General features: G+C 38.4%; 2 protein-coding genes across 4 annotated transcripts in view; both read right to left on the bottom strand.

Moving 5' to 3' along the window:
• Positions 1-13,671: 13,671 nt before the first annotated feature.
• On the bottom strand, positions 13,672-112,432 carry RNF128 (ring finger protein 128). 2 transcript variants are annotated; one of them, XM_040265021.1, is made up of 7 exons: positions 111,739-112,432; positions 47,649-47,896; positions 33,053-33,124; positions 29,401-29,483; positions 26,388-26,484; positions 25,426-25,594; positions 13,672-15,103 (listed from the first exon to the last, which is right to left on the bottom strand). In XM_040265021.1, the coding sequence occupies exons 1-7, from the start codon at positions 112,139-112,141 to the stop codon at positions 14,970-14,972; spliced, it is 1,206 nt and encodes a 401-aa protein (XP_040120955.1). In that variant the 5' UTR covers positions 112,142-112,432; the 3' UTR covers positions 13,672-14,969. The 2 variants fall into 2 exon arrangements, with proteins under 2 accessions (XP_040120955.1, XP_040120954.1); XM_040265020.1 differs by lacking the exon at positions 111,739-112,432 and adding an exon at positions 76,824-77,522.
• A 6,406-nt stretch (positions 112,433-118,838) lies between these two features.
• RADX (RPA1 related single stranded DNA binding protein, X-linked) overlaps positions 118,839-123,686 on the bottom strand; it is a 115,190-nt gene continuing 110,342 nt past the window's right edge. For both annotated transcript variants that reach the window (XM_040265018.1, XM_040265019.1), the window contains one exon: positions 118,839-119,023. In XM_040265018.1, coding sequence (XP_040120952.1) covers positions 118,893-119,023 — 131 coding nt within the window. In that variant the 3' untranslated portion in view covers positions 118,839-118,892. The remainder of the gene's footprint in view (positions 119,024-123,686) is intronic.

Raw genomic sequence — 123,686 nt, 5'->3', positions numbered from 1 at the left:
TCTAAAATGCAGTTATTAGTCCCAAGGCAGCTTTTTGGAGGCGGGGGGCGGGGTTGGTCGGCGTGAGGGGGGAGTGGTGGCAGTGGACAGCAATCTTCCCAGAGCTGGAACTGCAATGTATCCTTGGGGAAAGCCATCCTAATTTGGATATGTATTAAGGAAGATAATTTCTTAAATCTTCCTGGTGAAAGATCAGTAAATGTGGCAAATAAAAAGAGATGTGAAGTATCCTTTATTTTTTACCTTTCCCTTCCCCTTTTTACTTCCTCATCAAGCCACATTCTTTTCCAATACGCTTAAACTGTAAGAGTTGTAGCAAGGGCTGTGCAGAGCTGGATGATTCTTCTGTCTCTTTACTGGGCAACTCTATTCAGATAAACCCACATGCTCCCTGTTACAGAAGTGGACTCACTTTTGGCTTGGAGCAGGGCATTTAGAGAGCTCCTGCTGTAGTAAACATTTTGTTGATTATGTGAATAAAATAAAACACGTTTAAATTACTCCTGGAATATAACGTTTTGTCTTGATCATCTACTGTATTTCAAGCCTTTGTAAATAGAAGTATTTTTCTTAAAATGACTTAAAAAATAGACCATGTTACTCTTCAATTGTGTATATTAGTGTACATTGTTTTTAGAGAAGAAGGACAAGAATTACAAACTGCCATGGATATCACTGCTGGTACTGTGCTGGTAATATCTATATCTATCTATGACTGGATGCACAGATAGTCATTTGACCCTCATTAATAAACTTGTACATTTTAACATCCTTAATTTGCAGATGAACAGGAGGCTCAAAGAAATAAACTTGCCTAAAATCAGATAACTAAATAAATGGTGGAGCTAGGGTTTGAACCTGGGTTTGTCTGAGTACGATATGTCTGATAATATGGTTTATAGATACCTCAAAGACAATATGTCCAAAGCATAGTTTTTTTCTCTAGTATCCTCCCTCCCCAAAGTTGTCTCTTCTACTACATTCTCATAGTTCCGAGCACCACTGTTTACCAAGATGTTCAAGCTAAGAACCTTGGAATAGTCTTCCCTCCCCTCCTTTTTTACATTAAAAAAAATGAGGTGTTAGTTTCAGGTGTATAGCATGGTGATTCAGTTTTATATATATATATCAGATTACTTTCCATTATAGGTTACTATAAGATATTGAACCTTGTTCCCTGTGTTATACAGTAAATACTTATTGCTTGTCTATTTTATATATAATAGTGTGGATCTGTTAGTCCCATACTCCTAATTTATCTATCCCCCTTTCTTTTTGGGGAAAAGTGTTTTCTGTATCTGTGAGTCTATTTGTTTTATAAATAGATTAATTTTTATTGTTATCCTATATTTGTCTTTCTATGTCTGGTTTACTTCACTTAGTATGATATTTTATAGGTCCATCCATGTTACTACAGATGGTATTACTCCATTCCTTTTTTATGACTGAGTAATATTCCGTCGTGTGTGTTTATTTATATATATGTATACCACATCTTCTCTATCCATTCATTTGTTGATGGGCACTTAGGTTGTTTCTACATCTTGGTTATTATGAATAGTGTTGCTATGAACACTGGGGTGCATGTAAGGAACCTGAGAATAGTCTTAAACTTCCTACTCTCACCACCTGCACTGTTACACACACACACTACTCTACTCTTTTTTTTTTCAAAAGTCCATTCTACCCTCCTATTATCCCTTCAGATAAGCCTCACATCACTTTTCTGCTGCACTGTAATAGTCTCCCAACTCATTTGTCTACTACCATGCTCGTTTTCTGATTTATCCAAGCCGCATATTTATGGACACAATGTTATACTATGCAGGGCTGAATACCCCATTTATCCAAAATTCAGTCTCCCAGCTGACTCAGCCTTCTAAATCAGAGTCTCAAACACCTATGTGAAAGGTACTGGGAAACACCAAATAGCATTTCCAAACCCTGTGCCATGGAAAGGCTTAGGCTGTCACTCAAGATTCCATGGACTCTTATTTGAAGTGAATTTCACAAGCTTAGTTGATATTTTACAGTCTGAAGCAGGTTTAGAAGCAGTAAGATTCAAAACAGGTGGAGCATTGCTAGAGGAGAGCCATCGAAAACTTTAGTACTCAAAGTACAGACCCTGGACCACCAAAATCTGCATTATCAGGGATCTTGCTATTAGGTTGGTGCAAAAGTGAAAGAAATTCAGAATCTCAGAACCCATTCCAGGCCTTAGAATGAGAGCGTGCATTTTAACAAGATCCTGGTAGTTTGTAGGAATATTAAAGTTTTAGATTCTCTAATTGAGTGGTGGCTGCGCAGGCACAGGAGGGCCTAGAGGAGCTATCCCATGTTGAAGGTCAGGAACAGTGGCGGTAAGGAGATACCCCTCGTTCAAGGTAAGGAGCAACAGCTGTGCTTTGCTGGAGCAGCCATGAAGACATACCCCACGCCCAAGGTAAGAGAAACCCAAGTAAGATGGTAGGTGTTGCAAGAGGGCATCAGAAGGCAGACACACTGAAACCATACTCACAGAAAACTAGTCAATCTAATCACACTAGGGCCACAGCCTTGTCTAACTCAATGAAACCAAGCCATGCCCGTGGGGCAACCCAAGACGGGTGGGTCATGATGGAGAGGTCTGACAGAATGTGGTCCACTGGAGAAGGGAATGGCAAACCACTTCAGTATTCTTGCCTTGAGAACCCCATGAACAGTGTGAAAAGGCAAAATGATAGGATACTGAGAGAGGTACTCCCCAGGTCATTAGGTGCCCAATATGCTACTGGAGATCAGTGGAGAAATAACTCCAGAAAGAATGAAGGGATGGAGCCAAAGCAAAAACAATACCCAGCTGTGGATGTGACTGGTGATAGAAGCAAGATCCGATGCTGTAAAGAGCAATATTGCATAGGAACCTGGAATGTCAGGTCCATGAATCAAGGCAAATTGGAAGTGGTCAAACAAGAGATGGCAAGGGTGAACGTCGACATTCTAGGAATCAGCGAACTAAAATGGACTGGAATGGGTGAATTTAACTCAGATGACCATTATATCCACTACTGTGGGCAGGAATCCCTCAGAAGAAATGGAATAGCCATCATGGTCAACAAAAGAGTCCGAAATGCAGTACTTGCATGCACTCCCAAAAACGACAGAATGATCTCTGTTCGTCTCCAAGGCAAACCATTCAATATCACAGTTATCCAAGTCTATGCCCCAAGCAGTAACGCTGAAGAAACTGAAGTTGAACGGTTCTATGAAGACCTACAAGACCTTTTAGAACTAACACCCAGAAAAGATGTCCTTTTCATTATAGGGGACTGGAATGCAAAAGTAGGAAGTCAAGAAACACCTGGAGTAACAGGCAAATTTGGCCTTGGAATGCAGAATGAAGACTAATAGAGTTTTGCCAAGAAAATGCACTGGTCATAGCAAACACCCTCTTCCAACAACACAAGGCTCTACACATGGACATCACCAGATGGTCAACACCGAAATCAGATTGATTATATTCTTTGCAGCCAAAGATGGAGAAGCTCTATACAGTCAACAAAAAAACAAGACCAGGAGCTGACTGTGGCTCAGATCATGAACTCCTTATTACCAAATTCAAACTCAAATTGAAGAAAGTAGGGAAAACCGCTAGACCATTCAGGTATGACCTAAATCAAATCCCTTATGATTATACAGTGGAAGTGAGAAATAGATTTAAGGGCCTAGATCTGATAGATAGAGTGCCTAATGAACTATGGAAAGAGGTTCATGACATTGTACAGGAGACAGGGATCAAGACCATCCCCATGGAAAAGAAATACAAAAAAGCAAAATGGATGTCTGGGGAGGCCTTACAAATAGCTGTGAAAAGAAGAGAGGCAAAAAGCAAAGGAGAAAAGGAAAGATATAAGTATCTGAATGCAGAGTTCCAAAGAATAGCAAGAAGAGATAAGAAAGCCTTCTTCAGCGATCAGTGCAAAGAAATAGAGGAAAACAACAGAATGGGAAAGACTAGAGATCTCTTCAAGAAAATTGGAGATACCAAGGGAATATTTCATGCAAAGATGGGCTCGATAAAGGACAGAAATGGTATGGACCTAACAGAAGCAGAAGATATTAAGAAGAGGTGGCAAGAACACACGGAAGAACTGTACAAAAAAGATCTTCACGACCCAGATAATCATGATGATGTGATCACTAATCTAGAGCCAGACATCTTGGAATGTGAAGTCAAGTGGGCCTTAGAAAGCATCACTACGAACAAAGCTAGTGGAGGTGATGGAATTCCAGTTGAGCTGTTTCAAATCCTGAAAGATGATGCTGTGAAAGTGCTGCACTCAATATGCCAGCAAGTTTGGAAAACTCAGCAGTGGCCACAGGACTGGAAAAGGTCAGTTTTCATTCCAATCCCAAAGAAAGGCAATGCCAAAGAATGCTCAAACTACCGCACAATTGCACTCATCTTACACGCTAGTAAAGTAATGCTCAAAATTCTCCAAACCAGGCTTCAGCAATATGTGAACCATGAACTTCCTGATGTTCAAGCTGATTTTAGAAAAGGCAGAGGAACTAGAGATCAAATTGACAACATCCACTGGATCATGGAAAAAGCAAGAGAGTTCCAGAAACACATCTATTTCTGCTTTATTGACCATGCCAAAGCCTTTGACTGTGTGGATCACAATAAACTGTGGAAAATTCTTCAAGAGATGGGAATACCAGACCACCTGACCTGCCTCTTGACAAATCTGTATGCAAGTCAGGAAGCAACAGTTAGAATTGGACATGGAACAACAGACTGGTTCCAAGTAGGAAAAGGAGTACGTCAAGGCTGTATATTGTCACCCTGCTAATTTAACTTATATGCAGAGTACATCATGAGAAACGCTGGACTGGAAGAAACACAAGCTGGAATTCAAGATTGCTGGGAGAAATATCAATAACCTCAGATATGCAGATGACACCAGCCTTATGGCAGAAAGTGAAGAGGAGCTAAAAAGCCTCTTGATGAAAGTGAAAGAGGAGAGCAAAAAAGTTGGCTTAAAGCTCAACATTCAGAAAACGAAGATCATAGCATCTGGTCCCATCATTTCATGGGAAATAGATGGGGAAACAGTAGAAACAGTGTCAGACTTTATTTTTTTGGGCTCCAAAATCACTGCAGATGGTGACTGCAGCCATGAAATTAAAAGACGCTTACTCCTTGGAAGAAAAGCCATGACCAACCTAGATAGTATATTCAAAAGCAGAGACATTATTTTGCCGACTAAGGTCCGTCTAGTCAAGGCTATGGTTTTTCCTGTGGTCATGTATGGATATGAGAGTTGGACTGTGAAGAAGGCTGAGCGCCGAAGAATTGATGCGTTTGAACTGTGGTGTTGGAGAAGACTCTTGAGAGTCCCTTGGACTGCAGTCCATTCTGAAGGAGATCAACCCTGGGATTTCTTTGGAAGGAATGTTCCTAAAGCTGAAGCTCCAGTACTTTGGCCAACTCATGCGAAGAGTTGACTCACTGGAAAAGACTCTGATGCTGGGAGGGATTGGGGGCAGGAGGAGAAGGGGACGATAGAGGATGAGATGGCTGGATGGCATCACGGACTCGATGGACATGAGTCTGAGTCATCTCTGGGAGATGGTAATGGACAGGGAGGCCTGGCGTGCTGCGATTCATGGGGTTTCAAAGAGTCGGACATGACTGAGCGACTGAACTGAACTGCTGTTTCCATACAAATTGTAAAATTATTTGTTCTATGTTGTGGTCCTTTAATGGAACAGAACTTGGTGGTCTGGAGTCGACGATAAGAAAATGAAAGAGAGAGAGAGAGAGAAAGATATGGGGACCCAAGCTCTGATGGAGCAAGGGTGCTTTATCAGCAGAAATGTAGGCTTATATATCTTTAGTAAGATGATTACTCAGCTATTACACAGGATGAAATTTTATCAATAGCCACAATATGGATAGTCTAATACATACAAGGTCGCTGACGCTGAAAAGAGTCACTGAAGGGAGTTACTGAAAGGAATCCAAGCAGATACCGTTTCCCACGACCTCAGTCCTGAGAATTGCACACAGCTCTACTCATTCTCAGAATAGGAACTGATAAGGAACGGAGAATCCTTGAGAAATAGAAAACAGCATACAGGAATCCTCCTGTTAAATGTTTCCTGACAATTTGCCCTTATTTATTATATTTGTTAAAGGGTCTTGACTAATTGAGTTTGTTTAGTTTTAACAATTTTTGCATAAAGGCAATGGTAAATAAGACATATAATTGTAACAAAAGGAAGGGGAATACAAGCTTGTATGAAATATGATTGATTATAATGAAAGAAATAGTTACTATGACTATAATTATTCTCTGTGAAATGTCCAGTCTAAGTTCTAAGTTCTTTGGTGTTCACGGCAAGTTTCCAGATGTCTCATTGTTCAGTCCCAATCTGTTTATTGAGGACAATTCGAGGATGAGGGGGTGTCATTTTATCGTCAAGCCAGCCAAGAAGTCCTTTGTCATGGTGATGTTTTATCATAGTATTAGTAACTTTTTATGTTACTTGAGTATCATAGTCATACATAGTACTGTGCAGTTAGATAACCACATACCATGGGGTCTCCAATCGACAATTGTATGACTAGCCATAAACATTAATTTTCTTGATTTTGGATTTTGGTCTCTTTTGATATCCTGTTCATGTCTAACTGTCTACCTATTTTCCTTTTTAGGCATTTGGGAATCCAGTCTCAGGGGAAAGGGGGCAATGACCACTCTGGCTTTTTCAGGCTGTACAGGGGCATCATGGGGTTTTGAGTTTCCTTTGCCTGTTTTCTGTCAGGGTGTATTAACAGAGGGAGATGAGAGTCCAGGGAATGATAAGGTGACTTGTTTCAGCATTGTCTAGGTGTTGGTCAGGGAATATTTTTGTCATACTACCATTTGGAGATTTGTTGTATTCTGGAAGAAACACTTAACAAGAAAGTTAAAGGTATATGGCCCAAAGATTAAGAGAAGTAGAAAAGCTGTTTAGGGGCTACCAGGAGAACTAGGACCAGACATTGGTTTCATGACACTAATGTTTCTCTAGGTATGAGAAGATGCAAGAATTTGGGCTCATAAAATCTTTACCTGAAAACATCTGACTTTCTGAAGGCTGGTTTTTCTGGGGTTTTTTCCAGAGCATAGAGTGTCTTATTTTTGATTTCTACCCTGAACTCCTTTCAAGGGGTGTTGAAGGTCAGCAGCTTGCAGTGGTCATGATGTAATCTTTGTAGAGGCAGCTGGTGAGTATCAACTTTCAGTCAGTAGGGTCCCTTCATAGCCACATATTTGACCATGTTTGGGGGGCATTTTATGGCCATTGTGTCTCACAGTGTTGGGAAAGCTCATTCCCAGGTTTAGGGAAGATTCCATTGATAGGCCACTCAGTGTGCTGTTATTGGACCAGGCCTTGCAAGTAGCAAAAGTCTCTGGAACACTGTCTTACTAGCCTCTCTGTCCAGGAAAATATTTTCTCTTGTTGTTTTTTCCCATATCTAGAGTTACATTGTTACAATCATTAATCTCATATGGAACTGCATATCAGCATTATATCACAGGCTCAGTCATACATTTGTTAATGTAAGAAATTCTTCTGAAACAAGTGACATAGAAAATAAGATAGCTATAGTTAGCACTTATTAGTAAAGTCATGTCTTAAGAAATTTGTATCATGCATAAAACACTTTTCTACTTGTTATAAACCTTTTGTATACTTTTTGTATTTATCTGTACATATTTTTTTTCTCATATAGAACTTTCTTTCTGGGTTACACTTCCCACAAACGTTTTTTACACTTTCTGTATTCATCACTTTATTTGTCCATTCATAGAATAGCCATCTATAAGCCATACTTCTTTGTTTTCTTAATAAACTGTAATTTCATTTCTTACACCTTTTTTACTGAAAATATGTATAATACTTTTTTTTTAGAAACCATGAACTGTTGTTTAGCTCATTTATAAATTAACCTCAGCAATATTATCCAGAGAAGACATACATACATATCTAGACAGACAGAGATCTCATAGTTTTCTGCTTTAAAAGGTCTGTTTGTCTCCCACTTTTTTTTCTGGCTTGAAGTTGTACTAATCTGTCTAAGGCTGACATCTCAGGCAAAGTGGGTTGTCTATTTCAATAATGTGATAAGATATAAGCTTTTACCTAGGCATGTTTTTACCTAGGCATATTTTTGTTGTATCAAGGTTGGAGCTGTTGGGTCAGGAAGTCCCATGGGAGAATGAAGAGAGGGAGTACAAATAATTTTAGAGGTAAATCTAGTCTGTTGCGAGTAAGAAACTGTTTTTGTAGTTTATTTTGCACTAAATAGAGTTCCTCTTGTGTCTCTTGAGAAAGTGAATGAGGGCTCTTTAAATTAGGATCTCCTTTCATTAACTTTTCTAAGGTCTGTCAAGAGACGTCATTTGTTAGATTTCTTTTTTATTACAGAAATAGGAGAATTTCAAGGAGAGCGAGTAAGTCTAGCAAAGGAGAGACTTTTGGATTTGTGTCTGCTGGCAGAGGAGGAACATTTGGAGCAGCCGGGGAAGGGTTTGTAGGAAAGTTCTGAAATATTTTATGTTGTTCTAATTGGGCCTTTTGTAAAGTTTCATCATCTAATTCATATTTATGTAACAAGTTTTCTGTCTGTTGTCGAATATCATGAAGGCTAGAATTACCTTGAAATGGCAGAATTGCAGCTTTAATGAGAGCTCATAAGGGCCAGAAATCAATTGGAATATTTTTTCTCCATCTGGCGGCTCATTCAACATTTTCTTTGACCCAGTGCCAAATTTCTAAATCAAAACTGATTTTATCAGGGAACCAAGGATTACACTCAACCACTGTTTGAAGGCAAGCCTCTATTCGTTTGCATGAAACCAAAAGTCCCTGAGCTTTAAACAAATGGTGAAGTAAAGTAGAGAAATGATGGGGCTTTTCAGCCGTTTAATCCATGTCTGAGTACTTACCGACCTCAACAGGCCCTGAGTCACTCTGTCTGAAATGCCACATATACCAGGTCCCTATTCTGGGGGCCACTTGTTGCGGTCCTTTAATGGACTGGAACCTGGCAGTCCAGAGTCGATAATAAGAAAGTGAAAGAGAGAGAGAGAGAAAGAAAGAAAAAGAGAAAGAAAGACATGGGGACCCAAGCTCTGATGGAGCAAGGGTGCTTTATCAGCAGAAATGTAGGCTTATATATCTTTAGTAAGATGATTACTCAGCTATTACACAGGATGAAATTTTATCAATAGCCACAATATGGATAGTCTAATACATACAAGGTCACTGACGCTGAAAAGAGTCACTGAAGGGAGTTGCTGAAAGGAATCCAAGCAGATACCCTTTCCCATGATTTCAGTCCTGAGAACTGCGTGCAGCTCTACTCGTTCTCAGAATAGGAACTGATAAGGAACAGAGAATTCTTGAGAAATAGAAAACAGCATGCAGGAATCCTTCTGTTAAATGTTCCCTGACAGTTCTAATTCTGTGAAAAATACTCTTGGTAGCTTCAATCTATTGAATCTATAGATTGGTTTGGGTATATATTCATTTTCACTATATTGATCCTTCTGATCCATGAACATGGTATGTTTCTCCATCTATTTGGGTCACCTTTGATTTCTTTCATCACTATTTTATTGTTTTCTATATATAGGCCTTTTGTTTCTTTAGGTAAATTTATTCCTAAGTATTTTATTCTTTTTGTTGCAATGGTGAATGGGATTGTTTCCTTAATTTCTCTTTCTGTTTTTTCATTTTTAATGTATAGGAATGCAAGGGATTTCTGTGTATTAATTTTATATCCTGCAACTTTACTATATTCATTTATTAGCTCTAGCAATTTTCTGGTGGTATATTTAGGGTTTTCTATGTAGAGGATCATGTCATCTGCAAACAGTGAGAGTTTTACTTTTTCTTTTCCAACCTGGATTCCTTTTATTTCTTTTTCTTCTCTGAATGCTGTGGCTAGGACTTCCAAAACTATGTTGAATAGTAGTGGTGAGAGTGGGCACACTTGTCTTGTTCCTGATCTTAGAGGAAGTGCTTTCAATTTTTCACCATTGAGGATAATGTTTGCTGTGGGTTTGTTGTATAAGGCTTTTATTTTGTTTAGGTCTGATCCTTCCATGCTTGCTTTCTGGAGAGTTTTTTTTTTTTTTTTTTAATCATAAATGGGTGTTGAATTTTTTCAAGGGCTTTCTCTGCATATATTAAGATAATCATATGGTTTTTATCTTTCAATTTGTAATAATGGTGTATCACATTGTTTGATTTATGATATTGAAGAATGTATCCTTGGAATAAAGCCCGCTTGGTCATGATGTATGATCTTTTTAATATGTTGTTGGATTCTGTTTACTAGCATTTTGTTGAGGGTTTTGCATATATGTTCATCATTGATATTGGCCTGTAGTTTTTGTGTCTGTGTGTGTGGCATCTTTGTCTGATTGTGGTATTAGGGTGATGGTGGCCTCATAGAATGAGTTTGAGAGTTTCCCTTCCTCTGCAATTTTCTGGAAGAGTTTGAGTAGGATAGGTGTTAGCTCTTCTCTAAATTTTTGGTAGGATTCACCTGTGAAGCCATCTGGTCCTGGGCTTTTCTTTGTTGGAAGATTTTTGATTACAGTTTGATTTCCATGCTTGTGACGGGTCTGTTAAGATTCTCTGTTTCATCCTGGTTCAGTTTTGGAACGTTATACTTTTCTAAGAATTTGTCAATTTCGTGCAAGTTGTCCATTTTATTGGTATATAATTGGTCATAGTAGTCTCTTATAATCTTTTATATTTCTGTGTTGTCTTGATTTCTCCATTTTCATTTCTAATTTTATTGATTTGATTCTTCTCCCTTTTTTTCTTGATGAGTCTGGCTAACAGTTTGTCTATTTATCTTCTCAAAGATCCAGCTTTTAGTTTTGTTGATTTTTGCTATAGTCTCCATTTTACTTTCAGTTATTTCTGCCCTAATTTTTATGATTTCTTTCCTTCTACTAACTTTGGGTTTCTTCTATTCTTTTTCTAGTTGCTTTAGGTGTACAGTTATGTTATTTATTTGATGTTTCTCTTGTTTCTTGAGGTAGGCTTGTATTGCTATGAACCTCCCTCTTAGCATTGCTTTTATAGGTTTTGGGTTGTCATGTTTTCATTTTTATTTGTTTTTATGCATGTGTTTCTTTCCTTTTTGATTTCTTCCATGATCTTAACACAACGTGACTTTTACAAATGAATTCTCATAAAACCCCACCATCTTAAGTTGGAGACTACCTATACATACAAATATATCTACTGTCACTGTTTAAAAATATCAGCCTATATTTTGAATGTCATGTTGTTGTTTAGTTTCTAAGTTGTATCCAACACTTTTGCAACCTCATGGACTGTAGCCTGCGAAGCTCCTCTGTCCATGGGATTTCTCAGCAGGAAGAATGGAGTGGGTTGCCATTTTCTCTCCAGGAGATCTCCCCGACCCAAGGATTGAACCCCCATCTCCTGCATTGGCAAGCGGATTCTTTACCACTGAGCCACCAGGGAAGCCCTATATTTTGACTATGTGAAAATAATAAAGTCTATTGCTCAAACTCTTATTTATATCAAAATGTAATACCAGGAAGAAAATTAGCAAGTGACATGGATTCCTCTTCTTTGCATATACCCAAGAGAATTGAAAGCATAAATCTACACAAGGACTTGTACATGAATGTTCATAAGAACATTAGTCATAATGGCCATAAAGTGGTAATGACCCAAGTGTTCCTTAGCTGATGAATGGATAATCAAATATGGAATACCCATAGACTGGAATATTATTCAGCAATTAAAAAGGATGAAATACTGATGCATGCTTCAACATGGATAAACCTTGAAAATATGCTAAGTAGAAGAAGGCAGTCACAAAAGACCATATATTGTGTGATTCCATTTAAATGTAATATCCAGAATAGGCAAATCCATAGAGACAAAAGGTTAATTGATGGTTCCCAGGGGCTAGGAATGGGAGCAGAAACTGACTAAAAATGGATGTGAAGGGATTTTAGGGGATAATGTCAGTCAGTCAGTTCAGTCGCTCAGTTGTGTCTGACTCTTTGTGACCCCCATGAACCATAGCATGCCAGGCCTCCCTGTCTATCACCAACTCCCAGAGTCCACCCAAACCCATGTCCATTGAGTCGGTGATGCCATCCAACCATCTCATCCTCTGTTGACCCCTTCTCCTCCTGCCCTCGATCTTTCCCAGCATCAGGGTCTTTTCCAGAGTCAACTCTTCACATGAGATGGCCAAAGTATTGGAGTTTCAGCTTCAGCATCAGTCCTACCAATGAACACCCAGGACTGATCTCCTGGTTAATGCAATGTTCTCAAATTCACTTGTGGTGAGCACAATTCTATCCATCTTTAGAATCATACATTTACAATGGCTGAATTTTTGGTATATAAATTGTATGTTCATACAGCTAGTAAATATTCAAAAATTATAAATGCCTCCCCAGAAGAACCGCTGCAAAGCTTGAGATAATTAACTTCCTAAGAATATAGAGAAACTTCCTAAGAATATAGAGAAACTTTATAGTGTGGCATCACACACATTGGGCATATTGCCACATAAGACATATGTATATCCTGGATTTCATAATCATGGTTCTGAAGTGTTTCAAACAACTGTTTATTCTTAACATGTTTGCCAAAATAAAGAGCTGCTTTTAACCCATTAATAGCATCCAAAGAATGATACTTCCAAAGAGAAGACTAAAGGAAAAGATAATTATAAAGCAATAAAGTGGCCTTATGTTTTCTGTAATATAAAGATGGACATTTCCCTGGTGGCTTAGTGATAAAGAATCTGTGTGCAGTGCAGGAGACCTGGGTTTGATCCCTGGGTTGGGAAGATCCCCTGAAGGAGGGCATGGCAATCTACCCCAGCATTTTTGCCTGGAGAATCCCCATGGACAGAGGAGCCTGGTGGGCTATAATCCATAGGGTCACACAGAATCAGACATGACTGAAGCGACTAAGCAGCAGCAGCAGTGTAAAGATGGACTGGCATCATGGTCCTTTTCTAACCTTATATTTTCAGTGATCAATAGGAGGAGGGTTCTGGAGAGAGGGGACATATGTATACCTGTGACTGATCTGTGTTGACGTGTGGCAGAGGCCAACACAATATTGCAGAGCAATTGTCCTCCAATAAAAAGAAAAAAAAAACTTATCAGTGGTCAAACCTCATTATTTACCTTGTTGACGTTTAAAAATAATTCATGATAGATTCAGTTATTTTATAATGGCAGCAGTTCCTCACTATGTAGTGAAATATGTAAACACGCTGTGCTGTGCTTAGTCGCTCAGTCATGTACGACTCTGTGACCCCATGGATTGTAGCCTGCCGGGTTCCTCTGTCCATGGGGATTCTCCAGGCAAGAATACTGGAGTGGGTTGCCATGACCTCCTCCAGGGGATCTTCCCAACCCAGGAATAGAAGACAGTTCTCCTGCATTGCAGGTGAATTTTTTTACCATCTGAGCCACCAGGGAAGCCCAAATACTAAAGTTTTAGTTTTTATTAATCAAATATATCAACAAATATTTACATTAAACCTTTTTCCTCCTAAATCCAAGCATATGTTAAAAGTTAGTATATGATTACTAAATACCAGACACAAACTTTTATTGGAATATTTTATTTACATTTTATATTTAAAGAGAATCAATACAAATCGGGACCTATTTACAGCATTTTGAATCAGTGTACAAGAATGCAATGGTTTCATCCACTCTACATTTAGCCAACAAAAATACATGTCTATTCTGCTTTTGCTTAAATTCTGCTGGAATTTGTACTGGAAACAAAAGTCTAAAACCAAAGATAAGCCACAGAAAATATAAAGTGCATTTTTATAATAGCTCTATTTAACTTTGGTGGATGAAGCTTCAAACTTTATATTAAGGCACCTGGAATTCTCCCCCCCAACACCAATTTTTTTTCAAACACCAAGAAAATGGATTCACGAAATTTATAGCTACATAGATAGAATTTTATTTTACCTAATGTTATTTTATAAAGCCCATTTTGGTAAAATGTAAACTCAATTTTCAGTCAACTTTGTTTGGAAAACATTTTCTATAGACTAATTTCTGTAGACAAATTCATACACAGAGATCAATTACCAATTTTTGTGTGACTTATTCATAATCATTCTCAAATGGCATGATGATTTATATTTTCTATTTTTGAAAGTCCCATAAGTAAGGTTTGAGAAATAGTTAAACAGTGTTTTTGTAAGGAAAGTTTGTGTCTATGATCTTTTGTCAAATTGGTGTCATTAATATACCAATCAATCCAGTCCAGTCCATATTCTCTAAAAAACTATGCTTGACACTCAAATGAAGTAAATTTAGCCTGATTTTAAAAATAAGAAATTGTTAAAATGAGTATTTTGCTTTAATCTTGTTCTATCAACTTAATGCAGCTTAAATAGATATTTCATGAAGTACTAGCCTAAGTTTGCATTGTTTTTTAAATTACAATTCCAGATCAATATAAGCACCTGGAGAAAAACCCTGACACATATAGCCCAAGCTAAAGTAGTATTATTTTTAATTAAGATACTATCATAAAATAAAGTGATTATAGCTGTTCCACATTTTAAAAGCAACATGTTTTGATAAGAAAATTGTTATAAATGGAAAACATGATTACTTGACAAGAGTTTTGAATGTTTAAAAATGTTGCTACTGCTATCAAGAGGAAACTTGCCTATGAAAAATATTATAATGTGTTTGTGGAAAAAGTTAATAGGTTTAATATTTTAAGTCATTTAACTATAGCATAATATTAATTATCTCAGCACTTTCAGTATCATTCTCATTTTATTAAGTTTATCCAGTTCCTTAGTAGTAAACTAGGCCCTGATTGGCAGTTCTGTTATTACTAAAGGTTCAAGTTTTCTATTGATACAGATTTTATGATTTAATTTCTCGAACAGTGGTCTCCTGATCAGGACTTTCATCTTCTTCAAAGGTTGGGTTGTCAACGTGAGGAACAACATCCACTGCCATGGAATTTGCTTCATGGTTTACCAGCTGTAGATTTTCATCTTTAAAAAAAAATGGCATTTGAATCAGTTCTAATGAGGTGGATGAAACTGGAGCCTATTATACAGCGTGAAGTAAGTCAGAAAGAAAAACACCAATACGGTATACTAATGTATATAAATGGAATTTAGAAAGATGGTAACGATGACCCTATATGTGAGACAGCAAAAGAGACACAGATATAAGAGTGGACTTTTCGACTCTGTGGGAGAAGGCGAGGGTGGAATGATTTGAGAGAATAGCATTGAAACATGTATATTACCATATGTGAAATACATGACCAGTCCCAGTTCAATGCAGGAAACAGGGCACTCAGAGCCAGTGCACTGGGACAACCCAGAGGGATGAGATGGGGAGGGAGGTGGGAGGGGGCTTCAGGATGGGGAACGCATGTATACCTGTGGCTGATTCATGTCAATGTATGGCAAAACCCACCACAATACTGTAAAGTAATTAGTCTCCAATTAAAATTGTTAAATGGCAATTTTAGGATGCTTTTACCCCTCTGTTCTTTTTTTTTTCTTTTTTAAAAAATATTTATTTACTTTTTAACTTTACAATATTGTATTGGTTTTGCCATACATCAACATGAATCCACCACAGGTGTACACGTGTTCCCAATCCTGAACCCCCCCCTTCACCTCCCTCCCCGTACCATCCCTCTGGGTCATCCCAGTGCACCAGTCCCAAGCATCCTGTATCCTGCATCGAACCTAGACTGGCGATTCATTTCATATATGATATTATACATGTTTCAATGCCATTCTCCCATATCATCCTGCCCTCGCCCTCTCCCACAGAGTCCAAAACACCATTCTATACATCTGTGTCTCTTTTGCTGTCTCACATACAGGGTTATTGTTACCATCTTTCTAAATTCCATATATATGCATTAGTATACTGTATTGGTCATATACACAATAGAGTATTACTCAGCCATTAAAAAGAATACATTTGAATCAGTTCTAAAGAGGTGGATGAAACTGGAGCCTATTATTCAGAGTGAAGTAAGCCAGAAAGAAAATACCCCTCTGTTCTTTAAGACAAAATTGAACACACATGTCTAAGAAGTCTTTCTTATCTAATTCAATCACACTCTGATTATCACACTAATTCCCTGTTTCTTTAATATGATTTTACTGCCTTACATAAAGCACTTACATGTGTGTGCTCAGTCGCTTCAGTCATGCCTGACTCTTTGTGACCCTATGGATTATAGCCTGCCAGGCTCCTCTGTCTATGGGATTTCCCAGGCAAGAATACTGGAGTGGGTTGCTATTTCCTCCTCCAGGGGATCTTCCCAACCCAGGAATTGAACCCTTGCCTCTGGTATCTCCTGCATTGGCAGGCGGGTTCTTTACCACTGTGCCCAGGGAAGCCCTAAAGCATTTATGGCATTATATTAATTTACAATTACTATTTTGTTGATTCATACATGTGCTTATTTTTACCTATATTATAGCATCCTTAAGAGCAACAGTTATGTCTTCTGCTTCTTCTCTATTCTAAATATTATAGCTCTTAAAATTAACTTCACGTTTGAATCACCTGGGCACTTTAAAAAATTATCTATGCTTTTTCATATACATAGAGAGACTGATAAGATAGATCTGTGTACATGCTCAGTCAAGTCCAACTCTTTGTGACCCCATGGACTGTAGCCTGCCAGGTTCCTCGGTCTATGGGATTTCCCAGGCAAGAATACTGGTTGTCATTTCCTTCTCCAGGGGATCTTCCCAACCCAGGGATTGAACCCACATCTCCTGTGTCTCCTGCATTGCAGGCAGATTCTTTACCAACTGATAGATAGACAGACAGGAGGACTAAAGCTAATCAACCAGGAAGTTGTGAAGGGAGTTTCCAAAATGGAATACAAGTAGTAACAAGTGAATATAATTATTTTACAGATGAAATATAGAGAGTTCAGAAGAGAGTGGGAAAGAAAAGAACTAACCTAAGTAATTTTGGAAAATGATATTTTGACTATATCCTATAAGGTTAAAACCAAAGAACTACACTGGTTAGTGAAATTGTTCTTCACAGGCTACATTGGCAATGTTACAACTTACATGTACTTTAGGATTGAACAAATAAGTAAATATATTGAGGATAATAACAGCCGGGTTTCTCAATGTCCAAGAATGGAGTTAAAAGTAAGGAAAGAGGAAGGCTAGAATAAACTCTATGATGTTGGATTAGAATCATACATCAGTATGAACTAGCTGTTCTTCAGATAGGTGAATGTAGATGTGTGTATATTTGTGTGAGTACATACACATATTTCCTCGCTTTGTTCCTTTAAAGGGCTAATAGCAATGATACTCCAAAAGCAATGAGCGTACCTAATGCCCGATCTTGATTCTGAGGTGCTGTTCTCCAATAAAAGCCCCCACTCCCTGATTTTAGGGTTAGGGCAAGAGAGAAGATTAACCTAGATTCTAGCCTGCTTCTGCTGCTAAGTCACTTCAGTCGTGTCTGACTCTGTGCGACCCCATAGACAGTAGCCTACCAGGCTCCCCCGTTCCTGGGATTCTCCTAGGGGCCAGCAAACTACAGCTTGCAAGCCAAATCCATAGCCAAGAGTGATTTTGACATTTTTAAGAGGTTGGAAGATAAAACAACACTGTCCCAGCCCCCAAAGCAACAAAGACCTAAAGTCTTCAAAGCCTAAAATACTTATTATCTGGCCCTTTACAGAAAAAGTTTGCCAATCCTTGGCCTAGAACATCTTGTGATAATAGAAAGTAAGGAAGTGCTCAAAAAGGGGGGTGGGGCGTTATTTTGAAAGAAAATCAACCAACTTGAGGGAGTTCCCAATGACCAAATCTAGGACAATCTAAGCATGAATAAATCATGAGAATAATATTATGGAGAAAAAGAAGTGAGGCTGTGAGTCCATATTATTATAAACAGTTGAATAAATAAGTGGAGAAATGATAGCTCTTCTTTAAATTAGAAGCTTAATTAATGTAGAAAGAAGGATGGAAATAGAAAATCACCATTTGGCACACACTTCAGTAATAATTATTGTAAGCAAGAACTATCAATGATTGCTAAAATTAGTAGGTAAAAATTACGATGAGAAACAGGACATTTGCATAGTTTCCAAGTGTCTCTCTATAAAACAATAAAGGGAAAAATAATAACTTTAAAAGAAGAGGCTTGGCAGATACCACCTTAACCAAGCGAACAAAGTTAAAAACAGTGATAATAAGACATGGGCATAATGTGCCTCATTATATGATATCAGGCAGACAAGATAAGATATGTGGTTTTCTTGCCAGAAATAGACAATGGACAATGAATTTAATCATTGGGAAACAGCAGACAATTCCAAATTGAAGGATATTCTTCAAAGTAACTAACTGGTGGCTTTCAGAGGTGTCAGAGCCAAGAAAAATGAAGACTTAGAAACAGTCACATATTAAGACTAAAAGGACATGACGGTTAAATGTAATGTGGACCTCTCAGCAGATTGGGTATAGAAAGAACATATCCAAACATAAAGGACGTATATAGGGACTTCCCTGGTGGTACAGTGATTAAGATTCCAAGCTTTCAATGCAGGGGGTATGGGTTGGATCCTGGTCAGGGAGCTAAGATCTCATATGCCTCACATGTGTGAGATGAACTAATATTTGACAAGGGAACCAAAAACATCCAGTGGGGAAGACAGTCTTCAATAAATGGTGTTGGGTAACCTGGATAAATACGCAACAGAATGAAACCAGACTCCCATCTCACACCACTTCCCCAGAGGGATGGTATGGGGAGGGAGGTGGGGGGTGGTTCAGGATCGGGAACATGTGTACACCCATGGTGGATTCATGTTGATGTATGGCAAAACCAATACAATATTGTAAAGTAATTAGCCTCCAATTAAAATAAATAAATTTAAATGAAAATGAACTCTAAATAGATTAAGGACTTAAAATGCCAAAATCAACAAATGGGACTACATCAAACCAAAAAGCTTCTGCTCAGCAAAAGAAATAATCAAAAGAATGAAAAGGCAAGCTACAAAATGGGAGGTAAGGAGTTAATACCCAAAATATATAAGGAACTCATACAATTCAATAGCAGAAAAGTAAATAATCTGATTTAAAACTGGGAAGAATTGAAATTTTGGGGGGGAAAAGATATTCTCCCAAAGAAGACATGTGTGCATGCTCAGTTGCTCAGTCATCTCCAACTCTTTGCCCCCATGGACTGCAGCCCATCAGGCTCCTCTGTCCATAGGACTTTCCAGACAAGAACACTGGAGTGGGATGCCATTTCCTCCCCCAGGGGATCTTCCTGACCCAAGGATTGAACCTGCATCTCCTGTGGCTCCTGCATTGGCAGGCAGAATATTTACTGCTGACCCATCTGGGAAGCACCCCAAAGAAGATATGTGGGTACAAATGGCCAACAAGTACATGAAAAGATGTTCATCACTAATCATCAGGGAAATGCAAATCAAAACCACAATGAGATATTGCCTCACGCTTGTTAGAATAGCTATTATCAAAATGATAACAGATGAGTGTTGGCAAGGATGTGAAGAAAAGGGAACTCTGGTGCACAGCTGGTGGGAATGTATATTGGTACAGCACTATGGGAAACATGTTCCCAAAAAACTAAAAATAGTACTACCATATCATCCAGCAATCCAACTTCTGGGTATATGCCCAAAGGAAATGAAAGCATTATCTTGAAGAGACAGCTGCACCTCCATGTTCACTGCAGCATATTCCCAATAGCCAGACACAGAAGTAACCTGTTTCTATTGACTGATCAACAGATACAGAAAACGTGAGATACATAGATATGTACACACACACACAGGAATATTACTCAGCCATGAGAAAGAAGGAGATACTGCCATTTGCAACAACATGGATAGATCTTGAGGACACTGTGCTAAGTGAAATAAGCCACACAGAGAAAAACAAACACTGTATGATAACACTTATATGTGGAATCTTTTTTTAAAAAGTCAAATTCATAGAAACAGAGAATGGTGGTTACAAGAGGCTAGAAGCCGGGGGGGGGGGGAATGGAGAAACGTCCATCAAAGGATACAAGTTTCCAGTTATAAGATGAGTAAGTTCTTGGGAATTTAATATATAGCATTGTGACTACAGTTAACAATACTGTAGTAAATACTTGAAAGTTGCTAAGTGTAGATCTTAAATGTTCTCACCACACATATACATACACAATTTGTAATTATTTGAGATGATAGATTTGGTGACTAATCTTTCTCTGGTTATATGTCAAGTATATTTCAATAAAACTGGGGGGAAATGAGAGAAGAGGAAATGCAATGTGGGATCCTAGGACAGAAAAAGTACATTAATGGGTCAACTGGTGAAATTTGAGTAAGTTCAATTTAGTTGCCAACATTTTATCATACAATTTCCTGATTTTGATGACTGTATATGGTTATATACAATGTTAATACTTGGAGAAGTTCAGTGATTGGCATTCTTTTTACTATTTTTGAAACATTTTTAAAGTCAGGCTGAAACTATTAAAAAAAAAAAAACACAAAACCTGTGTTTGGGCTGCACATCTCATGGATTCTGATTGAACTATTCTGGGGTAGATTCCAGGTATCAGTAATGTTTAAAGTTCTTCTGGGTGATTCTAATGTGCAGCAAGGATTAAGAACTAGGGCCCCTATTCTGTGGTTCTCAAAGTGTGGTCCCTGGACAAGCAGTATCATTACCACCTGGAAACTTCTTAGAAATGAAAATTCTCAGGGCCCATCTCAAACCTACTGAGTCAGAAACTAGTGGTTGCCACTCTGCTTTTTTTTTAAAATAAACTTTTATTCATTTATTTTGGCTGTGCTGGGTCTTTGTTGCTGTGCACGAGCTTTCTCTAGTTGCAGCAAGTGGGGGCTACTCTCTAGTTGCAATGCATGGGTTTCGCGTTGCTGTGGCTTGTCCTTGTAGAGCATGGGCTCTAGAGCGCTGGCTTCAAGTTGCAGTGCAGGGGCTTAGTTGGCCCGCAGCATGTGGGATCTTCCTAGACCAGGGATTTGAACCTGTGTCCGCTGCGCTGCAAGGCGGATTCTTAACCACTGAACCAGGGAAGGCCCTCCCCTCTGTTTAAACAAGCCCTCTAGGTGACTCAAGGTAGCTTAAGTTTGAAAACAAGTGCTCTAATATAACTCAGCACAATGATGGAACACACAGGCACAAACTAACCAACTGTATGTTTTCGAAGCTATTTAAACCAACTATCACCATAATAATCAGTGGTTAATAGGAAAGATGCCAAAACAATTATTATATAATTGTGTGTGAGTGTGTGTGTGTGCTCAGTTGAGTCTGACTCTTTGCAACCCTGTGGACCATAGCCCACCAGGCTTCTCTGTCCACGGGATTTTCCAGGCATGAATACTGGAATGGGTTGCCATTTCCTCCTCCAGTTGACAAGTCTACTTTATTATTAATGTTAAATTTTGCTGTTCTAATGTTTTTGCAAAACCAATTTAAAAATTCACGGTTGTCATCTGATCTCAAAGCAAAGTGGTGGTGGTAGTTTAGTTACTCAATCATGTCTGATTCTTGTGATCCCATGGACTGCAGCCTGCCAGGCTCCTCCATCCATGGGACTCTCCAGGCAAGAATACTGGAGTGGGTTGCTATCTCCTTCTCCCTCAAAGCAAAGTATATTCTCTTAATTTAAGACATATGACTGAGACACCAATTTATCTATTAGCAGTATCTCTAAACTATAGGAGAAGTAGCCAAGAAGGAAAAGTAACCCTTAAATTATGAAACCCCAAATATCAATATATAAAAGGGATGGGCAAGTGTGCCACTTCTATCCATGATTACATTTTAAGTAGTCACAAGTCACACTAACACATTCACCTTCAAAGATGTTGGTTTAGGTCAATTTAATATTTGATTTGTTTGAAGAGCATAATACAGTATTAGGAAACTAAGCTTAAATTTCTTAACTTTTATTTTTGCTCTGACTCTCTGAATGGGAGGATTTTACCCCAAGGCCATACCAATTCTATATATCCATTTATTTGAGTGCTCACACTTGTGATGGTTGTATATTTGGCATGCCTCCAACATTTAGTGTCTGAGCAAAATCCAATCATATGAGGAAGTAACATAGGTTGTTGACTTTATAATGGGTATTCTTAGACTGGTTTGGTTTTTGGTATCTGTTACTGACTTTAGAAATAGCATATGGCTTCTAAAAGTGAAGAAAAGGCAGGGTAAAGATGAATATTTCTGTATGTGTAACTTTTCTACAAACTATTAGATGTAAATTAGAACATCTCACAATCTCAGCATAATAATGATGACTGGGGGCCACAGTTGAACTGTAAAATAAAAAATTACAACTAAAATACAAAGAAATACTTCCCTTAGATATCAGAAGCTTATCTTAAAATACATGATTTTAAATCAGGGCTAATTTTATATTTAATAAAACTTCTGGTTTCCTAATGTTGAAACAAATCTACTCCACACAGCTTAAACATCTCTGTCTAATTTATATTATAGTTACAGGAAACATATTACTTTATTCTTATTAAGGCAAACAAACACCATTTATGTGGGTTAAACTATTATTCTTTTTATTTTATGTATTTATTTTTGGCTGTGTTGGGTCTTATTTGCTGTGCAGGCTTTTCTCTAGTTGTGTGAATGGGAAAATCTATTCTGTGTGGTCACTCATTCAACACTTATTTGAGTATTTGCTGTGAGGAAGCTTGTACTAGGTGCTGGGTGTACAATAGTGAACAATAAAACACTGTCCCTACCCAAATGGACTTTTAAAAGGTTTTAATACAATTCAGTGCAATAAGTGCAATGATAGAAGTTCTGTGGAAGTGACAGTAGGGCCACACATGTAACTAAAGATAGGCTTCTCAGGGGAGCAAGTTTTCTTTTCAATATTTTATTTTGTATTGGGCTAAAGCCCAATACAAAATAAAACTAAGATACAAATACAAAATAAAACTAAGATACAGAAAACTAAGATCATGGCATCTGGTCCCATCACTTCATGGGAAATAGATGGGGAAACAGTGGAAACAGTGTCAGCCTTTATTTTTTGGGGCTCCAAAGTCACTGCAAATGGTGACTGCAGCCATGAAATTAAAAGACACTTACTCTTTGGAAGGAAAGTTATGACCAACGTAGATAGCATATTCAAAAGCAGAGACATTACTTTGCCAGTAAAGGTCCATCTAGTCAAGGCTATGGTTTTTCCAGTGGTCATGTATGGATGTGAGAGTTGGACTCTGAAGAAAGCTGAGTGCTGAAGAATCGATGCTTTGGAACTGTGGTGTTGGAGACGACTCTTGAGAGTCCTTTGGACTGCAAGGAGATCCAACCAGTCCATTCTAAAGGAGATCAGTCCTGGGTGTTCTTTGGAAGGAATGATGCTAAAGCTGAAAGTCCAGTATTTTGGCCACCTCATGAGAAGAGTTGACTCATTGGAAAAGACTGATGCTGGGAGGGATTGGGGGCAGGAGGAAAAGGGGATGACAGAGGATGAGATGGCTGGATGGCATCACCAACTCGATGGACGTGAGTTTGAGTGAACTCCGGGAGTTGGTGATGGACAGGGAGGCCTGGCGTGCTGCAGTTCCTGGGGTCGCAAAGATTCGGACATGACTGAGCGACTGAAATGAACTGAACTGAACTGAAAGCTGATTAACAATGTTGTGATAGTTTCAGGTGAACAGCAAAGGGACTCAGCCATCCATATATATGTATTTCATTCTCCTCCAAACTCAAAGGGGAGCAAGTTTTAAAGGAGGAACAGGAGTTGGACTTGACTTCCCCAATTTCTGGGTGGAGGAAGAGTGGAAGGAATGGGCAGAAAGAAGAGAGTGGTTCAAACTATGACTGTTGAATTAAGGTTAGAAATTCGGAGATGGATTAAAGGAAAAATTATATTGAATCAAAAGGAAAGGGAGAGGGAAGAATCTAGGATTCTCCCTAAGTTTCTGGATTGAGGCACCTGGGTTGGTGTTCCTACCATTTATGCAGATAAAGAATACAGGAGAAGGAATATGAATTGTTATTTTATTTGCTTTTCAAATTCTCTGCAAAAACTGTTCTGCCTTCTACCCTCCCCCATAAAAACAGAACACCAAAATAGTAGGTTGGGACTTTTCTTCTTCTTTTAAACTGACCTGGCAATAAACTGAATTATCCCATACACTCAGGCCTCCTGCATAGCAGGCAAGAATTCTACCACTGAACTACCAATGCTGCTAAACTGAATTATGCCATACCCTCTCCTTTCTCTTCACTGAATTCTATTAGCACACAGTTACAGGAACCAAAAATTCATCTGAGGCTAAGAGACAATGATTATCTATTATATGTAGAATAAAACACAGATTATTAAGATTCTTATGACTACTTTGTACTCTGTGAAATGTTCAAAGATGAGATTACAATATGAGGTTTGCGTTTGCATGGTAGTATTCCTCGTGACCTCTGTACAAATGGTATCTATGGCACTGATAAGCCTACCAAGGACAAAGGTTCATGTCATAGGAAGCTGCAACTTTTACAAGTCGTCTTGACATTTCATTTTCCTCCTATTTTTTAGGCCAGAATCAGGTCATCTCAAAATGGGGACTGAGGAAAAACTATCAAACCAACAAAAACCAAAAGACAAAGGTGGAAGTTAAAGAAAGAGAAAATAATTTGTATAGGGGTTTTCTCTAAGGAAAAAAGTAACAGAATTCCCTAAAATCTCTCTACTGGTATGGCATTACTATTTTGAAATTAATACATTCACTTTTAGTTTCCAAGGTTTGTTCATTTCATGGCAAATAACAGGTGGCAGCACACTGTTCTTAAAACAGTTTCCCATCTGGGAAAAAAAGGAGGGGGTGGTTCTGGAGAAGTTGTGTATAAATCAAGGTTATGGAAATTAAATTATATTTTATCATTACATAACTTCTTTATCATAATTTCTGGTTGATATGCAATAAAGAATGGCTTCTAAAGTTGAAAACTTGTCCTTCGCCTCTGTAAGTTAATAAATCAACACTTAAATGCATTGGAGAGCAACTTTCCAATAAAAAAATCTTTTCTTCTGTGAATAATCCCCATTCTTAATGCATTTCATCTGTTTCAGGTATATTTCAATATGTGTATATTAAGTCAAAAGAGGGGTGCATCCTGCATTGCATCACTATCACTACAAAAAACCTGCAATGTGTTAATTGTGTGAATGGATGAACAGAATAAATGCTAAAAAACAGGAGTACGCTGCCTGGGTGTCTAATCTCCAGCGGATCATTTGTGGGGCACTTGGGGCCCCTCAGCCTGGTGCTCACTTGCTGAGTGTGCATGTTCCTCCAAAGGTGGTTCATCTGCTCCTTGAACTGAAGCATATCCAGATGAAGCCGTCTCACTGCGGTTATCCTCTTCATGAGGAGAGGCATTACTGGAAGTTTCATTGGATACAGGAACTTGTAAAGACACTGACCCATCTTCAACATCCACCTGTGGAAAGCATTTGACCACATTAACAGGCTCTGAGAGTACATGCTTTTCCTTGACATATTATTACAAAGTTTCTTCATAGGTGACTTCTTAGAGCAAGGTTTCTTGACTTTTGAAACTTACAATCCATTTTTTGATGATCACAAACATCTCTTGCTGGTCCCAGCCAGAGCACTGGAGTAACAGGTTCCAATGGGGTGAAAGATGTTACAGGCAGACTGCCATCAACATTTGACATGTTTATCTGGGTGAACACTTCATAATATAATGCCTGAGACAAGGAATGGACTCAAAAAACAAATTCCTATGCTGTCCCCTAGGAGTATTGAGAATCACTGTCATCTATATATCTCCTCAAGTCAGGAAGATTCTGTTGACCTTGACTCTCTGTTGTGTGTATTGTGAAACAGGTAGTTTTTTCACTTACGAAATATAATTCAATATTTATTATATTTCTCAAACTTTACATGTTCATTTAACTACAAGTTTGGTTGCAATGCAATAGTAAGATAGTAAAAAACAACAAGGGGTATCAGAAGTCAGCTGGGGTTATCACTTCAAGTTCTGACCACATAATAAGTACATTTGACGAGGGGGTAGAAGTAGGAAAATAGAGGTGGTCCAACATGGCATCTCACTGTCACTATGATATAAGTAGTTCCCATTTTAGGTATAACCTATAAGTCTAGCACATTGTATAGTTTAAAAATAGGATGATAACTTCCTGAAGGTTAAGATATATAAATAACACACTGCTTAAGTTCCTTTGTATAAATAGTTTAGCAATGCCTACCTCAATTCCCAGAGCTTTGAGTATGTCACATTTGCACATGGGGCAAGTCCTGTGTTCTAACAGCCACGGGTCAACACATGTCTTATGGAAAATGTGGCTAAGGAAGGAAAAAACATATAAACTGGTTATCTGTTGTGAAATAGCAACAACGCTTTGCCTAATATACTAACAGGTTACTCTATAAGTTTACTTGGTCTTTTAACAAATGACTTTTTCCCCTTTAAAACACACAATTACAGAATAAAAACTTAGAAATTTCATAATACAGTACTTTTAAATATAAAAGCCTCATTACCCTAGCTTCATAAAAACTATTTTCAATACCACTTACTTAAAAAATAGTTAAGATATTGCCTGACCTAACAAGTATAGTAATTCGGATCTTGATTTTTTTGTTATACCCTAACTAGACCATTCAGGTATGACCTAAATCAAATTCCTTATGATTATACAGTGGAAGTGAGAAATAGATTTAAGGGCCTAGATCTGATAGAGTGCCGGATGAACTATGGATGGAGGTTCGTGACATTGTACAGGAGACAGGGATCAAGACCATCCCCATGGAAAAGAAATGCAAAAAAGCAAAATGGCTGTCTGGGGAGGCCTTACAAATGGCTGTGAAAAGAAGAGAAGCGAAAAACAAAGGAGAAAAGGAAAGATATAAGCATCTGAACGCAGAATTCCAAAGAATAATAAGGAGAGATAAGAAAGCCTTCCTCAGTGATCAGTGCAAAGAAATAGAGGAAAACAACAGAATGGGAAAGACTAGAGATCTCTTCAAGAAAATTAGAGATACCAAGGGAACATTTCATGCAAAGATGGGCTCGATAAAGGACAGAAATGGTCTGGACCTAACAGAAGCAGAAGATATTAAGAAGAGGTGGCAAGAATACACAGAACTGTACAAAAAAGATCTTCAAGATCAAGATGATCACGATAGTGTGATCACTCACCTAGAGCCAGACATCCTGGAATGTGAAGTCAAGTGGGCCTTAGAAAGCATCACTACGAACAAAGCTAGTGGAGGTGATGGAATTCCAGTTGAGCTATTTCAAATCCTGGGAAGATGATGCTGTGAAAGTGCTGCCCTCAATATGCCAGCAAACTTGGAAAACTCAGCAGTGGCCACAGGACTGGAAAAGGTCAGTTTTCATTCCAATCCCCAAAAAAGGCAATGCCAAAGAATGCTCAAACTACTGCACAGTTGCACTCATCTCACACGCTAGTAAAGTAATGCTCAAAATTCTCCAAGCCAGGCTTCAGCAATACATGAACTGTGAACTTCCAGATGTATTCAAGCTGGTGTTAGAAAAGGCAGAGGAACCAAGAGATCAAATTGCCAACATCTGCTGGATCATGGAAAAAGCAAGAGAGTTCCAGAAAAACATCTATTTCTGCTTTATTGACTATGCCAAAACCTTTGACTGTGTGGATCACAATAAACTGTGGAAAATTCTGAGAGATGGGAATACCAGACCACCTGACCGGCCTCTTGAGAAGCCTATATGCAGGTCAGGGAACAACAGTTATAACTGGACATGGACCAACAGACTGGTTCCAAATAGGAAAAGGAGTACGTCAAGGCTGTATATTGTCACCCTGCTTATTTAACTTCTATGCAGAGTACATCATGAGAAATGCTGGAGAGGAAGAAACACAAGCTGGAATCAAGATTGCCGGGAGAAATATCAATAACCTCAGATATGCAGATGATACCACTCTTATGGCAGAAAGTGAAGAGGAACTAAAAAGCCTCTTGATGAAAATGAAAGAGGAGAATGAAAAAGTTGGCTTAAAGCTCAACATTCAGAAAATGAAGATCATGGCATCTGGTCCCATCACTTCATGGGGAATAGATGGGGAAACAGTGTCAGCCTTTGTTTTTTTGGGCTCCAAAATCACTGCAGATGGTGACTGCAGCCATGAAATTAAAAGAGGTTTACTCCTTGGAAGGAAAGTTATGACCAACGTAGATAGATATTCAAAAGCAGAGACATTACCTTGCCAACAAAGGTCCATCTAGTCAAGGCTATGGTTTTTCCAGTGGTCATGTATGGATGTGAGTTGGACTGTGAAGAAAGCTGAACACCAAAGAATTAATGCTTTTGAACTGTGGTGTTGGAGAAGACGCTTGAGAGTCCCTTGGACTACAAGGAGATCCAACCAGTCCATTCTAAAGGAGATCAATCCTGGGTGTTCTTTGGAAGGAACGATGCTAAAGCTGAAACTCCAATACTTTGGCCACCTCATGCGAAGAGTTGACTCATTGGAAAAGACTCTGATGCTGAGAGGAATTGGGGGCAGGAGGAAAAGGGGATGACAGAGGATGAGATGGCTGGATGGCATCACCATCTCAATGGACGTGAATTTGAGTGAACTCTGGGAGTTGGTGATGGACAGGGAGGCCTGGCATGCTGCGATTCATGGGGTAGCAAAGAGTTGGACATATCTGAGTGACTGAACTGAACTATAAAATAGTACAGTTAGTCATTCTTGATAATATAGACAAAAGTATTGAGTTCAAAATAATTCTGATAATTTAGGAAATGTGACAAATTCCAAGAATACCATTATTTAATAGCAAAAGGGAAGAATGTTAAGAATAACTTCCAGGAGATGGATAATGAGAAGCTAATGAAGACTTCCAAATAGGTGCTCATAAATTGATTTTATTTTTTTCTCAACAGGATGGGCAGAAATCTTTTTAAGTAAATTATCCAGTACCGCACAAGCTGGCTACACACACACACACACAATAAACAGTGGTGCTAGCTAGGTTCTCAGTTTTTTACAGAAGTAGTTTCCAAATTGTACCAGATTATGGAAACTTCATATAATTAGCCTTATACTATTTCCAATGATATTAAAAATAAAGTAATCATCTGTATTTAAGTGAAAAGAAGTTAAAAACAAACACTTTCTTCATTTGGAGACATTCAAAATAGTTTCCTACACTCTAATCATTTTTTTAAATCAGCTATTTTTTGACAACATAAAAGAAAATCAAACTTACTTGCAGGTTAAGATGCGCACCAAATCATTTGGTTTATATAGTTCAATACACACGGCACAACTATCTCCATCAGGGCCGATTTCCTAAGAGCAAAGAGTTACTGTTATTCTGATGGATAAGAAAAATACACTAAACTACAGAGCAAGATCAGAATATACATGTATTTAATACATTACTTAAATTCCTACAGAAGGAGCATCATATTACTAAAATGACTTTCAATAAGAAATTTAAAATTATCTAGACTTAACTGGAATCTTAAAAAAAGCCAAACTTATCGAAACAGAGTAGAAAAGTAGTTTCCAAGGGCTAAGGAGTGGGGAAAATATGGAGAAGTTAGTAAAAGGGTACAAATGTTCAACTATGACGTCTGAAGATCTAATATAATACATGGCAATGAGAGTTGGTAACACTGTATTATGTAATTGAAATTAGAAAATAAAATACTTAGAATTTAAAAAGTAAAAGCAGAGGATTCCTGAGTAGCCTGGTGGTTAGGATTCTGGGCTTTCACTGCCATCAGTTCAGTTCAGTTCAGTTGCTCAGTTGTGTCCGACTGTTTGCGACATGAATCGCAGCACACCAGGCCTCCCTGTCCATCACCAACCCCTGGAGTTTACCCAAACTCATGTCCATCAAGTCAGTGATACCATCCAACCATCTCATCCTCTGTTATCCCCTTCTCTTCCTGCCCCAATCCTTCCCAGCATCAGGGTCTTTTCCAGTGAGTCAACTCTTCACTGCCATAGCCTGGGTTCAATTCCTAGTCGGGGAACTCAGATCTTGCAAGCCATGTAGCACGGCAGAAATAAATAAATAAATACACAGTGCCATAAGTTCTTTCAGAGAAGGCAATGGCACCGCACTCCAGCACTCTTGCCTGGAAAATCCCACTGACGACAGAGCCTGGTAGGCTGCAGTCAATGGGGTCGCTAAGAGTCGGACACGACTGAGCGACTTCCCTTTCACTTTTCACTTTCATTCATTGGAGAAGGAAATGGCAACCCAGTCCAGTGTTCTTGCCTGGAGAATCCCAGGGATGGGGGAGACTGGTTGGCTTCTGTCTATGGGGTTGCACAGAGTTGGACATGACTGAAGTGACTTAGCAGCAGCAGCATAAGTTCTTTGGCTATGCTTTTCCATTAAAAAAATTAAGGTATAATTCACATGAAGTTAAATTCATTCTAAATGTTGAGTAAACAGTTTTGCAAGTTTGGAGAAGCATGCAGTCACTTAATCCCCACCATAATCAAGACACAGGATAGTCCTGGTACTCCAATAAATTCCTCTATATCCCTTTGTAATTAACCCCCTCCTTTTACCTCTATCTTCTGTTACCCACTGATTTGTTTTTCAGTGCCTTCCATTTTGGCTTATCCAGGGTATCTTATAAGTGGAATTGTGTATTATATAGCCTTTGAGTCTGGCTTCTTTTACTTAACACATTTACAATTCATCCCTGTTGGTGAATACATCAGTAGGGTTCTGCTGTTTTTATGGCTAAGTAGTACTCTTTAATATAGATGTACCACAGTTTTTTATCCATTCACCATCTGAAGGACATTTGGCTTCTTTTCAGTTTTGGGTAATCATCAGTAAAGCTTCCCTGAACAGTTTTGAACAAGCTTTCACATGAATGGGTAAACACTTAGCCGTGAGATTGCTGGGTTCTTTGGAGAGTATATATTTGACTTCATAAAATTGCCACATCATTTTCCAAACTGGCTGTATATTGCATTCTCACCAGCAAATGCATGAAAGTTCCAGCTGTTCCACATCTGACCAGCTATTGGTATTGTAGGCTCAACTGGTTTTAGCCATTCTAATAAATGTCCTGTGGGTATCACACTGTGGTTTTAATTTGCACTTCCCTAATGATGAATGATGTTGAGCAACATTTTATGTGCTTCTTTGCCAACCATATACTTCTTTGGTAAAATGTCTGTTTTGCCCATTTTTACACTAGGTTGCTTTTTCTTTTGTTGAATTTTGAGAGTTCTTTATATATTCTGGATACAGTCCTTTATCAGATATGGATTTGCAAATATATTCTCCAAGTCCGTGGCTCATCTTTTCAGTATCTTAACAGTGTCTTTCAAAGAGCAAAAGTCAATTTTAACAGTCAAATTTCTCATTTTTTTTCTTTAATGGACTTGTTTCTGGTATCATATCTAAGTAATTTTTGCCTAACTCAAGCAACAGAGATATTTTTTCCCAAAGTTCTCTTATAAAACTTCATAGTTCTAGGTTTTATATTTAAGTCTGTGGTCCATTTTGAGTTAATTTTTACAGAGGGTATAAAGCATGGACTGAGGTTCATTTTTCATTATTTCTGTATATGGATATTCAGTCATTGTTTATGGTGAGCCAACAAATGGCTGTCCTTTTTTTTGTTAACTGCTTTTGCGTCTTTGTCTAAAATCAATTGATCCTATATATGTAGGTCTATTTCTGGACTGTCTCTTCTGTTCCAAAGATCTAAAGGTCTAGCCTTTTTCTAATACCATACCTTCTTGACTACTGTAACTTTAAAAAAACTATGCAAATCAGGAAACATTAGTCATCCAAACTTGTTCTTTATCAGAATTATTTTGGTTATTCTAGTTCTCTTGCTTTTCCAAATAAACTCAGAATCAACTTGTCAATTTCTACAAAAGATGCAACTAATATTTTGATTCAAACTGTATTGAATCTTTAGATTAGTTTGGGAAGAGTCTTCTAACTCATGAACATGGTATATCCCCATTCCTTTAGGTCTTCTTTGATTTCTTTCTTTCTTTGATATTTTGCAGTTTTCAGCATATAGATCTTATACATATTTTATAAGATGTATACCTAAGTATACAATGGTTTTGGTGCTATTATAGATTGTATTTTTTTTATTTCAGTTAAGTTCTATAGCTATATTTTCATTGTAGTACAAACCTCTATAGCAAGTTTTTAATATGGTTTTTAAACATCAATGGTACTTTTCAACTGTGCTGAATCTGAACATCTATGTTCAAGTAAAGTTGTACTTAAGTACTATATTCATCTTCTGTTGTTGCTATAACAAATTACAATAACTTAGTGGCTTAAAATGACACAGACTTCTATTCTTAAGTGTTATCGCTCATGGACCATTTCTTGCACCATCCAATCTCTTACTTCCATTGTCATATTTCCTACTTCACTGTCAAATCTCCTCTTTCCTCCCTCGTATAAGAACACTGTGATTATATTTAGGCCCCACTTGGATGATCCCCTGGAGAAGGCAATGGCAACCCACTCCAGTATCTTGCCTGGAAAATCCAACAGAGGAGCCTGGTAGGCTACAGTCCATGGGGTCGCAAAGAGTTGGACATGACTGAGGGACTTCACTTTCACTTGGATAATCTAGGATAATTTTCCCATCTCAAGATCCTTAACTTAATCACATCTGCAAAGTCTTTTTTGCCATATAAGATAACATTTACAGGCTCCAGGGATTAAAAAAAACCTAGATGTCCTTGGGGGGTCATTATTCAGCCAACCTCCAGCATTAAATAGATTTAAAAAATCAGTTATATTTATAAATTCCAATTAAAATCATACTTTGGAAGAACATGAACTTTAAAAAATGGATTGGTAGCACTGCTTTAAAACAAACAGCATTTAAAAGTCATAAATGCACCTTGTCTCCTTGCTTCAGTGTACGGAGTTGAAGCCTTCCAATAGCTTTTTTAGCATCTGCCTTTAACTGTCTCTGTAATAAAAAATAGCAGGTATTAGAAAAAAATTTTTAAACAAATATGATAAAAGAGGTAGAAAGGATTAATAAATATTTATAAGGTAAAAGTCAGTGTATAAGTAAATGCTGAAAGACACAATTTAATTAACCATAATAAATGTCCATTTATCTCATATCAAACAGGATTTTTTAAAATTACTGAAACCTTATATTTCCTACCATCTTAAACAGCAGCTTTGGGCCACAATGATAAAGTTCTATGTCCCTATTCCAAATGAATTCAGATGCTATGAATTTTCAAAGCAGTTTTCCTACTTTCAAAAGCCCAGAAGGTCTTAAAGTACATATTTTCCAATTTCTTTCTTTTCTTTTTTTTTTTTGAATAGTGTCTTGTTTGGTAGAAAGTGCATAGGATTTGGAGTCAAATGAACCTAGATTCAAACTCTGACTTTGTCACTTATGAAATGAAAAATCCTGGACAAGTCATTAAATTTTTGTGCTTGTTTACTCATCTATAAAATGAGGATAACATCAATCCTTCCAGTGTTATTCAGTACTAGGGGAAAAAAACTGCTGTTTATAACCACTACTGCCTTGTAAGGTGGGTGGATTCTGAGAGTTTTTTGTTTATTTCACTTAACATATACATAGATGAGTCTGGATATGCAAAGGCAAGTCCATAGTTCATTTAAGGAATAAGGACTAAACTATTACATTTATATCTAAATATTTGAATCAAAAGTGAGGTTTTAATATGGAATCTAGAAAAATGGTACCAATGAACCTATCTGTAGGGGAAGAATAGAGACTCAGACATAGAGAATAGACTTATAGACATAGCGGGGGCAGGAGAGGGTGGGAAAAATTGAGACAGTAGCATTGAAATGTATACATATTATCATGTGCAAAACAAATAGCTAGTGGGAAGTTGCTGTATAACACAGGGAGCTCAACCTGGTGCTCTGTGACAACCTAGAGGGATTGGATGGGGTGGGAGATGGGAGGGAGGTTCAAGAGGGAGGGAGCATATGTATACCTAAGGCTGATTCATGTTGATGTAGGGCAGAAATCAATGCAACACTGTAAAGCAATTATCCTTCAAATAAAAATACATTTAAAAATAAAATTTAAAAAAGTATGGGGGAAATCTAAAAGGCGAGGGAAAAGTGAGAAGGAAAGGAATCAATGAGAGACTATCTTTGTGTGGGATGCACTGGCGGGTGGGGATGGGGAGAAAGCCAGGTAGTATGAGACATTCAGTGTTAATTTGAAATTATTTGTGATGCCATAAATAAACCTTCCTTCTATTTCAGTAAAAATCTATCACATATATGAATGCTTCAAGAAAAGATAATATATGTGTAAATTGAAGAAGAGGCCAGGTTTCATGCCTGGGTGGATGCTGTGTGGAATAGAGAGATAGCATGTTTAGCAGGGCAAGATGATAAGCAATCTTCCTATTTTGTATTGTGAAATGAACAAACTTAGAGAAATTCAGCAAAAATAGATGGGTAGAATCAGAAGTCTGTGAGAATGTCAACAGCTTCCTCATCCCCCTGTATGTACCTCCATCCCTAGCAGGGAAACCCCCTAGCTGACATCAAGGCTATATGAAAATTAGAGATAATTTAAGTGTTTGTCACTCAGTCGTGTCCCACTCTCTGCGATCTCATGGACTGTAACCCACCAGGCTGCTCTGTCCATGGGATTTCCCAGGCAAGAATACTGGAGCAAGTTGCCATTTCCTTCTCCAAGGGGATATTCCCAACCCAGGGATCAAACCCGGGTCTCCTACATTGCAGGCAGATTCTATACCATCTGAACCACCAGGGAAGCTATGTAAGTAAAGTAGCCAGCATAATGTCTGGCTGATAGCAGACACTCAATAAAATGTTTATTAAATGAAAATATAAAATATTTTCATCAATAAGCATATTTATGCCTGTCTGTAGCAAATATATTTTGGACGGGAATAATCCATGAGTATAGGTATGTGAAGCTATTCCTTAATGCCCAAATCCGCCTCCTATGTAAGATATCATTTTGTGAAAGGATGCCAAGGTGATTCCTGCCAAAGTATTTTTCTGCTGTCACAGTAGCAGCAGAAACTTCTCAGATTGTTATCTGACTGGCAAACGTAGCTCATAGAAACAGTTAATAGGAAGGCCTTCAACCCACTCCAGTATTCTTGCCTGGAGAATCCCAGTGACAGGAGCCTAGTGGGCTGCCGTCTATGGGGTCGCACAGAGTCAGACATGACTGAAGCGACTTAGCAGCAGCAGCAGTCCTTAGAAGGAAAGAAGTGCTAATTGAAGCCCTTTCACTCCCTGTTTGGGAGACTTAATCATGGAGTTCACTCACAAGGGGAATTTTATGATGGTACTTAATTTTGAGCCTAAATATTTCCCTTCTATTTTGTTACTTGCATCACAAGTAAATAATAGAATGATAGTGAAATGAGGTACACTTAGGGTCTTTAGAGCTGGAAAAATTCATGGAGTTCACCTAGCTTGATATCTAATCTGACAGAAAAGAAAACTGATGCCTAAAGAGAAAGAATACCTTGCTCAAAATCTCAGAGTTGGTTAGTGTCAGTCACACCGAAGCCCAGAGTTTGGGAACACTTAACTCTGACATCAAGGTAGTCATCTTTTGTTTACTGTGGCTTGAAGTAGGAAGCTAGTACTACTACTTACTTGTATTTATATAATTATTTTTAAAAAATTTTAGTTTGTTTTGTTTTTCTTTCTTTTTTATTTTTTTTAATTGTGAAAGTTATGATAACACATTTACAGGAGACTTAGAAAATACCTGTTATACAAATTAAAATTATTTTTGATATCTATTACCTCACTTAATCCTCACAATATCCCATAAAGGAGACAATATCTCTATTTTAATGTCATTCAAATGGAGGCTTGCAAAAGTAAAACAATTTGTCCAAAAGGGAATGCAACTTCTAAACGACAGAGTTAGTACAGGAAGTCTGCTCTTTATACCCCAAGATTCCCTTATAATACAGCCATCCAAAATCGTTTGAAGTTTTTCCAACTCCTAGATTCTATGGTCTGGCAAACTGTGGCCAGTTCTTATAGTGAACAAGCAGTATGCCCACAGGGCTCTGGCCTCGGCCTACACTTCCAAACATTACTACTTTCGTTTCCTATAAAACATAAGCTATTTCGACATAAAGAAGAGAAAAATGCATATGATACAAAAACAGAGCCAACAAGAGAAAATAAGAGAAAGTGAAATAAGAGAAGGAAAAAGTAAAGTTGATGAGAAGTCTTTGACAACCATTTTGCACTTTGTCTTTAGAGCACTTCTGACTTAGGTTTAAGCAGCCAGCTCCACGACACGTAGGGAAATGTACTCACAAGGAAGTGATACATCTCTAGTGTATTTACATGATTAAGCCTGCACAGTTTGATTTCTCATTCAAAAATATTCAACAAAATATAAATGCATGAGCCTCCAGTGCTAGTGCTCATCAGTTCATCAGGGATGAATGCTGACTATACAACTTTGATTATATCCAAGACTAACTGCAAATTAATTTGAGAGGTGGGATCAAAAGCAAACTTTAAATGTAATGTTCAAGTCTATGTTGATGAGAAAAGTGGAACTTACATTAAGATAAATGCTTTTTAAAAAATTGAGGGGAGACAAAAATATAGGGAAAAATCCAAGATGCCAGAATATCCTAAGCAAGGGACTTGATTATGAAGGATGTCTAAAAGATTTGTAGCACAGCATATACCAGTGTTTAAGGAAGCAGCCCTAGAATTTTAAAAAGCCTTTGAAAGGAAATCTGAATGTTTCCAATAACTCCTACCAAGCTTTTATAAGGAAAATATATTTCTTTCAATACAGAGGTGTGACTTGTGGTTTTGTTAAGAAGCACAATTTTTAGAACCTGAATAAAGGTTTTAAAACTGCCATCAGCACTCAAAAATTAATATTTCACTGTCACATTGATAGGAGGAGTTTCCAAGATGCGCCCATTCCTCTAAATACTGACATACAAGAACAAGATTAAGACCAAGTAGTTTATATTAAGGGCTTCCCAGGAGGAGAAGGGGACAACAGAGGATGAGATGGTTGGATGGTATCACTGACTCAATGGACAAGAGTTTGAGCAAACTCCAGGAGATGGTGAAGGACAGGCAAGCCTGGTATGCTACTGTCCATGGGGTCACAAAGAGTAAGACACAAAGAGTAAACTGGGTGTGCTACAGTCTGTGGTGTCGCAGAGTCAGGCATGACTGAGCGACTGAACAACAACAGGTGGCGCTAGTTGTATAGAATCTGACTGCCAATGTTTGAGACACAAGAGATGCAGGTTTAATCCCTGCGCTGGGAAGATCTGGAGTAGGAGATGGCACCTCACTCCAGTATCCTTACCTGGAAAAATTCCATGGGCAGAGGAACCTGGTGGGCTACAATCCATGGGACTGCAAAGAGTCAGACATGAATGAGCACAGCACAGTACAGTTTATATTAAATACACGTTGAGTTTTCCCTGCTGGCTCAGATAGCAAAGCATCTGCCCACAATGCGGGAGACCCCAGTTCAATCCCTGGGTCAAGAAGATCCCCTGGAGAAGGGAATGGAAACCCACTCCAGGATTCTTGCCTGGAGAATTCCATGGACAGAGGAGCTTTTCAGGCTACAATTCATGGGGTCACAAGAAGTCGGACATGACTAAGAAATTAACATTTTGGGAAATATCTCTCCAATTCTGTCCCCTCACCAGTAAGTAGGAATACTAATAATCCTATATAGGATTGTTACAACAATATTTTGGGCTTCCCTGGTGGCTCAGCGGTAAAGAATTCACCTGTCAATGCAGGAAACATAAGAGACACAGGTTCAATCCCTGGGTTGGGAAGATCACCTAGAGAAAAAAATGGCAACCCACTCAAGGCCATAGATAGAGGAGCCTGGTGGGCTACAGTCGCAAAAGTGTCAGACACAACTTAGTAACTAAACAACATGTTTGAATAATATTAAGTCAAACCTTTGGATGCCCCTTTATGCTTTAATATTTAAAGACAATGTGCCCAATTCAAACTATAATTTATGTTTTACTTCTTAAAAAACAGAATTTCAAGAGTTTATCTACTTTGGTACACAAATTACTTCGGACACTTCAGTACCTCTCCCTCATATCAGAATTCCTATCCTATAAATTCCAACAGCACATGGTTTCCACCCCTTATATTCTGTAGTTGTATTATTCGTGTCTTTTTCTCCTAGTAGGTTGTGAGTAGATGGAAGACTGGGCCTTAATTATTTTTTTAAAAAATCCCCATAATGCTTAATCTTTGTTCAAATAATAGCTTTTGAATTTAGAAAAAGAGATTTTCTCATCTAAGTTTTATTCATTAAAAGCCCCTACTCAATTTTGAGGGGGAAAAAAGGTTTAGAGAACATGTATTGGACTCCTGCCATGCCTCAGGTTTAACCCTAAGTTTTACAAGTGTCATCTTGTTTAAACAGTAACAACCTTATGGAATAGGCATTTTAATATCCAAATTTTATAGATAAGAAAAGGTCCTGAAGCTTGACTAAAAGCCAGGCAGCTGGTTAGTTGCAGAGCTGTGATTCAATTCAAGCCCAGGTTCTATCTGGCTTTAAAGCCCATGATCTCTCCACGATAGTACACTGCCTCCATTGTGTAACAGCAAAGAAGCCTTTAAAGGGCTTCACATTCCTTGTGAAGAAGATAAATGAAAGAAAAAAAACCCTCAAAGTCAGCTATTATCCAATCTTCAAATCCTTCTTCATTTGACTACTTACTGTGATTTGGGGAACTCTCTTAAACAAGTATTTTATATCAACATATTCTACCCACCTCTTCCCCAGTTCTAAGAGATACCTGGTCTAAGAAAATTCAGCAGAGTAGAAAACTGATTCAAAGCAGCTTGGTTGTTGGCCAATTTTGTTAACAGAAGCTTAATGTCATTCTTCAAAAGCTGGGATGGTTCTAGTCACTGACGAATTTCAGCTGTACAGTTTCTTTTGTTGTTGTTCTGAGTGACACTTTAAGTGGGCCGAAAATGAAGATTTGCGGCAATTCTCATCCTATATTATAATGTTCAATTTTTAAATTACAGTGAACACAAAGATATTCCACCAATTTTACCTATGAATTTATATTGAACTAAGTGAAATAAATGTTTTAGTCTGGTTATTTGTCAGCCTGATTCTTGGCCCCAAGGTATTCAGCTTTCAGTTTAACTGAAACCCACATAAATAACTAGGCATGTAGTCGAAACTAATTACTTGATGGGGGGCTGGGCAGGGTGAGTATATAAAAGAAAGAAAAGAACATGGATATAAGCAAACTAGATTTTCCTGTTTTTAAGCCACCACTTTTTTTAAAATAAAAGCTTTCATAAAAATTTGGCTCAGAATTTATAAAACAGAAAACTTAAAATCAAGAATTATGGTAAGAGGATTCTTTTACTCAGATTCTTGTGAACAAAATCAAAATCTGAGTGTTGTGGCTATTTTGATATATGAGAACTGAGAGAAATCTATTTTTTCCCCAAGCAAAAACCTATGCATCGAATCACTGTGTCATACATCTGAAACTAACATAATATTGTATGTCAATTATACTTCAATTTAAAAAGCTTAAGTTTGCATGCTGCAACTGAAGATTCCACATGCTGCAACAAAGACCTGACACAGCCAAATAAACAAAAAATAATTTTTAAGAGGAGTAAGCAAAAACACCCTTATGTATAATATTTGAATGGGAGGATTCCTAAAGGAAAGAGGAGCTGCAGACTGTAACACAGCTTCCCATAAGTCTATGGAATTACAGAAATACGAGTACAGATCATTTGCATGAAGATGATCCCTGTGAACAGTGTGAAGAAATATACTGTAAGGAAGAACATTGAGAAAAGGGGGAATTTGACCCAGGGGATAGGTTATGACTCAGATTATAGCATTTTTTCAAAGACACAATCAAAACCTTTATTATAGTAAGTGAATATTTTTTTTAAAGTCCTGAGAGACTCATTGTAAGAGCTTCCTTTTGTTCAATGAGAAAATCACAGAAAGACTATAAAACTAGGTCCTACTCAGATAAGAATTTGTTTAATCTGCTCTTCTTATGTAAGAACCAAACCAGTAGTTTTGTAAAGGGTTCTAAACCTCAAATTTAAGCAGGAACAGATACATACAAATGCACCCACTATAAATAAATATATAGATAGATAGATAGATAGATAGATATCTATATAGATAGATAGATACTGGTACAGTATGCAGACACCTGGTAAGTCTTCCAGTTAATTTCATATACTAGGAGAGCAGAGAAAATTTAATGTGACCGACTAGAAATGTTTCAGATATTTTTAGTCATGCTTTAAGTTCAAGGACAAATTTTAAGATATTAATGTAGCTAAGTTCTTCCTCATCTGAGACCACACAGGAGTGCTATCTCTTTGGCAGCAAACTTCAAGGACACATGTGACAGATCTCTGCCTAGGAAGCCAATTTGAATCTCAGGATGTGAGGCTCAGATGGGGAACTGACTGGTCACTACATAATTCTGCTAGCAGTAGGCCATGCTGCCCCAAACTCAGGACCCAACAATGAAGCCAAGTGCATATTATTTATCTTGACTATTTATTGTGCCAAGTACCCATGACAAACTGGTACAACATAGTCCATTGCTTCAGATGTATATAACAAAATCATCAACCATTAACATAAAGAACACTTTGACTAATCTATTTTGTAAATGAAAGTCTGTACCACTTAATCTCCATCATCTATTTCTGCCCCCCAGCCCGATCCCCCTCACCTTTGGCAACCACCTATTTGTTTTCTGTATCTATGATTCTGTGTCTATTTGGTTATGTTTGTTCATTTGTTTTGTTCTGTAGAATCCACATGTAAGTGAAATCATACACTATTTGTCTTTCTCTGCCTGATTTACTTCACTTAGCATAATATCTTCTAGGTCCATTCATGTTGTTGCAAGTGGTTAAGATTCCATTCTTTTTATGGCTGAATAATATTTCACTGTATATAGGAGATAAAGGGGTACAAATTTCAGTTACAAAATAAATGAGTCACAGGTATAAAATGCACAGTGTGTGGAATATAGTCAGTAATTATGAGTGTGTGCATGCTAAGTCGACTCTCTAGGCAAAAATATTGGAGTAGATTGCCATTTTGTTCTACAGGGGATCTTCCCAACCCAGGGATCAAACTCAAGTCTCCTGCATTGGCAGGCAGGTTCTTTACCACTAGCGCCATCTGGAAGCCATCAATAATTATTCAATATTTTTTTATGGTGACAAGTAACAACTATACAATCATGGTGATCATTTTGAAATGCACAGAAATATCAAATCACTGTGTTACGTACCAGGAACTAACATAGTGTTATAGGTCAATTATACTTCAAAAACAAACAAACTTATAGAAAAAGAGGTCAGATTTGTGACTACCAGAGGCAGATATTGGGGGGAGGGGGGATTAGATAAAAGTAGTCAAAAGCTACAAACTACTAATTATAAAATAAGTATGTACTAGGGATATAATGTACTATATGACAAGTATAATTAACACAGTTATATATTGTAATTGAAAGTTATTAAGAGAGCAAATCCTAAGAGTTCTCATCACAAGTAAAAAAAATTGTTTTTTCTATCTCTTTAATGAGTATCTACATGAGATGACGGATGTTCACTAAACCTGCTGTGGTCATCATTTCAGGATGTATGTAAGTCAAATCACTATGTTGTACACCTTAAACTTACACAGAGCTCTATGTCAATTATATCTCAATAAAAGTGGAAAAAAACAGAAAATCAAACAAAACAAACAAAATAAAACCACCTTGAGTATCATTTTCCCAGGGTTGGCTAAGGGCCAAGCATGATTTCCTGGGAGACACCCAAGGAGTAAGCAACTAAATCTATTGTATTGTCTCTACAATCCACTCTCGCTCTTTTAATCAAGGTCTTTTTAACAATGAAATAGTCATATTTGGGCTTTTACAATTAGTATAGCGTTTATATATAAGGTAAGCAAGAGCAACATAACCATATCTAATACTTGCAGAAGGCAACGAAGGATGAAAATAGGCTCAAATAAATTATTCTTCTAGTAATAATAAGACCATTTAAGACATCTTTATATTGATGTAACAATTTAATTATCTGTTTACTCCCTTGATCTATGGCCACTTGAACTTGGTGATAACCTTGTACAGAGCTATTTAAAGTAATGAACTACATCTAATTCTTCCTCAGGCTAATCACTCTCCATTGACATCACATGCTGGGAGGTTTTAGTTCAGTTTCCCAATACATTTGATTATCATAAAATTTGTTTATATAAGGCAGCTGAATCTTAGCAACAATACAGTATTACACCATCACAATATAGTTATGATACAGTTTCATTTGGTTACAAAAGAAATTGGGAAGTATCACAGAAGAAGCAACAGTTAGAACTGGACATGGAACAACAGACTGGTTCCAAATAGGAAAAGGAGTACGTCAAAGCTGTATATTGTCACCCTGCTTATTTAACTTCTATGCAGAGTACATCATGAGAAACTCTGGGCTGGAAGAAACACAAGCTGGAATCAAGATTGCTGGGAGAAATATCAATAACCTCAGATATGCAGATGACACCACCCTTATGGCAGAAAGTGAAGAGGAGCTAAAAAGCCTCTTGATGAAAGTGAAAGAGGAGAGTGAAAAAGTTGGCTTAAAGCTCAACATTCAGAAAACGAAGATCATGGCATCCGGTCCCATCACTTCATGGGAAATAGATAGGGAAACAGTGGAAATAGTGTCAGACTTTATTTTTTTGGGCTCCAAAATCACTGCAGATGGTGACTGCAGCCATGAAATTAAAAGACGCTTACTCCTGGGAAGAAAAGTTATGACCAACCTAGATAGTATATTCAAAAGCAGAGACATTACTTTGCCGACTGAGGTCCGTCTAGTCAAGGCTATGGTTTTTCCTGTGGTCATGTATGGATGTGAGAGTTGGACTGTGAAGAAGGCTGAGCGCTGAAGAATTGATGTGTTTGAACTATGGTGTTGGAGAAGACTCTTGAGGGTCCCTTGGACTGCAAGGACATCCAACCAGTCCATTCTGAAGGCGATCAACCCTGGGATTTCTTTGGAAGGAATGATGCTAAAGCTGAAGCTCCAGTACTTTGGCCACCTGATGCGAAGAGTTGACTCATTAGAAATGACTCTGATGCTGGGAGGGATTGGGGGCAGGAGGAGAAGGGGACGACCGAGGATGAGACAGCTGGATGGCATCACGAACTCAATGGACGTGAGTCTGAGTGACTCCGGGAGTTGGTGATGGACAGGGAAGCCTGGCATGCTGCAATTCATGGGGTCGCAAAGAGTCAGACACGACTGAGCGACTGAACTGAACTGAAGTGTTTATTAAATCTTCCTAGAATAATTGTTCTTTGCCCACATATCAGATATCATGGACAAGTGTTATCACCCGTGGTGATGTCATTTCTAGGTTCCATGTTAGCTGAGGACAAAGCCCATCATTTGTTTCAAGTCACACTATTATACAGTTTTCCCACTGACTGTTGTGCATCAAGACCGTCTCCCTTCCATGGGGAAAACATGTGTATCATTCAGCATTATTCCTACACCTCATCTCACTGGTCCATCCTTTGGTAAAAGTCAGAGATCAGTAATATAAGTTACAATTTCACCCAGAAAATTTCCCTAAGTTTGAGGATCTGCATGTGTCTCAAAGATGCTCTTCAACTTCCATAAGTAAAAATGGAAAGCCATTACCCCATGACTATTTGGATCTCCATTCAAAGTAAAATAGTTAACAGACCCTGTTGTGTCAGAGTATATGCTCTTTCCCAGTGCTGAATGCTAGCACTCTCTAGCATTATTATTGGCTCTGTGTGACCATATTACCAAGTCTTTATCATCTTTCCAAGTAGATTCCCGTTCTTTTCTTTGCTCTTGGAAGATGATTCTGACCAATCTGTCTATGTCAGAGTAGTTTCTTTTCTTCTGAAAGACACTTTTCACTAAAAGTGAATTCAGCTTGTTCCATTAAACCAAGGCCAGCTTCTATTTCACCTAGAGCCCTCTTTGGTTTCACTGGCTGATGTTTAACCCAACATGTATCTTGTTTCCATTGAGTATTGATTCCTTGAATAAGGTTAAGGTACACGCACTGTATCCCCAAAATAGAGGGTATCCCATCCCAGAGTCATGTGTATAGTGGTCACTCCCAAATTCAGTTTAGTCTGAGCATGCCATAAGGTTTTCCATATTCTTTCTTGTCTTAGGTTAGGGTGGTACCCAGTGAAAACATGAACCCACCTGCTGCTGCTGCTAAGTCGCTTCAGTCGTGTCCGACTCTGTGCGATCCCATAGATGGCAGCCCATCAGGCTCCTCTGTCCCTGGGATTCTCCAGGCAAGAACACTGGAGTGGCTTGCCATTTCCTTCCCCAATGCATGAAAGTGAAAAGTGAAAGGGAAGTCGCTCAGGGTCTGACTCTTCGCGACTCTATGGACTGCAGCCTACCAGGCTCCACCATCCATGGGATTTTCCAGGCAAGAGTACTGGAGTGGGTTGCCACTGCCTTCTCCCTGAATCCAGCATATAATGCCTAATATGTTATTTTCATTCACAACCCATTGATACTTTTCATCTTGTTTAAAAGCTTTCCATCCACAAAACCAGGGATAATGTGTGTTCTGACACAGCATACTATGGCTTGTCAGGCATACAACCACTACATGCTGTCCAATATACTTTGGCATTTTGGTCATCAAATTTATGGTTATACATTTATCGATTTGCCTCACATTATCTATGTGTCAAAATGGTTCAGAGGGAAGATAGACTCGAATAACTTAATCAATTCCTAATGTTTTAATGAAGGTAAATTTTTATAGCTCAGTTTCAGCATCATTTCGACCAGTGAAGTGGAGATAATGCAGTCAAATATTTAGTGATAGTTAGAACTATCATATGCATCAAGCTCTACATTTTAAAAATGAATAGGAAGTTATGAAAATTAAATAACATGTAAATAACATTTCAGCACTCTCAAGTATATGTAAACAAAAGGGATCATCAGTCTCATATATTTAATCTTTTAGTCACCAAAGAATAATCAGATATAGCCCATTAAATAGTGAAAGACGCCCTCTCAAAGCCTTCTCCAAAAGGTGAGAAGTTTTAATGCTATTCTTAACTATTTGTACAGAAGTTAACTTTTTTAAGAAATAAAACGATGAAAATTACTTAAACAAGTGATGAGATCAGAGTTAAATATCAATGTAGCTTATGCAACACCAGGTAGTTCTTTATGAACTTATTATTTGCTTATGGGTTTTAGTGCCATGTTAATAGACTTCACATAGCACTTGGAGAACAGAAATACATACCTCACCGTGAACATTCACAAACCAAACACTCTTCTCATTGTAACTATGACCTTTGAATAGTTCATTATACTGGACACCACTTTCTTTCCAATCTCAGAGATAAAAACCAGCACAATATACAAATGTCAAATATTAACACAGTGTGAGACTACTGTATCGTCTGGCACAGGAATTTTAAACATCCTTTTGACCACAACTAGTAACAAGCTGAACCTGCCACCAATGTGATAAGCTGCTTCTTTAAAGAGAAGTACAGAAGTCAATTAACTTTAAACACTGAGAAAATAATCACTCCTTACCTTATGCTGGTGTCTAAATCTTTACAAGGGTTTTATAATAAGATTTTAATTTTTCATCTATTCTTATGCTTATTTTCTTGCTGTCTAGAAATCCTCACTGCTCCCCCACTCTCAAATAAATTGGGTTAATCTTTGCTTATTGGAGAAAAAGTGCATGAAATGGTCAGAATCTGTCTTTGGAGAAACTTTTAAGTACATATAAAATATAATCTTGCCCCCCACCATGTGATCAGCTGAAAGCCTTAAATCCCTAGTGAGCATTCTGGAGACGTGGCACATTGCTTTGCTGTTGTGTTTAGAATTCTTGAGAGGGAGAGGGGGTTAGCAAATGATTGTGGTGTGGATCAGAGTAGAAGCAAAGGAAGTGCTAAGAAGTAATCAGATCCTGGATATACAATGAAGGTAGAAACAAAGGACTTACTGACAGAGGTTATACAGGAAGTGAGAGAAAGAGAAGAATAAAGAATTAACTCCAAGTTTTCTGGCCTGGGATCAAAAGAAGTTCTTTTGAAAATGGAAGCAATTACTAGTATGTTTGGGTGTCTACAGTAACAGAAGACAAAGCAGAGGACAGCGGGTATAGACACAGATGCAGAAATGTGGTAGAAGCTTGTGGAAGTACTCTTGATTACTTCAATTTTCTCAGTGGAATAAGACCCAAAGTACAAGTTGAGAGTAAAACTGGGGGTAAGTACTAGAGATTTGAAGAGAAAGGAATGTGTATGATTAGTCATCTATGAAAGAAGAAGAAATGGCTAGGAAAAGATGGTATATTGTTGGGCAGCATTAAGCAAACTCACTCTGAGTTTGTGGTCACAAATTTAAAGTGAGATTAGCCAGTTGTAGAGATGCTAATGTTTTTCTGCTACTTTAGCTAAGCAAAGAACAGGCACAGAATAGGTGGGAAGTAGGATGTAATCAGGATTGGGTTTTGACAGCAAGTATAACAGAGAGAGAAGGGCCAAGGAAACAGAAGATATATGCATGGGAATGGCTATGGAAGTTAAGCTGAGTAAGGAAGAGAACTGAAGATATCAGAGGGATGAGGGGCAGTTTAAAGGTAGTAGGATCAACATTAGACAAACAGGTACTTCCCTGTTCAATGATACTTCAGTGTTTTTGTTCTATTATTTATATATCTATACTTGTTTATATATCAGTTGTTAATATATGGGAGAAATTATGACTCTGTCACTCTGTTTGGAATCAAGCACTGTATTATACACAATTAGATCTTTAAATTTGCCTACTCATAATATTCAGCCTAGTCTCTCTTCCCAGCCCTGCCCCCAAATGCAAATGAACACATGCATAGGCACACAGGAGAAGGAAATGGCAACCCACTCCAGTATTCTTGCCTGGAGAATTCCATGGATAGATAGAGGAGCCTGGCAGGCTGCAGTCCATGGGGTTGCAAGAGTGGGACACGACTTAGTGACTAAACCACCACCTTGTACTTTCTAGTTTCTAAATTTTCTATATTGCATATGAAATGCTTTTGTCATTTAGAAAAATGTGCAAAAGAACATATGTATTTATACCCATATATACTTAAATGCTTGCTGTGCTCTCTAATAAAGTATTAGAAGATTTAACCCAGTAGGATTAAGGCCTTAGACCAGTTTCAGAAAATAAAAGATCTGAGAGTACAGATGCTGACATACTTTTAAAAACTACCAATTTTCACAAAATACATGCATGAATCATTGTCTAGCAAGGGAAGCATATTAAAATGCATGACACTGAATCTACAATTAAAATAGTAAAATATTTTTAAATTGGAAGAAAGGATCATTACAAACCTGCTTTCTGCTTTGAGCTCTTGCATTCCGTAATCTTCGAGCAGAATAAAAGATAAAATAGCCCACAGTTGCTGCCGTAATAATGAAAAAGGACACAGAAACAAAAAAAATCGAATAGTGATTCACCCAAGGACCATGTTTTTTCCCTACTTCAATGACCATTGTTACTTGTATGCCTCTTTGAATAGATTGTAGAATTTTGGTGCCTTTCAGATTGCCAATCATGATTGCAACAATGTCTCCTGCACCTGTAAAAGAAAAGAATTCAGTTTTAGTTTGGTAAAGCTAAAGTATAAAATTTTCCTTAGTATAAAAATCCAATTGCTAAAATGATTTTAAAGGACACTCAGTGAGACAAAGGAAGGACAATCCTTCATTCAATTGACATTTATTGGGCACATACATATACGTAAGTTACAGGGAATATAAGCATACTGAGACTTGGTTACTGACCTTAAGGAACTCATAGTTTAGTAAGGAAGCCATGATATTAATATATAATAAATACCTCCCCCCTTCTCAGGTTTGCTACATATAATTCAAAAGTATTGGGTTTGGGGCCCAATTTGCCTCTTACATGAAGGTTTTCTTAAAGTAGTCACCTGGATAGTATGGAATTCTCCTAGAGAATGTGAGATCTGGGAAAAACGAAAAATTTAACTGTATATTTCTGAATTTATAAAGTGATAGACTATCTCATGAGCCTGCTACTAAAATGTATAAGGAAGGGACTTCCCTTGAGATCTGGTGGTTAAGACTTCTACTTCTCGGGGCATGGGTTTGATTCCTGGTTGGGGAACTAAGATTCCACATCCCACATGCAACACAGTCAAAAAAATAAAGAAAAATAAAATGTATAAGGATATGTATATATCAGGATTAATAATTTGTGATAATGATTACAGCCCAAATGAACAACCTATACATATACACACACACACATATGTAAAAAATTTAGGAACTAGAAAGTACAAGGTGGTGGTTTAGTCACTAAGTCGTGTCCCACTCTTGTGACCCCATGGACTGCAGCCTATAGTATATATATATATGTGTGTGTGTATGTGTAATATATATATAGATAGATAGATAGATAGATATAGATATATGTGTCCATGTGCCATTTTTCTATATCCTCAAAAGCAATATAAAATTTGTCCCAGGTGCCCTAAGGTTTTGCATAGACCTAATCAGGTTAGCTGGAGAAGGCAATGGCAACCCGCTCCAGTACTCTTGCCTGGAAAATCCCATGGATGGAGGAGCCTGGTAGGCTGCAGTCCATGGAGTCTCGAAGAGTCAGACACGACTGAGCGACTTCACTTTCACTTTTCACTTTCATGCATTGGAGAAGGAAATGGCAACCCACTCCAGTGTTCTTGCCTGGAGAATTCCAGGGATGGAGGAGCCTGGTAGGCTGCCATCTATGGGGTCGCACAGAGTCGGCCACAACTGAAGCGACTTAGCAGCAGCAGCAGCAATAATCAGGTTAGCAATGAATGTAACATGTACAATTGATAGAAATGTGTTTCTATTCAACTCCAACTAAAGTCAAGTCTGAAATTAGATTGAACTTTTTACTTAGTGTAATAGTCTGTAAGTCTTAGTCTAAAAGGCTAAATCTCTGTAACATCTCCCACTTTACCAACTTTATAAATCTTGTGATAAAAATAAAGGACAGATATTATCTTTCCCAATCCTTCCCAATGGTGTGAGAATGTTACTCTTACCAGTCCAATGTTTATCATGGTTTATATTCCTTCTAGTTTAAATGACCTGAGACCAGTAATGTTTAGGAAAAGATTAGAGTTCTTTGCTATTCACACTTTCAATGATCAAATCAAGAGTACAAATCTCAAATGGCAATGTCTATAGCAGAATTATTACCTAAATAGTGCCCTAAATTTATGGTCCCCAGTGGCCAAAGTCTACAAAAGATCAAGATTCTCCCCTCACTTGAAGTTACTAACTCAAAAAATATATTCATAGGGTATTAGAGATCCTTGAAGTTCCAAAAGATATTATTTTATCACAGGATAGCCATTCAGTTAAACCCTTTTATATGACTGCTGACTCATTTGCCATTATTCAGTTTGGTAACACTGAAGACTCACTTTCTCCTCACTTACAAGAGTAAAATTTCAAAAGCAGCAGGAAGTGAAGGAGGCTAAAATGTCTTCTGTTGTGTTTCTTTCCTCTATCAGTATATAATGCAAATGGTCCTAAATAACTGGCTATTTTGCAAGAGATAGGCTGATTTTTCTTTTTATTTGGGAGCTTTAAGTTTCTAGCCTTGGCACTAAAAGCACAGAAATTATTTCAATTCTATTTTGTAATTTTGTAGCTTTTCTCTACAAGCTATCTGTCAGGAAAGCTTCTGATTATAAAGTTTTGATTAACTATAGCATTCACTTCTGATACTGTAAAATGTATAATATTTGTATGCTCCTGCTGCTGCTGCTGCTAAGTCGCTTCAGTCGTGTCCGACTCTGTGCGACCCGAGACGCCAGCCCACTAGGCTCCCCCGTCTAGATCGTTCTAAAAATGAGGTTTAGGAATATATGATATTTCTAAAGACTTCTTTTAAAATCACAGATGTGTCTTTCTAAATGTTTTTTACTAATAGAAGTACATTTTCATTCTTTTATAAGATATGGGGTGGGTGGCAGGGGTGGAGGCTCAGGAATATACTGGCCTTTGTGGTCAAATGGAGATTAAAAAATGAGGAGAGTCAAGAAATGTACATTGTCTACACATAAGGAACAATGCTGTGCTTCAATCACCCCAATTCATATTCATATATGCTATATGTAGTACAACTATCTATTGAATTAGCTTTCTAATCATATAAAAGTCTTATTTCTAAGCACTATTATACATCTCCTAGTCTCTACACCCTTGCAACTATGTAAAAACTGCTCCCCCTCCACTGTTCCTGGTTACAGTTAATGGCATCACAACCCACTGGTCACCAGGTTTAGTGACATCAGAATTGTTGGCTAAAAAGTTCCCTTCAGTTTTTCCATAACACCATACGGAAAAACCCAAATTAACATTTTTGCCAGCCCAATAGATAATACAGGCTTCCTCGGTGGCTCAGTGGTCAAGAATTAGCCTGCAATGCAGGAGATGAGGCAGGAGCCACAAGTTCGACCCCTGGGTCAGGAAGATCCCCTGGAGGAGGAAATGGCAACCCACTCCAGTATTCTTGCCTGGGAAATCCCATAGACACAGGAGCCTGGCAGCCTACAGTCCACAGGGTCCCAAAGAGTCAGACACGACTTAGCAACTGAGCATGCATGTGTGCAATAGATAAAACTTCCTTAGCATCTCGCATGTTCAGAACCTCCATTCCGTTCCTGCTGCCTATATAATAAGCCCTCATAATTTCTTTGACTGAACTACTTCAGTAACCTAACTGGTCCCTCTTAACTCCAAATTTCCCCCCTTCCCTTAAAGTTTCACCAGTGTTTACCTTCCTGGTTGACTTTTGCCATTATGTAGTTGGATCATGACTCTTCCCTGCTCAAAAATCTTTAGTGGCTCCTTATTACTCATTAAATTTTTGACTTCTTGGCCTAGTATTTAAAGCCTTATATGATTTGGTCGCAAACCAGCTTTTCCAGTTTGATGTATCTCCACTACAACCATATCTCATGAACACTTGGATCCATCCAATCACATAGGATCAGCTAGTATCTTTCACTTTTCATAACTTTCCTTTTGTTCATTCTGTTCTCTCAGCCTAAAATGTCCTACATCTGCTGACACTCCTCCTCCCTTTTCTGCCTATGTATTACTTAACTCCCAGTTCAAATGTTGTCTTCTATGCTATTCCTCCCCCACAAGTTCCAAGTGAGAATGTAAATATTTCCTCTTTGTTCCCCTCTCACTTGGGTTTTAACTTTTAGCTAGTACTTCATTTTCTTCTGCATTTCAATTGGCATGCCATACTCCCTCTGTCTTTTAGTTAACTATAGCAACACTCTCCTTTATCTAGGATTGTCAGGGAATTAGCTATTCCATATAAGCCAAATTCCCAAGTTTAACAAAAAAGTTTCATACAAATACTTAACTTCAACAATTTTGAATGGACATTTTAAAAAGCCATCCATATTGCCCTACTTTCCTAACTAGGATACACTAATTATGATTTACTATTGATAGTGGATCATCTTTGAAAACCATTATTTAATATAGTAATTGGGTTATCTGTCCCTAAACTGTTATGATTTTCCAGCACAGTCACAGATTTGGGGAGCTAGAATCAACCTTAGAGATCAGCCAGTCTGACTCATTTATGAGCTCTCACTTCGGGTAATTTTCTTTGGGGAAGAAAGCTTGTCTTTTTCACTCTTTCTAATTTTACACCTCTAATCTACTGTCAGCTCTGAAAAGTCAGTTAAGCTTGGATCTAAGCAAAGAGTAAAACAGGCTTCCAGAGAGAACTTGAGGGGTTTGGGGCAAGTACCCTCTGATATTTAGATCGATTGGTCAGTCATATTTTTGTTTACTTCCTGAATCCTGGCTGCTTTCTGGATAATTAAAGTTGCCAGATAAGATCTATAAACTAGACTTTATTCTGTGTTCTACCTGCATTAACATATTTATTCCTTATATCAACCCTACAAGGTAGGCATTGCTATTATCCCATTAGAGATAAGACTGACTAACTTGCCTAGGATAATACAAGCTAATACATGCAGAATTGGTATCTGAACCCAGGCAGTTTGGCTTCAGTGCCTCTGCTCTTCACCATCATTCTACATCAGTTCTCTATCTTCAGTGAAACCTAAAGCTATTATTTGACAGTAAAAAATGAAAATTAAATAGGTACATTGGAGGAGGGAGTGGTAAGATTTAATGACTGGCTCTTAAGGGAGATGGAAAAAGCCTTGATTTGTAGTGTGTGCCAATTTCCATGTCATAAATATTACTCCCATGGCCATATAAGTGGCTTCCCTGGCGGCTCCAGTGGTAAGGAATCTGCCTGCCAAGCAGAAGATGCGGGTTCAGTCCCTGGGTTGGGAAGATCCCCTGGAGAAGGAAATGGCAAACTACTCCAGTATTCTTGCCTGGGAAATCCCATGGACAGAGGAACCTGATGGGCTATGGCCCATGGGGTCACAAAAGAATCAGACGTGACTCATTGAGAAAACAACAAACAACAACAATGACCATAAAAATGTGGAGTTAGGGAAAATGGGTACAATTGGCTGAGTCAGAAAACTCCAGTGCACCACTGGACATTATAGAGTCAAAACCTAAATACATGTAGAATACAATTATAACAAAATTATTAGTACTTTCCTTATTCTTATCACTTTTTCATCATTACTTTAAAAAGTCAGTCAAAGTTCATGTACAGCTAAGTTAAATTTGTTTTCCTACTTGCTACTCTGTTAAAACCCAAAGAATATGTACCCCAAAACTTCAAAGAAGAACAGTCAGACTTCTTTTTGTGGAAAAGAAAAAAAACACCTTTTTCTGACTGGGGCGTGTGAATGAGTCTGTGTGTGTCTTGCCACAGCAGGCATACCAAGTCTTTTTCTCCCTTAAGCTTTCTTCTTGTCTTTAAAATATTGGAGATACAGGAGGCTGTTATTATGCATCAGCTGATTCCAAACCTCTCAAATTAAAATTAATAACTTTGTAAGTGATTTTTTAAAGTCTTACACAGCATATTCTATATAAAAAGTTAGCCATTTATTACTAACCTGAATCACTGAATCTATGTTCCTTATGCTGTAGAATTTTGCATATCAGTTTATTCTCTCATAGTAGTACAATAACATATCACATGCAAATATTTTTACCACAATCTTTAATATTATTATTTCCTTAAACCATTCTTACAGTTGATATTTAAAACCAATGTTAGTGCACTAATACATATTCTTAAACAAATTGTCAAGCGTTCCACTTTTCTATCCAACAACTTTGCTATAACAACTATCTCCTTTGGAAAGGACCAAGCCTAGGAAGCCAAATATGGGTTGCACAGCTCAGCTAATTACAACATAGTGTTAAAAAGATCAAGGCTATGGTTCAGTTAATCTTCTTGTGGATCACTTATACAGAAGATAATACCTCAAAACTCATTAAGTATTTTGTAAGTATTTACACACATGACAGACACTATGCTAGGCCTTGGGGCCACAGAAAGGAATAAAATATAGTCCTTGCCCTCTAGGCATTTGCAGATATCTCCTGTATATTAGCCTTTCACCATTAGGAATATGAACTAAGCCTGAAAAATGAATTGTACGTATCCATTTTCATGGTCAGTAGTAGAAAACAATAATTTCCAAACTGCATTCTGAACTGATCCTGGGTTAGTAGAATTGCTTCCTACATAAAAAAGACTATTTTCTTTCAATGTCCAGTAATTTGTAATATAACAAACTATACTTGTTTTAAAATTTGTGAACTTAGTAGGACTCTTTATTTAAAACTTGGAAACCAGAAATGGACTAGAGTTTGAGGGAGGGAAGAAGTATAATGTGGCAAAAATAACTTTGAAGTGGGAATCACACCACTAGGTTGTAGCTTTTACCTGAAGGAGACAGGGCTGTACTAAAGCTTCTAAAATCAGTTCTAGCAAAGGAATAAGACAACTTTCCCCTGCTACCTTTATGGAATTTTCAAACCAGCTATTTATTAATTTCATTGTTTTTCCAAAAATCATAGCACTTCTTCCCTGCCAAAAGAAAAATCTTTAATAGACTAAGTGTCATATGAAGAAAACTGATCATTAATTGGAGAACACACGTTAGTGGCATACCTGATGATCACAGAACAGCTGTTATTTCAGGATTTAAATCTCTCTAAATCTGCACTTTGTTTCAAGGACTTATTTATAAATTTTAATGCTTTGTCTCTGATAAATTTTCAGAGTTGAAAAGCAAAAAGGAAAGCTGTCATGTTTACAATGCTAGGGTGTAAACATCACTTTATAGTCGACAATTTAATAGTCAAGAATAGCTAATCTGAACCCTTGTTGCTTAAATGCACGTTCCCGGGTCCGGCAGAACTTTGATACTTATCTGGATAGACAAAATGTAGCAGTTACTCAATTCTATAGGGAATCCTTGAACTTCCCACTTAAAAACCATTAATAACATGATGTGGCTCAAGTTTGTCACATTTTCACTCTGCTATCTAGAGTATTTTGGGAGAAGAGATAGATTAGGAATAGACAATAATTTAGCATAAGAGGAAATTTAGACTCTAATCTCAAATGCTCACCAATGAATAATGGATACATGTATATGTGTGGCTGAGTCCCTTCGCTGTTCACCTAAAACTACCATTACATTGTTAACTGGCTATATGTGTGTGTGTGCTCAGTCATGTCCAACTCTTTGTGACTCCATGGACTGTAACCCACCAGGCTCCTCTGTCCATGGGATTCTCCAGGCAAGAATACTGGAGTGGGTTGTCATTTTCTTCTGCAATATCTCCAATGATATTATGGTCTGGGTCTAATCTTATTTATTTGTGAACACAGACAAACTCATTGAATAAATTGTCAAATGCAAACTATGTAGTGAGCTCTGTGCTTCAGGATCTTTTCCTCACACACTTTAATATTAACGTGTCAAAATGTAAAATGAACTCTAAAATATTTTATAAAATATGAAATATCCTAAGCATAATGATGACATACTTACAGCATCTTGGCATTCAAATACAAAATACAAGGAGGTGAGGAAAGCTGTTCTAATATCTCTTTCAACAAGTTTTTCACTTTTAATATTAGAAAAGAAATCTTCACAATGAGTGACTTACAAATAATAAGGGCAACTGAAAGGCAAAGTAGCTCTTAAAAAACTAAGCTCACATTCATTCTGATGATACAATGGGGTCAACACTTCTGAATTCACTTGTATATGGAATGAACAAGATCTAGGTGTGGTGAATTTCAACATAATTTTCTAACAAACATTTCCTCCTTTAGAAAATCTGGAACCAATTCAAGTGAACCTGTTAAATATTCATTTGTCCACAGTAGCCTTTTTTTTGGCCCACACCACCATGGCATTTGGGACCTTAGTTCACTAACCAGGCCTTGAACCCGTACCCTTGCAGTGGAAGCACAGTCTCAACCACTGCACAACCAGGGAAGTCCTCACCAAGTAGCTTTTAAAGGCTCAGTTTCCCAGTTTCCTTCCCTATAGCCCAAACTCTTTGGACAACTGGGGAAGGTCAATGTACTTCAAAGAGGGATACCAAAGCTCCCCAAACCAAGCAGTCCTAAGTGGAATTTTTTTAAAAGAGTAAAAAAAAATTATCTAAACTTTTAAGCCAAACTAACTTCTCTTTATGCAAATTCCTGTTTTGTGACAACTTGTTTTTTGCTCACTTCTGGTTACTACCAGTTACCAACAAACCAAATTTAGTTTCTTCAATTGACTGCTTCATAGCAGCTCTCAATTAAAAAAATTAGTTTTTATCATTGCACCTCAACAAACAAATATACAAGTGCTTTCTTAAAAGTATCTGGAAATATATGTCTGTGGTTTACTGGGAACCAGACAAACCAGTACTGCACATCCCTTTAATGTGTTATGGGTCTTCCCTGGTGCCTTAGAGGTAAAGAATTCACCTGAAATGCAGGAACCGCAGAAGTTCTTGCAGGAATGCAGGGAGACACTGGTTTGCTCCCTTGATCAGGAAGATGTCCTGGAGGAGGGCATGGCAACCCACTCCAGTATTCTTGCCTGGAGAATCCCATGGACAGAGCAGCCTGGTGGGCTATAATTCATAGGGTCACAAAGAGTCGGTCATGACTGAAGTGACTTAGGACAGACGGACACTCCTAACTAGCCTTTAGGTAAATTCTAGTCTATTGCAGAATATGAAACAGGTTTTAGTACAGGCTGCCTGTTGGTTAAAGCCATGGTTCTTAACTTTTTGCACTATTACAAATCACCTTTTGAGGGAAGGGTGGTGGCAGTGAAGATGACCAAAATCATCTTTTATTATTATCATTCTTTTAAGCCAACGTAAAACAGAGGCACACAGCCATGGGTAGTTCAACAAGTTGACTTTCTTTCTGCCCTGTGTCCCCAAGTACTTCTGCTGTAAGATTTTGAAGGTAATAATACTTTAGAGAATAGGTGACAGATTTGATATGGCACCAAAAAATTTCAGGCAGCTGAACTTTCAGGAAATAGCATATTAAAGGCACTAGAAAATTAGAAACAATACTGTTCAAAAAGTCACAGATGTATAATTTTTTGATACCATATTCACAGGTAAACAATTTTTAGGATTCTTATTAAAAAAAACCTAGTCCTGCCAGGCCTATTCTGATTTCCACAAGTGGTAATGTTTAGCACATTGTTAAGAACCCAAGGGCTAGATCAGCATTTCTCTAAATTTCTGGATTTAGGATTCCTTTAAACACTCCAAAGAACTTTTGTTTATGTAGATTATTTCTATTCATATAAACCATATTAGAAATTAATGGGAATTTTAGAAATATTTATTCATTCATATATAACAGCTATAAATATATATTAATATAATTAACATTTTTATTAAAAATAACTATTTTTCCAAAAAATGTCATTAGTGGCATTTTCATTTGTGCAAACCTCTTTAATGTCAGACAATAGAAGACAGTTGGATCTTCATACCTGCTTCTGCATTAGACCTAACTGTTTTTCGGGTTGAAATATATGAAGGTAAATCTGTACTCACACAAATATGTAATCAGAAGATTGAAGAGTGTTTTAATAGCATTTTCAAATAATTGTACATATTCTTCTTTTATGTTACAACAAAACTCAATAAGTGGTAGTTTCTTAAATATTAGGTGCAAGGGAGAATTTGAAATCCTATCAATCAATTCTTTCTTCTTAGCTAAATGAAAATCCATTGATCTAATATATTGAATGGATCCTTTATCTATGCATGGTTTTGTGACACCATGCATTGGTCATCTGGAGAATACTGATTCACTGAATTATGCAGATTTTAAAAATGATGACTCATTTCAAGATTATACAATATAAAAAAAATCATGGTTGTTAATATTGCTACAGTTTTCACTGGAAAAGTCTAAGTTTTAGAAACTGTCAGCTCACGTGGTAGGTAAAAGTTTTCCAAAATCCTCATTTTTGCTTGAACACTTAAATTCTATCATTAGCAGCAAATGTCATTTGTTTTCTTTGAAAGGGCTTCCCTGGTGGCTCAGCGGCAGTAAAGAATCTCCTGCAATGCAGGAGCTGCAAGAGCCACGGGTTTGATCCCTGGGTCAGGAAGATCCCCTGGAGGAGGGTATGGCTAACCACTCCAGTACTCTTGCCTGAAGAATCCCACGGGCAGAGGAGCCTGGCAGGCTACAGTCCATAGGGTCACGAAGAGTTGGACATGACTGAAGCGACTTAGCATACAAAGGACAGATTCACTTAGTTTATTTTTGACAAAAGACTACATAACTATTGTTTGTCGGTAGTTCTTTCAAATTAAAAAGCAGTTGTTTGGAGATAACAGCTAGTTTGGCTCACAACTCAGTCATATGAGTGCTTTGCAACTACTTCCCACTGTCACCACACAGAATAGGCAAAAAAAAAAAAAAAGTTGTGTAGAGATTCAAAAAAATTAATTATTCTTACTGTTACATCAAGAACAGTCCTAAGTGAAACTGGCATTTGCTTTTTACTGCAAATGCATAGAACGTATACAATATAGTTTGCTGCTTCTGTCTTAATTGGTGCTACGGTGCCAGCAGCTTTTACCCACCACTGCTTTTAAACCATCTGCATAAATGTCAACACAGTGAATTCTGCAAATAATATCTACATAGTATTATGGAAATAGTTTTGACCTCATGGTTCCCTGAAAGAATCACAGGGAACAGTGCTCCGAGATCATATTTTGAAAACTATGGGACTAGATCAATGATCCTCAAACTTTAACATGCATGAGATTACCTGGGAAACTTGTTAAAACATTGAAATCCCTGGGCCCCATTCCCTAATTCAGTATGTCTGGGGTGAGGCTTGGGAAACTGCAGTTTAACAAGTTCTGTGGGTTCACTGACTGCATGTAGTTTGAAATATTGGCTGAAGTTTGGTTATAACTTGACCGATGTCATGGCCAAGGAGTTTCAAGACAGTGGTCCAGTCACTCTAGCTAGAACAATGCCAATCCTTGACTCTGCATAGAAAGACTTTGCCAGTAGACTTATTTTATCAGTAAGTACTTCATAGAGAGAAGTTAGAAAATCAGCCACATAAGAAACAGGCCCATTTCTTTTCTAACACAGCTCCATTGTCACCATTGTGTCTCACCTAAATCACTGTGCTGTGCTAAGTCACTCCAGTTGTGTCCAACTCTTTGCAACCCCATTGACTACAGCCCACCAGGGTCCTCTGTCCATGGGATTCTCCAGGCAAGAATACTGGAGTGGCTTGCCATTCCCTCCTCCAGGGAATCTTCCTGACCCAGGAATCAAACTTGCATTTCTTATATCTCCTGCATTGGCTGGTGGGTTCTTTACCACTTCAGTTCAGTTCAGTTCAGTTTAGTCGCTCAGTCATGTCTGACTCTTTGCGATCCCGTGAACCGCAGCACGCCAGGCCTCCCTGTCCATCACCAACTCCCGGAGTCCACGCAAACCCATATCCATTGAGTCGATGATGCCATCTAACCATCTCATCCTCTGTCGTCCCCTTCTCCTCCTGTCCTCAATCTTTCTCAGCATCAGGGTCTTTTCAAATGAGTCAGCTCTTTGCATCAGGTGGCCAAAGTATTGCAGTTTCAGCTTCAACATCAGTCCTTCCAATGAACACCCAGGACTGATCTCCTTTAGGATGGACTGGTGGATCTCCTTGCACTAGTGCCACCTAAATCACTGTAACAACCTGCTAGCTAGTTTCCAAGCTACCAGTCTCAGTCCTTCAATTCAGTCCCCTCATGGCTACCAGGCAAATTTTTCTAAATGGGAAAAATGGTCACGTAATTCTTTTGCCAAAGGCTTTTAAAGAGTTCTTTGCCAAAGATCCCTAACTGGACTCCATAAAGCTCTGTAGCTTCATTCACCTACAAAATAAAGTTCAGCCTCCTTTCGTAAGATCCTGACTCATCTACATTAGATAGTCGGGTTTGACACTGTCCAGTGCAGGCTGCCTTGCAGTTATCTGATTTTCACTAAATTATGGACTCTTTCACGTTAGGGACTGGGTTTTTCGTCACTGAAACTACAATGCCTAACAGAGCACCTGGCATATAACACATGTCAAATGTTTGATGAATGCAATTTAAGAATGCTATATTTAGTGACAGTTTGAATATTGATTGAATCTGAAAACAAATTCATCATTAAAGATAATTGTATGAACAGTCTAAGATGCATCACGTCCCTACATTCAACAATAGCGTATCTTCAAGACACATCTGTCTACAGCAAGGACATATCTATAATAAGCAACAAATTAAATACTAATCCTACTCTGCAGATCTTGGGTTTAGTGTGACGGTTACTGCTTCAGTGCTGATTCCACTGAAATCATCATATAGCCAGAGCAGTACTAATGGTCGCAATCCTGGGGTTTTAGTTCACTATAGTTTCACACTTGCATTCAGGAGCTGGACAGATATCATTTTAGTGCCAAGTTCAAGTTAGAACCCAGTCAGCCATCCTGGTTCACCAGAAGATTGGTTGGTTGGGCACTTATGAGGAAGTTCAGAGGACATAAAAGGTCTTGAAGTATTGGAACAGGTTGAGTATTTATCCCACCTTAAATTTGTGCTGATACTGAGGAAAAGAAAATAATAAGATATGCTATTGCCAGGCCAGGCAGAAATTCTAGTATGTATGTTATTTGGTTAAAAGGGTATTCTGTGATCGCATTAAAATGTTTATGCTAAAGTTTTCTATTGCTACAGTTTTTGTTTGGGGGAGGTAAGATTTCAAGAAACCAATTCAACATTTGTTGTTGCTATTTATTACTGTTTTCCAGAGGAATGCTAGTCAGTAAACTCCATAGCATCAATGTATTCAATCCTTTGGGATAATAAACTACACAATATCCAGAACTATTCAGAATCTGATAAGAATATTTAATGGCTCAAGGTAAAGGAATTACTGACTTACAATATATACATTACAGGTTAATAATAACCTGATCTTTACTGAGCAGTTTAAAAAAAAAGTTAAACAGGAGATTTAGGGTTTCAAGGAAAGAAAACTTATACAAACAAATGTTAGAAAATTATATTGCTCTTTTCTCCTTGTAGTCATTGATTCTGTTTTCTTGTAATGTGAGACCTTGAGAAGGAGAATTCCACTGAATAAATTACTACTGTATTGGGTGGGGGATGGGATGAGCACAAAAGGAGGCCATAGCCTAGGCATAAAATAAAATTCAGATATGGCCTCCATCACTTGCCACTTAACCCTCAAATTTCCAGATCATGTGAAACTAGTACAAGAATGTATGAAAGGAAAATGTACTCGGAACCTTAAATATGGCCAGACTCTAGAGAGTGACATTTTTGTGTTGATCTAAAAGCCTTAGTGACTGCAGCCATGAAATTAAAAGATGCTTGCTCCTTGCAAGAAAAGATACAACAAACCTAGAGAGCATATTAAAAAGCAGAGACATTACTTTGCCTATAAAAGTCTGTATAGTCAAAGCTATGATTTTTCCAGTAGTCATGTATGGATGTAAGAGTTGGATCATAAAGAAGACTAAGCACTGAGGAATTGATGCTTTCAAACTGTGGTGTTGGAGAAGACTCTTGAGAGTCCTTTGGACTGCAAGGAGATCCAATCAGTCCACCCTAGAGGAAATCAGTCCTGAATATCATTGGAAGGACTGATGTTGAAGCTGAAGCTCCAATACTTTGTCCACCTGAGGCAAAGATCAAACTTACTGGAAAAGACTCTGAAACTTTCTCGATAGAATGCAGGAGGAGGAGAGGACAGAGGAAAAGATGGTTGGATGGCATCACCGACTCAATGGACATGAGTTTGAGTGAGCTCTGGGAGATGGTGAAGGACAGGGAAGCCTGGTGTGCTGCAGTCCATAAGGTTGCAAAGAGTCAGATGTGACTGAGCGACTCAACAACAAAAAAGCCCTACCTTTATTGATATTTGAGTGCCAAACAAAAATATCACTATTAGCCAAAAAATAGGCAACACAGGCTGAAAATGTAAGGACCAGGTCATTGTTTATCTTCACCTAGTTCCTGTTACTATTCTCCTACTACAATATCCAGTCACAAGGCTGGTCATAAAGGGGTGTTCAAACCTTTGGTGCAATTGGAACCTCTTTTTGTGTGTCTTCTCTTCACGTACAGTTTATAACAGGGGAATTAGATTGGAAATTGCATTAATCATTAAATCAGAAAGAGCATTATGTTGAGAGATAAGGGATTCATTTTGATCCTGCCACAAGAACCTACGCAGGCAAAAGTTACAGATGTTAAATTAGTATTCTATTAGGTATCTGAATCAGAGAAAAAGAGAATTTGGTATGCCTCTACAGAAATTGTGGTACCATTTAGTATAAAAAATTCATAAATAAGAACACTCTGCTAACTGAGAATACTAAATTTCCTCCTGTATTAATTATTGCAAAGGCTGTTAGGCCCATACACTAATTTATAAAAACAAACACAAACCTGTCTAATTTGTTTTTATCCTTTCACAATAAGTTGTTTCTGCGAGTCAATAAGGAGAATAAACCTGTGGAACTATAAAGTTACATTAACTTGATATAAAAGGTACCATATTAGTACCAAGAAACATAAATGTTTGTCATCACAGCTGAAAACATTCTTTCTTATCATAGTGAGATAGCTGGTGTAGTCACTCCTTGACACTGATAGGACTTTGGTACAGTTAAAGTATGAGGTCAGTCTAAGAGAGACACAGAAAGACAGGGGGAGGAGGAGGAGGAGAGAACGAAAGAGAGGAAAGAAGTTATCAAGTGCTTGGTAATCAGTGTTTTCCAATTTATATTTCAGATGTTTAGTATTCTGAGATAAAAAGCATTCTATAGATAAATAAGTTTAGAAAATAATGCATTAGACAAAGTTAAAGTGTTTTAGACTCATCTAGACTTCTCAGAGGTTCTGAGAAGTCCCACAGAGATATATGTTGCCAGTCTCCAAGACAGGGCTGTACATGAGGATAAGGAGATGGTTAAGCTATTTTTGAATGAACAAGGCTATGTACTAAGTGTATTAGATATTGTCTAATTTTTGCCTCATAATAACCCTATGAAACAGGTACAACTATCATCCCCCATTCAATAGATGAGTCTTATAGAGCAGTGATCTCCAACCACTTTGAGACCAGGCACCAGTTTCATGGAAAACAATTTATCCATGGACTGGGGTTGGTGGGAGGATGGTTTCAGGATGATTCAAGTGCATTACATTTATTGTGCACTTTATTAATAGAAATTATTAATTTACTATTACTAATTATTATTAATTTATTATTATTACATCAGCTCCACTTCAGATCATTAGGCATTAGATCACAGAGGTTGGGGACTCCTGTTATAGAGAATAATTTGGTTAAGGTCACAAAGCTATTACATGATAGATCTGGGATTCAAGTCAAAATCTACCTCATTCCTTAGTTCCTGATCTTTGGACCACTTAGCCCTCAAAAGGTTCAAAGCCATTTCTGTTGTTAGAGCTTAACATCTTGATTTTAAGGTCCTGCTGCTGCTTAAAATGGAAATACACAGGGGAGAAGGACAAGAGTTGTTTCAGTTTCTTGATTATGTGATTTCTACCTGCATTTCTCAAAAACTGCCAGAAAAATAGTAATTTAGATGCCATATTTTTTTCCTACTTCTACATATAAAGCAATTACTTATTTCAAAATGAGGTAGTGAACAGCTGTAATAATCAAAGTTGAAATATTATGTTTAGTTAAAAAAAGAAAAAACTGTCAACAAAAGGTTCAAGAGAACTAACAGTCACAAAACACCTACATCAGGCCAAATACTTTATTTACAATATCACAGGAAATGGGCATTAATTACCCCTCCTTTATATACATCAAGATAAATGAAGTCCAGGTCAAAAACTTGCCCAAGACTATATGTATATTAATTAGTAGGGCTGGGATTCAAAAAGAGCAGTCTGACTCAAGGACATCTGTTTTTCCATTGCAGTATGCTATCTCCCAATTTCAAATAGAACACATTCATCTCTAGTATAATAGGTTGAAATAAAAAAGAGTAATCATGTTATCTTTCCTTGCTAACAAAGGATAATCTCTTAACCTTTAATTACATTAGTCAAAGTAAGTCAATTTCCTTATCTTGATTGCCAGTTCAACCAAAAGACATCAGCCAGACAGCAGCAGCAAAGTAGGTGGAGGGTTGAGGTCTAGGGCAAGGGAGGTGACTGATGCTTTTGCACTGGCCAGTTTCCGTTTCTTTTACACATCCTGCTCTCTTGCCAGGATGAAATGATGGTGGTGGGATGCAAAACTTTGAAGCACTCCTATAACTCAAAGCACTTTGGAATTCTGCGAAATATAGGTTGCTTGTGTATATCTACTAATGAAAATCTTACTCAATATAATCACACTTTTTTAGCCTTCATCTGAATGACTGTTGAAATCTTCTAAAATGAGAAAAGATGTTAGGACTTGGAAATCTGTTAATGGCTAAGCCACAAATCAAAATTACATTCTTGAAACTTTTGGGAACATTACAAATGCTATTAAAATAAGCCAACCTCCGAGATGATCATAGGTTAGGAAAACAAAATGGAGATTCCTTAAGGTAAAACACATGTAAAAGGTGAGGTAGTGCTTTGGTCAACATCACAAAGAAACTGATTAAGTAGAGAAATCTCTCTAATCTAGCATGATTGGGGAGAACCTAATAAACTATATTTAATGGAGCTATCATTATGAACAAAAACCACAACAGAAACACTGATGGGTTGTGTTTCAAAAATTCATCTGCAAATGAGTTGTTTGGAACTAGAGACAATACATTTTCCCATAGTAATATTGGTAAACAGAGTTTGAGCTCCCAAATTAACCCCCAGATTATTTCCATGTGAAATGCTTTGAGGACTAAAAACTTCAAAGCAAATATAAATTATTACTTAAAAACCCAAATTTATAATAAAACTTCTCAGAAAAAAAAAATCTCAGAAATACTTAAGCAGGCAAGCAAAAAACCCAAAACATTTAAAATATCTTAAATGCTGGGACATGAGAAAAATGCATACTTAATCAGGAGGATTACATGGTTGATGGGAAGTTTTTGTAGAGACTGTGGGAGTAGTTACAGACACATTTAAGGTTGTTAAGATATAGACAGCACTGGCTTCTTTATGCCTAATTTCACTTCAAAAGAAATGGCATCACATAGAAAGAAGCTCAAATTTTTTTGTAAAAATGGGACTCAGCAAGACAGAATAAAAGCGAAAGCAAGAGAGAGAGACTATATCTAAGGTAGAATTGATTGAGCTATGAAAGGCAAAGGAAGCATGTAGAAAAGTAGGACAAAAAATGTATCCTAAGAGGAAAAGAAGTGGTATAACAGCTACCCTTGAATTTGACAATTTCTTGTGCAAACCACCAACCTGTGCATAGCAAAGTATTATTTCAAAGGAAATGCCAATTTAAAAAACAAATACATGCACACTCAGTTGTGTCCGACTCTTTGCAATCTCATGGACTGTAGCCCACAAGCTCGTCTGTCCATAGGATTTTCCAGGCAAGAATGCTGCAGCGGGTTGCCATTTCCTATTCCAAGGGATATTCCTAACTCAGGTATCAAACCAGCATTTCTTGCATCTCCTGCATTGGCAGGCAGACTCTTTACCACTGCGCCACCTGGTAAGCCCCCAAAACACAAGCACAGAAGGTTCCCAACTTACGATGGTGTGACTTTTGAGTGGTACGATCCTCACTGAGCAGCAGCAGTCAGCCATATGACCATGAAAGTAAACAACTAATATACTTACAACCACTGTGTATCCATACAATAATTCTGTTTTTCACTTTCAGTACAGTGTTCGATAAATTATATGAGATAATCAACACTTTATTATCAAATAAGCTTTGTGTTAGATGATTTTGAACAACTGTAGGCTAATATAAATGTTCTGAGCATATTAAAGAACATGCTATCATGTTAGGTAGGTTAGGTGTATTAAATGCATTTTTGACTTATGATATTTTCCATTTATGATGGGTTTATCAGGATGTAACTCCATTACGTCAAGGAAGATCTGTAATTCAATTTTAATGATGTGTTAAATATAATTTTGATTGAGCTTGTATGTTCTGCACATCATTAATAAACTGTAAAATAAGAATACCATGATTCTCCTTTGCCCTTATTCTCATAAAGTTTCTTCCTCTTTTCTAGAATGACAAAAGCTAAGTCATCAGTGCCTCCTGTACCATGTTACAAACTTCTGTCCGTCCACAGTTCTTCAGGAACTCTATCTATCAGATCTAATCCCTTGAATCTATTTGTCACTTTCACTGTATAATCGTAAGGGATTTGACTTAGGTCATACCTGAATGGCCTAGTGGTTTTCCCTATTTCTTCAATTTAAGTCTGAATTTTGCCATAATGAGTTCATGATTTGAGCCACCAGATAACTATGATAGTGTGATCACTCACCTAGAGCCAGACATCCTAAGTGCAAAGTGGAGTGGGCCTTAGGAAGCATCATTACAAACAAAGCTAGTGGAGGTGATGGAATTCCAGCTGAGCTATTTCAAATTCTAAATGATGATGCTGTGAAAGTGCTGCACTCAATAAGCCAGCAAATTTGGAAAACTCAGCAGCGGCCACAGGACTGGAAAAGGTCAGTTTTCATTCCAATGCCAAAGAAAGGTAATGCCAAAGAATGCTCAAACTAGCACACAATTGCACTCATTTCACATGTTAGCAAGGTCATGGTCAAAATTCTCCAAGATAGGCTTCAGCAGTATGTGAACCGAGAACTCCCAGATGTACAAGCTAGATTTAGAAAAGGCAGAGGAACCAGAGATCATATTGCCAACATTCACTGGATCATAGAAAAAGGAAAAGAGTTCCAGAAAAACATCTACTTCTGCTTCATTGACTATGCTAAAGCCTTTGACTGTGTGGATCACAACAAACCGTGGAAAATTATTAAAGAGATGGGAATACCAGACCACCTGACCTGCCTCTTGAGAAACCTATATGCAGGTCAGGAAGCAACAGTTAGAACCAGACATGGAACAATGGACTGGTTCAAAATTGGAAAAGGAGTACATCAAGGTTTTATACTGTCATCCTGCTTATTTAACTTCTATGCAGAGTACATCACACAAAATGCGAGGCTGGATGAAGCACAAGCTGGAATTAAGACTGCAGGGAGAAATATGAATAACCTCAGATGTGCAGATGATACCACCCTTATGGCAGAAAATAAAAATGAATTAAAGAGCCTCTTGATGAAGGTGAAAGAGGAAGAGTGAATAAGCTGGCTTAAAATGTAGCTTTCAAAAAACTAAGATCATGGCATCTGGTCCCATCACTTCATGGCAAATAGATGAGGAAACAATGGAAATGACAGACTTTATTTTATTGGGCTCCAAAATCACTGCGAATGATGACTGCAGCCATGAAATTAAAAGACACTTGCTCTTTGAAAGAAAAGCTATGACAAACCTAGGCAACATATTAAAAAGCAGAGACATCACTTTGCTGACAAAGGTCCATATAGTCAAAGCTATGGTCTTTCCAGTAGTCATATACAGATGTGAGAGTTGGACCATAAAGAAGGCTGAGCACCAAAGATTGATGCTTTTGAACTTTGGTGTTGCAGAAGACTCTTGAGAGTCCCTTGGACTGCAAGGAGATCAAACCAGTCCATCCTAAAGTAAAGCAACCCTGAATATTCATTGGAAAGACTGATGCTGAGACTGAAGCTCCAATACTTTGGCCACCTGATGCGAAGAGCTGACTCATTGGAAAAGACCCTGATGCTGGGAAAGATTGAGGGCAGAAAGAGAAGGGAATGACAGAGGATGAAATGGTTGGATGGCATCACTGACTCAATGGATGTGAATTTGAGCAAACTCCAGGAGATAGTAAACGACAAGGCCTGGGGTGCTGCAGCCCATGTGGTCACAAATAGTTGGACATGACTGAGTGACTGAACAACAAATTGTCATCAGATGAACTCAAGTGTGTCATGGGTGAAAACTGCCAATATATTGGATTCTTCATATTAAGCTATTAAATTTAGCATTAATTTTAAAAGTATTGAATAGAAAAGATATTGAAGAGGGCTTGTGAGGGCAAGCAGGACTCTTATGGAAAATAAACAGACAAAAAAACAAGAAAGGTAAGGTATGTATAAAAGGGGGGAAAGGAAAAATACCAATCATAATACAAAGGGTAAAGAGAAGAGAAACATTCTACATTATAAATTGAAAAAGTCAGTCTTTAAAGTTCTCTAGTGTTCAAGGCTTATTTTACATACAGAAAAATCAGTTAGTATTAACAAGAAAGGACCATGCTAACAATTTTGTGAGCTAGATGTATTCAAAAAACCAAAGTAATTCTTCTTTAAATTCTAATAATAGTCTATAAATCATTTCTATCATTAGGTATGCTTTGTTCCTGCTATTGGTATAGTCACATAATTAATGCTTTCTTTTGGATTTATGAACACTATAGGAGTATTTTGGATTTTTAAATAACATTATTTTTCTGATTATAAGTATAAAACATTCATTTTAGGAAATTCATAAAATAGAGACAAATTATAATGAAGAGAACAATAATCACCTATAACTCCACCAACCAGATATAACCACGGTTAACATTTGGGTGTGTTTTCTTTTCAAAGGCTAAGACTTTTTAGTTGCAGGCAGCATTTAACTAAGCTTATTCAACATTTTATCTGAAATGATAATGACTGATATCCTGAGAGAAACACACACACACCAAGTGAGTTCAAGCACCATCTTCTTTCAAAAAAGGTCAAAATAAATAGGGTTAACTCAAAATCACTGATTTGTATCTAACTTGAGCATTCAAGCATTAAAACCAAGTAACTCATGTCTAGGTTCTGAACCTAACCCCCTCCATGAAGTCGGGCATAAATCACCAAACTTTCTTTCTGGAAGCAATCAATATTGTAACAAGCCTAGGGGTAAATTCAGGCAATAATTATATGTCATGATATACAGAAAGACGTACATACAGCTGAAAGAGGCAGAACAGGAAATGGAAAAATAACAAAGAGCCCTTGTGCTCTGCTTTGCCCACAGGGCTCCAAAGTGGGTGTTAACAGCAAAATGTGGCAATTCTGAACTGGCTTAAAAACTTTGTTAAAAAGTGCTTGGAAATAACTCCCTATAATGTGTAGCTGAGGATCAACCACAGTTAACTAGCTCCAATGCAGTGTAGGATTTGTTTCTGTGGGTGAGTGGGCTCCTACCACATGCTGCAAGAACTCATTTCCTCTGAAAACAAAGTTGACAATTGTGCTGCTTCAAAGGTTCTTCACTGTGGGGCGCAAGGTAGTCTTCTGGGGTTCTGGGACTATCCTGCCTCTTGATCCAGGTGCTGGTTACACAAGTGTGCTCACTTTGTGAAAATTCACTGACCTATACACTAATTATTTCTGTACCTTTTTGGTATGTACATTATTCATCAATAAAATTTACATATACAAAAAATTATTCACCCCTAAGCAGTATTTGTGGTACCCTATCAAGCAAACTTTGGGGAAAACCCAACAATAGTTTATAGTTCAGTGGCCATCATGAATAAGAAAAGCCATTTTAGTCAATGAGGTGCTGCTTAACCAAGCAACAAGGAAACTGGGTGTAAACTTCATTTGTGACCTAATTCCTATAATATAGGAATATTATAAGAATACTATAGGAGAAGAGGAACTAAGGCACAAATGGTGATCAAATCTTTCAAAAGGCCAAGGCCACAATAGGCAATGAATATGGGTTAGACCAGATCATGTTTTTGACTAGTTAGCATATTTTATATAAAGCTCTCTGGGGTATATTTTTGTTTTAAATGTTCCAATTCACATCCCTCCCCATCACCATTTCTGCACTTCTTTTTGCTAGTTATTGGAAAAGAAGCTCAATTCCCACCCCCACCAAAGACTGCCATCTTCAGCTTATAAGAAAACCCTCTTTCTATTTTTAATTACACCAGAAAATGCTTACAACAAGAAGTAGGATACAAAACTGCATATCTAGTATATAATTATAATTCTTTACATAATACATATACAGAGCAAAGGGAGAAAATGACAACAAAAACACCCCAAAATGGTAAAATGGTTATATTTATGGCTTTTTCTATTTTCCTTTAAATTGTCTGTATTTTCTTAATACTATATTAATATTCATGATAAAAGTAGGATACAAACTATACCTATATATGGAAAAAGAGACAAGAAGGGATATTAATGATGCCGTCTCTACATTGTAGAATTATGTGGAGTTCTTATTTTTAGTTTTCTGTATTTTCCAAGTTTTCTGCAAGAAGCATAGTTAAGTTTATAATCAGAAAATAATTTAGACAATCTTTGGTACTCTCCTCTATGTCCTCCATTGAAGCCTAAGAATAGAGACTAAATGCATTCTAGATGAGACAACACACATCTTCCATGGACTAGGGGAAATAGTTCCTTATGTGCTTAGAAAAACAATTCATCAATCAAGCTATATTGATTTTTATATTATGGAATTTTTATATTATGGAATTCAACATTCACCAACATGTTCAATGGAAGCACTTTAGTTGGAGACATAAATTGAATGGTATAAATAAAATTTTTTAAATATAAAAAAATAGAAAAGGGAAGGTTCAACAGAAATACTTATTGTCATTATTTCTTTGTTATTTAGGTCATATTACTATTTAAAAACCATAAACTAGCACATGATGATGACCACCATAGAAGTTAGGGTGCTTGCAATCTTAAAGTATTTATATAATCTTATTTCTCCTTTTTTTGTATATTGAGGCAGGAAGCTCAGTACTTAGCATACAATAGACCCTTGATAAATGTTCAGTGAATTGAGTTTCAATCCTTTTTTTTAGATAGTTTTCTAGGGAACCTTATGATCCTCTGTCATTCTTATGTATTTAAGGCCACTCAACAAGTATTTGCAGAGCACATACAGTAAAAAGGTTTCTAAATTGTTGTTGTTTAGCCACTAAGTCAAGTCTGACTCTTTTACTACCCCATGTACACTCGCCAGGCTCTTCTGTTCGTAGGCTCTTCCAGGCAAGAATACTGGAGTGGGTTGCCATTTCCTCCTCCAGGAGATCTTCCCAACCCAGGGATCGAACCTGCATCTCCTGCACTGGCAGGCAGATTGTTTGCCACTGAGCCAACAGGGAAGTTAATAAAGGTTCCTATGGGGAATATGAAATTAATAAAACATTAAAATGATTACAATACAGTAGGAAGGGAAAATAATGAACAAAAACTACCAGCAAAATGCAGAAAGTACTTACAATGGATGGAATTCTATGGGAGATAAGAGATTATTTTGTTTTTGGTTGTGGGGGTTGTGGTGAGAAGAGGAAAAGAAGGAATTATGAAAACCTTCAGCGATGAGGAGGCATCTGTGTTGGGTTTTGAAGGATGGGTAAGTTTCTGATCAACAGAGCTGGGAAGAAAAGGGTACACAGGCAAAAGCAGAAGTATGAGCAAAGGAATGATAATGGGAAAGGGTAGAGAATATGTTTCAGGATCAATATGAGACAAGAGGTACATAAAGCTTCAAAAATAGGTTGGGACTAGTTTATTAAGAGTTTATAGCTATGCTGAGAAACATAATCTAAAAATTATAAGTAATGGGCTCTTGAGTAATGGCATATATGTGTCCAGAGCTATGTTCCAGTGGCCACGTGGAAGAAGAACTGAAAGGAAGAAGTGACTGAAGGTAGGGAGACCAATTAGGAGGCTAAGCATTTGTTTCCACTAGAAGACATTTGGAACTGTAAGCAGTGTAATAACAATTGTGAGGGAGAAGGGAACATATGTGAGAAGGAAAAGTTTAAATCAACTGGACGTGGCAGATACTTATTAGTGGGAGAGTGTTGGGGACCTGGATGTGAATGCAAGGAAGAAAAGGTGCGAGATGAATGTGTTAATAAAATAACAGAAATGAAACGAAAGAGAAGCAAGAGACTGCTTGGGAAGGAGTTTCAAAGAAGGAGCAGTCAACAATATCAAATACAGTTCTGCAGAGAGATCAAAAAGGATGAACGTGAGAATAGATTTTGGAATGGTATTTTACCTTGGTAAATCATCACCACCCAATCTCTTCTCAACTTCTTTTTGAGCCTAAAGAGGTTCTTTTTGATGTCAACTTACTAGGGGGTAAAAAATAAAAATTAAAAAACAAACAACAACAACAGCAAAACTCAAAACAGAATAAAAACTAAATGTCAAATGGTTGAGAAGGAACTGAGTGGTAATAAACCAGTGGAAAATCCTATTCCAAAGTCCTTGTGAATGGAAAAGAGATTGGTTACTCAAGGGACAAGCAGTTATTTGAGAAAAGAATGACAAACATATGCAGGCCAAAAGATTATTTTCTTTTAAAGCATTTAGTTTACTCAACTTATTCCTAAAGAGTTACAGTTAGATGTCAGATAATATGGACCTTGGAGTACTCGTGGCTATTCATTTTCAAATTATATACCACAAACATACAAATCAATTTTCATTTTCTAAAATACATTTAACTATCCCTATCCTAACTCCAAATGTATTTCTAAAATACTATCCTATCCTAAGAAAAATTATAGTTGCTTCCTAAATGTCAGGCTTTGTGTTAAACACTTTATCTGTATTATATCATTTAATTCCATTAACCTTATCAGGCAAGTTTTTTATTATGTCCATCTTACATAGGAGAAAACTAAGACAGAGAGAAGTAAAATACTGGCCTAAGATTTTAAAAATAGTAAGTGGCACGGGGAGGGAGTTTGGGATTTACATATACACAGTACTTTATATAAAATAGATAATCAACAAGGACCTACTGTATAGCACAGGGAACTATACTCAATATTTTATAATAACCTACAAGGGAATTGGGCCTTCCCAATGGCTCAGCAGGCAAATAATCCACCTGCAATGCAGGAGACGTGGATTTGATCACTGGGTCGGGAAGATCTCCTGGAGGAGGGCATAGCAATCCACTCCAGCATTCTTGCCGGAAAAATCCCACCAACAGAGGAGCCTGGCGGGCTATGGTCCATGGGGTCACAAAGAGTCAGACATGACTAAAGCAACTAAGCATGGCACATAAGGGAAAAGAATCTGAATAAGAATATATGTGTGTGTGTGTGCGCATCTGAATCACTGTGCTATACACCTGAAATTAACACAACACTGTTAATCAACACACAAGTATATTTCAATTAAAGAAAAAAAAACCTGGGGACTTCCTTGGCAGTCCAGCAGTTAAGACTCCTGACTCCCACTGGAGCGGGCAGAGGTTCTATCTCTGGTTGGGGAACTAAGATCCCACATGCTGCACTGAGCAGCCAAAAAATAAAAAAGAAATAAAGAAAAAGTGGCAAAGGTCATCTTCTTAATATGCTCTAAGAAGTCTTTCAACAATGTGTACAACGAACAACTGTTTTATATAGCAAACTCTATTCCAAGGGAGACCACCAAATCATTCATTAACTTAATTGGCTTGGTTCATTCACTTTTTTACAGCCCTCAGGAATAATGCTTCTCCTGCCATCCTTTTGATATGTTTCAAGTTCTGGTGAGCACGTCATGGATTATGAAGGTGGAAGCTTTGCACAGGTCTTTCAATAAACTCATGCCTGCACATGTTGACTCAAGGAAAACTATACAAGGAAGTACTGACACCACTTCAACCCGTGGGCTGTGTTCAGTTAGAAAGCATGCAAGGATCAGGCTCATCTGCTTGGGAAAGCAGTCTAGTTAGTTGTGCAATAACGAGAGCATGCGCAACGTGCCTCATCGTGACAACCCTGCATTTTAGACGGCTTTAGTGCTTACTCTAAGTTTTGGCCGCTTCTTATCTGATTTTCATATTTAAATAAGACACGAATAGTGATTTAACTGTGAAACCAAAATTTTCTCTGAACTTTCTTCCCCGTTTCTGGATCAATTTGAATGAAAAATATCCAGAGATCGCAGGATCAGCTGTTAATAAAAATCTATCATTTACAATTTTTTATCTGAATGAATCAAGATTTTCTGGAAGATAGTATACAGAAATAAACTGCTAGGTTGCTGCAAGGCTATAGCTATCCTTTGGGAAAATTTGTTATCCATAAAAACAGCCTGAATTTCTAATTGGTTGCTGTTAGATAGTGGAGTTTCTCTCCAATATACATAAGTTTTAAAGCTACTGCTCTAAACCAGTTAGCTCTATTACTTGAAACAAATTGATATTCATGGTCACAGAACTGTGATAGGTAGGAGTGTGGATGATCAGCACTAATTCCAGTGAAGGACAATTCAAGCACAGGCCCCTGTGAGAGGGAGTGGAGAAAGGTTTTGTAAAACAAAGTCCACAGCAATGACTTTTCCACATTCGGCGGCCCTTGTAGAATTCATGGCAATATATATTAAGTTAATCAACACTTAAACTTCAGTCTTACCTCTTTGCCACTAGGATCCAAGAGAAATCATTTTTGGACCAGAGATTACAACGAACCCTGGGATTACTCTCAGGAATGAGCAAAGCAAACAACACACCACTTTGCAAACAAAATATTTAACAACATACATGGATGAAATGCAAAGTGATTTCCCCCTGTGTTGAAAAGTAGTTTCTCCAGGAGTTAAAGGGAGAAATCTGATTCCATTCCTCAAGTAACTAGCTAGCTCTTTCAGCTAGTTAACTAAGTGTAACATTGCTACAGTCAGATAATAATTCACTGCTACATCTCAGATAATAATTCATTTTTTAAAGTGTCAAAACACTCTTCTGAGTTTTAATTAAGTGATCGCTATTTAGGGCTTTATTTCTATACAGTATTCTGAAACAAAAGAGCCATGCTTAGATTCCCAGTGTATTTGTCTTTACCCTAACAGTTGTGTACGCCTATGTTTGCTCATTAATTTTTTTGCATCTTGTTAGCATTAACCTATTATAATAACTAACTTTTAACTAAGTATTTATTATCTGCTAGGTAGTTTACATACATTATCCTTAATGATCACAGCAATGTAAATATCTCCATCTTACAGATGGGAAAACTGAGACTCAGTAAAGTTAAAAAATCTGACCAAGGACACAAAGCTATTATGTGGTAAATTCAGAATTTGATTCTCATTCTTGACTACAATGCCTGTGCTTTTCCTAGTACACCATACTATCTCTCCACAGAGTATAAGTAAGATGTATGCAGAGTGCCTGGAACATAGTAGGAATGCAAAAAAATTAATTTTATTGTCCCCTAAAACTATCAGATAAATCTAAGCTTATATCCTTAAACAGAAGTAGATGAAAGCAGTCTAAACCAGAATTCTCTAATTAAAGAGTACTTTTCAATTCCAAATCATCCGTGCAAACGAATCTCATTTGGAAGAGGCAAAGTCAAAACCTTGCATGTAAGTAGCCAATTGAAATGGAAGGACTTTAAAATTTATGAGTCCTTATTCTTCCTTTCTATCAGCCTTTAAAAAGTCTTTTCATCCTAATCAATGAATTATCAACCAAAAGAGATGGAGTTGCGGCTATCTTTACTCAATATAAAATCTAAGAATCACAGCATTTTAGAGCTGGAAGGGAGTTTATTTGGTTCATTTTTGTCTCTGCACAATCTGCAACTTGGCCTCCCCCTCCTACCTCTGTACTATCATTTGACTAAGTGAGTAACCTGTACAAGGTCACAAAGCTGGTAGAGGCACAGAAGGGACTAAAATGAGCTCAAATCTCCTGAGTTCCAGTTCAGTGCCCTTTCCATTATACCACCCAGCCACTCTCTCTACAAGTGCTCTCTAGGCAGGGCCAGACACACTGTTTTAGGAAAAACACAAAACCTCCAGTAGCTAAACAAGCAGATTCATCTCTCCAGTGACTCCTAAAAGGATAATCACTTCATCCTCCTGGCAAACCTGTGGGAGTGGTTCATTCTTAGTTCTTTTCCATTTGATTGAGGAGGGAACCCAGGCTAGACTTCAAATAAGTTGCTCAAGGTCACAGGACTAGCAAGCAATGGAGCAAGAATTTAACCAACATCTGACTTGAGGCCCAGCTCTCAACAGCTATGATATACTGCTAGTATGTGTCTCTGCCTTTTTATCCCCCTACATTTTTTTCTTTGTCTTTTGGGGCCTAGGATCACTATGTACACATGGTATGAATACCTAAACATAAATAGGGAGAAGGTTTCTGGAAGGATAACTGAAAAGGGAAAAAGAGTAACCCACCTCATCTGCACAAATGTAAGATCTACCTGGATTACATTTTCCAAAGTCTAGGTCCTTGCTAGCCTCGTGCATAAACCTCTCCCTTTTAAGTAACACTAACGGCACCTGTTTTGTCACTCAATAAGCTAAATCAGATTTTCCCCCCCCCAGAGGCCAAGGAAAGCAGTGATGCCAACAGTCACTTGGGACCTGAGACCCAGGGGCAGAGAAGGATCCAAGGGCTGAACATAGTTTCCAACAAAACTGGAATGAGGTTAACAGGGCACAGTAACACAATCTTGTACCTGATTCGAGGAAACACGCAGAGAAAACAGGGAGAGCGGAAGGAAAAAAATCTGCGGCGGGCCTGAGGCTGTGAATCAGGACAAAGTTGAGGAAGGGATTTTCCAGATGGGCTTCTCGGTTAGGCTGCCTCCCAGTCATATCAAACCGAGTGCCCACCACCAATGCCCACCCCATGCAAGCACCCTCACAAACAGCAGGAAAAGACGACGCAAAGAACCCCAACAGTTCTCGAGTTGCCAGCCCCTGCAATCCGTTGGTTTTTACCCTTTTCCACCAAAGAGGCAAATTCTGAAGGATTTTCCCGCCCAACCCCCCATGCAGGGTGAAGCTCGGGGAAGAGAGGACCCTGCCTCACTCGATGGGGACAGAAAGGACACTCGTCTTCCTTCGGAGCAAGGGGATAGGGGGAGGAATACCCTGAGAGAAATATGGAAAAAACGGCCTCGGCAGGGGTTTGATGGGGCGCAATTGGATAGCTGCACTCACCCGGGTGAGACATGGGGATGACCTCATTGCGGGTCCCCGGGAAGTTAAAGATGACGGCTCCAGACGCCCCTCTCTCGTAAGCCAGATGGATCTTGTCTGCGAAGGTGCAACCCCCACCGCGCTGGATGAGGGCCAACCAAGACACTTGCACGCTGCTGCCCCAGTCCCCCGGGACCGTGGGCACCGTGAAATTCGTGTGCGGGTTACAGGCATTGAGCGCCCCCGGCCCGTCGGGCGGTACCAGGACCCCAGCCACGGGCTCGAGCGGCGAATCCTGGCCGTACACGCCCTCCTCACTCAGCTCCCACACGGTGCGGTTCACTCCGGTGTGCGGAACCCGCCAGGACACGTTGAGGTACGCGGTCCACACGGCTTCGGCTCCCCTGGAGCCGGGGGTTTGCGGACTCAGAACCAGCAGGAAGCACCAGGCCAGCAATCGGGAAAAGCCACAACCACCGCGGCAGAAGACCCCGGCCCCCGGCAGCGGCCCCATGGTATGCGCGCTCTGAGGTTCCCTAGGGCCCCTGGCACGCGCCTTCCCGACTCTCGGCGGGACCCCGGCCTGGGCCAGGTGCGCGCCAGGTAGGAAGAGGACGGGGAGAGACTGGCGCGCGCGGCGGGCTGGGTCAGAGCCGGCGGGCACGTAGCGCGCCGGAGATGTTGCCGCAGAGGAAGCCCTTTGTGGCTCGACTCCTCTCCGCGACTGCCGGGGCCGCGTCGGGCTCCGGGGTTTTAGCGCGAAGCTCCGCCCCGCCGACCGGGGGTAGAGGTGGCTGGGAGGGAGGAAAGGACACTGCGGGACCGCCTCTTAAAAGGGTAGCAGGAAGGGAAGGCTTTAGACTAGGATCGGAAGCTGTGTGGTCAGGTGTGTCGAGTCGTAGTATGAAAAATGGACAGGTGAGGAACTGTGGAATCAGCGCGAACAGAAACGCTCGCTGGTAGGATTCGAGTCCATTTTGAACTGCAAGAATGTATTTTTTCCCTCGTAACGTTTGCCCACAAGGCTGTTCAGGCTTAAGGTGCCAGAATGCGAAAAGTACTTCTAAAAAGCCCAGATCTGAAGGGTCTGAGTTGCAGTCCAGAGAATTTGGGTAAGTGGGTGGTACCTAGGCAGGCTATTTACTAATTCTCTAAGGGGGGGGCGGGGCAGGAAGAACCCATTATCTTATTTTTTTTTTAATTTTTCCTTTCCTGCTCTAAACAAGCGTCATACCTGTGTTTTTTCTTTCACTCTTACCTCATCCTAAATCTACTGCATTAGATGCCCCTTCTAAAGCTAATCTTAGCTCTCAAAAAAAGAATCACTGTCTTCATACTCCTCGAAACTAAGCCTCTTCCATCTTCCGCAAACCAGATTTACCCAACCGGATATGTCTCCGCCAACTCATGACCTTATCTACACAATCTCTCCATTGCCCACTAACAAAAATGAGCCTGATTCACCTTGACAATTCGCTCATGGCACTTTGGCGTTAAGATTTCTCCTTATATTAAGTATACAATTTTCGTTTACCCTGTTAGTTATTAATTTAGTATGTGCTCAATAAATAAGCATGGATTAAACTGAATTAATACTTCTGGTGTCTGACATATGGATAACCTTCAACCTTGGCAAAATTACTTCTCCGTGCCTCAGTTTCCTCATCATCTATAAAATGGGGGTGATAATAGTACCTACCTCATAGACTTGTCCAGATGATCAAATGAGTTCATACATATAAAGCCCTTAGAACAGTGCTTAGCAGAGTATAGGGCTTCCCTTGTAGCTCAGCTGGTAAAGAATCTGCCTGCAATGTGGGAGACCTGGGTTGGATCCCTGGGTTGGGAAGATCCCCTGGAGAAGGGAAAGGCTACCCACTCCAGTATTCTGGCCTGGAGAGTGCCATGGACTATAGGTCGCAAAGAGTCAGACAGGACTGAGAGGCTTTCACTTCACTAGCAGAATATAAAAATTACATCTGTTAAATACTATTATTATGAAACAGTCAGGGACCCAATACTTTTTAAAGAATATCAAGGTTGTTACTTTGAGGTAATAATCAGAGAAAGTAATGTTCAGAATGTTTAGTTTTAACAATTTTTTCAGTTCAAAGAAATATAATTTACTTTATCCAGCCCAACATTTGTTAGGTTACTAATCAATCATTTCACACCCATGGCCCAACGTTTACTTAATCAATATTATTCACAAAGATTAAGCATGGGACAATTCTGCACTTGATACCCTTATGGTTTGAGAGAAACCTAGAGGAAAATTAATACCATAACTAAACAGCACCTAGAATCCAAATAAACGGGCAATTTTGTGAACCATGAACTGTAGGTGTTGAAAGAGACTTTAGAGGTCAAGGGAAGTATATGGGACCAATAGCATGGCACCCCCAACTACTGATTATGTTACTCTCTTAGATAAAAATTACCTAGAGTAAAATAAAAGGATAGCATCTGCCATCTAAAGAAATGGTATGATTCCAGAAATTGTCTGAAATTGCTGGTAAAGGGCACTCAACATTCAATCATTAGTACTTGCATGACAAACAACTCTATGGTACTTTGAGAAAACAATGTGTTCAAAAGAAAAGAGATCTTTTATGAGGTGTTTACAATAATGAAGTTTGGAGAGACATTTATTAATATTCATTCTGTCTTTTCTTAAATATTTACTGCAATCTCCTATATGTCAATCATGGGCTAAGCATTGGGATAAAAAAAAATAAGACCTTAACTCTGCTTTCAGAAAGCTCATAAATTATTTTTGATGAGACCAATAAGCAGACTGATCACTGTACTATGTATACAGTGCTGGATGTATATAGTGTAAGAGATATGCTAGAGGTAGGTGTAGGGCAGTAGTGGGTGTTAGAGAAGAGGAACTAACTCAGACTGGGAAGTTAAGAAAAAGCTTCCCAGAGGAGGTTACAATTGTGCTGATTTTGAAAGTGTCAGCCTTTCTAGACAGAGAACAATACAAGAAAAGGCATTGACGCATGAAACTGAAAATGTTGAGAAACAACAAGTACTACAGATTCTATAAACACTATAAACACCAAGTGTTTGGAACCCGGAGTACAAGAGATAAAGTTATAGAGGTTCAAAGGGGTCAGTTCTTGAGAGTCCTTTGGGTAAAGTTAAGGAGTTTGAACTTGATCCAAAAGCAAGGAGTAGTATAATCAGGGTTTAAGCAGGGAGTAATACAATCAGATCTGAATTTTAGTGATCATTATGGCTTCTCTGTGAATAAAAATATGGAGGAGACAAGAGTCTCCTGCAGGGAATCCTCTGTCTGCAGGGAACCCAGTGCTCTCCAGGTGAGAAATGAAGGTGGTCCAGACTAAATAGGTAGTGGACATAAAGAGAAATGGACAGATTATAGTGTATTTTGGAGATAGAATCAATAAGACTTCTTTGGAGGATGAATGAGAGGGAAGAGTTAGGGACTGCTCTGAGTTTTTTGACTTGAAAGACTGAATGTCATTTAATTAGGAGGAGGGTTTTAAATATGTAGAGTTGGTAGGAAGAGAAATTATTTCAGTTTAGACATGTTGAATTCACGGTACCCATGATATAACTAGGTAGAACTGTCCAGCTGGCAGTTGAATTTTCTGATTACTGAACACCTACTAAGCACAAGACACTTGAGAGGTACAGGTATACAGGGACAAATGAAACATTCCCTGCCCTCAAGGAGTTCATAGTTTAGTAAGAAAGTCAAAGTGTTAGTCAGTTGCATCCGACTCTTTGCGACCCCGTGGACTATAACCTAACAGGATCCTCTGTCCATGGGATTCTCCAGGCAAGAATACTGGAGTGGGTTGCCATTTCCTCCTCCAGGGGATCTTCCCTACCCAGGGATCGAACCCGGGTCTCCCGCATCGCGGGTAGACGCTTTACCATGTGAGCCACGAAGAGAGGCAAGCAAATAACAGCATAGTGTAATACATGTTATCACTGAGAAGAGTATAGGATGCAATATGGGCATGGCTGTCTTTATAAACAAATAGAATTAATCAAGGAAAAAGAAAATAAGGATATTCAGACATAGGCAATAGATAATAAATAGCAGGGAACATTCGGGAACTCCCATTCAATAGTTAGGTATGTCTGGGGAGCAAAGGGGGAGCCAGGAGGAGTGGAGCAGGTCAAGTGGGTTGTGCCAGAGCATGAAGAGTTCAGCAATCTATGTTAAACAGTGTAGGCTCAATGCACATGTGTGCACACAGAAACATAAAGTAAATATGGCAAAATGATAATAATTGTTGAATCTAGTTGGTGGGTATATAGGTGCTTGCTATAATATTTTTTCAACTTTTCTCTATATTTTAAACTTTTCATAATGATGAGTTTAGATTGTAAATTTATATTGAAGTGGATCAAATGAATGATATTACCAGACCTAGGCTTACATATATCATGCGAATTGTATGAGGGTAAAACAGACTTGGTATTGAGGCTAACACCCTTACACTAGACCATTCTAGCCCAGTGGTGGAGATGGAGGTATCAGACTATCATAGACTGATGACATGAACAACTCCCCTTGCTATGAGTCCACCCTCACCAAGCAACCTTCTTATTATCATTTAGCTCCTCATGTAAATATGCCTACAGGGCAATAATGCACTGATCAGAAAACACTAGTATCTGTTCCTCTTGGAAATTATACTTCTCATTAGAAATTAATCAGTTGGCATTCTGACTTGTATATGGGTCTCTTGTGAATTTGGTTAAGCATGAGTCAGTCCCCAGGAGCCCAGGCTCTGGTTATACTACCAATCATATTGCAAAGCTTTTGAAGCTAAGGACCAGACTGTAGATCCTGACTGCATTAGAGTGCTCCCGTTTTATGGAGCCTTGACTGGGTAACTCTGGCTTTCCCTAACCAAATCCCTCTGTCTCACTATGATTTCTCTTTAAACTGCAACAGAGCCTTTGCTACTAAGAGTGAGATCTGTTGATCGGGAGTATCAGTATCATCAGTGAGCTCCTGAGAAGTGAAGATTCTCAGGTTCCACCCAGACCTGCTGAATCAGAATCTGCATTTAAACAAAATATCCAGGTGATTTGTAGTCTACTCTGGGGTAGATTAGAGTATTCCTGACAGGTAGCCAGCACCCAGCCTCTGCTTGAACACTCCCAGTGTCAGAGCTTACTACCTCCCAGAGCACTGCATCCTGAAAGTTCCTAGAGTACTGTAATTTTGCTTCAGTCTTTCCTCTTCCTCCCATCCAATTCTTCCTACCCCAGCTCCCCAGAGTTTCCATGTTCTTCCCTAGCTGTATTATCAGCACTCCACCAGGGTTTTTGCTATGAGCAGTTTCCCTGTACCAGACTTCAACTTTTCCTGGCTCTCAAACTGAGTTTACCAGTTCTAGATGTATTCCTTCCGGGTCCTACTGTCTCCAAGGCTAATAAGAGCTATTGTTCGTTGAGCATTTACTATGCTCTTTACATGCATTATCTCATTAAATTCTCACAACCCTCCACTATTATCCTTATTTTCATTAAAAATTTTTTTTTGCTGCACCTTTGGCATGTGGGATCTTAGTTCCCCACCAGAGATGGAACCCAACCCCCTGCCTTGGAAAGCAGAGTTTTAACCACTGGACCACCAGGGAAGTCTGTAATTATCCTTATTTTCAGAAAAAAAAAAAAACTGTTTCAGAGAGGATTCAGTTCAGTTCATTTCAGTCACTCAGTCGTGTCTGACTCTTTGCGACCCCATGAATCGCAGCACACTGGGCCTCCCTGTCCATCACCAACTCCCAGAGTTCACTCAAACTCATGTCCATCAAGTCAGTGATGCCATCCAGCCATCTCATCTTCTGTCGTCCCCTCCCAATCCCTTCCAGCATCAGAGTCTTTTCCAATGAGTCAACTCTTTGCAGAGAGGATTAGCGACTCCATAAACTCATATAGCTAGTAATAGAGTCAGGATTTCAATGTACTTCTGACTTTAAGTATTAATAGCCAATAATGACCCAGTATCTTTCCTCTCGAGAGTGGTATTTGCATTCTAACACTGCCTTACACCCAAGAAGGAAAGTTCATGTGAAAAGTTTCTTGCATGCATTTCAGTCACTGTGACCAGTGACAGAGATATATTTGGGCCAGGAGTCTTTTTCAACTCCTCAAATCCTACCACAAAGGCTAGCCTTGCCAAATATGTATATCAGCAACACTGAACTGAAAGCCACCCTGAGCAGCGCCTATCTAATGATGAACTGGTAAACGGAGCAGCATACTGCAGAAGCAACAGCAGGGTACCACAGCAGCTGATTAAGTTTCCGGTCCCACGGAGTTTCTGTGGTGGTGCAGAGATGGACAAGAGCGTTTAGCCTTTAACATATCTCCAGGAAATGAGACACCACATCTGGCTTCTTACCATTAAATAAGTGGCAGAGTACCATCTTGGACAACTGGTGACCTGGCATCAAATCCATGCTGTAGCCAAACAGCTCGATAATATAGGTGCAGAGAATATATGGCAACAAATTTCCACTTGAGGCAGTTGCCCTTTGGATAGCAAGAAGAAGATGGCAGTGCGGAGAGAGCAAACAGCCAAACGAAACAGAACCCTAAACCCCAAATGTGGTGCCATGGCATACTTTCAGATTATGCCCCATGACCTGCAAGTGCAGGTAAACTTCAGTCAGCTCAAGTGGGTATACAACCATTAGAAAACAACGGATATTTTTTTAAACAAAGATTTCATGCACTCAAAGAAAAGACAGAATTTCAGAGAGGGGCTTGACAACAGGTAGGTGTGCTATATCTGAATCTAAGAACAGTCTTCTCATGCCTGTAACAGTAATAGCTACCATTGAGAACCTGCCAGGAGCCAGACACGTTATACCCATATGTTAAGTATTATATGCTACATCTTACCAGAGGAGAAATGTGTGCTCAGGTTAAGTAACTTGCTGAGGTCACCCATTAGGGAATAACCTAATGGTCAAATTGGAATTTGACTCCATGTCTTAGAACAAAACTACACTCTTCTTGGACAACTTTTCATTCCATAAACTATCTACCAAAGTAGGAGTAGGAAGGAAACGTATTTATTGAGAACTTACTATGTGCCAGACACTTTACATGTATTAATTATATCATTTGATTCTTACAAGTAATAAAATCCTGTTATTTTCAGATGAGAAAAATGAGCCTCAGAAAAGTGAAGTTTCTTGCTGAAGGTCACACAGCTAATAAGCGGCAGAGTTGGAATTCACATGGGAGTTATATTTGACTCCAAATTCTATGCCATTTTCACTTTGCTGTACTTCTTCTCCACATACATAGTGAGGGTATTACTACAAGGGGGAAAGATTTGTTGTTTTTCAGTCAGATCCAGTAACACATTCAACCTACTAAGAACCCCTTCACCAGAGTGCATTGATTTCTTGCTGAGCAGCCCTGAAAATCCTAGATAACAGAGATAATGAAAGTCCATTTAGTCAAGTGCTTCATCATCTACTTTATAAATGTCTACATCGAGTTGTACATGCTGGCCCCTGTGCTTGTGTGGAGAGGAGTGCTTGAACACATGTTATGTGTGGAAAGGGTGTTTTCTGTTCACTGATGCAAACTAGTACAGAAAGGAATCATACTTAAAAGGACAGTGAAGAAAATTGGAAGTGAATTGTGACAAATTGATTGCTATGGGGAAGGGGAATCAAATTAGCTATCTTGAGTTTGGGGGGATGATTGTGGGGATCCCAGATTGCTAAAAAGGGATATGAGTAGAGAAAAGCCCAAGGCATGGGGTCAGCAATGGTTCCAAGGGGAAAGTTGGGCAAGGGAGGTGCTTGGAGGGAATGATGGATGTGAGTGATTTTTACCCTCACCTGCAGTATCAAGACAATGTTATTGGGTTGGCCAAAAAATTTGTTGGGTTTTTCCATAAAATCTTACAGAAAAACCTGAAAGAAATTTTTGTTCAACCAAATACTTGGGAAATTAATCTGTTCTCATGCAATCTTTTCTCTCTAACTCTCTCTTTTTAGGTTTCTAGTAAGATGACTTTCAAAGAATTAAATCTGTGAACACAAGAGATTTCTGTATATTAAAAGAAAGAAAAACAACTGCTTGGGGAAAATGTTTTTAATGAATCGTGCCCTACAGATCAGAGAAGGCGATGGCACCCCACTCCAGTACTCTTGCCTAGCAAATCCCATGGATGGAGGACCCTGGTGGGCTGCAGTCCATGGGGTCATGAAGAGTCAGACATGACTGAGCGACTTCCCTTTCACTTTTCACTTTCATGTATTGGAGAAGGAAATGGCAACCCACTCCAGTGTTCTTGCCTGGAGAATCCCAGGGACGGCGGAGCCTGGTGGGCTGCCGTCTTTGGGGTCACACAGAGTCAGACATGACTGAAGTGACTTAGCAGCAGCAGCAGCCCTACAGATATGGCCACATATCTGAGGTTTATCTCCAATCTGTTTGTGCTACTCAGTAGACTAGATCCTGTTGTTATTTTTAACTTTGTTGTGAACTGGTTATGTGACACCGAGGAAGTTTCTGTTTCTTCTTTCTCAGCTACAAAATAGGGATAATAATAATGAAGAAATTGTGTAGATATATTCTGAACCACTTAGTGTTCCTTCAGGTTAAAGCCTACCAGATCAGCTAGTATAGCTAAAATAAATTATCTAAGATTTTGCCACTGCCTAGGACAAATGATAGAATTGCTGGATAAGGGAGTGGGCCTGGCAGGCATGGAGAATATCAGTTTACTAAATTAGGGAGGGGTTAAGTTATTCAAAATGTACATGGGCAGTATTTTTTTTAACCTACAGAAAGAATGGAATTCCTTTTCAATAGGAGCCTGATTCGGTAATTCCTAGTAAAACTGAAGCTTCTGAAAAGCAATTTAAGAATAAACATAGTTATAGTGTAGTGCATAAGCACAATCACCTGTGAGGCCAAGGTTTACTCTTTAGAAACTAAAGTGTGCGCAAAGGTGGCCTTTGTATTCCAAGGGGCAAAGTCAAAAATTCACAGCTGCCAACAATATGCATTAGGATTAGCTGCTGCTGGCCAGAGCTCAAAATCAATCAAAAACTGGGAGTAAACAAGCATCTGGCAATAATGATCAGGTACTAACACACAGTTGAGACAAATGAAATTAGCTGGTCTCCCACTCATGATTCACACAGTAATTAAGTTCAGTCACACCAGAATTAGATAAGCGTCATGGCTGTGTTGGTCGCAGGAAACAGGCAAGAGACAAGCACATCTTCAACAAAAGGGGATTTTATGACTACAAAACTTACTTTGGTTTGACTTTATCACAAATCATGCCATATAAAGTATAGGAACTTTAATGACGAAAAGTACTAACAGAACCATCACAAGGAAAAAATGCCCAGATCCACTGAACCACAGCACATCCAGGAATCCATAAAATAAATTCTCCCCTAGCTGCCAATCTTCTAGTTAGCAGAGGGTGGATACACTCTTTTCTAAACTGTGTCTGTGTAACTCTGGGGGCAGATCGGATCAGTATCCTTCATGTTCTTTAGAGCAAAGTAGTTTGGATGCAGAGACCAATGACTTTAATATTCTGGATGTTGTCAGCTCTGATGCCACAGAAAGCCTTTTAGCAGAGGCAATGAAGTGGCTTAGCAATGTTTGGTTTTTGTGTGGTGGGGGAAAAAGAGAGGGAGCAGGTAGACATTGAAAGCCTGAACTCCTATTTGTTTGAAGAGGTTCATCAAGTTTATGTTAATAATCCCACCAGTTCATTAAACATCTTAGTTTTGCTGAGGTGGAGATGGTTGAGATGTTTGTTTACAGACCCGATGAGAGCATGTTTGGGCTTTACAAGGTGTTTAGGGCCCAACATCCTGCTGGTTTTAGGACCTTCTGTTTGTTTGGATTCAGGACAGGATGAACACTTTTCAGCACGTACATTCCAGGAACCAGGCTATCTCAGATCAGTGCCTTCAACTCTGCCACACATACGGTATTTTCAGCAGAGATTTTCGAGTTCCAAGACAGATGGAATAAATTGCTTAAGCGTAGTGTGTGCATGGTAAGTCGCTTCAGTCGTGTCTGACTCTTTGCAACCCCATGGACTGTAGCCGGCCGGGCTTCTCTTTCCATGGGATTCTCCATGCAAGAATACAGGAGTGGGGTGCCATTTCCTTCTTCAAGGAATCTTCCAGACTCAGGGATCGAACTGGTGTCTTCTGCATCTCCTGCATCAGCAGGCAGGTTCTTTATCACTAGCACCACCTAGGATTCTGGCCTGGAGAATTCCATGGACTGTATAGTCCATGGGGTCACAAAGAGTTGGACACGACTGAGCAACTTTCACTTTCACTTAACTTTCCACCTGGGAAGTCCAAGGGTAGTTCTAGTGTAGATTTATAATGCCTGCTGTTATCCTATTTTTAAAAACAGAATCTTAGCCCTGTCACTGCAAGTTGTGTTACATAGCAGTGAACAAGCAAAGAATGGACTTTCCAGGGAAAAAATGTGCTAGACTAATCCCACCTGATCACTGCAGTCAGTATTCAAATTAGAAAAATAAAATGTTTCACTAACCTTGACCCTCTGGGCTGTCAAATGACATACAAAATGTTAAGTGATAAGCATCACTGAGCATGCAGGATTTATGATTTTCTCTTTTGGAACTTCAGTGACTTAAAAGAAAATTCACACATTCTTGAATTTATTCGTTAGAATAATAAATATTTTTTAGAGCTTCTAATGTCTACAAAGTCTTATTATAGTTGCAACCAGATCCCTCCTTTAAGTATCTTAGTCTACTGGGAGTCAGTTATACCAAGGAAAATTTTGTGAGCCCTCTTTTTGTTTTCGCCTATGTGCATCTAGATTATAGGCAATAAAAACTTTAGTTGAAACCCTAGTCTAATCTCGATAGCCTACTAATAAGGAATAAAAGTGATATTAATTTTCTAGACAACTGTAAATAGCCTTCTAATTGATCTCCCTGCTTTTAGTCTCTGCCCCGCTCCAACTCACCCTTCATATTACTGCCATACTGTACTTTCTAAAACATAGCTATGATTATGTTACTTCTCATTGTGTATTGAATAGAGTAGAAATTTCTAAGCTTCGAGGGCTAGGACCTCAACAATCTAGGTCCATCTGACCACTGTCTCCTTTATACCTCCACTGTATCATATATAGTATCTTCCATGCTATGGTGCATTTATTTATTTACATATCTTCTCCATCAGAGACTGAGTTCCTTGGGAGAAAGGATCATGTATGTTTCTTCTTTGTAGCGCCAGCTTTTAGCCTGGCATATTAGAATATATTTGAAAAACAGTAAATGGATGGCAGGATTTCCCAGGTGGCTCAGTGGTAAAGAACCTGCCTGCCAATGCAGGACACATGGGTTTGATCCATGGGTCAGGAAGATTCCCTGAAGGAGGAAATGGCAGCCCAATCAGTATTCTTGCCTGGAAAACTCCATGGACAGAGGAGCCTAGCAGGCTACATGTAGCCCATGGGGTCCCAAAGAGTTGGACATGACTAAGCACACACATGCAAGCGGATGACAAGAACTGTAGGGCAACCTCTTCAGTTTGCTGACTAGCTGGTATTAATTTTTTCCTACTGTGTTTGTTAAGGTATAATTTACACACAATAAACTCCTCTTTTTTTAGTATACAATTCCATAAATTTTAGCAAATATACAGTCATGTAGCCACTACCACAATCAAAATATAGAAGTTTCATCACTCCCTCAAATTCCGCATACTATGCCTTTATAGTCAAGTCTCCCCCTGCACCCATCCTTTACACCTGGCACCCCTTCATCTGTTTTCTGTCCCTATGTTTTTTTTTCCTTTTCTAGAATGTCATGTAAATGGAATCACTAAGTATGTTGTTTTTTTTGCATCTGATTTCTTAGTAAAATGCGTTTGAGACTCATCTATGTTATTGCAATGGCAAGATACGTAAACGAAAGAGTGGTTAGAGAGATGGATGCTGGAAGGGGGTACAAAGTCCTATGTGAATGCAGATGGGGGAATGTTTGCTTTTGGCTTAATGATTTGGGGAAGATTTCATGGAGAAAGTAGCATCTGTCTGAGCAGGGCCTTGAGGGGTGGGTAGGTGGGATTTTTATAGGTGAGAGAAGATATTTTAGTAAAGGATATAGCAGAAACAGAAGCTCAGAGTCAGGAAAGAGCAGGGGGATTGAGGGAACATTATTTCAGTTTGTTTAAGCATAAGAGGAGGAGTATTGGGAGGCAGGACAGAAAAGGTAGGTTAGGACTTTATTGATTTTGAATAATGTATTTAGGAATTTGGTCTTGATTTATTTGGCGGTGGTGGTAAAGAACACGCCTGCCAGTGCAGGAGACGTAAGAGTACTGGGTTCGATCCCTGAGTTGGGAAGATCCCCTGGAGGAGGGCATGGCATCCCTCTCCAGTATTCTTGCCTGGGAAATCCCATGGACAGAGGAGCCTGGCTGGCTACAGTCCATGGGGTCAAAAAGAGTCGGACAGGAATGAAGTGACTTAGCACGCATGCCCGAATCATCATTGCAGGTATTTGATTCAAGCTCTTCTTAGAGGAGAATAATAGTTCTGCCTGCAGGTAATTCTGCTGCCCTGCCTGAGTTGAAGTAGATGGCTCTCTATCTGGATGAGTATATACAACTGTGACCCAAGAAACAAGGCCACAAATGATATCTAAATATATCAAAAGCATACCAAAGATATAAAATATTTGTGGTACTGGTACTTGCTAGAAAACATGTTCATGAAATGACCTAATCTGCCCTGCCTGAGCTGAAGTAAACAGCTCTCTATCTGGGTGAGTATATACAACTGTGACCCAAGAAGCAAGGCCACAAATGACATCTAAATATATCAAAAGCATACCAAAGATATAAAATATTTGTGGTACTGGTACTTGCTAGAAAACATGTTCAGGAAATGACCTAATCTAATACTTAACCAAAAGCTCTCTTATCTCTCCATTCATTTGTATTCTCTCAATTCTCTCTAGGTCAAGGTATCAAAAAGCCAAGTATTGTTCCTGGATTCTATTTTTCTACTTCTCCACGGAAACATCTTCACCAGGATGGTGGTGGTGGTGGTAGTTTAGTCACTTCAGTCATGTCTGACTCTTTGCAACCCCGTGGATCATAGCCCACAAGGCTCCTCTGTCCATGGGATTTTCCTGGCAAGAATACTGGAGCAGGTTGCCATTTCCTTCTCCAGAGAATCTTCCTGATCCACGGATTGAACCCATGTCTCCTACATTGGTAGGAGGATTCTTTACTGTTGAGCCACTGTAAGTATCAATTAATGTTAAGGCTTCTATCTTAGCAGATAGCCAGTAAAAATTCCTGATTGAACAGCATTTCTTTCTTTTATAAAACTATATTATCCACTGGTATTATTCAAGTTCCTATGTAAAAAGAACCCATTCTTATTTGGGATGCTTTTTCCCCCCCGGGACAAGAACTCACATTTCACCAAAGAGGATATGTAGATGGTAAATAAGCACATGAAAAGATGTTCAACATTATTAGCCATTAGGGGAATGTTTGTTAAAACCACAATGTGATATCACTGCATACCTATCAGAATGGCTTAAAAAAATGACCACACCAAATGATGGTGAGAACGTGGAGAAACTGCATCACACACAGTCAGTGAGAATGTAAAATGGTATAGCAAATTTGGAAGAGTCTTGGAGTTTCTTATAAAATTAAATGTATAACTACCATATAACTCAGCAATACTAGTCTTGGGCCTCTATCTTAAATAAATGAAGAATTATGTTCACTAAAATATATGCATATGAACATTTATAGCAGCTTCATTCATAGTTGCCCCACACTGGAAAGAAACCAAATGTTCTTTGACAGGTGAATAGTTAACCAATTGTGATACATCCATACCATGGAATACTACTGAGCAATAACAAAGAATGAACTATGAATATATGCAACATTCTGAACGGATCTCCAGAGAATTACACTGAGTGAAAAAAGCCAATCTGCAAAAATTACAGACAGTATGACCTCATTTATATAACATTTTTGAGATTAAGAACTGTAGTAATGAAGAACAGATTAATGGTTGCCTAGATAGCATATTCAAAAGCAGAGACATTACTTTGCTGACTAAGGTCCATCTAGTCAAGGCTATGGTTTTTCCTGTGGTCATGTATGGATGTGAGAGTTGGACTGTGAAGAAGGCTGAGCACCGAAGAATTGATGTTTTTGAACTGTGGTGTTGGAGAAGACTCTTGAGAGTCCCTTGGACTGTGAGGAGATCCAACCAGTCCATTCTGAAGGAGATCAGCCCTAGGATTACTTTGGAAGGAATGATGCTAAAGCTGAAGCTCCAGTACTTTGGCCACCTCATGCGAAGAGTTGACTCATTGGAAAAGACTTTGATGCTGGGAGAGATTGGGGGCAGGAGGAGAAGGGGACGACCGAGGATGAGATGGCTGGATGGCATCACGGACTCGATGGACGTGAGTCTGAGTGAACTCCGGGAGATGGTGATGGACAGGGAGGCCTGGCATGCTGCGATTCATGGGGTCACAAAGAGTCAGACATGACTGAGCGACTGAACTGAACTGAGAGTCAAGGAACTCCAGTACTTTTGTCTGGAAAATCCCATGGATGGAGGAGCCTGGTGGGCTGCAGTCCATGGGGTCACGAAGAGTTGGACACGACTGAGCGACTTCACTTTCACTTTTCACTTTCATGCATTGGAGAAGGAAATGGCAACCCACTCCAGTGTTCTTGCCTGGAGAATCCCAGGGATGGCGGAGCCTGGTGGGCTGCCGTCTATGGGGTTGCACAGAGTCAGACATGACTGAAGCGACTTAGCAGCAGCAGCAGAGTCAAGGAAAGAGTATGAGGTGGAGGTGTGTGTCACTATAAAAGGGCCACGTGAGGGAACAATGTAGGGATGGAATTGTTCTGAACCTTGACTGTGGTGGTGATCACATGAACCTACACATGTGATAAAACTGCATAGAACATGTAATAGAAAGTAAATGAAGTCGCTCAGTCATGTCTGACTCTTTGCAACCCCATGAACTGTAGCCTACCAGATTCCTCCGTCCATGGGATTTTCCAGCCAAGAATTCTGGAGTGGGTTGCCATTTCCTCCTCCAGGGTATCTACCCAACCCATGGATTGAACCCAGGTCTCCCACATTGTAGGCAGATGCTTTACCATCTGAGCCACCAGGGAAGTCCCAGAACATGCAATCAGTGCATGTAAAACTAGTAAAATCTAAATAAGCTCTGTGGATTGCATTACTGTCAATTTCCTGGTTGTAATATTGTTCTATAGTTACATAAGGTGATAACATTCAGGGAAACTAGGTGAATGGTATATGGGATCTCTATTTCATACAACTGCACATAAATCTACAATTATCTCAAAATAAGTTTTTTGAAAAGAGAAATGTGTGTTGGTTGTAGAAATGTATAATATATTACTTGAATTTAACTCTAGGAAATTATCTCCCCCCACGTTTTTGTTTTTGTTTTTTTTTGCCGAGGAATTCAGATGCTTTCTTAAGACATTACATTTTTGAAAAAACAATAAAATTCACCAAGTTTCTAGTTCTATGTTGTTAGGAGGCATACAACCCAAACAGGGGCACTACTTCTGTTTTTGCTATGATTCTTAACTTTTTGGGGGGCCAGAGTTCCTTCTGAAACTTTGATGAAACTTTGTTGTTCAGTTGCTCAGTCGTGTCTGACTCTTTGTAACCCCATGGACTATATAGCATGCCGGGCTTCCGTGCCCTTCACTATCTCCTGGAGTTTGCTCAAACTCATGTCCATTGATGAAACTTATGTACAGAGTAAACGAACACACACAAATATGTGCACAGTTTCAAGGACTTCATGGACCTCATGAAGTTTATCCCAGTGACCCCGTGTTAATGTTCATCTAGTGCTGAACTGTTCAATACAGTAGTCAACAACTTCCTGTGCCCATTTAAAGTTAATAAAAGTAAAAATTCAGTTCTTCAAGCACATTAGCCACATTTCAATTGCTCAACTGCCACAAAAGGCTGTGGCTGTATATATTGGACTGCATGGAGATAGAAGTTTGTATCATTGCAGAATGTTCTATTGGACTGCATTTCTCTTGACATTTAGAATGATTTTTTAAAAAATTGACTCCAGGTACTGGTAACTTCAAGAATACTTTACCTTGGTACTTCCCTGGTGGTTCAATGGTTAAGATTCCACCCTTTCAGTGCACAAGGTGCAGGTTTGATTCCTGGTCAGGAAACCAAGATCCCACATGCCACATGGCAAAAAAAAAAAAAAAAAGAATACTTCAGCTGCATAGAGACTTTGTATGACCTATCTGTGCATCTCCAAGGACTGCAGCCTAAGAATTCCTCCTTTAGATCGATTCTATTTTATTCACAAATGTCTTATTTTTGTATTGGTCTTAACCAAGGGACTGAGATGCCTGTGAACTAGGTAGGCTCTAGACACTGAATGTTTACCATTTAAATTATTATATATAATGGCAGAAGAAAACAAGGCTGGCACTTGCAAATAGGAAGAATTGTTTCAAGTGCATTATTTTGGAAGACAACAGAGATACAGATGAATAATTTCAGGAGATATTCAAGAGTCAGGCTTACCTACATAATAGCAAAACAACTGGCTAAAAGTAGAACATTCAGTTGCCTTGTTCAACTAGTATTTTTTATTTATTTTGGTGTCATGTAAACATATATGATACTAACTGTGGCAAAGGGTTATTAAAACAGAGAGGGGAAGCAAGATTTTTAACTCCTGTGATGGGAAGATAAATAGCTGAGTTGAGTAACGTTTTAGATGTGAGGGCAGAAAAAGAGATGGAGAAAAATGTAAGAGAACTGGTGTCTTGCAATTTTCTCATTCATTGCAGTTTGTCAAGTATTTAGAAATGGGGCACTCATGCTTAAAGTAGTGGTCATTTACCAACGCTCTGATGATCTTTCTCTTATTAGAATTATATTCTTAAAATGCAAATAATATTCTTGTCTGGCTGGCTTTCTCCTTCAAATATTGAAATCAACTTTAAAATTTTTTAATTGAATTTCATTTTCCACCTAAACTAGGTGCTCACCAGAATTATTATACTGAAGGTTTAGATTTCTTAGGGTCACTGTTTATTAGTCCCCTAAGAGTTGAGTCAGATCTCAGTTATAGATACAAGTATATGGGAAGCAGTGATACAGATAATACAAAAGAGCAGATTATCAAAGACACTTGGAGTTGGCTTTGAAATGCATTTTTCAGCACATTTTAATCTTATGTTTTATGCAGGCATTCCCTTCAGACCCATAAGAGGTGACTCTGAAGTAGCTTGAGTGATCAAAGAAAATTAGCCTGAGATTTAAACACTGCCAGTGGACTAGTTGCATGCAGATAATTAAATTAATGGCATAACTTAGCATATTTATATTCTGTCTATCGCCTTACTCCCATGAGCATGTAACCACTAAAGAGGATCTATGAACTCACTGGTCTTATTCATTCTGGGAATTTATTCACATCTTCAAGGTAGTTGGTTTTAAAGTAATCAATTAGATTGATTTTTGTTTTATTTAAATCTATTTGGCTGAACTTAACTGAGTATCTTGGTGTTCTCTTAATTGAAAGAGTTACCATATGACATCAGAAGACATTGGAAATTTTACTTCAGATGCAAATATAGCATGTTATTGCTTAAATATCCTTGAGGCAAGTACCAAGGTGTTTGGATTAGCCATAAAAATGCTCAACATGCCCTCTGCTGGGCCTTTCTTTTATAAGATTGGAATTGAAAAATGCTGTATCATCTGGTTGTACAGCGGGTTGAGAAAAGGAATTCCCCACAATGATCACATGCAATGAATAAACCCTAAGTACAGATTCATGAGTCTTTCTGGCATGAATAAGTCTGGCTCACTTAGCTGGTTTCAAAAGGAAGATTTAAACGTTATCTCGACCCAAAGAAACAAAGACTTCATCATGCGTTTGGAAATTCCCTCGTGTTTTATGAAGCAAGAGCATCTCGTTGTCAGGAAATTGCTCCAAAAATATGTAAACCAATGAAACAATTCTACTATTATTATATTTTGTGTAATTATTACATTATTACAACCAAATCATTCTGCTACAAGAGAATATCCGTGAAGAGATGAATTTTAATTCAAGATTTGTGCAGGGTTTGCAAAGATGCATTTCTACCTATCCCCTCCCCCCATCCCCAGGGTTTTATCTGAGACCAAATCCTATGAATCAGTAGGTGTTCCTTCCTATAAATTAAGAGGGTGTTTTAATTTTAGAGAAGAATGGAGATTTAGGTTCAGTGTTTTTTCTTTAAGTGAAAATTATTTTCATATTTTTGTTGGATCAAAATATTTTTTAATATCCTCTGTGTTATAGTAACAAATATCCAGCAAGTATCTTTCCCACAAATTCTTTACAGTCAAATGGGGGTGTACACAGTTCATTTGTATAAACTATAATTGCCACATTTTAGTTGACCACATGTTCCTGCTTATAGCTTCAGAAGAAGCAAATCATAGACAAAATCCAGAGACTATTGCTTCTCCTCTACCCAGTGCCAACTGGCACTCAAAAAAATAGAACTGGCCAGAATATAACTGGCTATTTTTTTTTTTTTAATGAATTTCTCGCTAAGGCACCAAGATCAGCTCTTGGAGCCCTAGGAGTCAAAAAGGAGTCAAAAAGGTTATCATTTTTATCAAACTGAAAATTCTTCCAGACTCATTTAAGTCCATGCCCTCAATGAAATCATTGTACTCTGAGTTTTCTGAAGCATACAATTGCTTCTACTATTAACAAAATAAATAATAACTGCAAAGAAAATTATTGGAGCATTATAGAATTCTGCCTTGTGGTGTATATTAGTCTTTGCTGCTTTCCTTTTGTTATGAATGTTAGAGGTATGTCAAAGACAAGGGTGAAACTAACTACAGGACAGGAAAACAAACATACTAAAGGAATTTAGATTACCTGTTTTTTCATATTTCAGTAGAACATGGTGCTTTACTGTGTAACCTTTCAGAAATCAGAATACTACAATCTATGCAGTAATTAAATTTATCTGCAGGTACATTTAAGACAATAGGGGTTTTGTGTGTGTGTTTTTTTTTTTTTTTGCCCTTTTGTTTGTTGAATGCAAAGAAGTCTTGAATTACCCTCTTGCTCTGAGCAAAAATTTTCTTTCTCTCACGTGCAATAGGTACATAATTTGAGAAGGTATTTTAAAAATATGGATTGGCCAAAAAGTTCGTTTGGGTTTTTCCATCCTATCTTATGGAAAAACCTGAACTAACTTTTTGGCCAACCCAGTATATACTGTCTCCAAGATCTTATTGTAAGGGAATGGAAATATTCCCATAAGAAGTTACAGCATAAAAATGTCCCAGATAAATGTCAGAAAAAACCCACTGAACACCACAACTGCATGTTTTTAAAATGTAATTACAGGTTAAGAGCATAGGTCCATTAAATGGCAGCTTAAGGGACCAGGTATGTGAAGTATTAGTGCTTGAAAGAGATGCATCTTTTATTTACCACTTTACTAACATTTTAAGTATTCACAGAGTGGGGATTAATGGGCTGTGGACATTGATTTTTTTTCAGAGAAGTATTAATAGGATATCCAAGAGTTAAAACAATTTTCACAAATGAACAATGTGGATATTCTTTTAGATTTAACTTTTTTCATTGCCAGAAATACAGTCCAAGTATATAGAATAAAGAAAATAGAGCTCTACTTTCATTATGAAATGATTTTGCAGAGAGAGAAAAACTTTACTAAATCAGACTTGCTTGAAGTTGGCAAGTGCTATAATTGGAATTATAGAATAATATTTCATTATTTTGGAGAAGGGCTAGGGCTCATTCTGTGGTGAAAGGAAATTTATGATGTAGATAAGTTCTGCACTGAGAATAGTTACCTTGTACAAGAAAACCAATTTTTCTAGTGCCTTAGGAAGCATTCATTTACATAAAAGCAATTAGACTATTCATTAAAATCATTTTCACTGTTCTTTGAAGCAGATTTCTATATTTCATTAGCTTTGATTACATTACTGTTATATGCCTGAAAAAAATATTCTTTCAAATGCCCTTCCAGAGTTCAGTGATTTCCTGTCACACGAGCCTTCCTATTAAAATTTTAACAACATACGAAATGCAGCTTTATTATTTTCAAGTAATACAATAACACAAATGAATTGGTACTAAAATCATGTCAAAGAGAAGCACTACTGGGGATCGTTTAATGAACAGGCAAAGATTGTTTGCAGGAAAACAGTTGCTTTTATGTACCGCATAAAAACAGTTTTCTATTCTTTGAAGCAGTTAATAATCTCCCCACTCTTCTAAGTGCCAACCCCACACTTTTAACTTAAACAGTGGTGAGAATTAATGAGGTTTTTCTTACACGGTACCCAAATTCACACAATGTGTACAGATCACTACATCTACAATAGTTTATATAAAGAAGTGAAAGAGTCATTTTAATTCCATGATATTGTGCAGTGAAACAAGACCTGAACTGGAATTTGGATCCTCCACCCCATGACCCTGTGTGGGTGTAAGCCCTCTGTGTAGGTGTGTGAATCACTGGTGGTAATCTAGGCAGTTCCTATTGCCAGGGCTTTATATAGAAGCAGCCTAACAAAAGTCATGTCCTGACTGCCAGCTGAAGGTGAGACACCAAATAGCTTCAGGGAGAGACGATGGAGATAAAAAGAACATGTTAATAGCCAGCAAGGCTATTACTAAGTTGAGGAACCCCAATACTTCTGGTATTACTATAGATAGAGTTGTGAAGTAGGTAATATTTGTTTGGGAGAGTATACACTTCTCTTTTTAGCCTCATTCATCAATCATCAGTGAGGGCTTAGTGTTAGTCTGTTACTGTGCTAAGTGCTATGTATATTGACATGAAAGAAACAAGGTTCCTGGATCTCCAACTGTCTAGTACTGCTTCTAGGTCACAGCTCATCCCATCTGCTATTTTGCACCCAAGTCACTATCAGTGAATTAATCCTTGCTATGGTATCCAAATAGGAAAAGGAGTACGTCAAGGCTATATATTGTCACCCTGCTTATTTAACTTATATCAGAGTACTTCATGAGAAATGCTGGGCTGGAGGAAGCACAAGCTGGAACCAAGATTGCCAGGAGAAATATAAATAACCTCAGATATGCAGATGACACCACCCTTATGGCAGAAAGTGAAGAGGAAATAAGCCTCTTGATGAAAGTGAAAGAGGAGAATGAAAAAGTTGGCTTAAAGCTCAACATTCAGAAAACGAAGATCATGGCATCTGGTCCCATCACTTCATGGCAAATAGATGGGGAAACAGTGGAAACAGTGGCTGACTTTATTTTTCTGGGCTCCAAAATCACTGCGGATGATGACTGCAGCCATGAAACTGAAAGACGCTTACTCCTTGGAAGGAAAGTTATGACCAACCTAGAGAGCATATCAAAAAGCAGAGACATTACTTTGTCAACAAAAGTCCGTCTAGTCAAGGCTATGGTTTTTCCAGTGGTCATGTATGGATGTGAGAGTTGGACTATAAAGAAAGCTGAGTGCTGAAGAATTGATTGATGCTTTTGAACTGTGGTGTTGGAGAAGACTCTTGAGAGTCCCTTGGACTGCAAGGAGATCCAACCAGTCCATCCTAAAGGAGATCAGTCCTGGGTGTTCTTTGGAAGGACTGATGTTGAAGCTGAAACTCCAATACTTTGGCCACCTGATGTGAAGAGCTGACTCATTGGAAAAGACCCTGATGCTGAGAAAGATTGAGGGCAGGAGGAGAAGGGGACGACAGAGGATAAGATGGTTAGATGGCATCACCGACTCGATGGACATGGGTTTGGGTGGACTCTGGGAGTTGTGATGGACAGGGAGGCCTGGCGTGCTGCAGTTCATGGGGTTGCAAAGAGTCGGACATGACTGAGTGACTGAACTGAACTGAACTGATGGTATCTGTTGGGCTTCCCTAGTGGATCAGTGATAAAGAGTCTGCCTGCCAATGTAGGAGACATGGGTTCAACCCCTGGGTTGGGAAGATCCCGTGGAGAAAGGAATGGCAACCTACTCCAGTGTTCTTGCCTTGAAAATCCGAAGGACAGAGGAGCCTGGTGGGGCTACAGTCGATGGGGTCACAAGAGTCGGACATGGCTTAGTGACTAAACCACCACACCAAAGGAATGATCAGGGTAAGGTGTTAGTCAAGAAAGTCTTCATTAGGACATAAATTTTGGCCAAGAGTTTAAAGTGAGAAAGAATTGGATAGGAAAAGAGAGGGAATAAATCAAGAAGTGGAATTACTTCATCATCATCATCCTACTATTACAATTTTGTGAGTGTCTGTGATAGAATAGGCACCATGCTAAGTGCTTTCTTTACATGTGTTATCTCCTTTGATCCTCACAACCATGCTATAGGGTAGTACTGCAGTATACCCACTTTACAGATGAGATAACTAAGATGAGAAGACTGGAATTCAGAGAAGTTAAATAACCTGTTCAAGATCACACAGCTAGAAAACAAACAGTAGATCTTATATTCAAATCCAGATCTGTCTCCCTACCAAGCCCATGCCCTAAATCACTATGATGTGCCACTGCTTCTCATAGAGCCCTTGTTACATTTTTGAAGGCTGAGAGCGAGCAAGCTATGAAATGTAAAATTTGGGAAGATAGGACCGATAGTTGGTCCTTGCACGTATTTGTTAAATGAATAAGTAAATCCTTGCTTTTTAGATGAAAAAAAAAAAAAGACCCCACATTTTATGTCTCTTTCTATTCCCATGTTAGAAAACCCAATTGTCAGCCAGAACTTGCTCTCCCTAGGAGCTTACATCTTAGTCACGGCAGAGCTATCCCTAGGCCCAGGTTATGGATGTGTAAACAAGGACGAGTGGCACCCAAGGGTTTTATGCCCTAGTGTTTAACCTCACCTCTTGTATCCCAGGAGTGATGGGGGAGGTGTCATGTATAATATGCATCAGGTTAGGGCCCTAGCATTTCTCTTTAGGCCTTCTTTAAGCTTCCTTCTCTTGTTCAGACAAAGAGCTGCAGTTTTCTGAGGAGAAAGGATGTGTTCTTTGTGAAATGGTCAGAGAAACCATACATCTTCCTTCAGCCAAAATGCAACTAACCCCTCTCTCTATCTGAGTTCTGTTCCAAGAATTCTCCACAAAGCCCTCTGGTAAATACGGCCTTTCTGCATATCCTGGCTTTTTAACAAGACTAATTTTCTAAGAACATTTGCCTGTATGGTTGAAATAGTAATACATTTCTAAGAATTAACCACTGTGGCCTCCAATTGCAACTGATCTTTACCATACACAAGTTACTGAGCATTTAGATGCAGTTATATCCTATAAGAGGCTAATAAAAATAATCAGTGGGAAAATTAATTTGATAAATGGTTATTCGGTCCATGAAAGTATTTTTTTAGAGCTAAAATAATGTCAGACATCCTATTTGACTGATTCTCCACTCCTTCTACTCAGCCTCCATCACTGAATTGACTGCTCTGAGGAAAAGAACTCAATTTATATTTCCATTTAAAAGCTAAAAAAAAAAAATAAGCTAAAAATACATACAAGTAAATGTAGGTTGGATTTAATTCAATTCTAGAATGCAGGGCAACCAGGCATTTAATCATTGCAGTTTTGACATCCTAAGGCCTTGACTAGGTTTCTACCAGTTTTTACTAAAAGCATTAGTCATAACAAACAGATCATTTCCCAGAAGATTTAATTTATTAAATGGACCCAAATAATTTTTGTCATGAGCTCACTCTTTATAAGGATTTCATATTTTTATGAAACATCCTCTAGATATCTATGTAACACTGGACGCAAGTCCCAACTTACATCTGGTTTAAGACTTTAAAGAAGTTCCATTTGGAAACTGAAGGCTGGTTAGTTTTACTTTCAGGTCATTCAGCATCTATGACTGTCAGTGTACTCTCCCTCCCTGCCCAAACATTAACATTCCCCTCTTTCACTCTTGTAATCTATAGCCACAGCTCTGGGACCCTACTGATCTCAATTCTTTCATATTTTCATCTTTACTGTATTCAGCTCTGCCCTTCTCAACTTTTTCAAGAGTTCCTGCTCTCTTGTGATTAATTCTCTTAAGTTTTATATACACTGCCAGCCTTTTACACTGGTAAACCAAGTCCTCTATTTGTCTGAGACATCTTTACCTTCACACTAATGCTTCCTGGTCTCACATTCATATCATCCTTAGTTATTGTCCCAAATGGAAGCTAATTTGTTTAATCTTCATTCTGTGCCCCTCTATGCTCTGTTCGTTACTTTCTTCTTCCACTGCTCTTTGCCCCAAAGTTTCCATTGAGTCTTCCAGGTCTCTGGTTCCATGACACATGTTAACTGGTAAAATTCCCTCATTTCCTCTTCACTGAGGGTTATACTAAAACTTATGATATTTCTTTGTGGTCCCTGACCCATCTTATCCCAGAGGACACCACTTTTCTTTCAGTTACTTTTAATAGAGACAGCTCATCCTTCTGTATCCCACATATTTCAGAGATATAGGGGGTCTCCTCACTCCCACATGGTTGTTTCTAGACCACTTTCCCCCCACCATCATGAGTAAAACCCATTTCTTGGAAACTCATGGCAGTCAAGAGACTCATGGCACTTGGTTTTACCACCTCTAAGTCCTTCTCTCCCTATTTGGTCATGGACCAACTTCCTAGTCCTTCCCCCACGAACTTGAAGACTTTGGCATTTGAATCACAGTCATTCTCTCCACCCTAAGTTCTTCCATCATCCAACAGTCTGGCCTCCTTGTGATTCAACCTCAGGGACATTTGTCTCTATTCCACTGTAGTCACTCCACTGTCATGACTAGACTCTGGACATTATTATCATCCTGATCTGCTCAACTTCTGAAATCTTAACAGAAATAGTTCACTTCCTAATTGCCTCCTCAGGTAGCTCTTCCTTATATATTCCCACTCCTGATCTTTGAGTTCTTTGCTATCATCTTCTATAACTTTAACATCCACCCACATTGATGACCTTTCCAACACTATGACCTCATAATTTCTTAACCTCTTCAGCTCCAACAATCTCAACACTTCTCTGAATAGTGCTTTTTATATTCTGCCTTTTACTAGTTGTGTAGATATCAGTTTTCCCTACTACATTTTCCTCTTGAGGTCAATGATTGTGTTTTGGTACTATTTTGTATGGCACCTTATGTTGTGTATGCTCACCAGAAGGGTATTATTGTGTACTGTTTAAAAGCACAGGTTCTGATGTTAGGACCGCAAACCTTAGTTTTGTAATCTACTAGCTGTTATGACTATGAGGGGAAAGTTAACCAACCTTTCTGTGTCTCAGTTTCCATAGATATGAAATATGAATACTGACACTTTGTACCTTATGGATTTTTGAAATGATTAATTACACTATGTGCAGCACATAGCTAATAGAATATTTACTGTTAACAACTACCCTCATAAAGAGCAAGGAAAACCAGTTTTTAATAGGAATTAGGTACAATACTGAACGAAAAGAGCTCCAGATCCTAGGGATAATGATATGGAGACAATCATTTTTTAAAAATTGAGAGCAAGTGAATTATTAAGCACATTTTCATTTCCCTCTATTTGTACTTTCCACTAAGGAGATGCCAATGTACTTACTGATCACTGCCAGAGACCAATTTATTTAACCGTATAGTATCACTATGTATCACTGCAGGTAAAGTCGTTAGAAAATCACATAATAATATATATTATTAAAATTTAGATACAAATATGAGATATGTATAAAAATCTAAAATGTTAGGTAGAGTACATTGCTCCTTGTATGATGTGATAAGGGATGCTCTGAAATATGATTTCCTCCAATTTCCTGTTCCATAGTTCTGTCAAAGGTCCTGATATTATCATCAGAAATCAGGTTTGTTTGTTTAAATCATGTTTCTAGAGACAACTAGTAAAGTTCTCCCTGGGATACTTTATTAAAGTAGCTCTGGCATATCTAGTAATTACCTAAATGAGTAGGACATAAGACTTGTGAGTTTAGATGGAAATGGATATAATTTCTTTACATAAAGTCCTTGCTGTCTAGGGAAGGTAAGCTTGAGTGATGGAAGAGAACTAGCTAGGGTAAGAGGACTTAGGAACCAAGGATTGCTGAAAATGGAGAGCTTACTTAAGAGGAACTGTTCTATTGTATGCAATGCTATTCAGGCATTTCTCCATCTAGTTTGGAGAAAGAGGACAGGAGTTAAGCAGAGAATATATCAATAAACAAAAAGCACATATTTAGACTTACAAAATATTCCTTGACTAAAAAATATATTCCTAGATTTTAAAATGGAGAAAGGGGAGATAAAATGTCCTTTAAATAGCTCATAGTGAATTTACTCATTTTTTTTTTCTGGAAACCAGCATTCAGAGGTACTGTATCTTTAACTCACTTATAAAAACATAAACTTATGCAGTTGTGTATGTTTGTGTCTATATGGTGGGAGGTGGGGGCGGGGAGAGAAAAAGAGAGACAGACACTTGGGAATTTATGTGAGAATATGAGAGAGAGGTACTAAATCCTGTTATTGTAAGCCAGGTTATAGTAAGGCTTATGATATTTTCAGAGTTTTGTGAATTCCAAGCATAACCATGGTATTTTCCAGGCCTAACATATTATATACTTGCTGGTACATCTCATGATCATGCTAGTTTTATTTAACTTGTGGTACAATGTGACTGGGCTTCCCAGGTGGCACTTGTGGTAAAGAACCCACCTGCCACTGCAAGAGTTGCAAGAGATGGAGGTTCAGTCCCTGGGTCAGGAAGATCCTCTGGAGGAGGGCATGGCAACCCACTTCAGTATTCTTGCCTGGAGAATCCCATGGACAGAGGAGCCTGGTGGGCTATGGTCCATAGGGTCACAGAGTCGGACACGACTGAAGTGACTTAGCACGCATGCACAATGTAGCTGTCAAATATTTTGGTTATAAACCTGTCTTAAGATTTTTCTATTTTACATCTGTCTCTATATTTATTATTCTTTATTATTTTCTGTGGCACTTCATCTTGTTTTAATAGACACTTTTTCTAATTTGTCAAGATATTTTTAAATTTCACTTGTGTCTTACAATTTGACACTCAACTTGAAGTCATATGTATAAGCAACAAAAATGTTTTCAACCCTTAATTCCCTGGCAGTCCAGTGGTTAGGGCTTGGCACTTTCACTGCTGAAGGCACTGGTGGGATTCCTGGTTGGGGAACTAAGACCCCTCAACCTGTGTGGTGCAGTCAATAAAAAGGCACCAATACAATGATATCTAAAAAAAAAAAGAAAGAAAAACAAAACTGTCCCTTTTACCTATTGTTCCCGTAAATATATGCCTATACATATGTATTTATATTATAGCTTGCCAGTAAGGATAACAAGATTCAAAAGCCTTACTAAAGTCTTGAAACTTGATAAAGAGTGTCTCCCAGAAACTTCTCACAAACAACACACTTACTGGTGGAACAGTGGGAACATTTTTGTAGGAAAGTCAAGAACAAGTCAAAGAGGTACATTTTATCACTGCTGGAACCCTAGAGAGTAGTAGAAGACCACTGGAAAGAATGAAGAGGTACAATTAGTATAAAAGACAAAACTTTGTAGAGAAAATGGTCATTTATCCTGAAAATTCAAGAACAAATTATTAAAATAAAATAGGAGTTTGACAAAGTGGTCAGATGTAAGAGCAACATCAATAGTGATGCAAGGTCAATGTCATTAGCTTCCTTAGGTATCAGCATTAATTATGTTCATTGGAGTATTGTCTATAAAAAAAACAAAGTTGAAAACAACCTAATTGTTCATTAATAGAGGAGTGGTTGAATAAGTTATGAGTGTGCTTGCACTATGAAATATTATGCAGTAGTTAAAAATTGACACAATCTAAATATGAATTTATTAACATGGAGATAACTCCAGTTCCTACTGTTAAGTGACAAAAGCAAGTTGCAGAATAACTTCATTAATGTGAAAAATAAAAGATAGATTGATTTTGTATTTTCTATTGGTATATATATACAATAATTAAAAGCCTGAAAGGTTACCTACTGAATGAAGCAATGGTTATCTTTAGGAGAGGCCTGAGATTGGGGGCAATGGTCAAGGGGAATTTATATTTTGTGTTTTGTTTTTTTAAAAGAGAAAGTATTACCTGCATAGGGAAAAATAAAAACAACTTTAGAGTGAAATAGTTTGCTGAATTCACCTAAACTTCATTTGAACTTGTCCATCTTTTCATATATAAAAGGGAGTTGCTTTTAGTTTCTTAACCTTTCATTCATTTAACAACTAGTGAAGACTATGCACTATGCTCTGTACAATGAGTGACATGTTCTCTGCCATCCTGGAACTTACAATCAAGTGGGAGAGACGCATAATAAGCAAATCAGACAGTCATTACACTTTATAAGAGATTTCAACAGAAATGAGCACCCGGTTTTGATTGCAATTAACGTGGTCAGGGGAGATTTCTGTAAAGAAGAGACATTTAAACTGGAATACTCTGAATATCATGTATTGTAGTGATGATGGTGATGAGGAGAAAAACAAGCCCAAAGGGCCTCGCAGAAAAAGCTTTGTGAGTTGGTTAAAATATCTGAGGTTCAGTGGTTAGGCTTTAGGCAGGGTGGGTGGCAGTGTTAAGTTGGGAAGGCAGGCAGAGGCTAGATCATACAAGTCCTTTCAGGCATGGTAAGTTTAGATTTTATTTGAAGAATAATGTTAAGTCACTGGGAGTGGGGGTTGGTTTGGAGAAGTGTAGCAATGTGATCTGACCTCTATTTTTAGAAGATCGTTCTAGCTGCCATGTCGAGAAACTAGTGACACAGTTATATTTTTGGAGGCAGCATTATATGAAAACATGAAACAGAAATGACTTCAGTAGAGGGGACAACAAGTGCAAAAGCTAGCTCTTTTGGTTTAGAAACAAGAAAGACAAGAGTGGCGGAGGCATAGTAATGTGGGGGAGAGGGGTGTGGAATCAGGTCTCATCACCCAGGGTCTTGTAGGACCTGCATGAAGCCTGAGTTTTATTCTAATTTGGACTGAATTCCATTTTCCACAAGATCACTCTGACTGCTGGGTGGAAGACAAGACTCTGTAGGGGGCGAGAGTAGGAGGGAGAGCTGCTTGGAGGTTATTGCCACGGTCCAGGACTCCAGTGGCTCAGCTGGTAAAGAGCTCACCTGCCAAGGCAGGAGACGTAAGTGACATGGGTTCGATCCCTGAGTCTGGAAGATCCCCTGGAGGAGGGCATGGCAACCCACTCCAGTATTCTTGCCTGGAGAATCCCATGGACAGAGGAGCCTGGCAGGCTATGGTCTATGGGGGGGGGGGAAGAGTTGGATGCGACTGAAGCAACCTAGCACGCATGCAGGTGAGGCATCATATTGGCCTGGGCTTGGGTTGAAGCAGCAGAGGTGGGAAAAGGGACGGATTTCAGCAATGCTTGGAGATTGAATCAACAGGACTTGATGCTTAATGAGATGTGGGAGTGTAAAGAAGAGGATTCTTCCAAGTACTTTCAGGCTCAAGGCAGGGAATGGTTTATTGGGACTGAGGGCCTGACAGGGGCCCTGTGTGGCTGGAGCTCAGTGTAGGGGGTGGTGTGCGGGGAGGTGAGAGGAGATGAGGTCAGAGTGGTGGGCACGAGCCAGGTGATTCATGGCCAGGTGAAGACTTGGAAAGGTGTCTGAATGTACTCTAAGCGCCATGGGAAGCTACTGAATGGTTTTAAACAAGGTGTGGTTTGTTTCTTTCTCAAAAGCCACTTTGGCTTCAGAGTGGGTAGTGGGCTTAGACGGGGACAAGAGAGGCAGGGAGATGAGTTAGAAAGTTACTGCAGAGGTCTGAGGATGAAGTCTTGGAGATGGTGCCAGGCAGATTTGAGATTCATTTGAAGTGGAACTGATTAGTTTTCTTGAATTAAACACACACCCATATATATATATATATGAGTGTATATATAGAAGTGAAAGTCAGTCACACAGTCATGTCTGACTCTTTGCAATCCCATGGACTGTAGCCTGCCCGGCTCCACTGTCCATGGAATTTTCCAGGCAAGAGTACTGGAGTGGGTTGCCATTTCCTTCTCCAGGGGATCTTCCTGACTCGGGGATCAAACCCTGGTCTCCTGCATTGCAGGCAGATTCTTTACCAACAGAGCCATTAGGGAAGTCCATATATATGTGTGTGGGTGTATGTGTGTGTGTGTGTGTGTGTGTGTGTATCAGAGTCTAAGCCTTATTAAGTTTTTATCATTTTCTCATTTCATTTATATGAAGTGAAGTCAAGTGAAGTGGCTCAGTCGTGTCCGACTCTTTGCGACCCCATGGACTGTAACCTACCAGGCTCCTCTGTCCATGGGATTTTCCAGGTAATAGTCCTGGAGTGGATTGCCATTTCCTTCTCCAGGGGATCTTCCCAACCCAGAGATCGAACCCGGGTCTCCCGCATTGTAGACAGATGTTTTACTGTCTGAGCCACCAGGGACCCTCTCATTTCTAGGAAAACATTTTTATAAAACATGTGAGTTTGCTGTTCTGATGAAACTCTTCCTTCCATGCACATAACTGCTTGGGAATTGGTGAGTTTGGGGTATTCTGAAAGACTATAGACATCACTCTGTAATCCATTTCATTGAACATAGTCAAATAGATAAAGAACCATTCTATCCCTCTCAAATTACTGACTTTGCTGAAATAAACTACAATACATTCAAATCTAATTGCTTCTTAGGGCAATTAACCTATTAATAGCATGTTTAACTTTCAAAAAAAACTGTTCGGTCAGCAAGCCGATACTTAACGTATTCACTCAGAATTAATTAATTCATTCTGCATTAATAACTGAGGAATCCTGCCTTTTCTTACACATCTGGGACAGCTGGATAGATAGATGTCTCCAAAGTATTTGGAAAGGGTTGTTAGAAGTTACATAATTAATTAAGGATACCATAAACATATGTTTCTATTTCCAGTCGCATCAAAATGCAAATCCAAATACACTGCAAACTGGGAAACTTAGAATTAAAGCTTTACTGGGCTATACACCATTCTTCCTCAGTGAGAGCACGTCTCAGACTGAAATTGTCCCCATCAGAAAAAGGATTCTGCTAGTAGGGGGGCTATGAATGAATTGGGCCCCGGAGTAAAGACATTCTGTATCCATATCATGAAACCCTGAGAGGTAAGGGGTGCAGAAACATCTCTTGGGCTTCTTGGGGACTTTGAAGGCAGGGTATAGTGGGGTGGGGAAGCACTGATACATAAAATGGGGGGAGACAATGTATTTGCACAGCAGTAAAGACATAGACATAGTGTATTGTTGATGAGAAAGAGACAAGCAGCCCCTGATATCTGGGACCTGGCTTGGTACTAACAATCAGGACTTGGTGTTTTCTTATTGAGCATAAATAATTTCACAGAGCATCAGCAGTAGAGAAGTTCATTCTGTAGCCATGATGGATCAAGACAAAGACAAGACCATTCTGTAATTATGTCTGAATCCAGTCAAAATATGAACAGCATCCAAGGCACAAAAATGACCAAACATCTCCCATCCTGACAAACATGAGTGACAACTACTTCTTTACCAATTATCTGCCGGTTCAGATTAGTCTTCCCTACTTACAAATAAGATTTATTTAGAAATCCAGTCACAGAATTACTCCCTACTTTCTGACAGCATCCAAATCCAGAACAATGCCAGCTAGAGTGACATACTCAGCTTGGTTTTCCCAAGAATTTCCTGGCTTTAGCACTGCAAGACCCACAATCCAGGAAATTCCTGTCTCAGGCAAACTGGGATGTCTGGTCAAAGGCTTGTTTCCATAAATCCTCCCCTGAGTCATCTGAAGCAAGCCCAAATCTTAGAAATCCTTTCTAAAGCCCCACTGTTTTTGATGTTATGCATTCCCCTTTTGCTGCAGTAAGTAATAAATCCAACTTTTAAAACTACAGGTCTGTTCCTAGCAGCCTTTGGTTGGAGGGTGTTGACATCAATAAGACATAAAGAGGCAGAGCATTATGGAAAGGCTAGGGAGGCCTAGCATGGAAAATGAGACTGAAGGAATGAAGAGGTAGTGGGAACCAAGGAAGTGAAAGGGTGCTACAGCCCTGAGCGGGGTAGAGTGTGGTTTTCCGAAAAGGTGGTTTTCAGGGCTGATAAAAGATAAGGTGATGGAAGGTAAAGCCTAGAGCTTTTGTAGAAGGAGCAGGAGTTGTTCCCCCATGCTCTGTGCTTGAAAACACACACACACACACACACACACACACAATGAAAGATAGCAAAAACAAACACAATTTTGGCTTATGTTATATAATAATGACTCAGTTTTTAATGGTCTAGGGGCTGATCATTGACTTTTCATATCCACACAATTCCTAATGTTTGTTTTTTGTCAACTGCATTACATAATAGTTTCTATCTAAGAGAAATTTCTAGGAAGGAAGAACTCCAATGGCACACTAGCTGACAAGTCTTATAACTGCAAAACACTAAACTTACAATTTTAATTTTTGGGGGTTGGGATCATTCAGTGTTAAAGATCACCATTCATTAGTTAAAATAAAGACCCTAAAACAGTGCCTGACATTATTAAATGGCAATAAATATTAACTATTACAATTACTGTGATAATGCTATCTTTTCCCATGTGCTTATTTTAAAACAGGAGCAATGCTGTAGTTTTTACAAATAGTTTTGACCACATAGCCTTGATTATATTGGTATTATATATTCAATGATAAATATAATTGCTTTGTTTCTTAAACTATACTCAGAGACATATACTCAAATGACTGTGCATGCCTTTTGGAGAGATTTACTCTTTTGGCAATCTTTTAAATTCAATAGCTGGGCACCTAGTTTTCAGTAGTTGGCCCTTCATGTTGCAAAGCAAGTTTTGAAAACATGACTGCTGTTTAGGCTGAGACTGTTTATACTTTTAGAAAACCAGAGGATTTAGAAAACAGAAACAGTCTCACAGACATCAAAAACAAACTTATGGTCACCAAAGGGGAATGGTGGGGAGGAAAGATAAATTAGGAATTTTGGGAATAACATATACACGCTACTATATATAAAATTGATAACCAATGAGGACCTACTATATAGCATATGTGTGTGTGTGTATATATATATATATATATATATAAAACTGAATCACTTTGCTGTACACATGGAAACATTGTAAATCAACTATACTTCAGTTAAAAAATTATGCTAAATAAACCAGGGGAGTAAACAGCAGAATGTGACTGTCCATGTAAAAGGAAACCTTGAATACTTAAGAGTTTTTAATTTGAAACAGAGCACATAGGTTCCTTAGAGGAGGTTTAACTCCTAATTTTCAACAGAAGGCTGCTTCATTTTATTTTTACAAGAATAAAAGTCATCTGTAAAAATATAGGAACACAGGGAATGCTTATGGAGTACTCTTAACTTCAGAAGAAAAAACAATGTGAATACTTGGGTTCTGGTGATGTCCAGCATATGTTATAAAAGGTAGCATGTAGAGTTTTGTACATTTACAACAATTTTGTACTGCTAAAGACCATGTTACCTGGTTTTTCAATACCCAGAGAAACAAGCAGCTTCGTTTTCAAACATTAGTACCAAATTGCCATATTGTATGTACACAACCTGGATGTTTCAATCATTCTACTACTCAACACAAATTTGATTTTTTTCTTACAATTTTGAAATCTGGTTGATTTAATTTACATTAAATTTCTCAAACACAAAATTTGGTGGTGAGAATACTAATTATCCTGATATTGCATTCAACCAGATCTCACTCTGTTTGAAATTATTTTTTTCCTTTGGCCAAGGCTTCCCTGGTGGCTCAGATGGTAAAGCGTCTGCCTATAATTGGAGAGACCTGGGTTCAATCCTTGGGTGGGGAAGACCCCCTGGAGAAGGAAATGGCAACCCACTTCAGTATTCTTGCCTGGAAAATCCCATGGATGGAGGAGCCTGGCAGGCTACAGTCCATGGGGTTGCAAAGAGTCAGACACAACTGAGCAACTGAACTGAAGTGGGGTCGAAAATACATATATCCACCTAAAGTATAGAAGACTTGTTTCAGAAGTCTACTTCTTCACTGGTTTAAAACCATTTATTTCGAAACTGGCATTTTTTACAAAATAAAATAAAAACAGTAGTTCTAAGAGGTAAATTCCTTTACAAAGTTAATATATTAGATAATTATATTTACTTAAGTCATAAACAAACATTTTTAAGGAAAATCTTTACTTTTGGTGTGAATTACAGAGATATCCAATTTCAGCCATACCATTTTAAATGTATAATGTTTCTTACAGAGAAGTTTTATACGTATTAGTCCCACAAATATTAAAATCTCACATGCATACAGCAGATAGTTGAATTCTCATTTCTGTAAACATTTTGAACACTTAAAACATGCTACTGTTTGATCATAATAATGAATCAGTTTTGCAGTTACTGCATACTTGAATACATACAACCCTGAATCAAAATGAAAAGTACAAATTAATGAAATTAAAATATTTATATTTTCTTTAATGTTTACAGGTAAAGGCACATTTATTAAAAAGCAATTATATAATATGCACTGAGAAAACTAATAGAGCTAAGAATATCATGAAGGAAAACAGGAACCACTTCCTGAATTGCTTTTGTTCTTGAAACAAATTATTCCAAATATTAATAGTAAAGTAACTCAGAGTAGTGCCGGGCAAAAAAATTAAAAATACACTTGTTTAACAGTCTCATTGCCAGATCCTAGAACCATTCTAGATAGAAATACCATTTTAAGATAAACAAAGACATCAACCCTCCTTGGGAATCTGTTCTTACCAAAATTTGCCATCTGTATCGTCTGGTTGCCAGTCTCTGGAAGATTGTAAATCACAACAGCATCAGCATTTCTTCTGCCCGCTGTTTGAATTTTTTCTGAAAATGTACAATTACCTCTTTCTATCAGCGCAATCCAGGGCTTCTTAGTATAGGTGAACTCAGTGTTGTAGTCACAAGCTTGGTAGTTATTGTTCTTAGGGATGCCTACCACCCCCATAGCATTAGCCACTGGTGAGGCTAAACCATAAACACCACATTCGCATGTCTCTACTGAAGTGTAGTTGCTGGTTTCATTGTAGTAAGTCACAATCACATAGGCATTAATTGAAAAAGGTGCTGTGATTTTAAATAAAAAGGTAAAAATTACCAGCAGCTGAAAACTGGACTTAGTCGCCTGGTTCATTGTTCATTCATTTGAGCATAAAATTTAAGATGTCTGCTGATTTTTCCAACTATCAGTCACCATTTGTCCATCCAGGTCCCTGCTAAGCAGAAGTTTGAAATTTCAGTTGCAAGTAGGTAACTGATCTCACCTCTAGCAATGTAAGCTCTGAATACATCAGCTCTATTTCACTTTACTTAGCTATATTCCCCTTTGCCTGTCCCTCCTCCAACTGTACACACGTATAACCCTTAATCAGGACTGCCTTAGCGATGAATAACACCATCAACTTTATTCTACGTGTCAACTTATCAGGATTGGATGACTTCCTGCACTGACATTTTTTCCTTCTTATTGTTCCAGCTAATGAACTTTCATAAACATGGAGTGGATTGGAATGAGGAACTGGACTCTTGGTACTCCCACGTGACAAAATGAAAGTCACCTCTCTCAGATTATCTAAAACACCAAACTGGTTTTCCAAGCCCTGCTGAAATATGCTATCAACCAATTCAGTCAGAAGTAAGTTAAGATCTGTCATTTTAATTGCTATGGCATTGGTGAAATTGATTTTGCAGCCCTTTTTTATCTTATTTCTTTGTGGAATTTTTCTTAACAATCTCCCCAAGGAATATCTTCTGCTACCTTGTTTATTCATTGAAAGGGAAACCTATTCCAGTCACTAGAGATCATTTGAAGTACAATGCCTTGCCAGTGGTGGGCACTCAAATATTTCTCAACTTATTGATACCTATGATGTGATGCATTCCATTAATTTTTATGTCCCATGTGTTATACTCTAACAAAAGATTATTCAAGGTTTATCTCTTAACATTTGGAATAAAAAGAAATTATTGGAGTATAGTTGCTTTACAATATTGTGTTAGTTTTTGTTGTAGAGCAAAATCAATCAGCTTTATGTATACATATATCCCCTCTTTTTTTGGATTTCCTTCCCATTTAGGTCAGGAAGAGTAGAGTTCCCTGCACTAAAAGTAGGTTCCCATTAGTTATATATTTTTTATACTGTTGTTGTTTAGTTGTTAAGTCATGTTTGACTCTTTTGTGACCCCATGGACTGTAGGCCCCAAGGTTCCTCTGTCTGTGGGATTTCCCAGGCAAGAATATTGGAGTGGATTACCATTTCCTTCTCCAGGGGATCTTCCCAATGCAACCCGCATCTCCTGCATTGGCAGACAGAGTCTTTACCACTGAGCTCCCAGGAAAGCCCATATTACACATAGTAGTGTATATATGTCAATCTGTCTCCCAATTCATCCCACCCCAATCCTGTTCCCCCCCTGATGTCCATGTTTGTTCTCTACATCTGTATCTCCATCTCTGCTTTGCAAATAGATTGACCTATTTGTACCACTCTTCTAGATTCCACATATATGTGCTAATATACGATAATTTTCTCTGACTTTCTTCACTCTGTATGTCTCTAGGTCCTAGAATTTTTAATTCTAGTTATTTTAAACATATAAATAGCTTTATTTACTTCATTGTTTCCTTTACCATAAGCTGTTTTTAATCAAGAGTACACTGGACACTAGCAGCAGTTGGGCATACATTGGTGTGGGCTCGATTGGTCTGGGTAAGTTGCTGGGAAAGGTAGATTGCAATGTGTACCAAAGGCTGGTGAAGGAGTAGATGAATGGACAACAAGACAGAGATATCAGGAGTCTGATTGGGTCAAGAGTCAAAACAAACCAGACAAATAGGTATCAGACTGACAGAGAAGTAGAAAGACACCAGGTCAAAAGGAAGGCAGAAACAATGGTAGTCTGAAGTCCAGGGGAAATAGTCTGGAATAAGGAATACCACTAGAGTCAATGAGACAGGACAACAGAAAACAGGAAAATAGGAGACATTGTTGAAGATGACCAATGAAGCTATTTCCATCCCACTCCACTTGTCCATTCCTGGGCATCTGAAGTATTAGTGTTGGGAGTGGACCCTGCAAGTGGAAACAGTTAACATCAAAAGGGAGTTCAGGGAATCTGCAGTAGAAACTTATGGATAAACCCCAGCAAATGCACAATACAAATATTATGAACCTTTCTATCCTTTTACAGCTGCTGATTACTCATGGGTGTATCTGACATGCTAGAACTCTTACAAAAATGAAAGTTGTTTCAAAACTATGAGGTTTTAATTTTTCCTTCTTATCAGAACAATTCAAGATGAAGGCTGCATCGAGTGTAAATGAAACTACAGCACTTAGATAAGAGGTTAAGTTCCATGTACTGGGTAAAGCTTGAGCTCTAATAAAACTAACAAGAGCTTGAAATGGGACTATATACCTATTTAGTGGTATATAACTTTAGTGGTGTACAAACTTGCCTGCACATTAGAATCACCTGGGGAGCTGTTACCTATCTTGATGTCCAGGCTACACCCAGATCAGAAACTTGGAGTGAGGGTGACACGTTGGCATAGCCATTTTTGAAACTCCCCAGGTGATACCAATATAAAGGCAAGTTTGAGAACCACTATTGTGTTTCAAACATTTGATACTATTGGACTTTTCCTATTGCTTGTACCTTTATTAAGTACCTTAATACATATCAAGAATCTTAGCAAAAGTATGTAATATTAATAAAGGCATAGAGAAGGGAATTACTTCCCTTAAGCAAGAAAAATTTGATTTTTCCATATGATTGAATAAGAGCTATGTCAAACCTATCATTTATAGATGAATTACAGGGCTTACTAGATACAGGAATGGTATCTAATACAGATACTACTTGATTATTCATAGCAAACTTCCAATTCTGGGCTGGGTGACTAACTTGGTGTATGTTCAAAACAAGTAAGTTAACTTTATTTTTATTTTTAAATTTATTTTAATTGGAGGCTAATTACTTTACAATATTCTATTGGTTTTGCCATACATCAATATGAATCTGCCACAGGTATACACGTTCCCAATCCTGAACCCCCCTCCCTCCTCCCTTCCCGTACCATCCCTCTGGGTCATCCCAGTGCACCAGCCCCAAGCATCCTGTATCATGCATTGAACCTGGACTGGCGATTCATTTCATATATGATATTATACATGTTTCAATGTCATTCTCCCAAATTATCCTACCCTTGCCTTCTCCTACAGAGTCCAAAAGACTGTTCTATACATCTGTGTCTTTTTTGCTGTCTGGCATACAGGGTTATCTTTACCATCTTTCTAGATTCCATATATATGTGTTAGTATACTGTATTGGGTGTTTTTCTTTCTGGCTTACTTCACTCTGTATAATAGGCTCCAGTTTCATCCACCTCATTAGAACTGGTTCAAATGTGTTCTTTTTAATGGCTGAGTAATACTCCATTGTGTATATGTACCACAGCTTTCTTATCCACTCATCTGCTGATGGACATCTAGGTTGCTTCCATCTCCTGGCTATTATAAACAGTGCTGTGATGAACATTGGGGTACACGTGTCTCTTTCAATTCTGGTTTCCTCAGTGTGTATGCCCAGCAGTGGGATTGCTGGGTCATAAGGCAGTTCTATTTCCAGTTTTTAAAGGAATCTCCACACTGTTATCCATAGTGGCTGTACTAGTTTGCATTCCCACCAACAGTGTAAGAGGGTTCTCCACACCCTCTCCAGCATTTATTGCTTGTAGACTTTTGGATCGCAGCCATTCTGACTGGTGTGAAATGGTACCTCATTGTGGTTTTGATTTGCATTTCTCTGATAATGAGTGATGTTGAGCATCTTTTCATGTTTGTTAGCCATCTGTATGTCTTCTTTGGAGAAATGTGTTTAGTTCTTTGGCCCATTTTTTGATTCGGTCATTTATTTTTCTGGAATTGAGCTGCAGGAGTTGCTTGTGTATTTTTGAGATTAGTTCTTTTGTCAGTTGCTTCATTTGCTATTTTCTCCCATTCTGAAGGCTGTCTTTTCACCTTGCTTAGTTTCCTTTGTTGTGCAGAAGCTTTTAATTTTAATTAGGTCCCATTTGTTTATTTTTGCTTTTATTTCCAATATTCTGGGAGGTGGGTCATAGAGGATCCTGCTGTGATTTATGTCGGAGAGTGTTTTGCCTATGTTCTCCTCTAGGAGTTTTATAGTTTCTGGTCTTACATTTAGATCTTTAATCCATTTTGAGTTCATTTTTGTATATGGTGTTAGAAAGTGTTCTAGTTTCATTCTTTTACAAGTGGTTGACCACTTTTCCCAGCACCACTTAAAACAAGTAACTTAACTTTAATATTAGCCCAAGCCAAATAAAAGTGTCACAAGGCTATATTCAGCCACAAAGGAAGGAAGGAATAGTATTCTTTATTCTAGGTAGCTATCTGCTTAGCTAAAAATGGAGAGAACTGTTACTCTATGAGAAGAATAGGTATTAGGGTACAGCTAGCAGTCTCTGCTAACCTCCTTATATTCCACTCTCTTTCCAGGAGATAGTGACCACTCTAAAACATTATGAATCCAATCAAAGCATATCAGTGGCTACAAACCATTTACTGGCTTCCTAGAGCTCTGAAGGGGCTTCTCAGGTGGCTCAGTGGTAAAGAATCCGCCTGCCAATGCAGGAGACGCAGGTTCGAATCCTGGGTTAGGAAGATCCCTTAGAAAAGGAAATGGCAACCCACTCCAGTATTCTTGCCTGGAAAATCTCAGACAGAGGAGCCGGATGGACTACAGTCCATGGGGTTGAAAAGAGTCGGACAAAACTGAGCAACTGAGCAAGGACACAGCATGGATAGTCCATATTGGCAGAGGGTACCTAGCTAGATTTAGTAACATCAAATGCTACCAGTCTCACAAAATAAGGGTTTCAAATTTCTTTAAAGACCTAGTCTTAATGTGAATAAAATTAATGCAGTATAAGTCCAACAAATAAATAAAAGTGACAGAACATAAAGTTCTTAATAACTTACCAAAGGATTTAAATGTGTAGATCTCATGTACCATCTAAAATTAGAAACTTCAGTGAAAGATTGTGGTCTTGTGGTAGACTATGTAATATTTTATAATTTACAAACCAGTTAATATAAAAGTGATACCATAGTAGTTTATTTGTGTTGATTTGGCAAGAGTCAGCACTTACTGTCACTTGAAGATAAGGTCTTTTGATGTGATAGTTTGCTATTTTCCTTAGGAAATCACCACAGTACCTATCCAATTTTTCTGTAACTGGAAATGTAGACACAGATGTTAAAACTCCAAATTTGGACAGAAACATTACTATAAAATAAATTGCCATGAAAGTTGTTTTTAAAGATCTTGAATCTTAAAAATATTTCCTATTTCTCATTCAATATTAGAACAGAAATCACACCTGCTAAAGTGTGTGATTTTGCAATCTCAGCCTGAGGGTGTTTTAGTCAACAGTTACTTAAGTATTAACTTTTCCCTTCTCCAACATTTATGTGGCACTAAAACTGAACTGCCTATTTAAGTTTCTAATAGCTTAATATGAACACCCAGATTCTATTTGATAAACAACAGTTTTCAACCCATATGGAAGAATCATACTGGCTCATTTAGCAAGTCCATGTAGGTCTATAATAGGTCAAAAATATGGAAGAAAGACATCAAATACATTCAGAAAGAGACAAGTTTTGAATTCTTTAATAATATTCAAAATTTTAACATGAGGAGGATTCACTACTTTAATTAACTTTAAACACAATTTTAAGAACAAAAGACCACACACTGGTCAAAACATTTAGAAATTCAAAGGATATGAAGTCACAATAGAGTGGAAAACCTTACGACAACTGAATTCAGTATGCTTGTTGTACAGCTGACCAAACTAAAGGTCAAGGCAACTGGAATATAACAATCCACATGTGCTTTTGAAAATGACAGAAACTACCTCGGTTATGAGAAATGCAGGTTGACCGCTTTAGGGGAATGTAATCTTCAAATTAGCAATTTAGAATTTTCCACTTAGTCTATGGCCGTACCACCTATCTGTGCCTGATGTTGTCCAATCTCAGAAGCTGAGCACGGTCAGAGTATGGTTAGCTTATGACCACAAACTTCTGGTTAGAACTTGGATGGGAGAATTCCATCATAACCCAATTAAAAATGCAAGTATGCTAAATGTCCATGAAAAGTTACTCTTGTAAGTTGGGATGCCTTAATGCTGAGGCAGTAGAATAAAATGGCTGCACAAATAGCCACCCCTGGTGGCTCACAGATGGTAAAACAAAACAAAACAAAACAAAACAAATCTGCTTGCTAATGCAGGAGACCTGGTTCCATCCCCAGTAGGGAAGATGATCACAGGGAAGGGAATGGCAACTCACTCCAGTATCTTCCCTGGAGAACCCTATGGACAGAGTAGTCAGTGGGCTACAGTCTCTAGGGGTGGCAAAGTTGGTCACGATGGACACTTTTACAAATAGAACAGTGAACACAAATTCTAAGTCAAGATAATACTCATATAGAAACAAGTAACATGAATTTTCTATTTTTAACATATATTTATTTGTTTTAATTGGAGGTTAATTATTTTACAATATTGTATTGGTTTTGCCATACATCAACATGAATCCACCACAGGTATACAGGTGTTCTCCATCCTGAACCCTCCTCCCTCCCCGTACCATCCCTCTGGGGCTTGATGACCTTTTCAAGTAATGAATTTAAAATGAAGTGTGTTAGCTCCAAACACAAGATGAACAGAAAACCACTTTAGAATTTATGTAATATTCTTGCTGAAAAAAGGTTATTGAAATCACAATAAAATAACAGAATATCTTTAAAACAATGCTTTATTTATAACCTTTAGTAATTTCACTTGCCAATTTTTAAGAAGTTATATTTGGTTTGTAAATTTTGTGCAAGTAGACTTCTGCTTTATTGTTCCCCAAACTGCAGATATCCAAGACACAGATGACATGTTCTCTATCCATTTTAGATACTGCTTTGATAATATCACCTAAAAGTAAAGCAGATGGAAAGTATTATAAAACAGATAAATATTTACTCAGATTCAGTATCACAAAAGCTGATTTTTCTTATAATTAACAGTGTCTCTGATTTTCTCCCTCTTCCCTCCAATTCATCACACACATCCATCGAGTTATGTCACAGTAATTTCTGCAGATAACAGTGAATACATCAAACAAATGCAATAAAAAATGTCAAGATACAAGCTGGTACGCCCCATAATTAATTAATTAACTAAATAAATCTACATATTTTCAAGGTCATTTAGGTGCCAAGTAAACAGTTTCCTAGTACTCCTCAAGGAAATACAAATAATAAATTTTTCTATTTTGAAATTCAATTATCAATTATTTACAAAACTTCTAAGACATAAAGCAAAGTAAGAATAATAATTGAAGCTGCTTTTAAAGTATATTTCCTTTGAAGTAGCTTTATTAACTAACTTAGCTTTGGATATTCTTAAGCACCTTTATCAAGAGGGGATTGGGTGAGACATTGATGAAAATGGCAGAGTACAGAATTTCAGGGCTCTCTCCCTCCACTAAAGCAACTTATAAGCTGGCAAAAAGTTCAGATCAGCTTTTGCAGAACTCTGGAATTTAGAACAAAACTTAACAACCTGGTGAAAGATTAATGAATAGAGATTCTGCTGCATTGTGGTAAGAGTGTGCTTGTTTTGAATTGCCCACCTACTCCCCAAATCAGCAACAGTCATGAAGAAGGCAGCTTGCCCTCCTGGTACAGGTTGGTAGCATCAGAGGGAGCAATGCTGACCTTTTTCTCAAAGATGTGGTTGTGTACTTTTGATGTCTTAGGCAGCTCCCTCAAGATCAGATGCAAGAAACTGCTTTTGTTTTACCCAATTTGGAGCACCCCCACGACTAGGGTAGCTTTCCCAGTGGCTTCTGCCGAAAGCATATTAAGGGAGGCCTGGCGTGCTGCGATTCATGGGGTCGCAAAGAGTCGGACACGACTGAGTGACTGAACTGAACTGAAATGAACTGCTATTAAGGCAAAAGCACTGATCAATCAGAGCAGATAGAGCAGGGGATAAAGTTGGGACAAGCAATAGATAAGACCAAAAAGCCTGGAGAGGAAGGAGCTGGGAAAAGAGATGTGGGGGGAGTATTATTGGCTTTTAAGACTTCCTGTGTATTTCAAGGAATCAAGGTAGCCATGTATATGCCCAGTGCTGGATGCATGTTCAGAAAAGGCCTGAGAAAACACTCATTGTTCACCTCTGGCTAACCATCAGTCTCTGCAGAGCAGAAGTGAGGGCTAAGACAGGATCACAAACAACTGGCTAAGTACTGAAGGGGCTTCCCTGGTGGCTCAGTAGTAAAGAATCCACCTGTCAACACAGGAGATTGCAGGTTCAATTCCTGCATGGGGAAGACCCCTGGAGGACAGCCTGGCAAACCACTTCAGTATTCTTGCCTGGAGAATCCCATGGACAGAGGAGCCTGGCAGGCTACAGTCCATGGGGTTGCAAAGAATTGGACACAACTGAGTGACTAAACAACCACAAAGCACCAAAGGGGTACCACAACACAGAGTCAATCTGCAAAACATGAGGGGGAGTACTGTTTTTCTTTTCTTCCTTTTCTTGGGTAAAATGGGATTTAAGGAATCTCTTTCAGAACACTACCTGACCACTACTAAACTACTGTATCACAGACTCTGTGACTGCACATGACAAAGATTTCATTTTAAATATGAGAAGATTAAAACATTTAGAGGTTAAGTAAAATAACCAAAGTCACAGGGTGATTCTAAACTGGACAGTCTGGCATCAAAGTATGGGCTCTGAACCTTTTGTGCTACTTTTCTAAAAAATTATGCTAAAAGGCTAGCAGTGCGTCTACATTTTATGGGGCCTGAAAAGGTACAGTATTGGGGGGCCCTCTTTATGAAACAGAAATAAAAGTACCTCCAAGAAAACCCCAGAAGGGCCTCGGAAGGGATTTATGCAAGTGAGAACTCCTCAAGCTTAGATTTCATCAGCTTCACATGAAAGCCACATCTGCCACAAAATCAGATGATTTTTTAATCCTTAATAATTTTATTTATTTTTGTCTCTGCTGGGTGTTTGTTGCTGCATGGGCTTTGTTTTTAAGTTGCACAGAGTGGGGGCTAGTTGCAGTGCACAGGCATCTCCCTGTGGCGGCTTCTCTTGTTGTGGAGCACAGGGTCTAGGCACGTGGGCTTGAGCAGCTGTGGCATATGGGCTCAGCAGTTGCACGGCATGGGCTTAGTTGCTCTGAGGTATGTGGAATCATTCTGGACCAGGGATCAAACCCACATCTCCCACACTGGCAGGTGGACTCTCTACCACTCAGCCACCAGGGAAGCCCCTGATGAATTATTTAAAATTGTGCAAGTTCCCTAACACACAATGAATATAATAAAAGCACTAGGTCTTCCCTGGTGGCTCAGTGGTAACGAATTCACTTGCCAATGCAAGAGACCTGGCTTTGATCCCTGATTCGAGAGGATCCCACATGCTGCAGAGCTACTAAGCCTGTGCGCAACAACTACTGAGCCTGTGCTCTAGAGCCTGGGAGCCATAACTGCTGACCCCATGTGCTGCAACTACTGAAGACCTGTGCCCTAGAGCTCGTGCTCTAAAACAAGAGAAGCCACCAGAACAGAAGCCCGTGCACACTGCAACTAGAGGGTAGCCATCCTCCCGTACTCCACAGCTAAAGAAAAGCGCATGCAGCAATGAAGACCCAGCACAGTCAAAATTAAAAAAAAAAAAAAAAAAACTTGCTAGTACTATATAGTTTTCTCCTTCTTTGATTGGAATGGACTTTAATCCAGGTGCTTTGGAAAGATTTTAAGATCTTCAGATTTGATGCCAACAACAGAAACCCAAACCTTAATAATTCTAATTGTTACCATGTGGTTTATAAATACTGAGTTACACAGTACCTGCAACAAAATGTATAAGTAAGTCTTCTGTTTAGGTGACTCTGCCTACTTGTGTAAATGACAACCTCTCTATGCTTCAATCTGCTCATGTAGTAACTACATCATAGGAGGATTAAATGCATGAAAAAGCACTCTGGTAGCTGACATAACAATTAAATGTCAGCAACCATCCTTTTCTACTTCAGAAAAACTAGTATTAAATTACAAATTTTTGGAGGTTTTCATTAAATGTAATATTGCTTCTCTTGTTACCATACTGATTCTTTTCTATTTATAAATGTGTTTTGATGGGCAGTAAAATAAAGTGTCTCAAAAGTTTTAAATAGATAAAATGTCCTTTACACAGTTGTCTATAAAAAGTGCTTTATGTAATCCAAGCAATTCATACTATAAACTTCACTCTTATTGTTGTAGGCAACTTTTGCTATCATGTAAATAAGTAAACAGAACTAATAGATACCCTGCTTTAAAAAATACCCTGCTATTAAATTACAATGTTATCTTGTTAGAATTACAAAAATTGTATATTTTTAGGAACATCATATATGCATAAGGTGAGTGTGACAAAGGAATGCTATGTGTTTACCACTCCATTTCCTATTCATGGTCACATGGGAGACAGAGTCCTGGCCTCCCTTTAGTTAGGTTAGCGTTACTCGCTCAGTTGTGTCCAACTCTTTGCAACCCCACAGGCTGTAGCCTGCCAGGCTCCTCTGTCTATGGAATTTCCCAAGCAAGAATACTGGAATGTGTTGCCATTCCCTTCTTCAGGGTATCTTCAAAAGCCAGGGATCAAACCTCAGTCTCCTGCACTGCAGGCAAATTCTTTACCATCTAACTGAGCCACCTCATGTAAATAAGTTCTGGCAAATGTGAGTGGAAATGTAGCGGTTTTGCTCTAACACAATTACAAGCCAGTTTCTTTCATCCCTTTCTTCCTCTGTCTAGACAACCCTAGAAGTCATTTGTTCCTGTTGGAGCTGCAGCAGGATGGAAGCGGGCTGCATTCCTGAATCACTGCTGGGGAGAAAGCTAATAACTGACTGCATCAGACTTGACTTGAGCAAGCAACAAACTTTTACTGTGTTAAGTCACTGAGACTTTGGAATTGCTTTGTACTGCAGCACGGTCTAACCTATCTTGTAATATAGTGTGTCATTCCTTTCTCTGAACATAATATCGGAAATTCAGATTACCTAGAGGATAATACAATTATTTTCTTACATGTGTTAAAACCTTTTCATACCATGTTACACTTCTGAGATGTTTATGAATGGAAACTGCTTTCAAAGAGGTGGGATGTGTATGTGTGTGTGTATATACACATACATATATTCTTGTACTTAATAGTTAAAAGTATAATAGCAATTTCAATATCGTATCAGTATTATTCAACATGATTTGGGAACTATGGCTAATCCCTTGGAAAAACATTAAGCTGGATCCCCCATCTCATTCTCTATACCAAAATAAATTCCAAATGGATTAAAATTTTAAACTATAAAAATGAAACCATATTAACAAAAGCAAAAAAACAAAACAAAAAAAACAACCAAAAAAACACGCCCAAACAACCCAATTCAAAAATGGGCAAAGGACTTAAATCACATTTCTCCAAAGATATACACATGGCCAACGAGCTCATAAAAATATGCTCACTATCATTTGTAGTTAGGGAAATGCAAATCAGAACCACAATGAGATATCACTGTAGGATG

This window comes from Oryx dammah, unplaced genomic scaffold (assembly GCF_014754425.2).
Source record: "Oryx dammah isolate SB20612 unplaced genomic scaffold, SCBI_Odam_1.1 HiC_scaffold_23, whole genome shotgun sequence".
Classification (NCBI taxonomy): domain Eukaryota; kingdom Metazoa; phylum Chordata; class Mammalia; order Artiodactyla; family Bovidae; genus Oryx; species Oryx dammah.
The sequence above is the reverse complement of the archived record's forward strand: the minus strand, read 5'-3'. Positions and strand labels throughout refer to the sequence as shown.

What these genes read in the sequence shown, in the direction of transcription:
- RNF128 (XM_040265020.1), bottom strand. Translation starts at nt 77,316, where the DNA reads ATGGGGCCGCTGCCGGGGGCCGGGGTCTTCTGCCGCGGTGGTTGTGGC. An exon ending in CACTGAAGCAAGGAGACAAG is followed by an intron (nt 29,484 to 33,052) that starts GTGCATTTATGA and finishes CTTTGCTCTTAG; the next exon opens with GAAATCGGCCCTGATGGAGA. An exon ending in GGAACATGCACACTCAGCAA is followed by an intron (nt 15,104 to 25,425) that starts GTGAGCACCAGG and finishes TTTTTTTTAAAG; the next exon opens with ATGAAAATCTACAGCTGGTA.